Consider the following 144,179-nt stretch of genomic DNA (forward strand, 5'->3'; position numbering starts at 1 on the left):
ATTTGGTTACATGGCTTTTGTCTGGGATCCTCCCTCCCATTGGGCAGTGAGTGCAGGTTTTACTCGTCTTAGGGTGACAAGAGACTGTAATTGTGGGGGTAATGTGAGCAATATTCGGTTCTGCAGGGGTTTGCTCAACATAATCTTTCACCCCTTGCAGTCAATCCAACTCCTCCAGTGATATAAGGGGATCAAACCTGTTCCTCAGGGCTCATCCACCTTGGCTCCCCGGGAGAGCGTATGACTTTGTTCCATGGAAGCCCTTGCTACCCCATGAGCGCACGTCTGTGTCTTGATGGTCCCAGTCCTGAAGCAGTGTACTTCTGCCATTGACATAGAAGAACCCCAAAGGTAAGGAATTAATATTGCCACTTTGAGCAGCCGGGCCCCAACTTAATATGTAATCGACTGTTCTGTAGTCCCTAAAATTAACCACCACGCAGTCGCCTACTACATTCTTTTGCCTATTCCCTAGCCACCTTACCCTTCTTACATGTAAAATTCACCCCTGTACATCCCTCAGCAATGGCCTGTTCATATTCAGCCAATGTGTGACTTTATTTTTGAGATCGTCATGCAATTCTGTGTGACCAGGTTTTAGCTCTGGGATCCGAAACTTGATCCTTTCTATCTTCTACGGCTACAGAATCTGGGTGGTTAGGGATCAAACAATTTCTGGCCTTTTTGTGCCCAGGTTGCCTCTTACTAATCCCCTTTTTCTTAGCAGCTCGTGTCTTAGCCCCTTTACCATTTGCATGTATACCCCTGATGGGAGTTGTCTGTACAGGGGTAATAATTGTCAATGAGGCCTCCAGAGTCAAGTCATTAATGGGCATTGGCATATTAGTGTCAGGCGACGACAATTGGCTCAATTGAGGGGTTAATGAGAGCCGTCTTTCAGTGCGCTCAATTTCGCTTGAAACTTCGCCGATAGCTTTCAGCAACATTCTGTCAATTGCAGTCTGCTTCGCAAGTACTTGGGGGGGAGTTCCTTTTACATTATTTGTTTGTCTTGAGTTTAGATGGCCCTTGGTGTTCATTTTAACAGATCGAGTCTGAACCCTTGCAGACATTCTGCTGGAACACTATAATGTCAGTGTCACTGCGTGACTTGAAGCTGGATGGTCCCTTTAAATGTACTTCCAGGGACCCAAATATCCTCTTAGTGTTGACACCAAACAGTACCTTAGTGAGCTCTCAGCAACTTCTTCTGGGTGTTCGGGGGGTGGCCCAGCCCTGCCTCGACCTGCCCCGGACGGCCACAGACGGCCTGCCCTTTGCCCGGGCTTCGCCCGGTGCCGCCCGCGCGCGTCCCGCGATGCAGGGCCTCTGTTCACAATTTAACGCCTCCTGGCGCGGATGTCTCGCGGCGGCTTCCGCCCGCAAAGGCTCCCGGGACTCGTAGTTCCCCCACACTGCGGCCGCGATGACCAAAACTGCGGCGGCGGGAGGGACCAGGGACGGGAGATAGCTGCAGCCGGTTGCCGATGTCTGTGTGCCCTGGAAATGGAAGGCAGGTAGGCAGACGGTGAAATGCCCCAGCAAGTTGCAAAGAACCCCTAATAGTCAAAAAGTGGGGGTAAAAAGTGGGGCTGAACCTACAAAAATCCCTTTCCTCACAATAGGTTTTTATCACTTGGTCAGCGAAACTACAGGGCATTCTTAGAACTATTTCGGATTGGAACTTTTACATAGCTAAAGTCTGTTTTTTTTATACACTGACATTAAATAATAAACCCTTTGGAATGGGGTTCGTTCCAGGTCAGACTTTGCTTCCAAAACCAATAGAAACGCTGTTTCATTCTTGCTTTGCAGTTCTGTTCAGCTGTCTATATAGAATTGGATAACTGTCACTTTCTTCCTTAAAGCTGCCTTCAGCCCTGGGAGATAGAGTCTGCGCTGTCTCGTGGTAGGTCGCGTGATAGCTGTTTTTTAAAGTGTTACGAATTAATGCACGGTGTTTCACGTGTATATAGTACTTTTTCGTTTTGTTGCAAAAAATGCTGAAAGAGAAAGATCTTGTGTGATATTTTTTTATTTAATCGATCAACACATTTGCATTGTAATAGACACACATACATTCTCTTGCAGCATTTGAATAGAAATAATGAAAACTATGATTTACAAAGAACATTGAAAGCAGATTGTATTGTTTTTTTGTAAATGAAGTAATACTTTGGTAAGCATATGTTTCGTTTAATAATGCAAATCATGTAACTATACAATAATCAAGTTAGTGAAGCAGAAAGCGAATACTGGAACACTGTTAGTAGATGTGTTAACTGTTTTTTAGTAGTTTTGCTGTGTTAGAGTTGAAGTTAATAGAACTGTAATTTAATATGGTTAGTGTTAATATTTTGAGGTGTTGATAGGTTTATGTTATTGTAGCTTGTATTATGTGTGCAAAGCGTTATGCTTGATGCTTTTTCGTTTGTACGGTGTTTCTTGGACATTCATTGGTGTTATAGTACAAAACATTTTCATTTGGAAAGCATGTGATTAGTACATGTTAGTCACTTTCATTTAATCACAAGTTTTAATAATTACCAGGACGCATCTCTTAGAAAACTCAATTTCCCACGATATGGACGTCCGATCACTTCTTCAATGTTGTCAACTTTAATGCAAATATAACTTTCACCCTTTTCCCAAAAGTGTCTCCTCATGTCAGGCATACAGTATATGCACTGCAGAGGCTGAGGTAGGTAATGTGTGGTCAGGTAGGTATGGTATGATAGATTAGGGATGAAGCATGATAATTAAGCAGATGTATTAGGAGGGAAGGTAGATGTGGTACCTAAGGTGGGTACAGTGGTTATGTACGGTAGGTGGGTATAGGACATAAGGTAGGTATGGAAGGATGGAATGTATGGTAGGAGTGTAGTTTGGGTAAGGAGCGGTTGGCACATATGGTATGGTAGGTTAGATGTGGCAGGATGTGTGGTAGGTATAATGTAAGACTAATGTGGAGCTAAAACATCATGGAATAGTAATACATAATGATATGAATAAAATATTGTAAGCCTATCCTATCAATATAATTCACTGAACAGAAACAAAAATATGCGTGTTGACTCCGCTCCTTCATCATTAGCATTGTTGGACATGATTATTAATACAATTGTGCAGTCTCTTTAACCCCTTCGGTGCTCATGACGGAACGGTTCCGTCATGAGCCACGGTTGAGCTGTGCTCATGACGGAACCGTTCCGTCATGACCACGCCCGCGCAAGATTCCGTCAGCACAGCTGCGGAATTTGCGCAGCATGGAAGGGGTTAAAAGAAATGATCTGGGAATCATCACACAACAGAATTCATATTTTTTGTTTCCTGTTTTCACAGTGTCTTGAGGCAAAACTGCAGTGTTGTTGCAGCTTTACGAAAGCCTTTGTGTGCACACATACGTTTTTTTAACCAAAGTTGTACACCCAGCAGCATGCTACCATTGCAGCAACACAAAACAGATGTACATTCAAGTCAAGTCAAGTCAAAGAGCTTTATTTCGATAAAATTATATCATAAAAGCATTGGTATATGGACATATAAAGTGCAATACATCAAAAGAGCGGGAAAGACTTAATGACGCCAAGGTACAGAATATGACAATTAAAAAAAAAAAAAAAAATGTGTGTTTAAAAGTCAATTTAGAATATATTCATTAAAACATTTATGCAATAAAAACATGTTAAAAAAGAATTCATTGTTGTACATGTAAACATTTGGCCCTAATGTTCCAAGACCACCCAAGGAATTTTGCCACACCACAAACTAGCAATGGGCTGGTGTCGGAACGTAATATTCTCAGTGCAACCCGGTAGTTCGACGTGCCCAGCAATCGGCATACAGGTCCCAACCATCGACTTCTTGGCTTTTTGTAGGCTGGGCATTCAAACATGATGTGTGCCGTATTTTCCACCAGCCCACTACAGCTCAGACAAGTGGACAGAGTTTGATGGGGTGGCTTCCATTTGCTCATGTACTCGCGGGTTGGCAATGTGTCGAGTCTGAATTGGATGTACAGTGATTTATCTCTGGGCTTAGATGTACTTCCGGTTCCTGACTAGCACTGTCTCCAAATGACAGGCAGAGGAATCCAAACAGTAGCACTACCTAAGCAGAAAAGCCATTTGAAAGCAATATAGGTGTCATCTAAGCAAAGTAAATGCAACAAAGAACAGACAGTTATAAGCTAGTTGTCTTGAATCATCTGCAGTCTAACAACTAGAGCACATGATACCCCATCACCAAAACCTAAAACCTAATTGGACAACAAATAGCACAATACAAGTGGCCGTGAAATGTTATTACATTGATGGCAACCCATCCAAGCACACAGCAAACAAGGGAAAACACGCGAAAGGCAATGCCTGCTGGAGGCTAAGCGAAAGCCCAATCTGTACACTACTACGCATTAACCCTACCATCCCCTTCTCATTTACCCTAATTTCTTTTCCAGTTCTGTACCACAACTTTTCATGGACAAGGTAAGAAAGTGGTCCATCACCTATATTTACCTAATATGGCAGTGATGAGTGTCATCACTAAGGTGGCTTGGCCCCAGCACTTAATTTGTAAAGAAATAAGTGGCAGGGTCCTTGTCAGGAGGCCACTGCAACTTGCACTGCCCATTGCCCCTGCTAGTGCTACTAATAAAAGTACCAACACAACTACTATCTATCACACTCCTACAAGTGTGGCAAATCAGGCTACTTCAGGCCCCCAAAGCTATAATGGCTTGGGAGGTAGATATTCACAATGTTTAATGTATATTGAATTAATAAACAACAGTTTTTTTGCTCATCTATAAATTATACAAACAAAGCCACCTTGTGGCAGACTGTCATAAGTGCCAGTGTTGACAATTAAGTGCCGGTGCCAAGCACTGCAAAACACTTGCACAAATAAAGCACTGCTTGGCCTCTATGAACCAAGGGAAGGATTTACAAAGCAGTTTTTTTTGTTGAAAACGCTCTGATTCAGAGTTTGCGACCGAAAAACTACTTTTAGCAATGTACTTAAAATGGATATGTTGTAGACTTTCCCTCCAAATAGCGATTTCTATCCATGTGTTTTTAACAGTTTAAGACCGAGATAGCAGTCTTAAGCCATTGAAAGGTTACCAGTCTCCAAGTTGGGGTAGTAATCCATTCACAAATGGGAAGGGGTCCCTTGAGGACCCCTTCCCATTTGTTAATGTAAAAAAAATGTGTTTGGTAATAAACAGTGGCCCATGGAACCACTGCAAACTCTGTAAAAAAAAAAAACATTTATTTTTCTGAAATGCCGTCACAGACCCCAGCAGGCCACCATCCATGTGATGGCCTCCAATCTTAGTGAGTCATAGTTTGCGACCTACCTCATTATTATTCATGAGATGGGTAGGTTGTGACCCACTATGATTCTGATTTTTAAGAATCAAGGGGCATATGTATCAAGCCCTTTTCCCGTTCGCAAACGGGCCGATTCTCAGAATCGGCCCGTTTGCGAACGGGAAAAGGCTTTTTGGGATGTATCATCCCAAAAGGGCATCGCAAATTAGAGAATCGCAAATTTGCGATTCTCTATTTTGCGATTGCATTTAAGGAATTGCAAATTGCGATTCCTTAAATGCGATGTAACAAGCACCCAAGTTGTGCGATTTCTCCTTAAGGAATCGCAAATTACCACCAGCTTCAAGTTGGTGATAATTTGCGATTTCTTTGAAAGATGCACTTTTTGGCATTTTTTAAAGTGCCATGTGGCGCACATACATGCCCTTAGGGCATGTATGTGCGCCACATGCGCACACAGGCTCATTTCAGGGGTGCATCAGGGTGTCTTTATGACACCCTTGCACCCTTGAAATTATTCTCAATTTGCGATTCTCTAATTGCGAATCGCTAATTGAGAATGTCTTCCCATTCATTCCTATGGGCCTCCTGGCCCATAAGAATGAATGGGAAGGTATTCCTTAATTGTGATTCGCAATTTGCTAATCGCAATTAAGGAATGCCAAGGAATCGCTAACAATTTGCGAATTTTTACTTACATCTCGTTTGCGATTCCCAAATAGCGATTCTCAAAAAATCGCTATTTGAGAATCGCAAATAGAGAATTTGATACATATGCCCCCAAATCATTAGTACATAGGTCGGTTCTTAAAAATCTTTAATGGTCGCAAAATACTGGTCGCAGTTTGCAACCACTATTTTGTGACCACATATTAATTCATCAGGCCCCAAATCCTTGGAAAAAGTAATTTCTTAACTTAAATTACATTTGTCTTCATCAAAAAGGTACATATGCCCTGAATTTGGCTTTTCATGTGCCATTTGGCCTGGGTTACGAGGACACTGATGTAAGGAGAGTTTGGCCCTTTTTTTTTGTTGCACTACACACAATTGTCACATTATATTACAGGAACCCGTTAATTGCAACCACCAACCCTGTCATAAATACATAAAAAATATTTTCTTTTTGCATTCACTTGGGATACTGGTTCAAGCTCAGCATCCTTCACATTATTGTTATTGTTGGTGAAGCGTATCCATTTTTCCTGCTTGTCCCCGGAATCTTTGAGTAAATTAAATCCATCCTGGTGTGGGATCGACAGCAGTGACCTGCAACCACTCCCTTCTCAAAGGTGCCAGGGTATTAAGCTGGAATTGTCAGAGCTGGTGGCTTTAGGCCAGTTTCAGGTCCACCTCGACTGGGAAATGGTCACTGATCGCCAGGGCCTATGAGGAGAGAGATTGGAAACATGTAGGTGTGTGGAAATGATCTTGTATCTGAACGCACAATCAGTCTGAATAGCAAAAGATGCCTTGGTTGTCCTCGAACTGTAGGTGTACATCAATGTTTACCAGATTGGACTATGGTAACACCTTTTACCACCTAGTGTGGTGGGTGATTGATTTGACCCATTTACCTCCACAGTGTGTATCTTCTAGGTTTGGCCTGTGCTTGGGGGAAGAAAGTGGGAGGCTCAGGGAAAGACTGCATCACAAACCTATCTCATGGTGTCTGTTTCTGTCTAGCCTGCCCAAGACTAAAGGCAGTGATTATAAATTAGAAGTGGACAGTGTACCCCCACGCTTCAACACCAAGGCCTTCTTTCCCAGAAATGAAATGGGTTGAACAAGATCTTTTCTAGTGAAACAGCCAAGACCAGGCTGAGGTGTGTCCTATTTTTAACCAAGAAAAGGGAACCTGTACATGATGTCTGAAATGATGGACTGGAGAGTACATGAAGGAAGACCATGCACCCTTTCTAAGGAAGAAGCAAGCGGCCTTCTTTATAGGCCCCAAATGGATTCTGGACTGTGGAAGAACAGCATGGACAGATTGGGGTGGACCTGGAAGACCTGGAAGACCCATGGATGGTACCGCACCTTTATTAACCTAGACCGGGGGTATCCAATGCTGGTACTGCTCTTTTAAGATTTCCTCATGAGTTAAAATTCTATGAAAGGAAAGGAAATGGACCTCTTCTGACTCAGCAGTGCTTAAATCATCCATGGCACTAGCCCACCTGCACTGATCTACAACACCGCTGACCTAGACATTTTGCGCATAGGTTCCCACGTGAAGTAAAAACACAAAGAGGAGAGTCTGCCCTAAAGAAGAGAATTCTTGCATCAACTCCCCTGTGAGGCAGATGGGATCAGAAGCATCAGGCAGGGTGGATTAGAGAACGTTGGGTGCATGTAGTGGGAATGTGTTCCACGGGTGGACAAAATGCACGGGGAGGCATTCAGATGCTAGCCTCCATGAGGTCATTTGTAGTAGGACATCCAATCAAACAGCAAATGAATGCAGAGCAATCATCTAAGTCTAGGATAATAGAATGTTCTTTCTCTGTAGCCTGGTGTAGGAGATTGGGGGGAACGCTGTCACATGAATGTAGATTCAAGAGTGGAACACGTTCTGGGAGAATTGAGTATGAGTTACCACCCAGGAAGAGACCCCATAAGCCTGAACTCATACACCACCACATGGAGGTGGGACTTTGTGGAAGGGCTTCCTGTTGATTAGATGTGGAAGACAGATGCTTTCTGACATGATCGCCCTGGTTAAAGTCCCAGGAGAGATCATAGAGCATTAAGAGAACTGTTTTTAACATGGACTTCAAAAGAGGGGAGAGAACTGAACATTTATGGACTGGGGTGAGGAATAATTTGCAAGCGGCCTTGTAGCTGCGAAGGTGAGTAAAGCAAAGGAATAACAGCAAAGACAGTCTTAGTACCTGCTCGTCGGTGAGACCGTAGACTTCTTGGAAATTGAACACACCAGCGGAGTCAGGAACAATCGCCTCTCTCATTTCACAGCCACTGGCAACAATCCTGCAGCGAACAAGGGTAAAAATTAGGCTTAAAAAATTATTCATGCTGGCCTGACGTTGGAGGCAGCTTGCCTTCATAATGTTTGACACTGCAGAACAGATGGGAGTGGAAACAATCATGGGCAGGCATTTTTATTAGAGATGGCCTTTACTTGTGTTCCTTATTTTGGGGATCCGGGCCAACTCATGTCAATATAGATTCACAGGATTTTTTCAGTAAACGTGCAAGCTTTGGACAAGTGCCCACCTAGTTTATTGGTCGGATCTCATAGGGGTAAGTTATTTTGTCTTCCCTATCTTCAAGATCCCTGTCTTTATACCGTTAAGCCGTAGTTTAGTCTTGGCCATCCATGTGCCTATTACAACCAAGGACCAGACAAGGTTATATTTCGTGGTGGATGTAGAAGACTGGATTCAAAAAAGGAGCTGAGCATAATTAATAATAGAGTGTGAGAAAGCTGATCACAGGGCAAACCCTGATGTGGTGGCAACAAAGGATGAGGAAGGGAGGAGAAACTGCGCCTTGTGCCAGCCAAACAGACAAAAAAGGAAGTAGGTCATTGCCAGATCTCAATCCCCATTTGTTCTAATCTTCCAATTAGGATCTTAGGATCCGCTGTGTGTGAACGTCGCACCTCCAGCAACCGATATCTCCAGGTATAAGTCCGTTGTAAAATGAGGAATTACTGGGACCTGACCTGGGCTTACTGATTCTATTGGTTTTTCCTCATTTCTGAGTGGACCCTCAGAGTCTAACTGATATTAGAATATTGAAATGCTGAGCGCTCCATTGAAGACAAAATGAGTGTGCCGGGCTTCTAATGGCCGATAAATGCCCGGAGCATTAACATTTTAATGTTTTGTCACTGCTGTTGCTGTGAACAAAGGCCTCTTAGGGCCGAGAGGATTTTAACCTCCTCGGGCTCCGTGAGGTCTTTGTTTAAAAAATTTGAACATTCTGCCCTTTAAAGGCGGAATGTTCTAATAGCCTTAGAGCCCTCCATTGCGGGCTGTACTGGCCATTAAAGGCCCACTCCTTTGTTAACGCTGGAGCGGGCCTTTAATGGCCCCTAGAGCCCGCTGCGGCAGGTCTAAGGCTAGAATGGGACAGATTTACTTAGCCTTTATGAGTTACCTGTACCACCGACATCTTTCATTCCAGGGAGTGGGGAAATACTGGCCCATTTCCCCTCTGGCTTGTAATGAGGTGCATAGTGGCAAAGGATGCCTATTATTGCCAGGCATAAGTCCAAGTGCTACCATGAGTATTTTCTTCTACTAACATTCTGGCAAACTGTTTCTTAGCTAGGCACTCGAATAGTGTAGCCAAGGTTTTTGCTTTTTACAAACACAGATTAGATTAATCATTTTTAATAAAATAGACCAGGATGGGTTTGCAGAGTTCATTGGATGAAATGACCGCAATCTACACTGGCACCGGTTTCCAGAGTCCTTTATAAATATGGAAGAGTTATATTTGCTTCAGCGTGTAGTCTGTTGTCACATTGATTTAAGCCTTGTCGGCATTATGTAGTAGGGTGTTAAGTGTTCTTAGCAATCTCACACAATAAATGTCAGTATCTGGGATAATGACACTCCAATCTCTATTCTTTTTGCTGAATTTTCATTTCTGTTAGAGTGAACTAATTATTGCTCAGTTTCTTATTTGGTTCTATGGTTGTCTCTGCTGATGGACAGGTGTGGAGGCCACTTGTTGAGCAGTTACAAAAGGTGACTTTCAATGAATCTGGAGAAGAAGACCCAAGACCAAATACTAGCCTTTCAGCTAAAGACCCAAAGAGCTGAAGATTACTAAACACCTTCCAAGTCTGCTTAGTTATTGCATGTTGTGGGTGTCTGAAGCCCCCTGGTCGGGATGGTGGTTGGACCACCTCTGCTGAAAGGGAGATAGTTCACCATAGTGCACTTTAATAAATTGATCTTAATAGCTTTTCTGACTCTACCCTCCAGGTCTCCCAAACCTTCAAGTATGTTTTTGTACAAGAGCTTTCCAAGGATTCTGCTCAGATATTCAAGCCAACTAAAATGATAGGCATTGATATCACAGATGTCAATTTAGAAGATCAAAGCAGCAAAGTCTCCCTCTTCTGGTGGTGAGCTTTAGGTCAACAAGAGGAGTTCTGCTATCTGGATTGTGATTTTGCGGCACGGTAACAAGATCACAGCGTTATCAATTGAATTGCAGGACTATGCCGTAACTTCAATTGCATGACTATGAGTGAGGGCTGAAGACAGCTTTTTTCACAGTTATCAGAATCTAGAGCAGTGATTTCATTAGCAGATACAACTGCTTCCTCACCTGTCATAAGCGCAGTGGGTGTGTGACACGGTGGTGTCCATATTGTCCGGAATCAGCCATAGGAAGCTTTCGTCGGTGCGCAGGCGGATCTTGCACCAGTCATCTTTTCTAACGTAGTTACAGTCGGAATTGAAGTCTCCAAGAAACAGAATATTCTACAAAGAAGGAAAATTAGGAAAGTATCAGTCCCTTATAAGTCATTTCATTAGGGATGAGGAAGTCCAACACTTCCATCTTGACCTCTTCTTTCTCCTATGCAAGGCTCTGATGTGAATCTAATAATTGATATAAGGATATTGTGAATTATCTACCCTACTTCTGTTGCAAGCTTTTACTCTGGTGAATGCACACAGCAAAGTATGTGAACGCAGGTTTAAAAGCAGCTGTTTGTGAAAAGTTTATATACATACAACAATATACAAAGTCAAGCACTTGGTACAAGTATCCAAGAAGGAAAACAGTTTTTGGCGATGGCAGATGGTTTGGGCTTTGAAGAGGAAACTTGGGGACATATTTACCCCAAAATGCTACAGTTCTGCACTGCAATCAATTTAGCAGTGCCGCGCTGCATCATTTAAAAAACCACAGGGATGCGCTGTATTCACAAGAATAGGGTGCACCCCTGTGTTTTCCCTTGCTCCGGCACTAAAAAAGCTGGCTAGCGCCAACGCAGACACCAATGCGTCATGGTGCAAGGGTGCCTACGTTGCAGGGATGATTGTTTATGTGCAGGGAGGTTCCCCTCCCTGAAACAATCATTAAAGGTGATTTGCTCCTTCTATGCGTGCTGCAGAAGGCACCACGCATAGAAAGACCAAAAAACGAGGAGAAATAAAAGTTTTCTTCTCATCGTGCCACTCTAATGCCTGATTTTCAATGGTGTTAGTTTTTGGCGCTGCCTCAGATCTACAGATCGCTGTAAATCTGTGGCAGTGTCAAAAAGCAATGGGTATTGTGGTGGAATGTCCACAGTAACACCCTCTGCACACCCCTTTCACTCAAAGTGATGCGTGAAAATTGGCCATTTTTACAAAGCCATGAAAAGGCACGCAGGGTGGCTTTTCATGACCTGGTAAATATGGGCCAGCACACAGCGCCACCGGAGTGTCAAAAAAAGTGATGCCCCGGTGGCGCTAGGGGTTTGTAAATAAGTCCCTTGGTCTCCTTTCTGAAGAATGCTAGGCAGTGCTCCAGATGGGATTGTAGATATGCAGGTACACGCTATCCTAGAGTACATGATTACTACTGACAAGTCAAATCAAATCAAATGATCTTTATTCGGATATATTTAAAACATCCATAAAAGTACATACAAGTTATTTCATACATTCTTATACAAAAGTGCAAAGTCAATGTGCAAATATGCAAAGGATACTTCTAAAAGCTAACAGGCCAAATCCATTTTGTTCACATCAGAAGCTCAATAAAATACATCGTTAAAATATATAAAAAGATCATCCCAATGAACACTAAAAAATAAAACATATATTCGACACATATTGTCGTACACCTAATGAACAGAAATGCAACATACAGATAATAAACAGACTATCAGGCCACATTCATTATAATATGTAAACAGACATTATACAAGTATGTATAGACATACTTCAAGTCGTATTCATTGAGGCACGGGAGCGGACAGCAGTTTGGAGAAAATGACTAACTCTATAAATTACATCCTCGTTGCTTAGTGTCCGCAGAATTCTAAAGGCCTCTTTGAAATCTGTCAGGGCATTGACTTTAAAATAAGGAATGAGAAAATGTTTAGTATATTTTTTATAGAAGCCGCAAAACAATGTGAAATGCATCAAACTTTGCTTACCACCTTGGTTGCATGGACAGGGTAAATTTCTTAAATTATAGGAGTAACCTAAGGGGAAACAGAGTAAATTTACCACGCTCCCATCCCTAAATCTAAACAACAAACTCCTATTCCATCTGCCCAGTACCTTGCACAAATAACCTTGGGGTTTGTTTGGTGGCCTAGTACAATGTTCTTGTATGTGTAGGTACCCAAGGATGGCTGGCTTTCTAAATTCAATGTTTTCTCTATTCGTTCGATACAAATCAAATAAGGCCCTTTTCACTATGAGCTTATGTGATGGGTTTATTGTGTCAGGTGCTGAGAAAAGATGCCCCATTTCTACACTTTCTAAGCTCGTCTGTACCGCTTTAAGCCAAGGGATGTAATTTACCCGCTCACATTTTAAGCAATCTAAAATTATGTCGCGGGTCAATGAAGCAGCTTGGTTACGCCAGATTTTTAACCAAAATAAAGCGGGTCTTGATTTTATAAAATCTTCTATGTAGGGGAGGTTCAGTTCTCTGTGGCATACATATGACGGAGCCGAAATGACCCCCCCCAGTACCTTCCTACAGAATTTATTTTCTTCTACCTGAATATTGGTGCAACTTGAGTATCCCCACACCTCGGCGCCATATGTTCCTGTAGGGACGCACTGGGTTTTATAAATTTGTAAAAGTGATGAGGTGACCTCGGCGTGCCTTGGTTGGCGTAAAGTAATTAAGGAATTAATGGCTTTACCCAGTTTGTTCCTCCCTCTGGCAACATGTGGTTGCCAGGATCCAAAATCAGAGAACAGCAAGCCCAAATAAGGGAAAGTGCAAGTGTTGTCTAGAATATTATTCCCTGCCATTATATGGCGAATTTTATGTTTCTTTGGCCCACAAGACATTATATAAGATTTTTTAAAATTTGTACTACTGACAAGTGCCGGTACAGGTCCACCAAAAGTAGCGCACCTCTTCGGAAAAGTGCAGGGATTCTCCTTTTTAAGTTACAGAAGTGCAGTTACTCAGTACTTGACAGTACCTGCCAATTATTTCAAGCACTGATCCCAGATGATATCAATGTGCAGCACAAGGGATGATTTTGTTGTGTATCTAATTGATGGGTTTTAACTGAATTGCAAAAAAGGAGGATTCAACGGAAGACACTGTGCATGAGCAGCTCCTTTGTATATAGAAAGGACCAGGTGATAGTCAGTCGTGCAGCAGCAGATCTGCAGAAGCTGATGAGCCACTCATTGACTGACCACCACCTCTGTAAATTTACTTTTGACACTTGGTATCTCACTTTTATGATACTGACCAGTTACTCCAGGACGTACAACTGACTATAACCAAGAACTTACAACTCAATAATTCGACTTGCATCACAAATACTCGCTGGAAACTCCTGAGCGACCACCTCCACGGTATATGTTGAGCTGTCACTCCATGCGTAGACCTCTTTCCCCATCCTTACCCAATCACTGCATCAGGGGAAATCATTGCTTCCTCTTTGGCACCCTATAAGTTACGTCCATTGTCACCCCATGAATGGACAATCTTCTCAGTCATCAGCATGATAGAAAGAAGGGGTTCGTGTTCATATGCTTCCTTGACATTAGCTTACTTTAAGCTCTAGAACAGTATATATGTCCCGACATCTATCTGTGCTCTACAAAGACATCATATATGTCCAGGATGTTGTCCATCCCACCTTTCACAATCTTGCTGTTCCAACACTGCCTCACAGCCACTACATCAACTGGTCTCAAGTTCTGGATCATATTGTTACGTCAACCGCCTCCTCCGCACTAGACCGCTCATCTTCTGGACCTCACCAGAGCCATCTGCTTATGCATTTTTAAACAAGGGGTGGGGGAGCAGTTTCTACAGACCCTGGTCTCCTCATGTGTCTCCATGAATGTAGTGATACCACTCCCTTCTTCTCCCCTACTGTGTACACTCTTGCATTGTTGAACACTGAACCTCACTGACGGTTGCCATCAGGGTCAGAAGGGCCGATAGGTCAATCAGGCAGTGCATGATGGGCTGGTCTGAAAGGCTAGTGTGTGGAACTGCTTTTTGGCTGGTTGTGGGCCGTCTTATGGTCTGCTGAAGCAATATTATACAGTTGATTTCCCTGTTCTTAAAACAAACATTGCCTGTTTCATGCTCAAATACATGACATCTTCCATACCTTGCAAAACACCAATATATCTTGTCTTTACAAGTTGAAAACTGCCCCAATTTGCACACATGGTCCACTTTTTCAGCTTTTGAATTCACTAATGAGGGCCACTTTTATTTTGGTGCTGGAGCAAATTTTCTGCCCCGTCCGACTCTTGTAGACGTTGTTCTAAATTATCCTTATTTACCGCATCAATGCCATGTAGAATTTACTTTTAGCAAACATATCAACACGCACGGGCACATATATGTACACACACACAATAATGCACAATTGTTTTGTTCCTACATACGTGAGCTGTAAGTTTTGTAGCCGGTAAACTATGCAGCAAAAATGTGGAATTAGCTGCTGCTTGATCTTAGGATGCAGCCCTCCGAAGTGCTGTTCTGAAGGAAGCTAAAAACTTAGGGGCATATCTACAAGTCGGCGATAAACAATTATCGCTGCTTTTGCGGCTGTTTTCGGCCGAAAAGCAGCGATAATTTTATCGCTATATCAGCAAGGTCACGCTATCGCGTGAATCCTTGCCTTAGCGCCTGTTTTCTGAACGCCCAGCTTTGCATCTCTAATGAGATGCAAAGTGGGCGTTCCTTTCTGAAATAACTGGGGAAATGTCGCTAACCAACATTTCTCCAATTATCAAGGGAATACGCTAACAAGCATAGTGATAAGAAAAGTAGCGCTAACCATGGTTATCAATACTTTCCTTACGCCTGCTTTTCAACTGACTTAGCCATGATATGCTATGGAAGGTGGATATCATGGCTAAGTCTGCCTTGCTTTATCAGCAAGGTATCGCCAAACGTTGTGCGATTATCGCTGGATTTCCAGCGATAATCGCACAGTTAGCAACTTGCACGTTGAATTTTATCGCTTTGGAGATAAGCGTTGCTGATAGCACGCTATCTCCGCGATAAAATTCAGCGTTGGCCGGCGATAATTATCCTCGCGCTAAGAGTGCTGAGCGATAATTATCGCCTGGCCTTGATGATATGCTCCTTGGTTTTTCGGGAATTCCTTGACCACTTAACGGTGTTGCTGGTGGTGGAGTCTTTTCTGCATACTGACGAAGAGGAAGAATTCTTAGCGCGGGGGCACTCCGTTGGAGTAACCAGGCGCTTTATAAACTTCTAATTCAATCTAACTATAAATGCTTTTTCTGTTACTCTGCTATATAATGTCCATGACCTTGTGTGCAAGGAGTGTAGGTTCTGCACCAATACTGGACACATATTTTTGTTGTGTTGTGTTTTGTTAATACCCATGTCTTTTTGTCCATATATGGCATACATCTCTATAGTTTAATGTTGTTTAGTGTGAAATTAAGTTTATTGTGTATGGTGTTCTGTATATCTATGGAATATGCATACTTTTCCCCTGATTGCTGCAAATATCTCCATAGAATACATGCTAGCCTATACAATGTCAATGTATGTGCTCTATATTTCATCACTAGAGCCTATTCCCTACAAATGAGTCGTAGCATGCCATGTGCAATGTAAAGGTGTATAGGCCTGGCCTTGGTGGAGTTTTAATTATGCAGCTTTTAACGTGAAATCCTACCAATTATGCCGTCATGGCACACGGCTTACTTGACATACGTGCAATATATAGATATACGTACTCAATGCAGTCTGTTCTTGACAGATGATTATGGCCATTGTTATGCGCTTCACGATCAAAGCATGTGTTTGCCGACATGATCTAAATGGTGCCTGTGTAGTATATACTATATTGTTGTAACAGTTATTTGTCCATATATTTACACAATAACCTCCTACAGATCTTGTTATGTGCTGATGTATAGCTTTAGGGTATGGGAGGTGGCAAAGTAATATTTCTTGCAGCGTGGAAGCCATCTTCTGCGGAGGTGTTCTGTGAGAAACCGAGGCCCTTGTTACAAGTGTCGCAGCGGGTACTCTGATATTCAGTAGATACTACAGGGTTCGGTATTTGCCAGGTTTAGTAAATAGCACCTACTCTGAGTTTTCCCATATAACGAAGAGCCAGTGGCGTAGCAAAGTCCCCCCCCCCCCCCCCCGCAGGCCCAGCAGTGGGGGGGCCCGGCGAGCTCCAAGGGGCCCCATCAGCACAGTACACTGTCCTGCGATCTCCCGAGTAAGACCCGAAGGGGGCCCCTCCTTGCACTTTGCAGGGAGGCCCCCTCAAGCTTCATTACGCCATTGCGAAGTGCACCATGCAGATTCCGGTGCTTTGCGCACAAAAATCCACGCGCCAGTAATTAGCAGGTTTGCCCATATGTATTTAAGCTTGTTTGACCTGTACGCCTAAGAAGAGCGGACTGCCGCGCGAACACAAAAACACCGGTCTCCTATGACGGCCTGGTTGACTCTTTAGCTGAAAATAAAAGGGATGGTTATAGCTACTGACTAACTGAGGGTCTCTGGCTCTCAACTACAAGTCACCCGCATCCAACGATAGGCAACTAGGATGTATCGTATTCAAATATGTGCTTGAAAGAAGTATTATTACCTCACTACCAGTGGTTCAAAATATGGCCACCAGGTGGAGCTAACAGGCAAAATAACTGAAGCAAACCGGAAGAAAAAAATACATCACCGAGGACCTGCGAGGGTTGGTTTCACGCAAAAGCATCATTGTAAAACAGTAAGATCACGAAAATTGCGATATCATTTAGCTATTGCACAATGTAAAAATACAATCTGTCATAAATTACTTTATATATGGGATAAAGCACCATTGACCTAAATTATAAAGATATTTATTGCAAGTCACTGGGGAGTTCTATGCCTATCTAGAGGCACGAGGCTGAAGACCGTGGGCCTCATTTATGAAAAGTGACGCATCGCTGCGAGAAAACAGCGATGCGTCACTTTTCATTGCGCCCTCCTTGCGACACCAATGATGCGTCATATTTACAGTATGACTCATCATGTCGCAAGGAGTTACAGATACGTCTGTATTTCTGACGTATCTGTAGACGCAAAAATGATGCATTGCTGGAGTGTGTCACAAAAGTGACGCAACTCCAGCAATAGGTCATTACATAGGGCAAGTCCCATGTTAAATGTGCCTGCGTCAGTCTTACGCCTGCCATGAGGCAGGCATAAGATATTGATGCATTTGCATCCTAGAAGTGGCGCAGTGAAATCTCATAGATTTCACTGCGCCACTTCTACGACCCTTTCTTGCGTCGGAACGCCCCCCTGCATACATTAAACTAGGCGCAGGTATAATGTGGCGCAGCTGTTTACAAAGTTACGCATCTACCAAGGAGCATCACTTTGTAAATGTGATGCAACATGGCACATTTTTTACACAGCTGGTGCGTCATAAAAAGTGATGCACCAGCAGCGTAAAAGTGATGCAAGGGCTCATAAATAAGGCCTGAGCTCCTTTTTGAGGTTTTGGAACTCTGAGGTGATCTGCAATGTCCGTTTCATGTATGGCAGAGGGTAGGGGGTACTTCAACCCCTGATAACCCCGTCACCTTTCCCATAAACTACTTAAATCTTTGCTGTGTAGTTCTTACATATGAAAGAGAAAGCATGTTTGCCAACATGAAGATAAAAATAGAATTTCTAGTGCAAAATTAAACACTACAAAAAAGCTGTTAATTTGTTGCAGAAATATATTAGAATCAGCTTAATACACCTCAATTCTTTAAAAAACACAAATGCAGTAGTTTGGCATGTGTAGAAACCTTCAGAAAGATTATAACTTTTCTATAATCACCTATTGAGTGCAAACAATAAACAGGTTGCCATGAATATCTAATTTCTGCTTGTCACTGTACATCTAGAAAAACCCAGCGGAAGAAAGAAAAGCAATGTTTCCTTTTTTGTTCTGTAAACATCTGCTTTAATTATGCTCTGTGACCTGATCTGCCTTTCGCCTCTTCTGCTGACTCTGGCAGGCAGCATTGTGACATAGGTACTCAACTGTAATAAGTTATTACAGTTAAGTATTATTTCTTTATGATTGGCAAATGGGTGCAGTATAAGTCGCCTATTATAAAGAAATAAGAGACATGTTTTTATACATGGGTTGCAGAATTCCTTGCATTATATATAAGGCTCCCTGTTTTCCGTTTTTACTGATTTTTACAGATAAATACAGACAGAAAACAATGTGTTTTCTGTCTGCATTTATTTTTTAAAGTGGATAAATACAGAAAATTGTGCTTCTTTTGAGTGACTCTCCGTGCTGTCTTTCATAAATGATAGGCCAGCAGCTGAGGAGATGGACAGCATGGGAAATTAAATAACATGCGGTTATTTAAAGAAATTTCATACTACGTCAACCTACTTTAATGGTATAATGCTAGTATTTACCAGTGGATGTATTGTTATGTAATATTATTAAATAGCTAAAACACAACAGACATGAAAGTATGAGTGCGCGTCTATTAGTTAAATAGATATAGAAATGTACAGTTTTACAACTTCATGTATACGCAAAACTCAAAATAAATATGGATAAATACAGATAAAATGGGCAAAAAATAAATATGGATAAATACAGACGGAAATGGACAAAAAATAAATACCATAAAACCGGGAGCCCTATTATATACGACATAATGTACCCCCGCTGTCCATGTTAAAGCCATTCTAGGCACCAAAGAGTATCATGACCAAACAGAGGCACTAGACTGCAGTCCAGAGCGCCTTCACAAGCTCAGAGAACTCCGGGCTGACTTGTGATTGGCTTTAATGATCAGCTGCAGGTAACATTATTTCATGTAATAAAAAGGTGTTTCAATCCTGTGTCAGAACTCACAAGTTGTACCATCTTAGACGTCGGTACCTCGTTCGGTTCTGTTTTTCTTTCCCTTCAGGACTTGTAATTTTGTTTTTCCATTTATGAAAACAGGACTACAAGGCACAAAAGGCAACATAAAAAGAAGACCTGGATGTACTGATCACGCCTACGCTTGGACAGTTCAAAGCAATGTTTGCAACTCGGACGCTTTTCTCCCAGGCTCCGGGTTGGCCTGGGAGTAGTAGCGTCTCTCACCACTTCCCGTGGGATTACATGAGAGGCGCGATATCTTTGGAGCGGTCTGTTGACAGACACGTTGGGCTTACTCTGGCAGGTGAGGTCGCAGAGAGGTACGGGAGACTTATGAGAAGATGTTGCAAAAAGCGGGTGGAGCAGTGAAGTCACTACTCGCTTTTAGTAGCTTATTAAATGTGAGTAATGATATAATTTTCTTATGTTGTGATGGCTCTGTAATCCTTCTTGTACATTAAGTTGTTTTCAAGACTGTGTTGAGGCGCCTGATGTATGGGTTGGGTTGTACGGTAGAGCTGGATTGCACGGGTAGGGCTGGGTTGCACTGCAAAGCTTGGTTGCACGGTAGAGCTTGGTAGAGCTGACTTGCATGGTAAACAAGGGGATTGTTACATTGCGGTGTGATCGATACTTGCCCTCACCACTGCATGTTTATGTCTTTTTTATTTTCTATCTCTGTATGTGAAGGCCTGCAGGGCTTTTTTAAATTTTTTTATCAGATTTTGTATTACTGACTCCTTTCAAGTCTTCGGTGCTTCAATATGTTCACACTGATGACAATCTTCTGCCTATTGATAATATCGATTACTGAACATTTAACTGAGTCATAATGTTACTTGCTGGCCCTCATTGGATATATTTTTTCAGCAGGAGGAAGCATCCTTGCCTAAAAAAATGAACAGCCACTACTCAACATCACTTCCAATTCTTGCCCTTCTGCGTGCTTTAATCCATTCAAAAGCATCTCTGCCTGGTCCATGCTGCCATATGGATTACTGGGCTTTCCCTGTATAAACTCACTGAGCATCCCACCGCTGCTGTTGTGTATCCGTCTATATGTGTTTGGAGCTTATTACGAGTCTGGCGGTGCACGGACCCCCAGACTCATGGGGGCGTGGCGGTGGAGGTCTTGTGACCGCCCTATTATGACCAGGACGGTTGGGCCACTCTAAGATCAACACAACCGCCAGGGATCAGAGATCACTGGCAGTGGCGCAGCAGTCCTGAGACTGAAATATGCGGCCCCGCCAAGCATATTACGAGTTTCCTCACTGTCCCACTTTTCATGGCGGTGCGACTGCCATGAAAAGTGTGATGGTGAGGAAACAAAGAGGACCCTACAAGACCCCCTTGTACCACTGCGCCATGGGGTGTATGCACCCTGGTACCTGCACGGCATGGAATACAGCAATCCATGCCATGCAGTTACTGATTTTGATGTCCCCATTGTGGTGCCTATTTCATAGGGACCGCTGTGGGAACAGCAAAGACCGGCCCGCCTGACAGGAGAAAACTCCGAATCTGGCGGGCGGTTCAAACATGGGTTTGGCGGCGCCTAACTCATAATAATGCCGTTGGTGTTTATGAAGTTACAATTTGCGTGTCTATCACTCACATATCCTTATGCATCACACCGCCTGGTGATGCATCCCATAACAAGAAAAACGCACTTCATGGTAATCTCACAACATGAGAACACTTCCCTCCACTGGCGGACCTCGCGGAGCAGCACCTGCAGCATGTGCTGCACCGTTGCAAGGCGAGGTCACAGGCAGGAGCTCGGGTAGAGGAGTTCCAGCACATTGTTTTTCCTTTCATAGTGTTGCATTTTGTCTCTGCTGCTCTCATTGTTCTGGCAAACAATGTATTTTTCCCTTTCGTTTTGCCCCCGAGGAGTGTTAATGTTAGCCCATTAGCAGTGCGATGTTCCTATTTGCATTTGAAAGGCCGCCTCTGCCCTCTCACCTAATTGGCTGTTTAACCCTCAAGAAAAAAAGATATCAAGTCTGGAACAAAATTTTATTTTGCATTTCTCAAGTCTATCAAGTGCCCTATGTCATGTCAACCATTCCTCGTTTTTCAGCCAACAGCATATTGCATTGTGAGTTTTGCCGTAACTCTTTGTTAATGTTTTCACAGCCCCAAAATTCAAAGTGATGTTGGATAAATTCCAGAACTGGCTAAGAGTGTTTTTCAGAACAGGGTCCACTTGTCAGGTATGTTTTAAAATGTAACAAAGTCATCTGGTCCATTTAAGAAAACTGCTCGTGTCACACATAACCACAAAAGTAAACTCTGCTCACATAGTTTGTGAGGGTTCACTCTTTCATTCATGTCATGCATTAAAATGAGCTTTGGCATTAGGAATTGTTTTGCCTTCTGTGTCAAGGGCAGTTTCATTCGAGCATCACACCATAATGCACAACGCTTTCCATAACCCAAAGAATAAGTAAAAGAAAGGTGGCGATAGCAGGAGGAAGCAAAAAACACACAATTGATGGACGGAATGCAGAACAAATCAAAACATTCACCCCCAGTCAAGAGATCTGGGTTAAATCCATCATTCTTTTGCTCACCATGCTACCCCAGTTTAGACCTGGCCATATTCAAATCAGTCTTGACCCTGTGCCTCATGGGAACAGTACAGCCCGAACTGCCAAGCCAGATCCTCCCTGGACCAGAAACAAGCATCCTAGGACCGGTTTCGGGGTTTCACCCCTCTTCAGCCAGGATAGCTTGATTCCAGTGGCACAGTGAGCCCAGGACTCACGTCTGAGCATACCTGGGGCACTTAGGGCGAGAAAGCAAAAGACACACAATTGATGGACGGAATGCAGAACAAATCAAAACATTCACCCCCAGTCAAGAGATCTGGGTTAAATCCATCATTCTTTTGCTCACCATGCCACCCCAGTTTAGACCTGGCCATATGCAAATCAGTCTTGACCCTGTGCCTCATGGGAACAGTCCAGCCCGAACTGCCTGGCTTGGCAGTTCGGGCTTCCACCATACAGAAGCACTGGCACAAATTAAGCATTGGCAGCAGGAGGACACCCCCGAACACTGTCATGGCAGTTACATTCACACCACTATGTAATCGGGGAATCACCAACCTCATACCCTCAACCTCCAGCGCTCTCATATACGTTTAATGTGAGGGTGCAGGCAAGCAGCTCCAGAGGTCCTACTTCTGCCGGTTGAGGTTTCGGCATCCAGAATTTTCTTGTTCCCTGGTGTCAGTCAACAGACAGAGCACAGGCATCAGAGTGCTTATGAATAGAGTTCCAGCATGATGCAACACACAGGAATATTTACAGGGAAATGGCGGAGCGCGGAACTGCCGCAAAATTTGCAGCGCTGTGCTCCGCCATTTCCAAAAAGCAGGGATGCGCCGTATTTACAACAATACGGCTCATCCCTGTGTTTTCCCTAGTGCTGGCTCTAAAAATAGCTGCCTAGGTGGGCGTGACCAAGATGGTGCCTGTGGAGGAGCGTACTATCGGAGTCCTGCCGTGCCGCTACATTCCTTGGCCGATCCTGGGGGTCTGGCCCCTCTTAAAACCCCAGTGGCGAGCACTGGTGTCCAGGGGAAGTGCACGCACTGCTTTCAAGCTGAGGAGCAGTGCGGGCATGAAGCAGCGAGATCTTCCAGCTGAGTGGCCGCAGGGAAAAAATGGCAGCCAGGGTGATTGGAGTGGGGCGGCTCCTGAGCCCCAGAGGAATTGCGGCGTGCTGGTTGCCCCCCTCCAGCAGACTCCACAGGAGGGGGGCAGGTGCCTGCGGTCCCGGGCCCCGGCTGGATCACTACACAGAGGAGCACACAGCGGGGTGATGGAGCAGACTGCTGCGCCTCTCCTACTCCCGCCCGCGCTCCCTCCTCCCCCAACCTACGAAGATTGGAGGCTACTGCTCACCTGCGGCCCTTGCGTTTGACTTCTGCATGGGCACACCGGAGGTACGCAGTGCAGGGCAGCGGTGGGGCTTGACCTGAGTGCAGGGACCGGAGTGCCCGATCAACGGCCAACCAGTAAACGGCCTATTGGCAGGCAACAATTGGTGAAGAGCACGTGAGCGAGCCACACTGCTGCGGAGCGCACACACTGAGACTGCGCTTGCGGTCCAGACATCGGGCCTGCACCTGTGCGTGACCGTGTGCGACCAGGCGGCCAGCAAAGAAGGTTCTGTGGGACTCTGGTGTGCAGGATCGAGGGCGGACAGTGGCGGCCTCTATGGTGAGCGGCCTAGGCTCGGCCTAAATATATGGACACAGACAATGCTCAGGGGGGTTCTCACTCCCGTACTGGACAGAGGGGGCCTCTGGTGCCCATATCCCTGGCAGATTGAGATAGCTACTTCGGGGCAGGACCTGGTGGTGCTGGAAGGATGCAGAAGGTGTACACCGCTGGATCAGAGGCCTGGACCCCATGCTAAGAGCTACAAGTGGATTGTGCGAGGTGGAGATAGCCCAGGCACGACAAGAGTCGACGGTGGTGAGTCACAGACGCAGGGAGGTCTTTGGGCGCTGCCCTCGGTGGAAACGGGGGGTTGGGAGGAGCCCTTGACTGGCTCTCTTGGACACAGAGGACTGATCACTGCGGGGCCTTATGCGTCCCCTTCCCTTCCATCCACAATCTCCTCTGCTGGGACTGCACTGGTGGTCGGGGGGTCATGGAAGCCTGCCCCTTCCCCCCCACTTGGCATGGAGGGGAAGCGATTAACTACGTGGACTGCCCTTGGGGGCCCAGGAAAGATCACAGCTATCCCCGTCGCCAGCCTGCCACAACAGAGGGCGAATAGCCTATTAGAGGAGTGATTCAAATACGCACCCAAAGGCAGGCCTCTATACTGCTGCAGGGAGAAGATAAAATGGTGACTATCTACTAGCGAAAACTCATTCCAAGTGGGCAGGACCACTGCCGGATCCTGTCTCGCCAAAGCGCCAGACAACGGGGCCAGCACAGTTCCAAGAGGCAGGAGAAGATGGGCCGGTCATGCGTAGCTTTATATGCTTCCCTCTTCAGCACACTGAGGGACGACATCGCGACCCTGAAAACAGAGATTGCCAAAGACATGAAGGAGATTTGCCGTGAAATGAGCAACCTGGAGCAACGAGTAGACTTAGTAGAAAGATCGGGGGATGCCAGAGAGTTCGAGGGATACGGGCAGTGAAATTCTGGAACTCAAGGAACATAATGTGGACCTCAGCTATCGTCTGGAGGACCTTGAAAACAGGTCCCAGAGATCTAACATAAGAATCAAGGGCGGTCCACTGCATGCACATGTGGGCCACCTAGAGGACTTTGTCACTCGACTGTTCCGTCAGATAGCTCCAGAACTAAATGATAAGGAGATACCCCTAGACAGAATGCACAGAGGGGCCACCCATCTCAGTCATCCGGGGCCCCACAGGACATCCTCACATGCCTTCATAACTACCGCCAGAAGGAGCTTATCTTGAATGCAGTGCGTTACCAAACTCATGTCCTCTAAGGGGGGATCAAGGTGCGTTTATTTCAGGATCTGTCCCTCATCCCCCTTCAACGACGCAGCAGCATGAAGCCAATCACAGATTTCTTGAGGGACAAATGGGTGCGATGCAAATGGGGACATCCGTTTCACCATATCTTTCCTTGAATGGAGAAACGCGATCTACCTGCACACCTCCATAAGCAGCAGAAATTATGTGTCTGAACCTGGAACATGATAGCCAGGCGGGGCCTAGGCATCCCCCCCCCCCCCCCCCCCCCAAGTCCGGCCGCCGAAGGCACTCTAAATCTCGACCCCACTGGGGTGTTAGCTGGCCAACAGTGACTGAAAGCATCAGGGAGAGCTCGGCATTGCTGCAGCGTCTCATCAGAAGAGAACACTCACCTGAACAAGAAGACGAATGATTGCACTGGAGGTAAGCGACAACCCGTGAGCCCTTCTCTCCTGGCTATGCCCGGGGTTGATGGGGTAGGACCGGCTTACGGCACGCCTTGCCGCATTGAAGTTGCAGGCCTGGCCCCCTGGATCAGCATGGATTCTAGATTGTACGTTAGATGGCAGCGGCGAAGAACTCCACCAAACGTCATCATCCTAGACTATCTATGCGGGTAGCCGACGACATGGACCCCTACTACGTAATTACTGTTTTTTCACCGATTGGTGAATCTGTTATTCATGTTTCCTTGTTTGTTCCTTTAGACACATGATCCATGCACTATCCACCTGCATTACGGTCTCCACTCACTGCACTCTCGAAACGGGGGGTGGGGTGCTCCCTCTGGCTTATCCTTGGCACACTACCATCTTCAGCACACTCTCCAAGTCATGGTGCAGGTAGTTAGCCTTGACGTTAGAGGCCTAAATTCACCAGCAAAGAGGATTGCGCATGGGAGATTTATCTTTCTTTTGACTGTTGAAAAAATTCAACGAATATTAAAATTATAATTTATAACAAAAATAAAAAACGACTTTTGAGTGGCTGGTGATATGTTACACTATGCTCCAAAGTGGAGCATTCTCCATACTCTTTAAAAAATGCAATCATTCGTGCCGCCCTCCACTCCAACAATAGGTTTATCGATCACTGGATGTAGGGGCCTTTCACTTCATGATCTGTATGATCCAGTCCTCCCGCTCAATGGCTTTAAAAGATATACAGGACGAAAAACCTCTCACTTTACTGCTCTCATTGCCCCAGCATTCTCTTTGTGGGCTAGGGTGGGGTTTATAGTTTGTTATTGCACTAAATCACTGAGAATGATGGCTTAGGGTTTGAAACAGTGCCAGAACTGGGCAAACCCCTTGGAAGTAATGCAAAATTTGATCTACTACAGTACCACAGCCTGGCTTTTTGTGAAACGCAAGCATCAAATGAAGCCAGGCGCAAACTGTGGGCAATTGTTTGTTTGCAGAGTTTTATATAGAGCGAACTTTACCCGAATCCAATCAGGTATCAGAGCGCTTTACATAGCACCAGTTATGTTACATGAGGACACATTCATGTTTTTTGTTAGGCACGGGGAGATTAATTGATTTGCCCAGAATCACAGGATGTTCAGCTTCATTGCCGAGACTCGAACCCAGTTCCCCAGGTCCGAGGTCGAGCGCCCTAGCCGTTACGCCAACTCCAATTTGAATATCACTTGAGCTTTCTGGCTTCTAGTAAATCTGTGCCTTAGGCTATTCGTCTAACCCAGGCCGTAAATGGTTAATGAAGGTAAATCTCTTCTCAGATCAGGGTACATATGGCTTTTCACGCATCCAGTGGGTGACACGGGTACTCTCTTAGACAGTACATTAAATGGAAAGATAGAAGTACAGGCACTCACTATCTAGGGTACCTGTTTGCTCTTGAGAAGTGTGCATGCAACTGTTATGAGAGAGGCCCCTCTCACCAAAGGGACAGGGCTCTATCAGAGCTGTATTATCAAAAAAAAACTCCCTTTGGGATATACTCTATTCAACACTCACACCCACCTATACAGTCAATCACCCGACCCTAAAGGTACAATCACCTAAATCTCAGAATCACTCATAGTACCACGACACAATGTATACTGTCAAAAACAATTTATTGTAAAATAAATATGGTCACCACTCTCTACATTATTTAAAAAATGTTTGTCATTTTTAAAAACACCACAAATTGCCCAAACTCTAAAAAGTCAATTACAAAATGCAAGGCTCCTCCCAGACAATCAATCAAGTTGATTATCTGGGAGGACCCACACATATGGGTGTGAGTGTTGAATCGAGTATATCCCAAAGGGAGGTATTTTTGATAATACTGCTCTTGAGAAGTGCCAGTTCGGGCCTATTACTTGTATTGCAGCACTGAGAAGTGCAGGTACTCTCCATTTCAAATTAAAGAAGTGCAGGTTCTCAGTACTGAACAGTACAAGTCCATTTAAAGCACTGCTCTTAGCACAATATTCTTGCCATTCGTGGTAGTGCAGTACTTACGTCTGTTTGCCATTCATTGATGATGTCCTCATACACGTCGTAGAGGGCGTCCAGCTCTTTCACAGCATCCTTGGGTGCTGCATGCAGAGGGACCATCACAAACTCCTTGATAGCTGTGGAAGTATGGGAACACTGTCAAACAAACAGTCAAACCGGTCAAACAACCAGTGTAAGCCCATCCAGGGCAAAGCAGAGAGTAAGGGCCCGATTTAGAGTTCAGCAGATGGGTTGCTCCATTACAGACGTGACAGATATTACAAGTGCCATTGGATATAATGCACTTGTATAATATGGCGGAGGGGATATCTGGCAATCAGGCCCAAATTCACTTCAAGAATATATCATGGTTATAGTATAAACATTTATATAATAGTGCTCTCATGCACAAGCGAGTCTCTCTAGGAGCTAGACATCACAAAGGGCAGCCTACACAGGGATTTTTTTAGCCTGCGTGATATGATCACATTCAATCTAATCATAGACTAGGAATGACACAGACCAGAAAGACATCAGCATTTTGAACTTTTTTGAAAAGGGACATTCTTTTGTTGACCTCATCCAAATAGGGAGCAGTGCCACAGGGTAGTCAAGACCTGACACTTTACTTGAGAGAGCTGGTTTTCAGGAGCAAAACAATTAATCTGTGTTTCTATTTCGAAGATTTTCCTAGACCTGTGGGGTAACTGACGGGTTTCCTCTAATTGTGCGATTTCAGGGATTTTGGTTCAATTTGTAAATATTATTTAATTCTCCATTTATTGACTGTTCATTTATTCTGTTAAGATTGAGTTCTCTGTCAAGTATTCTCTCTTACTGTTTGTTTTTATTTGCTATGTTTATGTTGTATCACAATGCAACAATACATTCTGAAATTCACTTTTGTAATTGTAGTACTATAGTTGACAGTTAGAAGCTACAAAGCAATATTACTGAACCCCTAAAACACAAGGAAGTATGGCTTCCTCAGCTGTTCAAACATCTGACTGCCTGCTGAAGACTTCATTGAACAATACATTCGCCAGAAACTTGAACTTCGAAGTACCCCAACATCAGCCCTTCCCAAAACATTGACAAAGAATGATCAAGCTCCCTTTCCCATGTAACATAGGGTCCTGAAAGTAGTTACAACCTAGACAACAATGGGTAGACACTCACAATCTTTTATGGACAAGCTAAGTCATCTGCAAGGGCAAATGCTAACATTCTGGTTCAGAGAGTCATCATCTGCCAATATGTACACCTGCAGATGCACCTACTGCATTGGACAATCTAGTAGGACGACAGACTGTTGGCTGTGTTAGCCTAATTATTAGGGGTGGGAAATACAAGGTGGTTGGGAAGAAAGTGGGCAGGCATTAGTAAGGAGGTGGTAAAAAGCATTAAGTGGCATCAAAAGTAGGCAGCCTTGGCATTCGTCAAACCTGGCATTCGGCAGTGCGGACGACTGGCTCCTAAGATAAACTATGGACCCATAGACTTATCTTTATTATGTACATTTATTTGACAAATTGAACACTAGCTCTGATGCCCACTATGGGCTGGTTCTTGCTTTAGAAACAAGCTAAAGTATAGAAATAAAAACACGAAGACAATGTGATTGTCGCTGAAGCGGCAAGCAGGAGAAGGCTGACCAAGTGGGGTGAATGGGCTGTTGTAGACAGGCAATATGATTTTGTGCTGCATTACCTGTACTGGTTGAATGAAATTTAATTACAAAGGGCTCCCGGCTGAAGACGTCGGCTCCGGAGTACATACTCTGATCATGGTAGTGGTAGAACTCAACCACAGACACCGTGTCTGGCCTGTGGGAATAGGATGGGAGAAGGTTTGTTAGTGGCGATTCACAAAAATAGGAATGAGATATTTAAAAGGTTTCTAATATTAGCCAATACCAGTTTCGCAGCAGCCATCAGTACAAGCATTTCCAAAGCAGCGGGGAGCCTAGATATGTGCTATTGGACAACAGCAATCGATGAATCCTCACCCTCGTTCCCTCCCTGCTCTGTACCTGACTAGGAAACTTGGCCCTCTTCTCTATCCAAATACTGGGAAGGGTCACTGTAGGACATACACAAAGTGTAGTGTGGGGGGGTAATGACTTAGGGAAAGGGAGCAAAGCATAGTTGTGTTGTCATGGTGAATGAGGCTCACCTGTGGAAGAATAAGGGCCAGATTACAAGATAAGGCGTTATTTATCACCCCGGATAAATAACGATACCACAGGGTACGTTATTTATTGGGTGCAATAAACAACACCTGTTATGAGTTCACATGAAATAACACACATGAATAATGTATTTAATGCACCAAAATCTCTATGATATGGTAAATGCCGTAAGCTTTCTCCTGTTAAATTTTAACAGATTTGACCTGATGAAATTTAACGAATGTTGAGTTATTTACACATTCGATAATTATTGGATGTGTTAAATACCTAAAAAGTCCTAATTCTGACCCATTGTAAACAGGAGTTTACGCATGGGTCGGAATATTACAAGCAACTCGTAATCAGGTCCATAGAAGCATGTCTATACCTCCTACGATCTCTCCGGCGTGGGTCTTGAGCCTAATTGTATGGACAACGGGTCTGCAGCATGGGGTTAAAAGATGGAGGTCCCTAGCTTTAATGGATCCCATACTTTATTCAGACTTTTTAAAAGAAACACTTTAGCAACCTAGTAACGCACTACTAAATACAATATATGGCTACAGAATGCGATATGGCCAACACAACAATTATGTGTAGCACAAGAATACGCTCACCAATTACGTTTTCCACTGTCTTTTTTTTAAGAGTTTAAAGAATGTTAAACAGTTGCTACTTTGTTGATGTCTTCCTGCAAATACTAATGGAAATTCATACTAAGTATATATGCAATTACTTGTGTTGTACAAAACAGAAAAACTCAATAAAGATGGTTTAAAAAAAATGACCAACACATCAATCTGTTAAACCATTCTCTTGGCTCAATCAGACACCAGCAGTGTACAGACGCGCCGCTGTATACTAAGTCTTGGTGAGGCAACACTAACCCAGCATCAGATAGACATAACCCTTCCCTCACTTTACACCCCATTTAGCCATGCCCAGAGGAATTTGGGCCTCCCAAAGCTCTGGCTCACAATGCGACTTTTGTGAATGTACAGTCCTGCCTGTACCACACCCATCATACTATTGTGTTTCAGAGGTTCGCTCTCTCCAAAGAAGCCGAGGAAGTATCAGGACTGCACACCCCACACAAGGGGACATCACAATTTTGACCACAGAGACTGGACTGCGCTGTGTCTCTTACTTCTTGTGAACACTCTGAGCAATAAGTCTTGCTCCACTACAGCGAAACACGTGTCAGATGAAAAAAGTGGTAACCCTTGTGCTCAAAATAATTGTAACAATGTACAGCTGGCATGTGGCAATGAATTGTGGACATTTTTTGGCTGTAAAAAGCATTACTTAAGTGGAAAATAAATTCCATTTGGATTCTTTGCACTTTAATGGAAGCATGTTTTACATTTTTTTAAAGCTAGTGCTACCGGCCCCCTACAACCTTGATTAACTCATGGATGAGCCCATGCTTTAGGCTCCTTTCGACTCACAGCCTGTTGTGTGATCCCACAGCAGGCCAAACCCTTTCCTGGGGGTACAAGATGTCCCCATGACTTTGACTGCCATGGTCATTGGCCTCTAGTTCCTAATAGAAAATCTGATGCTACCTGCACTGTGTGTGCTCACCGGTAGATGAAGAGATACTGCTCTTTGTGGCTTTGCCGTCCAAGCGGGTCACTGATCACATAGTCGTAGTTGTGATTACAAATGCTGCAAAAACATAAAAAGACAGTCATGAAGTGCAATTTGCCATCATAGCTACCTATAATTACATGCATCAGACTAAGTTATCTATGTAAAGTTACATCTACAAAGAGTGCATGGGAAAAGGGATGACCTCACCGCAGCCCAATCAGAGACCACTTCCGGGTAGAACAAGAGCTACAATTGTATCAACATCCGCTGGTGTACGCTACAGAGACACCTGCTGCATAGAACAGGGAATGCGGGTCACTGGGTGAAACCTGGCATATCTGCAAACTTGTCAGTCATATATATATATAGCAAGCTTGTCACACACATGTACAGAAAATGAACCTGACCTTGTGTAATGTAATCTGAGCTTAAAATGCCCTTGGGCAAAGTTCTCGCTGTATAAAACTGGAAAATAATGTGGTAGTGGGACTAGGTTCTGGGAGTATGCCTTTCTTCATCATGACATGGCGGACTGCTCTGGAAGGCCTTGGAGTGAAGTAAGGTGGCAGGGGCGGGATTATTGCTCTCCTACAGCCAGCACCAGGGGAAGGACTGCATCTTTAATAGTGGCATGCGATGGGCAGGAAAGCCAGTTCTGCTGCCATAGGGTCTTGCGGTGGACACGCCTAGGACAGTTGCCTTTACACAGCCACTACACTGTGTGTGCTATATGAATAAACAAACTAACTCACAAACTGGAATGAGATTCAGGCCCTTTTTTTTGGAGTGACATATGCTGGCTTGTGCTGAGAGTACTTCAGAAAGAGGACTGCACCTCAGAAGAGTAGACAGCCTAGTATTGGCCTTTTCATGACAGATGTACCATGAGTTCTATTCTCAAAAAAAGGTCACAAATTGCCCACTGACTTTGCCAACTGACTTTGAATTTACAAAGTGACCTGTGTACTAATAGGTGGCATTGCAAAATCACCATTCACAATGGGGTCTCAAAACGACTTGCCTAATAAATATCAATCAGGCAAGTCACAATTTGTGACCCCCCTGTGATTGACACAAAAGCAGGAATGGTGGCCTCTGTGGACATCCCTGTGTTTGCATTACCAGATGGATTTTTGTTTTGTTTTAGCACCCAGTATTCCTTACTAAAAATAGTGCTGCTTTAAACAGCTGCAGCTCCTCCGCTAAGGTAGAGGAACGTTGCCCCACTGCTCTCAGAGGAAAAATAAAATGATAATTACAATGTTATTTTCATTCTATTTTTTGTACCGGCAACGGGTCTATGTTAGGGCGGGGCAGGCTGGGGTCACAGGTAGGAGAAGTGGTTTGTGCACCATAAGTGCGCATGATAGTTTTGCTGGCTGTCTTTTAGATTTTTGGGAAACATCGGGGGGAGGATCACCACTGCCTACTCCCTCTGAGGTTACCAACATAGTTCTCAATGGGGAAGCGGTCCCTCTGGCAATCAGCCACCACATCATTTGAGGTGCTGGGAACTGTTCAGTGGTTTGCGACCGGAACACAAACACTGATGTATGGCATACCAAATGGGAGTTTGCAAAGAATGCCCCTTTTATGTCCCTTTTAAATTGCCATTCGGTGCCGGTCGCAAAACTCATTTATGAGTCTGAAAAACCTTTGCAACTTATAAAATGGACTTTGTACATTAGTGAGAGGCATTTTGTAATTTCAAGCCCAGTGAGTTTGTGGGGTTACAATTTCAAAATCCTTTCGTACATCTAGCCTTTCGTCGTATATGTACTCTCTGGGCTTGCAGTATTGTTGAAGTAGACGTGGCTGTTCGTTCAAAGTAAGAAACCCCGCATGATAAAGGAAAGCAAAGTAATGCTCTTATACTGATACCTGCAGGCAACGTTTTGGATAATTTCTGTAAAAACATGCCCTGTGGAGCAAGAGACGAGTACTGCTTGTGCATCCTCCTAGCAGAGATTAATTTGTGGGTCACTTTCATTTCCAACCTGTATGCTGGGAACGGCGTAAGGGTAGAATGTAAGGGGTCTACTAAAGAAGATGAGTTTTCTATTGACGCCCCTTCGGAGAAAACCATTGAAATGGCCATTAAGGACATGCGTTCCTCTGGAGCAATGGGGCCTGATGAACTTCCCATATCGGTATTGAAGCAGGACCCTGTTTTATGGAGCAAGATTCTTTTTCCATTATTTAGATCTTGCTTCATTAGTAAAACTGTGCCCTCTTCTTGGAAGGGGAGCATATTGGTTCCATTATTCAAGAAGGGCGATAGGGATAAGCCAATGAATTATCGCCAGATAGCCCTTCTCGATGCCATTGGAAAAGTATTTTCCAAATGTCTCCTATCGCTAATTACTGATTGGGTTGATGCGAATCAGATATTACCCCTTGAACAAACCGGCTTCCGTAAGGGGCATGGTACATTGGATAACCTCACAGCCCTTCAGGTTATTTCGGACAAATATATAAGAGTTCGGGGAGGAGGAGTGTATACGGCTTTCATTGATTTCTCCACAGCATTCGACAAAGTTGATCGTCCCTTGCTGTGGAGAAAGCTATCTGACTTGGGCATGCCCCCTCTTCTATTAGATCTGGTGCGGTCTTTACACACGGACACTTGGTGCCGAGTGTTACAAGGTGGAGTAAGGGGTTTATCGCGGGTTATTCCCTCCATTAATGGATTAAAACAGGGTTGTCTACTGGCCCCATTACTGCTCTCCCTGTATATTGCTGACCTTCCAGCTTCGCTTTCATCTTGTGTTGGCATAGCCCCGGTAGTGGGGGGATCTTCTATTTCCTGCCTCCTATATGCAGACGACATCCTTATCCTAGATTTAACACCTAAGGGATTAGCTAATCGTCTGCAGGCTTTACATCTTTTTGCAGAGACCCACTACATGAGGATAAATGCCACAAAAAGCAAAATGATGTGCATTACAGGGAAGAAAAAATCTAAATCAGAGAATTTTGGTTGGTCAGTTGGTGGTCAGAAATTGGAGGTGGTTAAGACATATACCTTCTTAGGAAAAATAATTTCTGCCAACCTGAGTGAGAAGCCTCATATCGATAATAATTCCCGTAAAGCCCTGTCCCAAGGCAAAAGTCTGAGCGCCCTTTATTCCGCCACAGGGAGAAGACACTTTGCTTGTTTACTGGAGGTCTATAGGGCAAAAATTCCATCAACCCTCTTGTATGGAATGGAACTGGTTGACTTAAAGCACTGGGGTTTTCTACAGACGGTAGAAGGAAAATTATTAAGGTCTATAACTTCTCTCAACCCCGCCTGTTCTGTGGCTGCCTGTAGACTTGAATTCGGTCTCCGTAGTAGTTGGGTGCAGGGCCTGGCTGCTCTAGTACGATGGGTTGCCAGCCTGGCTAGAGGAGAAACAGGGACTTTGAGATCCCTTCTCAAGGGGGAATTGTTGGGTAGCTTAAGAGAGTACTCCCTAATTGGTAAGAACTTTAGAAAGGCTGTGGCACTTCTTGAATTGGAAGAGAGTACCCTTTTTACTATTTCCCCTTCCCAGCTAAAATCTCTTTTGAAACAGGCTTCTTGGGCTCTTTGCTTCACGTTGGACAAGAAGTCCATGCCAGTAAAGAGGGGAGGTGATCTCCTTGCAAACACATACTCAATGAAGCTTGCCCAACCCTATGTCACCTGGAATCTACCACATGGTGTTCGGAGATTTTGGTTTCTCCTAAGGCAGGACTTGCTGCCCCTAAATACTCTTTTGGCAAAATGGCATGGGTCCTCTCCCACATGTAACTTTTGTAATATGTCTGCTCAGGATCGTTCTCATGTACTGTTTATATGTCCTGCATTGCGTCCACTTCGTTCGAAGTGGTTAAGATCAATATGCTTGCAATTGGGTATTCTCAATGTGAATTCTTTTTTGCAGGCCTTATATACTCCTCCAAATGAAATGTTTTGCTTCAATATTTGTAACTTTTTTATAGGTTTTTTAGCTATTTATTGATGAAATATGGAGGTATGTGTCGCTGATTATCTTGTTCTGTGGAAAATGTTGTAGTTGTCATTTTTACTTTGAGAATGTGTATTTGTATTTGTGTATCTTGTTTTATGTGGACCTCTTCAGAGTGCCAAAACATAATAAAATTGATTGATTGATTGATTGATTGTGCCAGTACTAATTTGTAAAAACAACAGTTGATGGACAGAATGCAGAACAATGTCATACAGTACAGAGATCTGGGCCTAAATCCATCGTTTTTTTGCTCACCATGCCATTCCAGTTTGAACCCAGCCATATGCAAATCAGTCGTGACCCAGTGCCTCATGGGAACAGTCCAGCTCGAACTGCCAAGCTAGGTCCTCCCTGGACCGGAAACAAGCATCCTGGGGCCGGTTTCGGGGCATCACCCCTCATCAGCCAGGCTAGCTTGAATTGAGTGGCACAGTGAGCCTGGGACCCACGTGGGCATTTGTAAACACCAGCACTTATTTATGACAGTTTACCACATGGTGCTGCTGTCTGTATATTTTTTAGCATAGATCATGAACAAAGAATAAAATATACTTAAAAAAATACAAAATATGTGGACCCAGGCATTATTTAGAGTGTTAGGTGATTTGGAATAGTATGTGGCAGTGCTGTCATGGACAGTGTGTAGAGCCAACCATAGTGGCTTTCTGAGAAATACCTCGGGTCCTGGCACTTACGTTTTAGCAAATTAAGTACTGAAGTGGAGGAAATGGCCATTAGAGAAGGGGAAGCAGCTAGCTCTTATAGTGACTCATGCTGTCTAGACTAAGCAAGTTGTTCAAGACGTTTCATTTTTGAAAAATGTTTAAATACATGCCAGGAGGCCATTGCATTTTGCACCATCCATTGTCCCTGCCAGCTCTGCCAATGACAGTACCCACACAACTACTAACAATCACATATTCAATTAATAAACAACTGTTGTTGCGCTTATCTCTAAATTAGACAAACTGTCATAAGTGCTGGTGTTCACAATTAAGGGGCGAGCACGAAAAACACTGGAAAAATTAGGCACTGTGGAGACACAAGTACTTTTACACTACATTGTATAGTACACTGTCCCATAAGGGTATTTAATTTCAGGGAACCTGGCAATGGAAGCAGCAGGTTGCTGCTCAAGCAGTAAAGCAGGTTGGTGCTCAGCTGAATGTGGACAACCCCCCCCACACCCTCTTGTATTGGTCTGGCTCATTTGCTGCCCTCGCTATGCACCATATGGAAGCTGGTCTGTCAAAATTTGCCAAGGCTGCTTTGGGTTCCTAGTCTGGCCCTGTTAGTCAGGGGTCACAGTAATGTATAGGGGTACCATGCTGGAGCAGGAAATACTCTCCCGTCATTCATCCAAGACTAATGAACTGACAAAGGGAGGATGTAGTTCGACCTTAAGGACAGAGATTCTATTTCAGGACCGGAGCCTACGATTATGATTCTCTTCCTTTACTAATCAAAAACAGCAGCCAATGAAAAAACACTTTACATACAACATAAACAACACATTCCACGATGCTCTGCATATTATCCACCAATCATGGCCCAGTGGTCCATATAAATCTAAACAACGTCATCCTGAGAGCCTCTTTCTTTGCTGCTCGGCAGTCGAGATAAGTGCCTCTATATATTACATTTATATCTGCTTTGCAATGTATTTGGGTATTGCTTTACATTACATATGATGCTATGTATGGCTTGATGATAGCTGTGTTTACATATATGGGTATTTTTTTTACCCTCTCATAGCTAAATCTAGCTGTTTTTTCTGTACCTATTCGCACTGTGTGCGTGAGGACAGTCTAACCTTGCTTCACACTATTGGTTCCTGCCCCGGGTGAGGATACGTTGCTTCCCTTGACAAGTTGTTTACTCCTTCTGATTTTCTGCATAGCTTATCAGCCCCCCACCCCTCCCCCCCGGCCGTTTCTGTTCGGCTGTTCCATGATCGGGCCTGAGCACCTGAGCTGCACGTGTAGACCAATTGGGCTGCTTATGGGCTCCTTCTGGGCTAAGCACCATCCTCTTTTGATTCCTTCTCGTTGAAGCGTTCTTTTAGCACTTACTGATTACATTTCCTGTACAGCGCAGGCTGAACGCTTGCTCAGGCTTAAATAATAGAGTTCCACCCTACATTGAGCTGAGTGCACAGTCCTTTACCATTTTAGGCTCTCCCTGACTCCCGCTATTACTTTTACATGGGGGCTGCAATAATTTGAGTACAGCACCAGCTGACGCCACTTTCTCTTTTGCAGTTGGGGTTTAGCTCCCCCTGCTTATCCTTTGGTATAGATTTGGCTATGTATAGCTACACCTTCCTCACATTTTCATCATGACTGATTGGGTGCCCTTTTGAGGAGGAGGAATATGAAGAGGAACAAGGGTACCATTTAGAAGATAATCCGGTTGATGCACTTAACGCTTCAGTGCAGCAGTGCATCAACTGGGCAATTGAAAATGCGGTTGCCCTCACAGTTAATCAAGCTTTGGTGACCCAACTTGAGTTGTTGGCCAAACACCATGGGTATGATCAACAGGTTGCCCTGAAACCTGCCAAAGGTAATTCTGACCTTCCTTGCAAGGCAAAAACCAAGTTGTCTGATTGGCCTCACACCTTGCCCCCCTTTTCCCAAAGCTCTATTGGTGATCACCAATATTGTTCAGCCCCTCCTACTTCCAAAGGGTCTCAGTACAAGCGCATAGCTGATACAGACATGGATTCCACACATACAGACTCTGCCCATTCTAATCATGATGTCACCCCTAGGTGGAAAAAGCTCAAAAAGTCGTCCTCTGATAGACCTCCGTACTCTTCCTAGTCCCCCCTTCCAATCCCTTCAATTTCAGCCGAGAGGATATTGTCAGTCCAAGATCTTCTGATTGGGGCCCTGCTCTGGTGGTTTCAAAATATTTGCATGATAAATTGAGCAAGGGGTTCGGCACAGAAGTCGACAGTAGATGCTGCGTCCACGGCTGGATCCCTAACAAAGTGGCTGAAACTCCAGAAATTCTAGTATGTTAACCTTTCTAAAAAAAAGTTTGCCAAGGACCCCAAGAAGTGAATAGACTGCACTTGGCATGCGTGCCAGGAGAAAATGGTTGAGCTCACAGGCCCTTTGGCAAAAATTCTGGAAATGGCCCTAATCGTCAAGGGGACTGGTGCCCCTATTAACCCCAACATTTTGGCATAGTGGATCCAACAGGCCATATGCCTGCTGGGAAATGCCAATTGTGCCATGTCCTTGGAAAGAAGAAAATCCCTCCTGATGCTTATGGACACAAACGTTGTTGAATTAGCTTTGGTGGAAGTTGGTCCTTTAGTTGAAGGACTGCTTTTTGGGGACAAATTTGTAAAAGACAGTTCAAAATATGTAATCATGTTTACAACTCTGGACAAAGCGCAAACCAGCCTAAAAAAGGTATTCCAGGGGAGCCTTTTTTGAATGTTCTCACAGAGAATTTTATGGACGTAGTCAAGGAGAGTGGCAAGACCTCACAAGGGGAGGTACTTTTTTCCCATCCAGATAGTGCTTCTCCATACACCTCTCCAATCCAATAATTCCACAGGTAAGCGTCATAGATTTCTCAGAGGTTCATTTTGGGGGTTGAGTACAATTATTTCTTCACAGGATGCATTGGTACTGTAAACTATTCAAGGTTTCAGGCTGGAATCGTATCAGACGCCCCGCCAACAGGGGCTCCCTCAACAGCTTAATTTTTCCCTACAAAAGTCAACTTTTATAGATGACAAAATAAAAGGCTTGCTGCAGAAGTGCGCTGTAGCCTTTTGTGATCCTCATCCAGGGGGCTTCTGCAGCAACATCTTACTGGTACAGAAGAGAGGGGGGGACGCAGATTGGTCTTGAACCCGCAAGAGTTCAATTACTTTGTCACGTACAGACATTTCAGAATGGAGGGTATCAATCTCTTGACAGACTTATTGCAGAAAGAGAACTGGATAGTCCCTTTAGATCTCAAAGATGCCTACCTATCCATTCCCATCTTTCCTCCACACAGATGGTTCCTTCATTTCAGGTGGAGGGACAGGTGAATGGAATATTTGGTCCTTTCTTTCAGGCTTTCTTTAGCACCATGGTGCTTCACCAAGGGAGTTTGCATGATCATTTACCTCAACGGTGTTCTGGTCATGGCGCACTCCCAAGAGTTGGTATCTCTACACCTGCTGACGATTATATCTCCTTTTCAAGACTTGGGGTTGTAATCAACAAGATGAAATCAAGTCTATGTTTCTCTCAATCCACAGAGTTTGTGGGGTTTGTGATCGACTCAGAGTCAGCTCAGCTGAGGCTCCCAAAGACCGAGGTATGGGACATCAAAAAGGAACTGAAGTCGGTACTTTCCCAACAGACAGTTACCATTTGATTGCTCACCTTGTCGGTCTGCTAGTCTTCCCCATACAAGCAATATTTCTGGGCCCCCTTTACTACAGGACCCTTCAGAGGTTAAAAATTCAGCACTGGAGGAAGGGTTTGGCATAGATAGATCAGGTTCCTCTGACAGAAGAGGTGAGAACAGAGCTACGGTGGTGATTGGGACACATGGACACGTGGGATGGCAGAGCCATCATTGGAATTCAACCAGAAGTGGCTATAGAGTCAGACGCCAGCTGTTGGGGTTGGGGGGTGCACTGTGGGGACATCTCAAATGGTGGCAGATGGTCTCTTCAGGAGTTAGAACTCTAGATCAATTTCCTGGATCTACTGGCTGGGTCCTATGCCATCAGGACTCTCTCCCCCCAAAAGATGTCTTGTTGTATCCTCCCCAGGATGGACAATATATCTGCGGTGAAGTACATCAACAAGTTGGGGGCACTTGATAGCCCCTATTAGTGGCAAAAGTAAAGGATTTTGGCATTATTGCCTAAGTCACAGGATAGCTATGGTGGCAGAATACATCCTGAGACAATCCAACGTAGTGGCGGATTGGAACTACAGATACCTGATAGATCATAGTGACTGGAAACTCCATCCTGAGCTATTCAGGTTGATCCATTATGTTTGGGGTCACTGCTGGATAGTCCTCTTTGCCTCCAGACTGAATCGGCAATTGGATAAGTTCTTCACTATGAGGCCGGACCCGTTAACTACAGATGCTTTTTCTCAAGATTGGTCGAAGGACCTGAATTATTCCTTTCCCCTTTTTGCATTGATCCCCGGGGTAGCAACTCAAATCAAGCAGCAGGTAGCAGAGGTGGTGCTAGTCACCCCGGTGTGGAAAGCTTAACCTTGGTTCCTATTCCTCTTGGAGTTGATGTGCGATCCTACTCAGCTTCTCCCTTGGCCTTAGATGATGGTCCATGGCCCTCTGGGGAAACTACATCCAATGGTGGTATCGGAGCAACTGTCCCTGATGACCTGGAGACTTTCTGGCAACAGTGGTGTTTGCCAGGCATTTTGGATACGGCTTCAAAGTTTGTTAAGCGAGCCTGGGCCCCTTCCACTAGGAAGAGGTATTCTTCAGCATGTAGATGCTAGGTGGGTTGTTGCTTGGAACGGCACGCTGATCCCATGGCAGCAGGTATATCTCACATTGTTAATGTTTTGTCACAGAAAGCAACTGAGGGTTTATCATACAGGATGATGAACAATTTTCATTCTGCTATTGCAGCAGGACATAAATATATTAATAATAATACTGTAGGGATACATCCCATCGTCTGTGAGCTTCTTAAGGGTATCAGAGTTACTACTCCTCCCAAACCTAAGTATTCCTTTTTGTGGGATGTGAATTTGGTCTTGGGCCTTTCTGAAAGATGGCCGAGTAATGATCAGTTGTCCAGGAAACAGTTTTCCGCTAAGCTAAACATGCTGTTATGTCTCACCGTGTGTAGGAGGACTTCGGATGTGAGAGTTCTGGACATTGCAGGTAGAGTATTGACTCCTGAAGGGGTTTCTTTTATGATTACTGGTGGGACAAAAACCTTTTAAAAGAGTATCATGCATTTCCTGCTAACTATAAACTGTCTGTGGTCAAATGCTTGAACGCATATGAGTAATGTACTCATGCATTGAGAAATGATACTTCTGGTCAGTTGTTGATTGCTTTACAGAAGCCTTTTAAACCAGTGTCATCTGCCACTATAGCCAGATGGATAAAATTAGTTATGGCAGAAGCTGGAATTGACACTCATTCTGTTCGAGGTGCTTTGGCTTTATGTTAATTTCAACTATTCAGGATATCATGAAATCAGATGACTGGTCATCTGATTCTACTTTTAAGCAATTTTATTACAAACCAGTGGGTGGTATTACCTCAGAAGTATTCAATAAGCTTTAAACTAGCATAATTGGAGCCTCCAGTCCTGACATAGAAGAAAAAATATAGTAACATTCACAGCAAGAATTTTTGATTCTATTAAGGACATGGGGGCGAGGATATTCCCACTCAGGAATATCAGTCATTGATTTGTAATGTTAGGATTTTGACTGTTTTTCTTTCATTGTTTACCCTACCCGTATTTATCTCTATGGGATATGTGGATATTATGGTGTCTTATTTCTTTGGTAGGTTCTGATCAGAAGACAGACTGAACATGTTCAAATGTCGTCCCCAGAGTTGGCGTTTCGCACTTCAGTTGCTGGCTGAGCTGTTGCTCGCGGATTGGTGACATCTGATGAAGTTGTCCCTTCGACGTCAGCTTGTTATCATTGGCCTTCAAGTTCCTATTGACTATTCTGAGCAAAGAAAGAGGCTCTCAGGATGGCTTCGTTTATACTTAAATGGGCAACTGTTTCATTATTGGTGGATAATAGGCAGCGCATCATGGGATATGTGCTTTATGTTGTATGTAAAATGTTTTTTCATTGGCTCCTGTTTTTGAGTAGTACAGGAAGAGTAGCATAATCCTCGCTTCTACGTCCTTAATAGAATCGAAAATTCGTAGTGCGAATTCGGGTAAATGTTTTATACTCCTTGATGAGGAAGGCAAAGAGCTACGTCATCAATCATTATCATTCTACTCGGGGAGGTTTCAGCTTACTTCTGATGTAGTGACAACTGCTGGGCAGCTAAATGTAGGTATTAGATTTATATAGAACAAACCTAATTATATTTTGGTACTTGTGATTTTTAAAAATAAATAAATGCTGAAGTACAAAAGCTAGAATGAAAAGGGAAAAAACAGCACTGAACAAGCTACTCACATTAGACATGGAACAACTCGAGAGCATTCAATCGCTACATGAATATGGTACAGTGCTGATTTGACAGAAATGGCACAGGGTACTGTATGTATTGGTATTTTTATGGCACAGAACACATCTGGTTGGTGATCAATGCAGGGCTGCACATAGCAAAATGGCTGACAGCAACTAGGTTACAATAAGGACCAAAAAGATGGGGTCACTGTGTAATGATAGCAGTGGGCAGTGCCAGCAGCGACCTTCTAAGTAGGTATTTGAGCCCCCGCACTTAATAAAACAAATATATAGGCACCGGCTATAGTACAGGGGGTGTCTTGTAAACCAGACTTATAGAAACACATTTTTGCCTTTTGAGATGCTAATTGGAGAAGTGTGAGCAGCAACAGGGAGGTGACCCTAAGTTGGGTGCAGTCCCAAAGCTTTAGTGGAGCTCATCTCATCTCATCTCCTCGATGAGTTAATGGTCAGTCAGCCCTTACAGAGAGGGGCGAGGAAGGGATGGGGTGTGGGGGTCTCTTCTGAGACTTCAGCTAAAGAGACTCTTGGTGCCAATGAACTTACTTCCAAAAATCAATTCTCTGGGAAACTAATTTTCATAAAACATTCCTTTATGCAGCAGGATTCTATTAGGAGGCCTGGCTTGTTTGGGGACATTGCTCTCTCTCTGGTGACCTTCAAGTGTCCAGCTAACAACAAACAGAAAGGAAAAAGATCTCCAAATGTACCTGTTGAGTTTCTCCATCAGGGGCGTCACTGCACTCAGATCAGCATCCCTCACCTCTTGCACGACCACAATATCATACCTCGCCAGAATCTGTAGGAGCCACAAATGAGACATCACTGACAGCTTACTTGAGTGTCCCATTAGCTACATATCACCCTCCCATCGATCCACCCACTACACATCCTCTGTAGCTAATCAAAGGCTGTGTCTTTAGCCAAAAGAAAACCAACTGGAAAGAGACAAGCCCAAGATCACAGAGTCACAAGTTATGCATTTATTTTTAGTAGCCAACAGTTTTGTTGATATAGTGGTCCAGTCAAACTCTATGTATAATGCCATGGATGAGTATATTTGAAGTAGACAGTCTTAATAGAAACTTATCTTGCAGTAAAATATCATGTGATGGGGAGGTGACCCCAAGAGACTGAGGTAAGGCGAAACAGACACTGGGCCACGAGGAAGTGAGAACTGTCTGCCTGGTAATTGGGTGAAAATGTTCACGTGGGAGCAGATTTACCATTTAATCGTGCATAGCAGTGCAGCAGCCGCAAATCCTGTGCTGCGTGAAAAGGAGAGAGGAGGAGAGCTCCATATTTACAAAACTATGGCACTCACCTCCCCTATCCCTAGTGCAGACGCTGAAATGAGCTGCCATGTGCCACGGAGACCCCTTTGCGCCATGGTGCAAGGGTGTCTCTGTGAGTCTAGCATAGGATTTGTACTGGAAGGGCCCTTACAGTACAAAATATTATGCATAGACTGACTTCAACTATTTTCCCTCTTTGAATGTGCGCTGTAAAGTGCAGCACATGTACAAAGTCAGAAAAGGAAGGAAAAATGAAAGCGTTTCTCCTTCCTTGCGCCTACTTCAAAAGGGCGCAGGTTTCTGACACTAAACCCTGTCTACTTTATTCAGTAAATAGGGTTTAGCGTCAGAAACCTTGGGTGTTTGCATGATACGCCCCCTTGGTGCTAAGTAAAGCAATGCAGCGCTATGTGCTCCTTTGCGTTCCTTTCTTGTTATTTCCAACGCTAAACAAGCTTAGCTCAGGAAAGTAAATCTGGAAAAAAAAGATTTGCGCTGATTTGTGTCACTTTTTTTGTGATGCAAACACTGCGTGAAATCTTAGTAAATCACCTGTGTGATGTGATAGCCATTGCTCACCCAATAACACAACTGTATAAAATGTTAAATATTACGAGCTTTCTAAAACAGCATGGTGGGGTCTGAGGGCATTGTTCCAAGACATTTAGATAAAAATTATAATCAGTCATGCTTTTCAATTTATCACAGTACACATATGCAGAGTAATATATTCTAAATCAGCACAACCTTTCAAGTAGGATCCAAGGGGGTCATATTAAAAGTCCAGTATGACAAAGAGGTGTCCAACGTAGGTGCACAAATACCACATCCAATATAGATTCCCAGGATTTCCATGTAAAGTAAAACTTCTTATAATCAGCCTGTTTGCAGCTTATTTATGTAGTCAGTAGCCATCCAGAAAATGTTGCAATAACCTGGCCATTCAGGGCCTTGATTGGAACTGGTGTGCTGCACAAGAATTTGGGTCCGATTACAAGTCGAGTGGTGCAATATCTCGGTGCGGATCTACACTTGTTTTCTTCCTCGGTGTTTCCTTCACAGATTCCTCCTGCTGAAGGGAATCTGTGAACGAAAATGTATCTGGAATTTGAAAAATTTGTGGAAATGGGCCTGATATATCTGGATCCCGATTGTTCTTTCATATTCCAGATGGATTAGCTCATAATAGGATTGGTGCAGAGAAGGAATTCCCACCCAGAATTGGTAATTTCTGCTTGCAAAATCAAAAAACAGAGAGATCTGATTGTCCAAGGAGACTTTTTTCCCCATCGGCCGTCTCACTCCCATGGGAGTGTGAATCCCACGGGAGCTCACGCTGTGATTGGCTGGCTGCAACATGAAGAGAAAAGTTGCCATTGCCATTTCAGGACATGGGGACACTGTTGGACATAAAGCTGGCCACAAAGTAAATATAACTCGCCTCCTTGCCATGCACTGCTAATTACCTGCCATATAACATCACTCATGGCATGTTCTATGGCATCATTGACAACATCACTGATGACATCTGAAATTACCTCATTGGTGACAACACTGTGCATGGTGGGGCACAAGTTATAGTTGGTTTAGGGCACGAGTTATAGTTACTTGAGATAAATATAAGTGGTGAATTTCATTGGTTTTTAACTGACTTAGCTATAATGTCTATTACCCTTTTTTTTCAGTGAAACACCAAGATTTTTTTCAGGTTAAGTAAGATATAATTACAATTTCTAACTATAAGTGACTCTATATGTCTTGTTCAGGACAGTTTCAAAATCTATAACATTTCAAGCATTTCAGTTGCCTTCAGTTGTCCCCTTGAAAGCCATATTTTGTTAAGTATATTGACAAAACGCCAAAATGTTATTGGTGTTCTCAGCATCTTGTGAAGAAAGCTTCAGCTGCCCCTTACGCCCTGTGTCTCATTGGATATCCCTTCAAGCCACTTGGTTAGGAGTGTGTCATTTTGAAGACCAGAGCATTAGTGCGGGGCAAGATGCTAGATCCTCCCTCTCCCCTCCACTGGGCTTCTTCAGATACACTCTATGTCTTCCCACTTGCTCTACAAACGATCCTTCTACTACCTACGATTCTACTTAGCCCTCGCCTATTGACCTGTACCAACAACGTGTACATATACTCTCTCCATCTAACAGCTCTTTAATGCCAGAATACTATAAATGTTGAAGCTGTCTTGTCTGTCTGAAACCACAACCCCTCTTTCAACAATTTCTGAACGCATCAGGAGCCTGAGATCTGTGACTAAGGGATTGCATCCTTGCTTCCAAAGGAAGTCTTTGACCATTGATGATTGAAGCTTCCTAGGCCTGTTGTTAAGTGCTCCATTGCTTTCTATCACGGTTCAACAGGAGTTGCCTTGGTGATCATTACAAATGTGAAATTCTTAATGGTATTGCTTACTACCAATTTGAAAATTAGTTTAAAAGGGCATACATATAATGGATTGTGATGTGAACGACTGAAAGTACCAGACACACTGTGATCTCACTGGGACACCACACATGACCATGAGTCTAGAGTGGACACCAGTGGCCAAGCAGAGTCAATTGAAGGACATTCAAATCGTGCCCAGAATGTTCTGGGAAAAGAATGCAAAATAATTTTGGAAGCTGTTCGAGAGGCAGAGTCATACCCACAATTTTAAATCCATGCCATCTATGAGCATGGTAATCCATAAATACTAAATAAAAAAACAGTAGGAAGAACATTATAAATCCAGATGTCTGCCCAGTGGAATCAGTTTGCAGTTGAAATCACAGAAGTAGATACCCATGCACATATGTTGAGTGGTTGAAATGGAAGTGCTCCACAGATCCTTCGATTAGATGGTAATCGAGTCCTTTGGCTGCACAGCATTGATCCTCTTATTACATACTCTGATGTGGTCTTTGGGGCTTATGAGGTGCACATGTTGAAAATCAGGTCATATTAGCATAAACCAAGTTATCATCTGTGGATGAATATTATACATTGATATGGCGCACCACGAGATTCCGATTGAAAAATGATACCGGGTGACAGGCACATCTCTAAAGAGAATGCTCTCACGCTTATCAGATCCCAGACAACAGATCAGAATTGGATCCTGAGTGACAGTAGAAAAAGGCTCACCCTTGGGGTTTATCAAGCCTCACCACTGTCCCTGCCATTCTTCACAATTTACAAGAAACCACTGGTAAACCTGATCTCTGAACATCTACTTCATTTTCAGAAGTTCTCTTGATGAAATTGAATGACATCTGAGGCTTGAGAACGGTTCAGAGCATTAGGGCAAAATCATCGACTGCCTCGAGTGCTTCTATCTTTAAATAAAGTACATCTTTCTAGGAGTAAATTCTGTTGGTCAACCACATAATCAGGAATGTGATTCCCGACTTGACTGACGTAATGTCGAGCGTTCTGTAAAACGATCCTCGAAAGTCAAAAGGCTAGGTATTCTGACTGACTGTGATCTCACCTTTTGCGCTCAAACCAAATCATTGGTCAGAAACACCAACCTGCAAATTATGATGGGTTTAAAGATCTTACAATTCCCGCAATCCAATCACCAATTGAAACTTACAAGAGCCCTGGTATAGTCATATCATAGATGCATCTATTGATCTAATGGAAACTACACCTAATACAGAAAAAGTGGACAAGACTAGGACTTTAAGTGATTGGATAATGTGATGCTTGCCCAGAAGGCACATAATTGGCAGTCAGTGGAGGCAAGTATTACATTTATGGTCCACTCCATCATTTACAAAGTCTGTGATCTACAAAGTCTAAGCTGGGCCTGATGGCGTAGTGGACTAATGCATCCACTGTAGGGGCCTGCGTTTGACCTAATGGTCACAGATTTAAATCCCGGCTACCCAACCTTTCATTCTTCTGAGGTCAATAAAAAGAGAACCATTGAGTTGGGTAACAAAAGCACATCTGTTATTCAGAGCGAAGATACCCTTTGCAGTGAATGTGCGCTTTACAAATGCATTATCCTTTGCAGTAAAAGTGGGCTTTACAAATGCACGTTATGTTATGATAGATCGCTCCCTCCAGAAGCATGCCCACAATTATAATCCACTATGGGCCATCTTTCAAATTGATTTGCAAATCAAAATCCAAATAAACACCGGTAAAGCCTTCAAAGTAATGTTGCATTTCATCTGGAATGACCTGTGTTCATGCATCAGGTAAAACCAGTAAAAAACATCACTATTCAAGAAAGCCCTGGTGGCATACCTTGGACTTCACAAGACGCCCATCCTCTTCCCTTTTGGCAAAGGGACTTGTCGCCATACTACACAGGTACAAGCAATCTTTTAGGCTACACCCACAGGCTGGGGGACTATCTGCCGTAGAACAAAGTAGTCTTGGATCTTTTGCAGAGGTTCCAATTCTGGATGAATTATGGATGTCAATGAAAGTTTATCTGTAATTTTGAATATTAGTACATTGTTTTAAGTGCAACCTTATTTTTGTTATCCAAGTCTAATTCCTTATCATCTAGGGACCCTTGTCTCCTGAAAGCAGATGCAGTCATCCTTAGCATTCGACTCTGACTCTACCGTACACAAAAAACCTATAGACTTCATCATAACTGTTAGTCAGTGTTCCGCCATAACTTGTATGCAAAAGGTTAAAAAATGAACCCATTCAAGACAGGAATAATGTTTGGAGCATCCTTAGAAACATTGTGGATTTGGGAGACTGCCTGTCTATTAGAGGTTTCGTCCCACCCCTGTATCTTTGGATGAAAACCTAAAGGCCTTCCTGGCCCTTCTTGTGTTGCATAACAAGGCCCTGACCCTGAGTCTCCTGGTCTTCCTAGCCTCCAATGCCTACCCTGTTCCTCCTCACCCTTGGCCACCTGGTCTTCCTTGCACTGGTCACCCTTGTCTTGTTCTTTTTGCCCTTGCTTTTTCAGGCTGTATCCCCCAAATTCTAGGTCTCCTAATCCTCGTGGTCCTGTTCTCCTGGTTCACCAGGCCATGTCCGCCCCAGGCTTCATCTTTCTGGCTGTGAGCCCTCTCCATACCTTGGTCTATTTTTAAGTCCTCCTGGCCCTGGTGATGTACCTGTGAATTATTGGTCCAGTCCTCTTCTTGCTTCTCTTGGTCCTCTTAGTTCCAATCCTCTTGATGAAGGTCCTCCAAATGTTGGCCCATACACCTCTTGAACTGAATCCTACTGCTACTTTGAGTGATTGACTGCCCTATACCTCTTTTTGTCTGAGTGCCAGTTTGGGTGATTGCCTACTATACACCTCTTGAACTGAGTGCCAGTGCTCCTTTGATTGATTGATGCTTTATGCCCTTCTTGAACTGTGTCCTTCTAACTCCATTCATGAACATCCACAAAAAATACCTGCATTAAAGTGAGAATGAAACAAACTCTTGACAAAATCACTGCCAGCCCTGATTGCTGCTCCTCAAACTCCCTGACACCCACTGCCCCCCTACTCCCACACCCTTCAAACTAGCTGCTTAATGTTTGATGCGCAACATATGTATTATGGCCATGTATGTAGTTTTTAGCTCCTCACGTAAATAAATGACCCCTACTCCTTTTATCACTTATCTGTAAGTAATCCCCAGCTGCTCATGAACACAAGGTTAGGTGCTGCAGGCTTCTTTCTAGTAAAAATGTTTCTGTTCTTCCTTAAACACAGCTACTACTATGTGGAGAGCTGGACATCCAATCAGATTAAGATGAATGTGGTCCTTACTGATGGTATTGCCTTTCTTTGAAACCATTCAGAACAAGAAGCTCATTCCATGGTCTGGCAGTGAGCAGAGGAGTCACTGCTTATGGAAGGGGAGAATGTGGAAAAGTTACACGGTGGTAAATCTAAGTGCTTATAGCTTTCCTGAAATTGGAGTCAGTCAATAATGCTTGTTATTGCCCCTTACCCTCCTTATGTGCCCTTACATTTGTATTGTGTGTTGTATGTGTGTTATTATATATCCCAGTGCTTGCACACGTTTCTGGGACGCAAACGGGATGAATCTTTGGGACTGTTTTGCGGATCTAGCTGAAGACTAGCAGCTGGACCAGGAGTTGGTCTGGATTCTCCTATATTCCAGTACTGCTGCTGATTTTTTTGTCACTATTGATGTGCTCCCTCCCAACAGAGACAACAATTAAAACATGTCAAAGAGCTTTATTCGCAGCAGCAGCCACCATAAACAAAGGGTGGTGAGGTGGGTAGGGTCGCGCGGTAGACATCGCGCTGGGGGGAGGGGGAATACAATATAAAAAAATAATATAACTTACCTTTTGCTGCTGGCTGCTCCAGCGTTGCATCTCGTCGCATCGCCTCCCCTCTTTCTGCCTGCTGGTCCCAGCAGCCCCTGGAACAGGCTCACTTTCCAATCCCCGTGTTGCAGAGCAGTGTGGGGATTGGTCAGAGCAGGCAGGAAAGACGCCCTACTCAGACTAGGGAGTCTGTGGGGTTTTTCCAGCCTGGCTGCTCATTGCAGCTAGGCTGGAGAAAACCTAAGTGCGCATTTGTGTTTTGGTCAGCCTTAGACAGCCGTCCATAATGCATATGGGCACTTAGAGAGTGGAGTGCACGTAGCACTCCTCCTCCCTACCCCCATGCCTCAGCCCTGCCCCTCTCAACACCACCGGCCAAGAGCCGGCAAATGTAAATTGAAACGATGCAAGAACATCATTTTAATTTACATTTGCTGGGGCAGATTTTGGAGTTCTGGCGCATCTCTGCAAATCAGCAGGGATGCACCAGAAAAGATGCAACACGCAATTCCCTCCCTGCGCCACCACAAATGCATCGCATTTACCATGCGGCGCACCGTGGTGCAAGGATAGGGCGATGCGTGTCGCATCCTGTGGCGTAAGGGCGGCGCATTGCTGGAGTCGTGTCGCAAGCGTGTCGCGGCTCCAGCAATTCTCAGGGGTGCCCTATGCCTAACATGCTGCGTCACTCCTTACGCCTGCTTGAAGCAGGCGCAGGGTTTTGACGTAGCATGGATGTAAAAGTGACTCAGTGAAATCTTGTAGATTTCACTGCGTCACTTTTACGAGGCGTTCCTGCGACGGAACGCCCACCCTGCGCCGGAACGCCCACAGGAAACCTAACGCAGGTTTCATGTGGCTCAGGGCTGTACAACGTGATGCATCTCCCTAGATGTAAATAAGGTGCAAAGGGCTTGTAAATCTGCCCCCATGGCTCTAAGCCAGACAGTGGGGCGATGCTCCTCCGCCATTGCGGAGGAGCTGACACCGTTTATTCGTCTCTCAATGATGCGCAAAAGCCGAAAACCTGAAACAAGATTATGTAGAGGGGACACAAAGACATGCCCAAACTTTTTCATTTTGGTTTTCTAAGGCGTTGGAGTTTTATATAGCGTGAACCCGACCCAAAGGTATCAGTGCCCTGGGCGTGCAACGGGCGTTTGCGTACACTTTGAGCGCCCCCGAAGCACTTCGGTATTACAGAAGGGGACGCAGATGCTTGCTTGTCTGGCCCCTTCTGTAATACTGAAAGCGATGCTTCCGCAAGAGGGAGTTCCCTCACTTGCATCGGGTCATGCCCCATGCAAATGAGGGAATCCCTTTGCCTCTATGCCCACACCGTATTATAGACTCGGGCGCAGAAGCAAAGAAGCTCTCAGGAGGCGCACTAACAGCTTGAGGTTGGCCTCTCTAGCCGTTAGGCCACATCCCCTGTCTCATTTTCCTTGACTCAATGAGACACAAAACATAGCTTTTATTTACACACCATTGTAATGGCCCAAGTGCATTCTGTCCCATAAACTTTTGTAACGGTGTGCACAAATATCCGAGCACTTTGTGTAAAGCTGGAACACAGTGGCAACACTACTGCATCTCTGCACGCTCTGCTGTGCAGCATTCCTGGGCAGGCATCTCAAGCTACTGGATTAATCAAATGACATGCGATGTATTTTCATAACAGCACCTTTTATGCATACCTGCAGAGATTACCATGTGATTGGCTCCATGCAAAGGAGCATGGCGATGTGTAAGAACTGCAGGCACGCTAAAGGTTTATCATTTGGAATAATTTGATTTAAGCATAATCGATCCAAGTCTGAGGAAAAAGTAGGTCACACAGATCTGGCGCACAATTAGAGATGTGGCGTGGGTGGATTCTCACAGGCCAAGCATTTCAGCACCGTGGAGGAGCGACAGCAGCAGCAGGGTGCCGGCGTCTCCGAGGTGCACGAGGTGAGTCACCGCTGCTTGCGCGAGCGAGGGACATCTCAGCACAGAACTTTCCCAAACTGCTCTCATCCGTGCCTAAGAACCGCAAAGGGTTACAGACCCTCGAACCCTGAGCAAAGATCCATTTACAAGATTGCTTTTATTTTTCACAGATCACGAATAAGGGTCCGAATTTCAGCATGTAATTATGGATGTACCGCCATTGCCACTCTGTCCAGCGTCTTGTGCATGACTTGCAGATCTTAACAACAAAAAATTGTTTTCTAGGTTAGATTGACTAAATATTAGTTACAATGTGGGCCACACGGGGTGACACACAGTGGCAAACCCTTTGTAAAGATTAATTAGTCACCTTTAAGTTGCTTATTACTGTATTCAGGTGTGAAACTGGAACCCATGCAGTGAAATCTTTGCTCAAACATTGTTGATAAGTTGTAAGAAATGGCGTCACTGGTTGAGCGGGGTGCAAGTCCTGGTCAAGCAGCAACCACTATCCTTGTCAGGGTGAGGCACAAGCAAACCCCAAATTAACCTCTGCTCACCCCTTTCGTAGCTTGTCACAGAGCAGTCAGGTTTAACTTAGAGGCAATACATAAAGTATTTGTACAACACTTCATATAGTAACACATTCAAAACACACCACAAAAAGATTCCACACCAGGTTAGAAAAATAGAGCTTAATTTTGTGCAAATCTGTTTTATTGTTATCAGAAAGTATACATACATACAATGAAAATAGGAGCAAAGCAACTATCAACCAAGTGAACAAGGGACATTCTGGCGAGTCCAGGAATTGCTGTCTCGGCCAGGTAATGAGGTTTGTGGGGTCTTGTCCCCACACCGTATGCATATGCCTGTGGACTACGTCCCAAAATGTCATGGCTGTACCAGTGGAGTAGTCCCAGTAGAGATCGGTAAGTTGCCACAAAGGTGTGTGTCCGCCAGTGTCCATGAGAACATGTTAACCAGAAGGGAAGAGGAACTGGGGAAGGAAGGAGGGGGGAGGGAGCCTATGGGGCGTCCCTGCTTGGGCCAAGGCCCCTGTCTATAAGCATCTTAGGCGCGTGAGCAGTGACATAGCAGAATACGATTAGTGGACTATCAGGGAAGGCAGTCAAACGGAGGGTCCCCCACATGGGGAACCACCTGCGGGGCTTCACTCTGAGGGTGCCTCCCCTCGTGGTAGCAGGGCATCTTTGAAAAGTTGCAGTGCGCGCAAGCCAGGGGGAAGGAAGCAGCAGTGTTCTGTTTTAGATAGATGCTGAATTAAAGGTTGCCATACTCTCGTGAAGCTAGTATCAGTATGTGTGATGCGGTTAGTCAGAAGTTCCATGGCGATGATGTGCCATAGGCGAGTGAGACACAATGACACCGGGGGAGTTGAGGGCTTCTTCCACTGGAGGGCAATGACCTGTTTGGCAGCCCCTAGCATTTGTAGAAATAGGCACTAGACAGAATGTGAGAGATTGGGGCCGAATCCCTAAGATGATGACCTGCGGTATGTTCGGGATGGGAAATCCCTCTGCGTCTTTACTATGGCTCAGCACCTCCTTCTAGAATAGAGTTAGCCTAGGACAAGACCACCAGATGTGGATATAAAAGCCTATATCAGAGTAACAGCGCCAGCATATGGGTGAGAAAGCAGGGAACATATTTTTAAGTCGGGCAGGAGTATAGTACCAACGGGTCATCACCTTATAAGCCGTCTCCCGTTGGGCGATGCTTCTGTATGTCCTGTGTACATCCTGCCACAACTGCTCCCAGTGCTCTGGAGGAATGTCCTCAGAGGAATCAGAGAGCCATTGCCGTTGATAAGAGTGAGGGGTTAGCAAGTTGGAGTGTTGCAAGACTCGATATGTGCGGGAGATCAGTCCCCGCAAGCTGTCAGAGACCTGTACCAAGGTCTCAAAGGGGGTAGGTTGGCATGTGGCCCCTTGAATGTATGTGGGTGTGTGCAGCCAGCGGAAAAGTTGATAGAACTGCAACTGCGTCATGGCTGGAAGGCAGAATTCTTGTTTGCATTGGTCAAATACTTGAAGTTCCCCCCTCAAAGAGATCGTCCATTGTGAGGAACTCCCCGATCGCCCATGCTGGAAACTAGTTGGGTTGTAAGGCCGCGGGGAAGCTCGGGTTTCAGGCCAATGGAGTTTTACGGGAAGGGAAGGAGGTGAGGCCACTGCTCATTGCCAGTTTATCCCAAATGTCCCGGACTGTTCTTGTGGGGGTAACGATGTAGGCGCTGCGTGGTCGCGAGTGTTTTAGGAGCCAGGCTAAGTCCCACAGGGGCCCACATGCCACCGCCCTATCCATATGAAACCAGCGTTTCTCGCTCTCGCGGACCACTGACTCCGATGTGAAACGCAAATGTGCCGCCCAATGGTAGACAAGGAAATTAGGGCAAGCGAGCCCGCCCTGGTCCCTTAGCAACATAAAAATTGTATTAGAGAATCGCGTCTCGCCCCTACCCCAAATGAAGGAGTTGACATCCCTCTGGAGAGTACCAATTTCTGCTTGGGGAATGGGTGGGGGAAGGGTTTGGAAGAGTTAAAGCACTTTTGGCAATATAGACATTTTCACTGCGTTGAGGCGACCTGGACACAATATCGGAAGCGGTTTCCAGTGTCTTAGGTCTTCACAGACAGAGCGCCGACATTCTGGCCACATGAGGACAGCAAAGGTGTAATATTGAGGCCCAGATAATGGATCGAGTGAGCTGCCCATGTGAACAGGGTGAGGGAGGATAGTTCTAAGACCTCTTGTGAAGAAAGCATTAGATTCAACACCTGTGACTTCTCTATATTAACTTTAAGGCCCGAGGCCCGCTCAAACCTGTGGAGAAGGGAAATGTGCGCCCGGAGGGAGTCCCTGGGACTGGTTAGGTTGAGTAATAGATCATCCGCAATTAAAGCGACCTTGTGTTCATCCCCACCAAAGGGGATACCCTGGATCACAGGAGATTGGTGAATGGCTATTGCAAGGGGTTTCAACTGCTATGGCAAAGAGTAAAGGGGCTAACCGGCATCCCTGACGTGTGCCCCTTTGAATCTGTACTGGGGGGGTGAGGAGTCCGTTAATCCTGATTTGGACCGAGGTGCACATGTAGGATGCCATGATCCGAGAGACCATGGTTGGGCCAAGAACAATCTTGCGCAAGACCGCTCAGAGAAAGGCCCTGCCCATCCTATTGAACGCTTTCTCAGCGTCCAGCGATAGGAGACATGCTGGGATATTTTGCCGCTGGGCCTTTTACACCAGGTGGGCTATGCATGTGATATTATCCGCCCCCTGACGATGCTGTATGAACCCCACTTGGTCAGGATCTATCAAGCCGGGGAGGTAGGGTTCCAGTCAGTTTGCTAATAGTTTAGTGTATATTTTGGCGTCTGTATTTAGAAGAGATATAGGACGGTAGGATGCGCATGCTTTTTGGTCCTTTCCTGGCTTGGGTATAAGGACTATCTTGGCGCGGGTCAGATACTAGAGCTTAATTTAATAAACCCAACAGTATTTGAACAATATAGTAATTTTTAATAAATAAAACAAGCCAAATTAGAATAACCAGAGATATTCCATTTGAAAGATTTCAGTAAAAATAGCGCCAAAAAGTGTAAAGCACCAACTATCCATATCAGGTTACCAGACCAAGACAAAGTCACACGTTCTGGCTGACTGCAATGAAGCACGGGCTGCCTACAGGGACCCAGTTAGGCCAGCTGACCAAAGTACCTTAAATCCTAGTTGCTGAGCTTTGCGAGGGTCCGTGTTGAGGATGGGGGCGCAGCTGGAGCGATGCATTGGTTCCATGATGCAGTGAGGCTGTGGTGCAAGGTCCTGTTGTATTGAGACTGCAGTACATAGTCCGTCGTCCAGTCTGCCGTCGACGAGAGATGCAAGGGCCTGCGCTGAGGATGCCTCGCGCAGCAGCGGTTTTAAAGGCGATGTGGGTTGTGGCGGTGATGCGGGTCTTTGCAATGGGTCTAATCCCCGCAGCAGCGGAGATACATCAGTTCTGCTCAGGGTTGTGCCATGCAGCAGAGGAGATGGTTCGGTTCTGTTGGATTCACAGAGGCTGGCAAAGCACCTAAAGCCCACTTCCAAGAGTCCATGAATGGGGTGGCACCACTTGGCAGGGTAGACTTACAGATGGCAGAGTCCAGTTGCAGATGCACCATTGTTGGACGCTTGTTATATCCCTAAGGCTTCAAATCAGGCCAGCCAACTAGCCCTTGGAGTCAGTATGGGTTATAGGTTGTAGGATGCAGGCCAGTCCTTCTCACCCAGGCAAGAGGAAATCAGGCGGCAGGTCAGCACAGCAAAGCAGGGGACCAGCAGAGTGCAGTCCAGCAGGGTGGCAGTCTTTAAGCAGTTCAGCAGTCCTGCGTGTTGGCAGATAATCCATAGATCTAGAAGTGTATTGAAGTGATGGTGTTCAAGGTCTAGTATGTATACCCATTTGGGTCTTTGAAGTAGGAGACAAGCTTCTAAAGGTTTCCCTTAGAAGTCCCCAGCATCCTGCCTTCCCTGCCCTGGCTCCAGACTAACTACAAGGGCTATGCAGCCATTTGAGTGGAGACAGGACAGGTTTATATGAGGCAGGTCCAGCTCCTTCCTCCCCTCCTGCCAGTGATGGTCTATATAGTCACACCTAAGCTCCCAGCTTGATTGATTGATTGTGTGTGGCTGTCTAGGAGGAATACACAAAGCCCAACTGATAACTATACTCTTGCATGTGACTAGAGACAGACTGCAGGCACCAAATGGAAAATGCAAGAAACTGGCACTCTCCTTGTGTTAACTTTCTAAAAGGGACATTTTCAGAATGGTAATTTAAAATCCGACTTACCCGTAAGTTAGTGTTTTAAATTGTTATTCTAGAGACACCAAACGAGTTGGTTATCTCTTCCCATTTAGAAATCACACTTATAAAATGTAATAAACCAACTCCAAAGTCATCCTATTGGAGAGATAGGCCTTGCAGTAGTGAAAAACTGAATTAAGAGTTTTTCACTAGCAGGACATGTAAAACTTAAAAGTACATGTCCAACTTTTTAAATACATTGCACCCTTCCCTGTCGACTGTCCAGGGCCTACTCTAGGAGTGACTTATATGCATTAAAAAGGAAGGTTTGCGCACAGCAAAAGGTTTGGCCTGAGCGATCGCCTGTCCGTGAAATCTTAGCATAATACAATGGTGCCGTCAGGGCATGACAGACTGCAGGTGCACCTACTGTGTCTGGTCTAGACTGGGGACTGAGTGACTGTTACTACCAAGGGTCCTTCCCCTTCAGCTCTGGGAGGGGCCCTTGGTGCCCCGCGCTAGGTGACACAATCCAACAGGCATTCTGCGGCCATTGCAGAAGGATATGGGGCGCCCCCGGGACAGTGCTGTGTTGCTCGGGGGCACTAACAGGACCTTGTGGACTAGGCACACGTAGCCAAGTGGGACTGTGTAGCCCACAAGACTTTCAAGGGGGAAGAAGGAGAGATCACTAAAGGAAATGCTCACCTGGTCCACTGGGGTACCGACAGAGGAGTGTGTACAGGTGCAGATGTCAACCCTGGCAGTAGATGGGGGAGAAGAGGAGGTCCTGGACCCCAGGTTCTTCATGGAGGCACTTTTTACATCCCTGAGGGAGGACATCCAGGCAGCGAAACAAGAGCTAGTGCAAGACTTTAAAGACACTCACCAAAACCTAACTGAGGTGGGTGATGGAGTGTGTGCCCTTTAACATCATGAATCTCATCATCATCATCAATCTTTATTTCGACATTAGTCATAAAAGTATACATACAGTTAGCATTAAAAAAAGAAAATCGACAAAATTAGTGCAAATATACAAGACCATACAGCATTATACAATTCTCCATACCATCTAGACTTTAAAAGACCTCTTCATGGCAACTATGACACTATGATGGGAGGATATAATTTCAAGCAAGGTTGTCACAAATCCTTCTTTTCCTCCACATAGCTGCCAAAAATGATGACACAGCAAAAACTATTACAGAAGTTAGGTCTGTTTTAAAAATTCGATAAGCGTGCATACAGTGCTTGAACCCCAAATTTTTGCAAACTGGAACAATCCAGCACCTTCTGAACTTTTTGTAAGCAGGACAGAAAAATAGTATATGCAGTTCGTTTTCCTGATCGACATCACAACCAGGGCAATTTTTTGGAGAGAGCGGAGACCATTTACTCGTGAAGGCTCTTATAGGTAAGGTACCGTATCTCCACTGCAAATACAATTTTCTTGTAAAATATGGTCTAATATCGTTTAAAACATCCTCAAAGTGATAGAGATCTTTAAACAATAGGAACGTTTGTGTTAGAATGGAAGCTTGGGATTTCTGTACAGAGGCAATTAGTTTGGTTTCGTAATACAAGTTAGCCAAATGCTTGCGTGAAACACTAATACATGCTGTCGTCGGGTAAGACCACAACAGCGGAAGGCCTAGTCTCCCCAATTCCTCCTTCACATACCTCAGCCATCGATGTTTCCCTGCGTTAGGGAGCCCTAGGACTTCCAAAAGTTCTTTTCTATAGTCCTGAAGCTCTGGGGTAATCCAAATCCTCCGCCAGAATGTTAGAGGTTTGAGACCCAATTCTTTATCTATAGATCTGAGATCCAGATCGAGTCTCAGTGGCAGTAAAGGAGTACTGGGGGGGACGGCCAACAACTGCCTTAAGAATTTATTTTCTGTGACTGTGATCTGTGGACGGCAATAGGAGCCCCAGAGTTCACCACCATAGATTACTCCCCCCCTTGCCTGTAGTTTGTATATTTCAAGGGGTGGGCCAATTGGTTTGGCACATGATTTATTTAGGAGTCTTATAATCCCCCCCGCTGCTTGGGCTAGTTTAAGTTGGGCTTTGATTTGGTGTGGGACCCATGTCATTGTTTCATTTAAGGTGAGCCCCAAATACTCAAAGGTCTGGACCCTTTCTAGGCTAACTCTCCCTATGCTCGGGTTAGGGAGTGTCGTTACTGGTGGATTAAAGATCATATATTTTGTTTTGAGAGTATTTATTTCTAAGCCCCGCTCGAGGCAAAATATCTCAAAACCATCCAACACTCGCTGAATGCCCATCGGGGACTTCGAAAGTAGTAGGGTATCATCTGCGAACATAATCGCAGGGACCCGACATCCAGCGAGCTTGGGGGCATCACTATTTATGACCTCATTCAGATGTGTAAATACTCCGTTGACATAGAGGCAGAACAGGGTGGGAGCCAAAACACACCCTTGTCTGACTCCCCTGTCAACGGGAAATCTAGATGTTAAAGCACCATTTTTCCCACACCTGACCTGTGCGAAATTTCCCCTATGCAGTCGAATTATCATGTTCAATAGGAGAACAGGAATGTCCAGTTCTGAAAGGACAGACCATAGTTTGACCCTGGGGACCAGGTCAAACGCCGCACGGAGGTCCACAAAGACAGTATATAACGAGCCACCCTCAGTTTTAACAATTTTCCAAAATAGCAGGGTCAGGCGGAAAATCTGGTCCGTAGTAGACACGTTCTTCCTAAACCCAGCCTGGTAAGGACTTAGAATGGAAGACTCTTCTATCCAGTCCCTAAGGCGATCTAAGATCAGCCTTGCTAAATTTTTTTGAGGTACATCAATAAGGCTGGGCTGATAGGCCTATAATTGACTGGGAGGAGAGGTGAGCCCTTCTTGAAGATTGGGACTATCTCAGCCCCCAGCCAAGTACTAGGTACCGCCATACCCCTCTGGACTGCATTAAATAGAGCCGTTAGATAAAGGGCCCAAATCTTAGGTTCGTGTTTGAAGAGGTCACCAGGGAGTTTATCCAGCCAAGGCGCTTTGCCAGCTGGAAGTCTAGATAGTATAGCAAGGACCTCTTCTACCCTAAACTCGTCCTCATGTAGATCAGTAGTGGAATTAAACAATACTAGCCCCTGCTCCATATTATTGGTAGAATGGTCACCTCCATAGAGGGAGGAGAAGTGATCTTCCCAGACATTAGCAGCAATATTAGGTACAATCGCCGGTAGAGGATCAGACGACCCCGTGTTAACAATTTGCCAAAACTTCCGGGAGTCTTTTGAATTTAGTGCAATAGTTAAATTGGCTCAATTATCATTGTCCCACTCCATCTTGGCATGGTATATTAGCTGCTTATATTCTAATCATTTTTGTCTTATTAGCGCCTCATTATTGTTAAGCTTCACGGCCTTGAGAAGTTCTGTTTTTGACTTCCTGCAGACAGTATTGTACCAAGTAGGTCTGTTGCCTCTACTTCTCTCTTTGGGCGCTATGGGATTAAGAACATCAGCTAAAATAACAGTTAATTCCAGATTAAAATTCCCAAATTTTTGATATATTTCGGGAGTTGGGTGCTGCAGCGTTAAGGAACCGATTGCCTCCAAAACCGGGATTACGTGCTCATAAAGTTCTGCCAGTGACGCTGGTTGAGTGACTATTTTTTCCCACCTGACCATACGCCTGTTACTGGATAAGTGACACCTAACATCCAGATCATCATTTGGGTTACATAAGCCTTCGGGGTTGCCCGGGGATAGAAATTCTAGGATCAACGGATTGTGGTCGCTGTCTTCCCTAATTTCTATTCTAAAATCAATTACCTTATCCCATGCGCAACTTTCAACAAATATATAATCCAAGCGTGACTCTTGCCCGGGCTTGTTGAAAGTGCACTTAGAGGGGATATCTGATTTTAAGCGGCCATTGCATGCCCTAATTGAATGCTTTAAAGTTAAGGCCATAATTTGGACAGCCAAAGGCGCCCATGACTTGGGTGAAGGGCCCACTACTGGGGGAATTTTCCAATACTCGTCCTCCTCCACAAAACCACTATCCGTCAAACCCAAAAGCGGCTCAAAATGACAGTTAAAATCACCCCCTAGCAGAAAGGCAGTGCCCTGAGGAATCGTATTTAAAAATATAGAGAGCTCTTCGATGGTTCCAGACTCCGATGTAATATTCACAGGTATTGAATACACATTGACCAAAGCAAGCATGGAGTCATTCGGCCATTCTAGAATCACACACTGGAGATCCTCTGATGTCGTATTCAAAACCCTGGCTCGACAACCCAAGTGGGAGCGCACCCAGATTATTAAGCCCCCAGACAGTCTACCCTTCCCCCCCCCACCTTGCCGGGACTGAGAATGAAACAAAGCTACTCCGATGGTATTCCTCCCTAGCCCAAGTTTCCTGGAAGAGGCATATATCATTCCTATCTATGAACGAGCCCCAATCGGGACACATTATTTTATTTCCTATTCCTGCTAAATTCCACGACAAAATTGTCAGTGGGGCGGGGATAGGTATAGGTTCCAGTATTGATACAGCATTTCCCTCTGTAATCGTTTTAATCTCCACCATACGACCTTCCACTAAGACCCCGCACTGGCCGTCGGGGATGATAGTGGCCAGAGAAGCCCCTGGCTGGGCACTCTGAGCACTATCTATTCCCGCAGGTCGACCCCTGTTCATACATGTAACCAATCAATCATGCAGGGAAGAATCGTTAGTACTGATAGCACTCGCCCTCAGATAGCTCCCCAAATTGGAGTTACCGCGTAGTCAGTCCACCTCATCCAGGCAGCTAAACCGATTGTGATCCAGATATTGAGGTGACCTATTAAAATAATGTGGGTTATTCCTGTTCCCTCTGGAATAGCTTCCACGTCCCAACCTTGTCCAGCCCTCTTCCATTCCCATGTCAGAACATCTAACATGGGGTGGATAAAAGAAAGACAGTGGAAGGGTCCGGATTATGGACTCCTCACCGTAAAACGGGCTACTAAGAATGTGGAAAACTGACCCTGGGTCCCTAAAGTTGACCACAATACAGTTGCCGCTGATATTTTTCTTAGTTGATCCCAGACATGAGACCCTTCTGACCATCAGGATTTCACAAAAAATCTGTGGAGGAAGGGGTCTGTGTTTGTTTAGCCAGCTTGCTACTTTATTTTTTAGTGAAGCAAATGATTCTACTCCTGTACTGGTGGATTCGTGGACTCCTACTAGGACCAATACCAGGGGAGCAGCTTCCGGGGGTAGATTTACTATCAGTTCCTTCCTCAGTCTATTGCCCTCCAAATTTTTTTGCTCAATATTTACAATAGACTTTTTCACCATTATCCCAGGACAGGAGGAAAGAGAGGAGTAAGTGTTCCTTTTTGAGATGACCTGTGCTTGAGAAGGGGGATTTACCAAAACTGGAAAAGTTGTTGAAAAAGGGGAATTGGCTAGATATACACCTCTTACATTAACATCCCTCCTCCTTTCGATAGTTTCCACAGTTTGTGGGTGGTCTGTCCTAGGCCCAATGGCCCTTACTATATTTGCCAACCTAAGATCAATTTGATCAAGTCTGGCAATCAGAGGGTCCAACAAAGATTTCAGGATACTTCCAAAGCCTGGAATTTGAGGGTCAGCCCTTGCCTGGATATTATCACTAATGATTGTAGTGGAAGGCTGTGATACAGAGGGACTCTGAACTGGAAGGTTAATAGGTTCACTAGCTACGGGAGGGATCACCTTAACTTTTGCCCGGCCTTTGGAATTAGTTTGGTTTGCAGAGTTAGATAACCTTGCCTTCTTACCACCCCCTGTCTGTGGACCTCGCTTTCTTTTTGGAACAGCCCTCTCCCTATTGCCTCGTAACTGAAGGGTACTAGCCCCACACCCACTGGCAGGCGTCACATTAGCAGTAGGGGGGGGGGCACAATACTGGAATCAATAGTAGCCAATATAGAATCTGTATTCGATCCAGGGCAACGGCCGGAATCGGGCAAGGTAGTTACTACCAAGTGGTCGCTGTTAGATACGGGGTTAGGTGGTGTAGTACACCTATCAGGTGTTCTTGCATTAGCTATGTGGCCGAGGGAAGATCTTTTAACATTATCAATACCCTACGAGAGGCGACGTTCCAGAATAGTGATCTCGTTTGATATCAGAGAATTAGCTCTGATCAGAAAACAGTCCAAAGTGCCCGCCATCATTGCACTGGACGAGTGAGCTTTGCTTCTTATCTCCCTGGCCGCCATAATCCTAAGTGTACGACGGTAATGTGTCCCTGGAATAGCAATCAATTGTGTAGATACCTCGGTTAGGAGCAACCCAAGAGGGATGGCCCGGTCCGGTCTCACACGGTCTGTAACGGGCTAGAACGGGCCCGCCCTTGGCCCGGGCTTCCAAGCAGGGGGCGGGATCTTGAGGGAAGTGGCTGCAGCTGTGGTGGAGTGGGCTGCTGGTCCTCGCAGTCCCTCACGTGTTCTCTGCCCCAGAAACAACAACAATGCTCCCATGAGCGGCTCCCGCGAGCCGTATGAGGTGTCCAGGCAGGGGGCGGGGTCATGAGGGAAGAGGCTGCAGCTGTGGTGGAGTGGGCTGCTGGTCCTCGTAGTGCTTCACGTGTTCTCTGCCCCAGAAATAATGACAATGCTCCCACGAGCGGCACCCGCGAAGCGGGGGTCGCGAGCCGTATGAGGTGTCCAGGCAGGGGGCGGGGTCGTGAGGGAAGAGGCTGCAGCTGTGGTGGAGTGGGCTGCTGGACCCCGCAGTCCTTCATGTGTTCTCTGCCCCAGAAACAACAACAATGCTCCCACGAGCATCATGAATCTAGCTGGGACGAAGAGATTGAGCACCTCCAACAAGAAGTGGTGCAGTTAAAAACAGATTAGTATGCAAGCCCATGCAAAGGACCTCAAGACCAATCCCGCAAGAACAATATACGAATCTGTGGGGCACCAGATAAAGTGGAATGCATGGATATCAGGGCCTATATGAGGGCCCTCTTCCTCCAGATACAGGACGCAGCAGCGGAAACATAGGTGCAGCTGTACAGAGTTCATAGAGTTGGCCTTCCGAGGCCGGCCGTCCGCCTGATATTCTTGCCTGTGCCAATGACTTTTAACTGTAAGAGACTATCTTATGAAAGACTTGAGGTGTGCATCCCATGCAGGTTAGAGGACATAATCTGGCGCTGTACCAGGATCTTTCTGTTCTGATTCTTCAGAGATGCAGGGACTTCTGACCAGTTGCAACACTTCTTCAGAACTAGGGGGTCTCCTACAACTGGGGCCACCTTTGGATGGGTTGGGAAACCTTATCTGATGAAATCTCTGCCAGAGGCATGTTTCCTTCTGAACCTCATGGAAGAAGTAGAAAACAGCCGCGAGCCCAAGGTAAGTTTTGTTGTTTCTTTATTCTCCCTCGTCGCATAAATTCCCCCTGACACCACCCCCCCCCCCCCACTCGTGGGCTCCAGCACTAGATGGCAAAGTAAAGTAATCACCCCGGATGTCAAAAGCCCTAGCTACACCACTGCAGTCCGCCGCATCACGCAAGGGATAGTGGACTATTTAGCCATCAACGATACCACTGGCACCTCCATACCTATGCTATGGGAGACGTTAAAGGCAGTAATCAGGGAGGAACTAATTGCTATCTCTGCGGCTGAAATCAAAGTCTGTCAGGAGAAACTGGATGCCTTAGAGGGGGAAGTGAAAGAACAAGAGCTTATCCATAAAATAACTGCAGCCCCCTGCTCTGGTGACAGTTGAAGTCTGCTCAGGCACAGCTAGCCAGACTAGATTTAGACAGCACCAAATACGCGTTGCTTCGTCTGGGGCAATGCTTCTATGTAAGGGGGATAAATGTAGCCGGCTTTTCACCAACAGGCTTATGGCCAAGCATCAGGCTGAGAAAGTAGATACCATCCTCTATCAGTATCGGACTGAAATCACAGGGAATGGATCTAAGCTGCTGCCTTTCAGGAATACTATGCAGAGCTTTAGACAACACAAGATCAGTACCTCCAGGGTGCACGCACACCCAGATTGACCACCCGGCAGTCTGACGCTGTAGATCAGACCATCGGCATGGATGAAGTAGTGATGGCCATAGCTAAACAGAACCTTCTAAAATCACCAGGCTCTGATGGATTCCTGGCCTAGTGGACTCATCCCCTATCGCCAGTGTGGAGATAACACCAAGCAGATTTTTCACCATGTAGACAAATCTAAGTGTTCTCAGAGGTAAATTATGCTCCTTACGATCGATGCTGAGAAAGCATTTGACTGTGTGCATTGGCCCCATATGGAGGCAACAGCTCACCACTTTGGCAGAAGGTTTTGCACCTGGGTTCACAGTTACTATGGGGTACTGCAGACAACTGTTTGGGTTCATGGCCAGGCTTCAGCCCCCTTTCCGATCAATAGAGGGATGCGTCAGGTTTGCCTGCTGCCCCCCCCCTACTGTTTGCTCTATATGGAGCTGATGGCACAGTGTGTGCGGGATAAACAATGCATCACTGAGGTGTGCTTTGGGGGGAGGAACACATCACCAGCATCTCTGCTGATGTTGTTACAGTCATGCTTGAAGAACCGCTGCGGGCCCTCGCAGCCTTCCTCGGAGAGATTTGGGAAAGTTGCGGGCTTTTGTGTCAATCTTCAGGAGTCACAGGCGCTTAACCTTTCGTTTACCCTTCTCGTAAATGTACAGTTGGTAGCCCAATACCCATTTCAGTGGGTGCCCTCTTTGGTGCCATATCTTGGCATGCGGATCAGGGCCGGACTGGCCGTAGTGGGCATCAGGCATTTTCTCAGGATGCTGGAAGAGTGGGGGCCATTTTTCAGCAACTGGGGCTTGTTTTGTTACTGGGGGCTGGTTTTGCAGTGGCACTGCAATATCAGCCCTCAGTAACAAAAGCAACAGTGCACCCTTTTGCATCCCTCCCCGCCCAGTCTGCCAAATTGATAGGGCTGCTTTAGGTACCCAGTCCGGCCGTGCTGCAGATTGCTCCAACGGTGAGGGAGACTGTGAGCATCAATAACCTAGCCTTGCTTCAGCAAATAAGGGCAGATCTTGCTCAATGAAAGCACTGTTGACTTTCATGGCTCAGAAGTGTAGCAGCACTGAAGATGACTCTTCTCCCACAGGTTTTATTTTTGTTCCAGGCGCTTCTCCTAGAACCCTTGCGGGGTTGTGCTCCAAGCTATGCAACGGGAATTCAAACACTTTGCATGGGCTAGTGAAAACCCCCGGTTGAGTCGTGATCAGATCTCATGTCTGGTTCGCGAGGGGGGTTTGGGGGTCCCAAATCTCTTACTAGATTACCGGGTGACACAGCTTTGCTTCCTGGTGGAATGGACTCGTAAGGAGTCCGAAAAGCACTGGTGCTCTATTGACAGAGCAATAGTGGACAAACATTTCTGGAAGATCCCCTTCTTATGGCGACAACAGAGAGCCTGGGGACTATATTCATCCCACATTACCAGAGCTACTCTAGAGGTGTGGGACCATGTGGCCACTAGGAAAGCACTGACCTCATTTACATTTCCTCTGGGGCAACAGGGGATTAACCCAGGTCTACATCCTGCCGCTTTTGTAACTTGTCAGGAAGCAGGCTGCCCCCTCATTGGGCATCTGTTTGCTGCTACAGGTCCCATCCCTTCGAGAAGCTTAAAACTGATTTTGGGCTACCAGAATCAGAGAGGCTGCTCTACTTGCAGGTTTGTCATTGGGTTACCCACCCAGATATTCGGAAAGAGGTGCACCATCCATTCACACTCTTAGAAAAATGGCTGTTGTTCAAAGACAGTGACCGACATCTCATCACTGAACTATATGCCTTGCTGCTGCAAGCCTGCCCTGCAGCTAAAACCCTGGGGCAAAAGAGATGGGAACTTGAGCCGGGATGAATGCCGTCCCATAAAGAATGGGTGGAGATTGGCTACAGGGCTTGGCATACTGCATGCGACACCGCAAGCATAGAAACTGCCACTAAACTCGCTACATGCTGGTAACTAACTCCGGTTCGACTTCCCAAGGGCAACCATAATCATAGTGCCTGTTGCTGGAGAGGCTGTGGGGCTCCCAGGACCTTGCTTTACCTCCTCTGGTTCTGACCCAAACTCACACAATATTGGGATGCACTTTTAACTGGTATTGATGGATATTGTGATACACAGTTGCCCTGTTTCCCAGTGTATCTTGTTTTCGGACTACCCAATTCACTGCCGTTCCCACTTAAATCACGCAGGGGGTGCCATATTGGTCTGGAACTGGAAGCAGCCCTCCAAACCATTCTCTCCCATTGGAACACAGAGAAACATATGACACATACTGCATGGCTCCATAGGCTATGGCGTATTCTTGATATGGAGTGTCTGACTCTTGTGCTGTCTCATCAGCTGGACTCTTACAGAGAGTTGTGGCAACCTTATATATAGCTTCTCTCTGCTTAATTTAACTAATTGACTTGCCCTCTGTACCGCCACCTGCTGTGCTTAAGGACACTGGACACCGAGACGAGGACGGAGAGAGTGGACTAGAGGAGCACGAGGGAGGGGATACACTTGTTCACTTTGGGAATATAATCTCAGAGTGAGCACATGGGGAGGAAGGAGGTGGGAGGGATGGGAGTGGCTGGATTGTTTTTGTATCTATTTATTGTGGAGTACCAATAAGGTGGATTTACCTATTTCAAAGCGTCTTGCATGCTGCTGTACTGCCTTATTGAAAACATTCAAACAGATTTGAACTATAACATGGTAAATAATTCTGGCACAGAATGTTGTACATTAGCCACATAATTTTGTCAATCTATCCTTCATAATTGTATCCTTCTTAATCACATAATTTCAGTGGCCCTCCTGTTTGTCCATGCTAAAAATATCGTATGGACAAAATATTGTGTCAATAATATTAGGTGAGTGCAAATAGGTAAGTATAGATTTACTATTCTTAACTCTGCATCTATATACCTTGAAGATATATATATATATATCGTCAAGGTACATGAATGTGGAGTTAAGGATTGAACTATTTGCTTACCCATAGAAGCTTACTTTCATAATTATTTTGTCCTCGATATTCTTGACACAATATTTTTGTCCACACAACATATTGGAAACAATATTCTGTCCAAACACTGGCATGACCTCAGGGCACCCCAATTCTAAATTTCCCCCTCGACTCACACTCTTTTTTCGGTCAATCACTTCATACACTTGATAACTTTGCACCTATTAGTATTGCATCTAGCTCTGTCTGCTTATGATCACACCATGGTGTAACTTACATCTTTTACCACTGACTTCTAAAAGGATCTGCTCCTATACCTCACTTGCATGCTTTTCCATTTTAGGTGTCTAGCCTGTTGCTTTGTGTTAGAAAGTGGGTTTCTGGTTGGCAGAGGTATGCACCCTGTCCAAGCATGAACCACAATCCTAGTCAAGGTAAGCTGGATACACACAAAAATATAACCTGTAATCACCCTCTGGTAGCTTGGCACAGAACCATCAGGCTCATCTAAAGAGGCAATGTGTAAAGTATTTGTGCAACACACACACACACAAACAATAAAAACACCGCAAAAAGTATCCACACTGCTTTAGAATAAAATAGACAATGATTTTATAAATAAATCAAGCCCAAAACCACAAAAATCTAATAAGTAGAAGTTGTGGTATACATTTCTAAAGAATGCAAGTGATTCTAGTGCTTAGGAGCAATGGGCGCCAATGGGGGTTATCTGGTCGTGCTGGACAGTTGCAAAATCAACAGTTCAAGCTGACCACAATCGAACACTGGCTGGGATCAAGAGCCATGCAAGCCAGTGGGACAAAGTACCTTGATCCTGGTCGCAACAGCGAGACGCGGGGTGCAGTCGAGCGGTGCGTCGGTATTGATTCCGCAGTGGTTGTGATGCATCGGTTCCGAAGACAAAGCGCCAAGCTGGGATTCGTTGGTTTTGAAAGCGATGCTCCGGGTTTCTCCATACAGTTGAAGAGATGTGTTGATCTCTCAAAACTGCTGTTTCAGCGATGCGCGGTTCTGATGCGTCAGGCTCTCAAGGCAATGCTTAGGTTCTTAGAGTGATGCGCCAATTTTAGTCCCGCAACAGGGTCGATGCACCAGTTCTTCTACACACAGACTGGAGATGCGTTGATTTCTCTTGTGCAAGTATCTGGGTCCGCTCACAGTGAACCAGGCACACGAGCATGTGTAGAGACTTTGATAGCCCTGAGTCTCATGCAAAAAGGAGGCAAGCCAACAAGCTCTTGGAGATCACTTTGGCTGCAGGGCAGAGTTCAGCTCTCCCTCGGCAGGGTCAGAGAGCAACAGGCAGCAGGGCAGCACAGCAGAAAATCAGGTATTCCAGATCAGCAGTCCAGCAGGGTGACAGTCCTTGTAGCAGCAGAACTGTTCTTCTGACAGAGGTTCTTTCCTGGTCCAGAAGTGTCTGATTTGTTGGGGTCAGAGACCCGGTACTTATACCAAGTTGTGATTTTGAAATGGGGGTGACTTCAAAGAAGGGTCTTTGAAGTGCATAGAAGCCCTTTCTTCCCAGCCTTGTAACCAGACTATCTGTAGGGGGTAATACACCCTTTGTGTGGGGACAGGGCACTACCTATTCAGGTCAAGGTGTCAGCTCCTCCCTCCCTTCCTGCCCAGGAAGAACCATCAGAATGCAGATGAGTACACAGTCACACTCACACCTAATCTTCCTGTGTTTGTGGCTGTGTAGAGGGATTGAACAAAGTGTAGCTGTCACCCACCCCAGGCGTATATTGGAGACAGGCTGCAGACACACAGAGCTGTAAGAGCAGAGAAGTGTCCACTTTCTAAAAGTGGCATTTCTAAAATAGTAATGCTAAATCCATCTTTACCAGTAAAGAAGGTTTATCATTACTATTCCAAAGATATAAAACAAGACACAGCTACTCCTTTCTAATCAGGAATTATAGCTTAAGAGTGTATTAAGGAATTCCCAATATTAACTTATGAGAGTTTAGTTGTAGAATGCACTACTTGTACATGCAAAACTAAAAAGTACATGTACTGCCTTTTACTTACGCAGCACCCTGCCCTGTGGGCTACCTAGGGCCTACCTTAGGGGAGACATATGTGTAATAAAAGGAAGTTTAACGGTTGGCAAAGGGTTTTAAATGTCAAGTCGAAGTGACAGTAAAATTGCACACCCACGCTCTGCAGTGACAAGCTTAGACATGTTTATACGGCTACTTGTGTGGGTCGCACAATTAGTGCTGCAGGCCGCTAGTAGCATTTGATTTACAGGTCCTAGGTATATGGTATACCACTTTACAAGGGACTTGAAAGTAAATTAAATATGCCAATTGTTTATGCACCAATGTTCTCCTGCTTATGCGAGAAGCACATGCACGTTAGTACTGGTCAGCAGTGGTGAAGTTCTCAGAGTCCTACGGTCAAGAAAAAGGTTTAGCAAAAAGTGAAGGTAAGCCGTCAAAACATTTGGGGGAAGACCACCCCAACGATGATAGGCCTATTACTTTGTATTGTACATTTGTAAATCTAAATGTATATGTAATGCTCCCTAATGTATATGCACTATTATTTTGTGTTGTACACTGGTAATATGGACCCTGATTTCGATTTTCATGGATGGGGGACAACCGCCAAAACATGTGGATATGCGATCCGTCCTATTTATAGTGTACACGGTGCAGGGCTGCCACACTCTAAATGAAGCCTTTACTGTAAAGTGGTCTAAGCCGTTGAGGCAGTGGCTTAACGTAAGCCCTGCAGCCCCTGCAGCGCGGGGGTCTGAGCTCGCGGGGTCCCCCTCAGCAAAATTGCTAGGTGGTGGACCAGCACTTTTGCAGGGGGGGGCCTCAAGTTTCAATAGACCACTGCGTTGAGGCATGTTGGTGCTATAGAAACATCTAAACATAACTAAAACAATACAAATTCTGTGTGGGCTTAGTTCAGATTTGGACAGATGCAAAGACACAACTTTGGGAAGTAATTTGTGCTGTGAAATAACATTTCTGGGCATCCAGACATATACTCTAACACCAGGGGGTACTTACCTTTGATGCAGCCGGTGCAATGCACCGGGGTCCAAAGGTGGGAGGGGGGCCCTGTCCGCCCTGCACCAACTAATGTTATTTCAAAGACTACCTGTTCTGATATTTTTAGACACAGTGGATGCCAGGAGCAGAGAAAAGAGATAAGGATGACCGAAGTGGGCAAGGAGAAAGGAACCAGAAGTAAGGAAAAAAAGCAGGAAGGAGATGAGGATGAGAGAGAGAGACAAAAGGAGCAAAGGAGAGAGACCAAGGAAGGGGGACAGAGAGAAGAGCATTAAATGGATGAAGGAGATGAGAGGAGAGTAGGATGGGGCGGAGATAGGGAGGCGTGAAGGAAATATGAGTAGATTGAGGAAGTGGGGTCCATGTGCTCACTGCATCTCATTTATAGCAGTATTTTAATACCGATTGGGGGTGCTCGTTTCATTGCTTGTACAAGGGCCCATGGCCCTGGCAGGCTACGCCCTGCTCTAACACCAAAATACACAAATGTCCTCCGAAGAATGCAGACATATATGCAGTGACATAGTAATGAACTAAATGTATGTTGAATTAAAAAGTGTGATATCTATCACCATGCACACAAGTGACTGTGCGATCCTGTTATATAAGTACTAAAACTTTAAAAACATTCCCCCAATGTATAGTGATAAAGAATAATGTAAAGAAATGATAGTTCTATAGGATGTGAATTTCACCTTGTAATTTTCAGTTAGATTAATGAGAAAGAGCCCTCTCTTTGTCAATGAACACAACTAGGTTCATGTTCCATTCTAGGTAGAATCCATCTTACATTAGTAGCATTAAATCTTTGTTTCTAGATGAAAAGTCGTTGGGGCCTAGGGGCACAATTGACAACACTGCTACCAGGAGATCTCTTTTGGAATCCCAGCTTTCACTTCACCAAATTGTACTATCTCTTTAATTCCAATATTCTTTCTATACTAGGCTCACTACTATGCATCATTCAATAAAATGGGCATTTTTTTATTATATTTTCTTTAGGACTGCTGTTCCAAATAGTATAACAAAGCTATACAAAGAACAAAGGAGAAAAACAGGCCACAAAAAATATTCTCTATGGCAGGGACAGATCAAAAGTTGGCCTGTTTTAAAGTAATACCAAACATTTTTAGAGAAAGCTTAAATGAGAGAACAGAGGGAGAACTTTTACAAAGATTGTGGAAGAAAGTACAGCTTGTAAGTGTACATATAGTTAAAGCCTTTCTAGTCCTAATGGCTGTCCTCTGCAATAGATTGTTTTCTGAAAGAATGCTTTCGCCCTGAGTGCTGCTTACTCCGGTTTAATTTTGTCATCTGAACGTCCCGAGTGTGAATCCTGCAAAGCTGACTTCGCGTTTCAGCTTTCTAAGGTCATAAAATTGAGTACCCGTGATATCTGTTATTAACGACTATTAGAGATGTAAAAAGTGGTGTATGACTGTCAAAAATTATGGGAAACAGTCTTTACCACGAAGGCTTTTCTACGTGTTACGTTTACAACAGTACACTTACTGTGTAAACGTCTTTACAACGCGTATTGCTTCCACGACCGTCTTTACCACGCAAGCAACGTCTTCACGGAACGTCTTCTTCCTCATCCGATTCAGTCCTTTTTTAGTGTCAGCGAAGACGTGAGAAAAAGGCAAAAAAAAGAAGAAAGGGGGCTTGGGGGGGGGTCCCCTCCTTCCCCCCCAAAAATGTGAGGTAAAGGAATAATCGAGGTAAAGGATATGCGTAGAAAAATAATTCCGTTGTAACGCATGTGTGGTAAAGGCATGCGTTGCAACGGAATGCGTGGTAACGACATATATTCAAAAATTATGGGGCATATTATCAAGCCAGGCGATAAAATTATCGCCGCTGTAGCGGCAGAAAACTGCCGCTAAAACGGCGATAATGGGCTTGATAATATGCTCTATGGAATTCCAATTAAAGTCCATGTTAGATGTCCTTCACATCGAATGTCTTGATAATATGCCCCCATATTGTTAGTGCAATAGTGGAATTCCATGAATGTTTTCACTTGCGGTTTTGAAGTAGGCTACAAGTTGCCTCGTGGTAGGAATACTCGAGGTTGTACTTACTTGCACTATGACGTCGCTGCAGCTGTCTTTATTCATCTTTGTGTCTCCGAATATTTGGATGTTAAAAGCTCCAATTTTGAAAGCGGAGCCCACGTTGAGTAGAGAGACCACGGACAGAAGATACAGAATAGCCAGAGACATGATGCTGGGCCTGTGGGGGTAAAAGGAAACAATGAGAAAAAGCTAGTAAAAAATGCACTTTAAGGTGACTTTGCAACTCCAGAAAATCGAACTTACAGCGGTGGAAAGTTGTACTTTTTGTTAGTGGCTTCCCTGCGCAAAGTGGCAAAGAGGCTCATATTATGCAGTCCCTTTCCTACTGTCAGTCGACTAGCACCTTTAAGTGCACTTTATTACCCATAATGCTGCTTCTCTGGGTAGGAAGTAACAACACCGAGAATGGGCATAAACAGTCTATAATGAGGCAGTGCATCCAGCCATGCTTCTCATACCTTGCTGAGAAGACCTGGAACTCCCTGCCTCTGCACCTCAGGCAATCACCATCGCTGCCGCAATTCAGGAAGGACAGACCTGGCTCTTCGACTGAACTGCAGACCCCCACCCCCCCTCACAGGTTAATTGTCGCGCTTGATAAAAATCTGAGTGAATGACAATGTCCTCTTTTTTCCTTGCTGCTTGAGTTGAGTACATGGTCCATCCGTGTACTATTTTCTATGGAATTTTGGGTGACTAGTTTGTTTGGTTATTATAGTTGCAATGTGCTGGCAGCCTGTTTGCAGCTATAGCTTGGTAGGAGTGTTGTGAAGTGGCGTTGATCTGCCTTGAATAATTGCTGTTTGCGTGTAGCTAAATATGGAGTAATTTACTTTGTTTTAATCCTTTGCTGCTGGGCGTGTTATCGTTTGACACATTGATTCTCCTGTGTCTTTCTTCAAGGATTCAAGAGTTTGTTTGTTTTATTACTGGGAAAGTAGGTGTGTCTGCTCTCAAGCCCGGTCAGTTTCAAACGGTAAACAGTTATTTTGTGAAACCTGCTTTTGTGCCAGCAAAGTTTGTGTTTCACCTTCTGTTGGAATAGAAAGTAGTCCGTTGAAGCCAAATGGGTATGATCTTAGACTCACTTGAAAGTTAAGGGTTTAACACCTGGACCCTGATTACAATGCCGGTCAACGGCATCATGTCGGAATGAAAACCAGTTGACTAGTAGTCAGTGATCTCATCCGACTATTTAGGATGCGACCGCCCAAAGGGCGGTCGGAGACATCCATTTTCCCATTGCATCTTTTGCTGCTGTCGGAAAAGGGCCACAGCACAACCCGCATTGGAAAAATGTATGTTTGCAAACATCCATGCACCGTGTGCCAGGAACAATGTGGTGCCTGGCACGTGGTATGTGGATGTTTAGGAGGGCCCCACAGGTGCCCCCCAGGCCTCATAACAGAGGCCACGGTGGGACAGGTGCCCTGCTAGGGGCCCTCAAAGTCTGTTTCCGACAGTGGTTGGACAGCAATCCCTGCGGTGCCTGAGCAGACACTGCCTCATTGTAGGGGATTACTTTCTGACCGATGGTCGGACGGGCTCTTTGAGTCCGTCATAATCGTCGTTCGGTCACTCCGCATGCTGCCTCTGACTGCCACGTATCTTAATGCGGAGGTCGGACCGCAGCACTAGATGTCAGTCGGACCACAACCGACAGGCCATCGTTGCAGTCCGATCAACATCATAATGAGGGCCCTGGTATATAAATGGCGATGTGATGGATAAAATTGATCAGAAATAATATTTTTTTTAAATATAGTAAAAGTGAGAGTTAAAATCATACATTGTATTGATTGCAAAGAAACCTTAACAGTATTTTGTGTTTATGGAAAGAAATACTGCTTATCATTATAACTATAGATGGTGTGGGTTCATTCCCCCATTTCATTATGAATGAGGATAATGATGGCAGTACTAGCAGAGAATCAGAATAGGAAGAAGTATTCAAGAAAAATGTATGTGATTTTCTATAAAATTCTGTAGCCAAAACAATACAGACGGTGGTCTCCTCCTCTTTCAAAGATGTGGCTAATTATATACATCGCGCAGTGGCAACATCCATATATACCTTGTCAGCGCCTTCTTGAGGTAAAAGATTAATGAAGAATAATAAGGCATATTATTCTGATAATGATACACCACTTATCATAAAAAATAAAAAGCAGCTACTAAAGAGCAGACAGTACTTTTGATGAAGAACGTAACTTCATGTTTGATGCGGGGTTGTTGCAACACCTGAAGTCTACCTTTTGTAAATGAGTTTTAAAGTCCAGAAATGGAACTCCAAGTGACAGGAGACATAAAGGCAAAGAAGGAAATGAGCTGGTGCTTGTGCGATGTAGAGGTATGAAACAGAAGGACTGTCTTTATAACTTTCCCAGGTCCACTGTTAGAACCAGATGCATCTTTCTGTGGTTGGGGCACCAGGTCTGGAGAGAATGATGGCCCAGGAGGCAATTGTCAGTGTACTTCAATTGTTCAGATGTTCTTGCAGACTCCTTTGCACTTCAGAGCCTGATAAAAGACAAAGTCAGCAGTGCTTAATTTTTGAAAAACGTAGTGCCGGGGCTCTCGATAGGAGGACACTAGAGCTTGCACCATCCGTTGCCTCCGGTAGCACTGCCAATGACAGCACCAACACACTACCAATCATCACACTCTTAAAAGTGTGACAATTCATACTATTACAGGCCCCCAAAGCTATAAAAATGGCTTTGCAGGCAAATACTAATAAATGGAAATGTAAATTGAAATAATAAACAGAAGTTGTTGTGCTCGTACTTAAATTGACAGACACCACTACCATGTGGCAGACAGTCATAAGCCGCGGTGCTGGCAATTAAGTGCTGGTGCTGAGCACCAGCACAAATTAAGCACTGAAAGTCAGATGTTCAAACCTTCCACACATGGACAGTCTGACAGGAGTCAGGTACATAAGCAGATTGGAGGGAACAAGGTTGAGACCCTTAGCAGAATTGGCCAGGGCATTGTGGGAGTTTTGTCCCCGTCAAGGGAAATCTCTGAAGGCAGAATATCTTCTTGGACCATGCAATTGTGTGGCGGACTGGTACTCAAGGAACTTCTACTATGCAGGTAAGTAGCATCTGGATGGGCAGGTTTTCAAGGCACTGATCATGGTTAGGGATCCATTCGACATATCTGTTTGCATACCTACTAACAGCTCAGTTAGAAAGATATTTCAGCTGGATACCAGATCCAGAAGGTTTAGAGATGGCTGCTTTTCTTCAGGATTGGTCCAATGGAAATCACTAAGCCTGGGCAGTGAACTCTGCTCCGTTTGCAGAGTTTGTGGCATTTTCCACATTCTGCGGAGCACGCAGAGTTCCAAAAAACTCCACTGCAAAGTTTTGCCCTTGCTCGATCTCACCAATGTCAAGTTGGAGAGCGCAAGCGAGGAAAGTCAACCTCTCAGTGAGATTTCTCACCGTGGGTGGTCAGATTTCTCATTGCGGGTGGTCGAGACAGCTTGAGTTGAGAAACCTTCCATTCGCGTTGAGAAAGCTGCTACTTGGATGGAAAATCTTCTTGAGTGGCAAGAAAAGAAGCAGGGCTCTTTTGCGCTGCACATGGTGCCGATCGCACTGATTTTACAGCATGGTACAAACACCCGGCGCTGAAAATCAACGAGAATGGCATTACCAAATGCACTCCACCGCTTGCCGTGTCAGAGTTTTGTGTCACTTTACAGAGTTTCACAGACTCCACAAACTCCGCCCAAGCCTAGATATCACTATGCTTTTCTACCTTTCATCATGCAACCCAAATACATGGCACAAATGCAACTGCAGTCGTCAGTGAATGTGGTATTGATAGAACCACTGTGGACAGCACATGCTTGGTATCCTTCCTTCCTGGAGCTCATGGCAGATTGCCCAAGTCATCTGCCATCTTCCCACAATTGCTGAGGGACCCTCAGGCCATAATCACATGCTTGCTTTGGAGGGCAGCCTTACAATGGTAGCATCAAATCTCTCTGATTGCTTGAAAGGTATGCCAGGACTTTTGTAGTCTGCTTCAGGGTATATCAGAGCCTCTTGAGGGTAGGGCACAATTAGGGCATATAACTCAGCTCAGAAAATTTGGAATGGCTGATGTATGGAAAGGGGTTTGGATCCCGTTTCATCAGATGTCACAGACATTTTAACATATCTTAGCCTCTTCGGCAACTGGGCAGAAATCCCATAGGACTGTTAATGGGTACAGCTCAACAATGTCAAAAGGATACCAGAAAAGTGATGGCGAACTGGTGGGAGAACATCTTTTGGTTTGCAGATTGATGAAGGGGATTAGATATGCGAATCCTCCTAAACTCAGAAACTCTACTTAGTGGGTTGTAAATTTGGTATTACAAGTGTTCCAACCACGGGTGGATAATGATAACCTTCATTTTAAGTTATTGCCTGCCAAGTTGGTTTTAATGGTGTTCTCTCAGTGTCTATTCAGCTGCTGAGCACCCGAAATAGACAACAATCAATTTCTCGTGTTTACAAAACATATATATTTTTCAGTGATTGTTATACAGCACATATTTAATTTAAAGGAGAAGTAATGCAGGGTATGTATGGTCTTCCCATTGACAGTGTGTCCATTTGACTTATGTTAGACTATTTTAAGCATAGAAAGTCCTTGTATTGAACTCTCATACTCACATCTCATTCCCTTCTCTCACATATCATTACCTCTCACTCTCAGTCTGTCAGGACTCTGTCTGGTTTACAGGACTATTGCTAGATTTAAAAAAGTAACAGTGCTATATTCTTCTGTTTTAATAAACACATTCCCAGACACAGTTGGGCATCATTCACCTAATGCTAACTGAACATTATGATATTGTAGGTGTGGTCAACTCTGCCAACAGCATAGTACCTTGCAAAACATTTACATTTTTTAATTAATCCAAATACATTTATAGCTCTGCTTTCTGAGGTACCTGAAACATAATGTTATAAGCACGCTCACCACTGCTTTTCTGCACTATTTGCCTGACTACATTAAGGTAATGCTGGTGTTGTGTGGACATTGATAGCTGACAAGTGTCCCCAAGGCAAATGATTAACTTTACATCAGTCCTGACCTTTTAACAGACACCACATTGCATTCTGGGATTGAAAATGTGTTGTTGACATTGTAACTACTTGCTAAAAAAAACACAGCAGTAAAGTGCAGTTAGGTAAAAAAAAAATACAGTTAACTGAAGGTATCACACATAACAACGGGACACCTTGCATCTATGAATTTTGTTGGTATATGGGAAAAGTCTAGTTTCATGTTTTCACCACTATCCTGGGCTGCACAGTGATAACACTCTTTGCACATGTACCTGGAGAGTCTGCAATTCCTTTGCTCACAGAGCAGATGCAGCATGTAGAATTGGCAAACTACAGGCAAACACAGAGCAGACATAAGGCCTGCACAGAAAGAACAACACCAGTACCAGCTACACACACACACTGACATACAAACACACATATACACACACACATACACACACACACACACATGCATCAGTTACAAAATAGGCAGCAATAGTATAAGCCTCACTATAGGCACAGACATACACACACAAACAGCAGGGCACGCTTCCCTACAGATACACCCACATAAAAACAAATACACAGAAGACTTATATCATGATCAACAGCAGTACACACTTCTATCAAATACAGCACAGGTGAACCACAAGCAATAGCAGTATAAGCTCCCTTACACACACACACACACACACACACACACACACAAGTAAATGGTAATTAATAGCAGTATGAGCGCCCTTACACACACACACACACACACAAGTAAATGGTAATTAATAGCAGTATGAGCGCCCTTACACACACACACACACACACACACACAAGTAAAGGGCAATTAATAGCAGTATGAGCTCCTTTACACACACACACACACACAAGTAAAGGGCAATTAATAGCAGTATGAGCTCCTTTACACACACACACAAGTAAAGGGCAATTAATAGCAGTATGAGCGCCCTTGCGTCGTGTTTAACTTGTAAAACAATGAGTGCCGGTGCCCATAGCTCAGCTCAGAAGCCCAGCTCTTATTAAATGTCCACACTCCGATTATGAAAGCTGCATATTCTGTGCTTCTTTAACCCTCTACCAGATACTTCCTGCCTCTTTATCTCGCTCTTGCAGGTTCCTGTTTTCTCCCTTTGTGACATTTCTTCCCTGTTGCTCTTCCTGTTTCTTTCCTCTTCGTGTGTTTTTCCCTTCCTTGTTCTCAGTAAATGTCTGAAGAGGAAAAATAAGTGCTGGTCCCAAAAAATGAGTGCCTGTGTGCCCTGCGGACCTCAGGGGTCTGGGTCTGGTGCCACTGCACCTGCTGCACCAATGGCAGCTACACCCCAGAGGAGATGTCTGTGTGGCACGTCAAGCAGCGCTGGACTGGGAACCAAAACCGGTCCTGGTAAAGTGCTCGTCCCCCCCCACCCCCAAGCTGTTTGCCAGGGCCGGTTTCGGCCGATTTTGTTACAGGGGAGATATTGCAGCAATGCGCAACAACAGGCCTGTAACAAAAACGGCCCCCCAGGGCCCAAAACCGGCCCCAACCCTGACGGCCCACCAGGGAAATACCCGGTGCCCGCTATGGCCAGTCCGGCCTGGGCAAGTGCCACCTCAGAAGTTTTCTGCGCACCATTCTGTTAGCTATACAGAGACGTGTCAGTGGCGCAGCATCTGAAAGTCCGCCTGGCGCAGTGAGAGCCTCAGAAAGGAAGAGTAGGAGAATCCGGGAGGCTTCATAGGCCGTCAGAGGCCTGAACCCTCCCCAGGTCACGTGCTGCACTTAGCAGCCAGCATCTCCTCTCCTCTCCTCGCCTGCCTGAACCTGGCTTCTGATGGACAGCCTCTACTTCGAGGCCCTGGTGAGCGAGGTAGGGTGATCAGATCTTGAAAACCAAATACAGGGACAGTCCACAAACATGAAAACAGAACGGAAAGTTGTAATCGACCGTGGAGCAATGACTGGCGTAACTGACCGTACTCATTAACATAGATAACATAGTAAATAACATGAATGAAATGCAATTTTGATGTATCATCTGTGTTCAATTCATTTTTGGGTTCTTAATTCTCCAGTTAATTAATGGGTTCTGAAACACTTGAGGAAAGGTTTCCCGCCCGGGTGTTCAGGTCACTCTCCGAAAACTAGGACATGTTTTACATGATAATTGTTGGGACTGTCCTGGGGAGTCTGGGACGTCTGGTCACCCTAGAGTGAAGCCCAACTATTTAGCAAGATTGCAATTCAAGCCTGTCCTTCGGCACGCAAATTACAATGCAAGTGATTGGGACTGAGTGTCCTGTCGCACTTCTTAGTTTGAGGGGGGTTGGGGGCAGCTCAGTGTATTAGTGCACCTGCCACTGTGATCTAGTTGTAAAAAGCATTTCACATATCCCGAGATCTATGTGTGACCTGCAGGTGGAGAGAGATTACAATCCAAGTGAAATTGTTTATAGTTAATTCAACTACTTCAGAGCTGTGTGTGTAACATGCAGGTCCGAGGGATCAAAACCAGTAAGGTAGCTCAGGGGGTTAGTGCTTTCAGATCCACTCCTTCTTTAAGGGAGAGTGTACAGAGCACATCCATAAAGCAGACAGCATGGAACGGGGCCCACAGAATTCATGCACGAGGCGTTTAGAGCCTTTGGGACCATTGACCATAGTGGTACACTCAAAGCTAAGCACTTCTGCAAAGTCATAATCATGCAGGCCCACATATCAGTCAGGAGATAGCCCTTAAAACCAACACCTTAGTGAGATGCCCCTTGAATGCCATGACTCAGCGATATGACAGTCATTGGATCCAACATATGAGTTAGGGGCTGGCTTTGCACCCCACCTTAGCGAGGGTTGGCCTTCACACCACATGTCATGGTCAGCATATGCCCTCCCTCCCCGTGCCTCAGAGAGGAAAGAGCGTTTGGACCCCATAACCTGGCGAGGACCCTATATTGTAGCGGGAAGATAGCCTTTAAACCCTATACTTCATTGGGGATAAGATTTAACACTCCTGTGTCAGTCAAGATATAGCATTATCAAGCCACATCTTAAGGAAAGACCCTTTGAGGACCATCCCTCAATGAAGAACCAACCTTGTCTCATGGAGGCAGAGGCACTAGGACCACACACCTCGGTATCGTTAAGCCCTCACACCTCAGTGAGGACACAAGTGTAGGACCTAATCCGCCAGTGAAGAGAGGGGTACCTCACGCCCTGTCTCAGTGAAAGGATGCTCTTGGGGCTCCAGACCTTTGTGAGGAGGTAATAAGAGACCTTAGGCAGTTTAAAGGCAGCTATGTCTGCCTCGCTGAATAAACGGATACATAAACTAGTGTGTCAGTGACACAATGGTTACCAGAGACATGACCCCCCTCAACCAGCCCTCAGCGAGGGAACGGCCTTTGGACTCACTGAAAACCAAGCATTGCTGTATTTTAGTACCATACCAGAGGTCAGGGGGACTATTTTTCTTGCAGTAGGGCCCATGGCTTCCTTTCTACGCCACTACCCCATGGCAAATGAAGAGTTGGCCCAAAGACCCTATGCAAAAGTTCTTAAAACCAGAAGTCCAGCGAGTAAATGCCCCACACTTCCGCGAGGAGACGGTCCTTGAATCTCATGCCTTGCTAAGAGGACAACCGTTGGCTACCATGCTTCTGAGTAGGAGTTGGATCTATCTGGTCACGGCACGTACCCCTCTTCAACCTGAGTGAGTTGTTGTATTGAAACGTCTTTCTAATGCTGGTGTTGCTTTGAAACCTGCCTGCCAATCCTTCAGCGCGGTGCTGCCTTTACTGCAACATTCTTGTTTGTTCAATAATATTCCACGTCCCTAACTCAGTGGCCTTATCTTTATTAGCTTGCTTTATCTGACATTTTTCTGCCTAGTCCCTCCCTCTTTGAGACAACCAACGCTATATAAACACATATAATAAAACACAAAAGCATAACAGTTTATCCTTGTAATAAACTGAAAATGTGCATTTAACACCCCCCATCTGCTCTTTCACCTTTTTCTTTGTGCCAGCCCGAATTGGATCTCTCTTACCCCTTAAATGGTGGAGGAGGCGGGTGGTATCACCCGTCAGCAGCGGTGGTAAATGCTTCTTCTCGCTTAGGCTGCTGGTGAAGAGTGCACCAGCCCTTTGTCCATCACACATCTGGCATAAGTGCCCTTTGTCCATCACACATCTGGCATAAGCCGTAACAGTGTCATCCGCCCCCTCCAAAAAGCCCCAGATTGAGGACGCGGCAACTGCTCCTCTCTCCAGAGGACTCCTTAGGAGCTAGGGTGAAAAACTCCAAGGCAGGCAGCCTGTTGTAAAAGGCTTACCTTACTGAAGCAGGGCCAGGTTTTACAATAACCCTGAAAACAATATTTGACAGTTATTTAAATCCACCTGTCTTTTATATCTTTGTATTTTAACTTTCTACTTATGATTGTGGTTCAACCTACATTTGAGTTGGTGGTCAAGCTATCCATTCTTCGCACCATCGCACGCCTTAATAGCCAATGAGAATAAGTTATTGTATTTTAACTACTTTTTAGTACTGGATTTATTTACAAGGTGTAGCACCAAAATAGCGTTGGAAGAATAAAATCTAACTTGAATATTAAATGCCAAATATTGTTTACAAAAGTATCAACCCACTAGAGTTAATAGTAGCAAATTTACACCCATTGGGATAATATTTTGTAAACGATATTGTAGGACACAATATTTATATCAGGAAGTGTTTTTCTGTACTATATTCTGACATAAAACTATTTTCTTCCTACCTGCCCAACCCTTGGTCCAGTGCAACCTTCCTGGAAACCTTCTCTTTCGTTCTATAATATTTAACTTACCTGACTAAATAACCTGAGCTTATCTCTACAAGCTCTCCTTATCTTAGTCTTTTTTGCAGGCGGAAAGAACCCTTCCCAGAAAGTGTTCATTTCCACCCTCTCTCACTCACTTATTTTCTCATACTATAAGAAACTTTATACTGCCTCCCTCACTACAATCAAGTATGTTTTCCGTCTCCACAAACAACAGGCCATGTCATACCTGAATACATGTGGTTTGCTAAAAACCAAGGTCGGACTGGCATACAAAATAGGCCTGGGCACCAATATAAAACTGCCCCCCCATAGCGAACCAGATGGCAAAAAAAGTGGCCCACATTTGCAAATCTGGCCAGTTTTGGTCTTGTAAAGACAACTTGCTATGAAGGGATTTTGCAAGGTAGGGGAGACTGCATTCATTTGTGTTTGCTGTAGGCAATGTTTGTGGTAATATAATATCAGAGAAATCAACAGTAACAAGCATTGGCAAAGCCAGAGTATTCGCCTATGCAAGAGCTTTTGGCTTTGTCAATGTCTTTTTCCCATGTTGTATAGTAGTGTGGAGTAAAGTAGAGTAGAGAAAAGAAGTGGAGTGGCATTGAGTACACTAGCGTGGAGTGGCATTCAGTGGAGTGGTGTAGAGTGCAATGGCATAGTGTAGAGTAGGATTGCATAGAGTAGAGTAGAGTAGAGTGGACTGCATGGAGTAGAGTGGCCTAGAGTGGTGTAGAGTGAAGTGGCATAGTGTGGATTGGCATAGAGTAGTGTTGAGCAGAGTAGAGTGGCAAGGAGTGGAGAGGGGTAGACTACAGTGGCGTGAAATTGAATGGCATGGCATAGAGTGATGTGGATTGGCGTAGAGTGGAGTAGAGTGGCTTGGAGTGGCAGAGAGTAGAGGGTCATAGAGTAGAGGAGAGTAGAGTAGAGGGGCACAGAGTGGATTGGCTTAGAGTAGAGTTGAGCAGAGTAGAGTACCAAGGAGTGGAGAGGGGTAGATTGCAATTGAGTGAAATAGAACGGCATGGCAAAGAGTGATATGGATTGGCATAGAGTGGCTTGGGGTGGAGAGTAGAGGGTTACAGAGTAGAGGAGAGTAGAGTAGAGGGGCATAGAGTAGAGGGGCATAGAGTGGCACTGCATGGAGTGGCATAGAGTGAAGCGGAATAGAGTGCATTGGTGTAGAGTGCAGTGGTGCAGAGTAGAGTGGTGCGGAGTAGAGTGCAGTGGCACAGGTTCAAGTGGCATGGAGTTTAAGTGGTGCAGATTAGAGTGGTGTAGAGTGCAATGGTGTAGAGTACAGTAGCATAGAGTACAGTGGCATGGAATAGAGTGGTTCAGAATAGTGTGGCGGAGAGTGCAGTAGAGTAGAGTGCAGTGGTGTAGAGTGCTGTGGCATAGGGTGCGGTTGTGTAGAGTGCAGTTGTGAACAGTATAATGGTGCTGAGTAGAGTGACCTTGAGTGAAGTAGCACAGAGTAGACTGGTGCAGTGTAGAGTTCAGTAGCATAGAGTGCAGTGACGCAGAGTAGAGTGGTGCAGAGTGCAGTGGCATAGAGTAGAGTGATGCAGAGTAGATTAGAGTGACGTATAGTGCAGTGGTGTAGAGTATACTGATGTAGAGTAAAATACAGAGGCATAGAGTGGTGCAGAGACGAGCAGAGTGGCAGGGAGTGCAGTAGCATGGAGTGAAGTGTAGTGTTGTAAAGTGGAGTGGAGTGCAGTGCTGTAGAGTGGTGCAGAGAAGAGCAGAGTGGCATAGAGTGCAGTGGTGTAGAGTATGATTGTGTAGATTAGAGTACGATGGCATAGAGTGATTCAGAGTAGAGCACAATGGGCTAGAGTGCAGTGGCATAGAGTAGAATGGTGCAGAGTAGAGCAGAGTGGTGTGAACTAGAGTGGCGAAGAGCAGAGTGGTGCAGAGTAGAGTGGTGTGGTGTAGAGTGCAGTGGCATAGAGTACCGTGGTGTAGAGAGGAGTGGTGCAGAGTAAAGCAGAGTGCCATGGAGTGAAGTCACAGTGGTGCATAATAGAGTGCAGTGGAGTGGAATAGAATGGAGTAAAGTGCAGAGGTGCAGAGTAGAGTGAAGTGGGGCAGAGGGTGTGGGGTATAGTGGCATGAAGTGTAGTGACATTCAGTGGAATGGTGTAAAGAAGAGTGGGCTGGCATAAAGTGCACTGGCTTACAGTGCAGTGGAGCAGATTAGAATGGCCTAGAGTGCAGTGGCACAGAGTAAAGTGGTGTAGAGTAGAGTGATGTAGAGTGGTAAAGAGGCATAGAGTGGTGCAGCAGCATTGAGTGCAGTGGCGTAGAGTGGTGCAGAGAAGAGCAGAGTTGCATGGAGTGCAGAGCTTGCAGTGCAGTGGTGTAGAGAAGAGCAGAGTGGCATAGAGTGTAATGGCATTGAGGAGAGTGGGTTAGATTGCAGTGACATAGAGTAGAGTGGCTGGAGTAGAGTGGCATCGAGTAGCGTGGCGTAGAGTACAGTGGCTTAGAGCAGAGGGCAGTGGAGTAGAGTGCAGTGGCATAGAATAGAGTGCTGTGGCATAGAGTGCAGTGGCATAAAGTGGTGCAGAGAAGAGCAGATTGGCACAAAGCGCAGTTGCGTAGAGTGTAGTGGCATAGAAAGTAGTAGAGTGGAATAGAAAAGAGTGGCATAGAGTAAAGTAGTGCAGAGTAAAGCGGTATAGAATGGTGCAGAGTAGAGTGGTGCTGAGGCATGGAGTGGTGCAGAGGTGTAGAGTGAAGTGGCGTGGAGTGGTGCAGAGAAGAGCAGATTGGCATAGAGTACAGTAACGTAGAGAGCAGTGGCATAGAGTTCAGTTGCATAGAAAGCAGTGGCATAGAGTAGAGTGGCATAGAGTAGAGTGGCATAGAGTAAAGTGGTGCAGAGCAGGGTGGTGTAGAGTGGCGCAAAATAGAGTGATGCAGAGGCATAAAGTGGTGCTGTGGCATAGAGTGCAGTGGCGTAGAGTAGTACAGAGAAGAGATGTGTGGAGTGCAGTGGCTTATAGTAGTGCATAGTGGTAAGAGTGCACTGGCATAGAGTAGAGTGGCATAGAGTTCAGGGTAGTGAAGTAGAGAGGAGTAGAGTAGAGTAGAGTGGTGTAGAGTAGCACAAAGTGTAGAGGCATAGAATGGGGCACAGTACAGTGGAGTGGCATAGAGTGCAGTCACATAGAGTGCAGTGGTGTACAAAAGTGGTACAGACAAGAGTGGACTGACATTGAGAGCAGTAGCGTATGGTAGAGTGGCGTATACTGCAGTCGCGTAGTGTAGTGTGGTGCAGGGTAGGATGGTACAGAGGCATAGAGTGGTGCAGGGGAGTAGAGTGGTGCAGAGAAGAGCAGAGTGGCATGGAGTGCAGTGGTGTGGAGTGCAGTGCAAGAGAAGAGTATCAGATTGCAGCAGCATAAAGTGCAGTGGTGTAGAGTGAAGTACAGTGTTGTAAAATGGCGTAGAGTGGTGCACAATAGAGTGCAATGGCCTTAAGTGCCGTGGCATAGATTAGAGTGGTGCAGAGTAGAGTAAAGTGGTGTAGACTAGAGTGGTGAAGAGTAGAGTGGTAACGAGCATAGTGGTGCGGTATAGAGTGCAATGGCGTAGAGTACAGTGGCATAGAGTACAGTGGTGCAGAGTAAAGTAGAGTGGCGTAGAGTCAGTCGCATAGAATAGCGTGGTGAAAAATTGATTAGAGAGGAATAAAGTGGAATGGTGCAGAGCAGGTTGGAGTGGCATACAGTGCAGTGGTGCAGAGAAGATTAGAGTGGCATAGAGATCATTGGTGCAGAATAGAGTGCACTGGAGTAGAGTGATGCAGAGTAGAGTAGAGTGCAGTGGTGTAGAGAGTGTGGGTGTAGTGTCATAGAGTAGATTGGGGAAAAGAAGAGTCAACCGGTGTAGAATGCAGTGGCGTAGAGTACAGTAGTGCAGAGTAGAGTGACGTAGAGTGCAGTCAAGCAGATTAGGATGGTGCAGAGTAGAGTAATGCAGAATAGAGTGGTACAGAGGCATAGAGTGGGGCAGCAGCATAGAGTTCAGTGGTGCAGAGTAGTGTAGAAAAGAGAAGGGAAGAGTGGCATGGAGTGCAGTGGCAGGGAGTGCAGTGGTGTAAAGTAGAGGAAAGCAGAGTGGCATGGAGTGCAGTGGCATAGAGTAAAGTGGCTTTGAGTACAGTGGCATAGAGTAGAGTGGTGCTGAGAAGAGTGGCGTGAAGTGCAGTGACACAGAGTTGTGGAGAGTAGCGTGCACTTGCATGTTGTGGCGTAGAATAGAGTACAGCGATGTAGAGTACAGGGGCATAGAATGGTGCAGGGAAGAGCAGATTGGCATAGAGTGCAGTGGCTTAGAGTGCAGTGGGGTAGAGTGCAGTGGCATAGAGTAAGGTTGTGCAGAGTAGAGTGGTGCAGAGACATAGAGTGCAGTTGCATAGAGTGCAGCGGTGTACAGAGTAGTGACATAGAGTAGAGTGTGTGAGAAGTTGGCCTGGTATATGCTGTCCACTAGTTATAGTGGGCACCTTGCACCTGTCCAAACAACCCCTTATTGATGATAGGTTAAAGACAACCTTTATTGAAAGCTATCCTAGTGGTAGCTATGGAGAGCAGCCATCAGGCTAAGTCTTGAAGGAATGTAAAGCAGCTTGTTTTACCAGTCTATAATCTCTTAAGTGGCTAAATGAAAGGTGACCACACCAGGTATATATATAAAATATATGTATTTATTCCTAAACACACCCTACTAGTCTCTTTATGAGGCTAGAGGTAAAAGCACATAAGTTACACTTCAAATATTACAGTAAAGTAGCACAAATACACGCTAGGCCCTAGGGACGGACCAAACCATATACTAAAATAGTGGTATAAAACCCACGACTTAACTAGACACAAGGCCTAGAGCCTGTAGAATCGCTGGGACCCCAAGGAACCACCATAGGGGATCCACGGGGGCCATGTGCAGTGTGAGAACACAGCCGCAAGCTCCCGTTGGCTTCAATGGGGAAAGTCGCGGTTAGATTTTTAAAGATAAAGGACACTTAGAGATGGACTAGGACCAAAGCCTCTTGGACTTAGACAGTTCTAGGGTCAACACCCACGGGAGCACCAGAGTACTCGAGTTACCTCACCCAGGGAAGCCGGGTGCATAGGTGTCAAATGGTGTCGGGCCGCGTCATCGTTTTCAATAGGAGCTGGCGAAAAAGAGCTGCTGCCGGGAAGATGCGAAGTGTCCGAAGAGATCCAAGCCTGGATCAAAGATGAGAGGAACCTGAAAGCAGAGGGGACAGAGTCTGGGTCACTTGCCAGTGACCAGGGGCACGATAGACGAATGCCCACCGATGTCGGGTGTTTCAGGTGAAGGAGGTGAAGCTTGAAACTTCAGCCACGAGGACCAGGAGGTGTTGAGGATGACCAGGAGCTGGATTCGAGCTGTCCCACAAAGGATGCCGAGTGCTGCAGCATTGGTGCCCGGATTGGACACAACAAGCCTTGGCAACAGCAACCCAAACAGAAAGGAGAAAGATGCTTCGGTGCAGACCAGCAAGGTCCGAGAGACTCCCCCAGCAGGGAGGAGTGAGGGCACGTCTGGAGCAACCAGGGAAGCCCAAAGAAAGTCAGAGTTACCTTCCCAGGGACCCACCAGTTGACGGACCAGGGATCGCGAAGGGACCTCAAGAGGAATCACAAAATGGCAGGCCACGGGCCACTCGAAGTGACTAGGCCAACAATCTTCAGTGGATTCTCTGCTCGGGGTCTGGGCTACAAGTAACCCAATGCACAGCCTCAGGAGATGTCGAGAAGCTGATGCACTTGCAAATGTCCACGGTGTCCAGGGGTTCTGGTACCATGGTACCCACGAGGGCTACGGGTCTCAGCTTTGCTGGGGACCCGGTTCAACCTCTGGGAAGTCTGTAAATCCACCTCTGGTGTTGCAAAGTCTTCTGTGTTTGGCGGAAGCTTTGGAGATGCAGACCGGACAGATGCGTCTTTGGTGCCTGCCAAGCAGGGGAGTAACTCCTTTACTCCAAGGGAGATTCTTCAGTCATCTGGCGTTGAACAGATCATCGAAGTTCCAGGATTCAGTTTCAGAGTTTCGTCCAGGGATATCTAAAGTTCTGGTTACAGAGGTTCCTTCTTTATACCCTAGGAAGGGGTTGGACTAACGCTGGGGACCCACCAATGGGAGGGTTTGGAAAGTGGGGTGGCTACACCCATTTCCTTTGTCCTGTTTCACGCCAGAGCAGGGGCTGGTAGTCCCTGAACCGGTTTGAGCTGGACTATGCACAGGGACACCAAATGTGCCCCCAGTGCAGGACTTCAAGGCACTCCTGGAGTGCTTACACCCAGCCCTAATCCACTAAGGCCTGTCTGGGAGGTGGTAACACCTCCCTGTGACAGGAAACCTATTGTCAAAGCCTCCCCTGCCAGAGTTTCGGTCAGCAGCAGGAGGCCAGACTCATGTCTGTGGCTGCAGCATCCATTTTGTGATGCCAGGGCTCTTTTAAGCTGGTACCGGGTATACCAGTGCTGTCATGCCTCTCCCTCTAGAAGGGTGGGATCATACAAACCCACACTGGTGTGGGGGTATGATTCCAAGGTGTTTGATACCAAACACAACATGTTTCCGTGCAGCCAATCCAAAGTTAGCATTTAGTGTTTGGTTATAATGCACTTAAGAGTATATGGTCAGGCTGCATCACAGACTACCCCGGAGAAGAGATTCCGAAGGCTGCAGAGGGGGTCTGCTCATGCATGGGCACCCTCTCACACAAAACCAAGCACCCTGCCTTCAGGATTGATAAGACCTGCTATAGGGGTGACTGATAGGTTTATATGTGCAGTGATAGGTGAGAGATAGTGAACCTATATAGCAGTAAGGGGTGGATGCACCACCTTACCCAGGCTGCAGTAGCAGACCTGTGGTGTAATTTTGGAGGGCTTCCCGGGGTTGGCATAATACATGCTTCAGCCCCTGATAGGCCTCTGCGGTACCTATGCCCTAGTTACATAGTATACCATATACTAGGGACTTATAAGGTCACCTCAGAATCCAATCTGTGGTGTACCTAAGGTACTAGGAATCAATTTAGAGAGGAAGCAGATAGGCTGGGGTCCTGAATAGTAGGGCCCAGCCAGACTAAAGTCGAAAAACAGTGTTACAGCAGCAAAAAGTGGGGGTAACCATAAGAAGCAGATCCTACTCTCCTACAGAGTGGGGTAGAGTAAAGTGGTGCAGAGCAGAGTGGTGTAGAGTGGTGCAGAGTCATAGAGTGATGCAGTGGCATAGAGTGCAGTTACATAGAGTAGTACAAAGAAGAGAAGAATGGTGTGAAATGCAGTGGCGTGGGGTAGGGGTAGGGGTGCAGAGTAGAGTGCAGCGGCCTAGAGTGGTGTGGGGGCAGTGGCATAGAGTGCAGTGGCATAAAGTAGAATGCTGCAGAGTAATGTGACGTAGAGTTCAGTGGCGCAGAGTAGAGTGATGCAGAGTATAGTGATGCAAAGTGTGCAGCAGCATAAAGTGCAGTGTTATAAAGTAGTGCAGAGAAGAGTAGAGTGGCATTAAGTACAGTGGTGTGGAGTGCAATAGTGTAGAGTAATGCAGAGATTATCAGAGTGGCATAGAGTGCAGGGGCATAGAGTAGAGTGGGTGTGAGCGCAGTGGCATAGAGTTGAGTGGTGTGGTGTAGAGTGGCGTAGAGTAGAGTGTTGTAAAGTGTAGTGCATGGAATAGTGCAAAATAGAGTGCAGTGGTGTAGAGTGCAATGGCGTGGAGAGCAGTGGCATATAGTAGAGTGGCTTAGAATAGAGTGGCATATAGTAAAGTGATGCTGAGGTGTAGAGTGGTGCAGAGGCATCAAGTGCACTGGTGTAGAGTGCAGTGGTGTAGATTGGTGCAGAGAAGAGCAGATTGTTAAAGAGCGCAGTAGAGTGTAGTGGTGTAGAGTTCAGTGGTATAGAAAGTAGTGGCATAGAGTAGAGTGGCTTAGAGTAAAGTGGCACAGAGCTGAGTGGTGTAGAGTGGTGCAGAGGCATAGAGTGGTGCAGTAGTATAGAGTAGTGCAGAGAAGAGCAGATTGGCATGGAGTGCCGTGGTGTGGAGTAAAGTGGTGCAGACAAGAGTGGACTATCATAGAGTGCAGTGGCATAGAGTGGTGCAGAGTAGAGTGGCATAGAGTGCAACGGCTCAGAGTAGAGTAGGGCAGAGAACAGTGGCACAGAGGCATAGAAAGGTGCAACAGCATTAAGTGCAGTGGCATAGAGTGATGCAGAGAAGAGCAGAGTGGCATTGAGTGCAATGGCATGGAGTGTAGTTGGTAGAGTACTTTACACCACTACACTCTATGCCAGTGGTGTAGAGTAGAGTACAGTGGCATAGGGTGGTTCAAAGTAAAGCACAATGGCCTAAACTGCAGTGGCATAGAGTAGAGTGGTGTAGATTAGAGTGGTGAAGAGTAGAGTGGGCCAGATAGCCTGGTGGGACGTACAGTGGAATGGCATATAGTACAGTGGTGTAGAGTGATTCAGAGTAAAATAGAGTGGCGTAGAGAGCAGTCACATGTGGTAGAGTAGATTAGTGTCATACAGTGCAATGGTGCAGAGTTGATTAGAGTGGCATAGAGTGTAGTGGTGCAGAATAGAGTGCAGTGGAGTAGAGTATTGCAGAGTAGACTGCGGTAGCATGGAGGTGCAGAGTAGAGTGCAGTAGCATAGAGTGGTGTGAGGTGCAGTGACATAGAGTGCAGGGCATTCAGTAGAATGGTGCAGAGGAGAGTGGCGTAGAGTTTAGTGGCACAGAGTAGAGTGGTGCAGAGTAGAGTAATGCAGAGTTGAGTGGTACAGTGGCATAGAGTGGTGAAGAGAAGAGCAGAGTGGCTTGGAGTGCAGTGGCGTCAAGAGCAGTGTTGTAGAGTATTGCAGAGAACAGCAGCAGGGCATAGAGTGCAGTGGCATAGACTAGAATGGTGTAAAGTAGAGTGGCATAGAGTGTTGTGACACAGAGTAGGGTGATGCAGATCATGCAGCAGCATAGAGTGCAGTGGCGTAGAGTGGTGTAGAGAAGAGAAGAGTGGCGTTGAGTGCTGTGGCGTGGAGTGCAATGGTGTAGAGTATTGTAGAGAAGAGTAGAGTTGCATAGAGTGCAGTTCTACAGAGTAGAGTGCAGTGGCACATTGTGAAGTGGCATAGAGTGCCGTGGCATAGAGTCGTGAAGAGTAGACTGCAGTGGCATGTATAGCAGTGGCATAGAGTGCAGTGGCATAGAGTGGTGAAGAGAAGAGTAGATTGGCATAGAGTGCAGTGGCGTAGAGTTGAGTGGCATATATATAGTAGTGGCATAGCGTAGAGTGGCGTAGAGTGGAGTGGCATAGAGTAAAGTGACACAGAACAGAGTGATATAGAGTGATGCAGAGTCATAGAGTGGTGCAGTGGCGTAGAGTGGTGCATAGTGGCATAGAGTGCAGTGGCATTGAGTAGAGTGATGTAGAGTGCAGTGGAGTGCAGTCGAGTGGCACAGAGTAGAGTGGTGCAGAGTAGCACAAAGTGCAGAGGTGTAGAGTGGGGCAGAGTAGAGTGGAGTGGCATAGAGTGCACTGGCTTAGAGTAAAGTGGTACAGAAAAGAGTGGACTGCCATAGAGTGCATAGAGAGGTACAGCAGCATAGAGTGCAGTTGTAGAGAGTAGAGTGCAGTGGCATATTGTGTACAGTGCAGTGGCGGAGAGCGGTGCTCAGAAGAGTAGAGTGGCATGGAGTGCAGTGGTGTGGAGTGGAGTGGAGTGCAGTTACATAGGGTGGTGCAGAGAATAGCATAGTGGGATAGAGTGCAGTGGCATAGAGAAGAGTGGTGTAGACTAGAGTACTGAAGAGTAGAGTGGTGTGGCATAAAGTGGAATGGTGTAGAGTACAGTGGTGTAAAGTGAAGTGGTGCAGAGTAAAACCGATTGCCGTAGAGTGCAGTTGCCTGAAGTAGAGTGGTGCAGAGTAGATTAGAGAGGCATAAAGTGCAATGGTGCAGATTAGATTAGTGTGGCATACAGTGCAATGGTGCATGGTTGTACACAGAAGATAAGAGTGGTGTGGAGTGCAGTGGCCTGGAGTGCAGTGGCATAGATTGGAATATAGTGGCATAGAGTGCAGTGACAAAGAGTAGAGTGGCGTAGAGTGGCATAGAGTGCAATGGAGTGAAGAAGATTACCATAAAGTAGAGTGGTGTAGAGTAGCATAAAATGTAAAGGTGTAGCGTGGGGCAGAGTAGAATGGAGTGGCATGGAGTGCAGTAGAGTAGAGTGCAGTTGCATACAGTACAGTGATGCAGAGAAGAGTGAACTGGCATAATGTGCAGTGGCATAGAGTAGAGTGGCGTAGAATGTAGTGCTGCAGAGTAGAGTGGCATATAGTGCAGTGGTACAGAGTAGAATGGTAAAGAGTCGAGAGATGCAGAGTTGAGTGGTACAGTTGCATAAAGTGGCGCAGCAGTGTAGAGTGCAGTGGCGTAGAGTGGTGCAGAGAAGAGCAGAGTGGCATATAGTACAGCAGCATAGAGTGAAGTTGTGTAAAGTACACTGCCGTAGAGTAGAGTACAGTGGCATAGAGTGGTGTGGCGTAGAGTGCAATGGCATAGAATACAGTGGCATAGAGTGGAGTGGTGTAGGTTAAAATAGAGTGGAGTAGACTGCAGTGCAATGGAGTAGAGTCGTGCAGAGTAGATTATAGAGGCATTAAGTGTAGTGGTGCGGAGTAGATTAGAGTGGCATACATTGCAGTGGTGCAGAGTAGATTAGAGTGATGTAGAGTGCAGTGGTGCAGAATAGAGTGCAATTGAGTAGAGTAGTGCAGAGTAGAGTGCTGTAAAATGCAGTGGTGCAGAGTGTAGTGCAGTGGCGTAGAGTGGTGTGGGGTGCAGTGGCATAGAGTGCAGTGGCATAGAGTAGAATGGTGCAGAGCAGAGTGTTGTATAGTGCAGTGATTCAGAGTAGACTGGTACAGAATAGAGGGATGCAGAGTCAAGTGGTAGAGTGGCATGGAATGGTGCAGCAGTGTAGAGTACAGTGATGTAGAATGCAGTGGCATAGATGGTACAGAGAAGAGCAGAGTGGTGTGAAGTGCAGTGCCATGGAGTGCAGTGGTGTAGAGTAGTACCGAGAAAAGCAGAGTGGCACACAGTGCAGTAGCATAGATTTGAGTGGGTTTTAGTGCAGTTGAATAGAGTTGAGTTGTGTGGAGTAAAGTGGCATACAGTGCGTGGTGTAGAGTGCACTGAAATAGAGTCACGCAGAGTAGAGTGCAGTGGCATAGGGTGCAGTGGCATAGAGTGGTACAGAGAATAGCAGATTGGCATAGAAGGCAGTGGCGTACAGTGCAGTGGGATAGAGAGCAATGGCATAGAGTAGAGTGGCATATGTTAAAGTGGAGCAGATTGGAGTGGTGTAAAGTTGTGCAGAATAGAGTGGTGCTGAGGCATAGAGTTGTACAGAGGCATAGAGTGCATTGGCTTAGAGTGCAGTGGCATAGAGTGGTGCAGAGAAGAGCAGATCGGCAAAGATTGCAGTAGCATAGAATGTAGTGGTGTAGAGTTCAGTGGCGTAGAGAGCAGTGGTATAGAGTAGAGTGGCATAGAGTAAAGTGGCACAGAGCAGAGTGGTATAAAGTGGTGCAGAGGCATAGAGTGGTGCAGTGGCATAGAGTTCAGTGGTGAAGAGTAGTGCAGAGAAGAGCAGAGTGGTGTGTAGTGCAGTGGTATGTAGTACAGTGGCATACAGAGGTGCATAGTGGCATAGAGCAGAGTGGCATAGAGTACAGTGAAGTAAAGTATAGCGGTGTAGTGTAGTGCAAAGTGTAGAGGAATAGAGTGGGGCACAGTAGAGTGGAGTGGGATAGAGTGCAGTGACATAGAGTGTAGTGGCATATAGTAAACTGATACAGAGAAGAGTGGACTGGCATAAAGGGCAGTGGCATAGAGTAGAGTGCTGAAGAGTAGAGTGGCTTAGAGTGCAGTGATACAGAATAGAGTGGTGCAGAGTAGGGTGGTATAGAGTTGTGCAGCAGCATAGAGTGCAGTTGCGTAGAGTGGTTCAGAGAAGAGCAGAGTGGAATACAGTGCAGTGACATTGAGTAGAGTGGTGTATAGTGAAGTGGAGTGAAGTAAAGTGACATAGAGTAGAGTGGTCCAGAGTAGCACAACATGCAGAGGCGTAGAGTGGAGCAGAGGAGAGTGGAGTGGCATAGAGTGCAGTGGCATATAGTGCAGTGGTGTAGAGGAAAGCAGAACAGAGAGTAGAGTGGACTGCCATATAGTGCAGTGGCATAGAATAGAATGGTTCAGAGTAGCTTGGGGTAGAGTGCATTGATGCAGAGTAGAGTGGGGCAGAGCAGAGTGGCACAGATGCATAGAGAGGATGAAGCAGCATAGAGTGCAGTGGTGTAGAGTGCAGTGGTGCAGAGAACAGCAGAGTGGCATAGAGTGCAGTGGCTTAGAGTGCAGTGATGTATAATACAATGGCGTAGAGTAGAGTACGCGTTACAACCAACAAATGATGGACGGAATGCTGACAATGCAGACATTCTCCCCCAGTCAAGAGATCTGGGTTAAATCCATCGTTCTTTTGCCCACTACGCCACCCCAGTTTAGACATGGCCATATGCAAATCAGTCTTGACCCTGTGCCTCATGGGAACAGTCCAGCCCGAACTGCCAAGCCATGTCTTCCCTGGACCGGAATCAAGCATCCTAGGACCGGTTTCTGGCTATCAGCCGTCATCAGCCAGGATAGCTTGACTCCAGTGGCGTAGTGAGCACGGGTCCCACGTCTGGGAATACCCATCCCACTTAGGGCGAAAAGCGTTACAACCAACAAATGATGGACGGAATGCTGACAATGCAGACATTCTCCCCCAGTCAAGAGATCTGGGTTAAATCCATCGTTCTTTTGCCCACTACGCCACCCCAGTTTAGACATGGCCATATGCAAATCAGTCTTGACCCTGTGCCTCATGGGAACAGTCCAGCCCGAACTGCCAAGCCATGTCTTCCCTGGACCGGAATCAAGCATCCTAGGACCGGTTTCTGGCTATCAGCCGTCATCAGCCAGGATAGCTTGACTCCAGTGGCGTAGTGAGCACGGGTCCCACGTCTGGGAATACCCATCCCACTTAGGGCGAAAAGCGTTACAACCAACAAATGATGGACGGAATGCTGACAATGCAGACATTCTCCCCAAGTCAAGAGATCTGGGTTAAATCCATCGTTCTTTTGCCCACTACGCCACCCCAGTTTAGACATGGCCATATGCAAATCAGTCTTGACCCTGTGCCTCATGGGAACAGTCCAGCCCGAACTGCCAAGCCATGTCTTCCCTGGACCGGAATCAAGCATCCTAGGACCGGTTTCCGGCTATCAGCCGTCATCAGCCAGGATAGCTTGACTCCAGTGGCGTAGTGAGCACGGGTCCCACGTCTGGGAATACCCATCCCACTTAGGGCGAAAAGCGTTACAACCAACAAATGATGGACGGAATGCTGACAATGCAGACATTCTCCCCCAGTCAAGAGATCTGGGTTAAATCCATCGTTCTTTTGCCCACTACGCCACCCCAGTTTAGACATGGCCATATGCAAATCAGTCTTGACCCTGTGCCTCATGGGAACAGTCCAGCCCGAACTGCCAAGCCATGTCTTCCCTGGACCGGAATCAAGCATCCTAGGACCGGTTTCTGGCTATCAGCCGTCATCAGCCAGGATAGCTTGACTCCAGTGGCGTAGTGAGCACGGGTCCCACGTCTGGGAATACCCATCCCACTTAGGGCGAAAAGCGTTACAACCAACAAATGATGGACGGAATGCTGACAATGCAGACATTCTCCCCCAGTCAAGAGATCTGGGTTAAATCCATCGTTCTTTTGCCCACTACGCCACCCCAGTTTAGACATGGCCATATGCAAATCAGTCTTGACCCTGTGCCTCATGGGAACAGTCCAGCCCGAACTGCCAAGCCATGTCTTCCCTGGACCGGAATCAAGCATCCTAGGACCGGTTTCTGGCTATCAGCCGTCATCAGCCAGGATAGCTTGACTCCAGTGGCGTAGTGAGCACGGGTCCCACGTCTGGGAATACCCATCCCACTTAGGGCGAAAAGCGTTACAACCAACAAATGATGGACGGAATGCTGACAATGCAGACATTCTCCCCCAGTCAAGAGATCTGGGTTAAATCCATCGTTCTTTTGCCCACTACGCCACCCCAGTTTAGACATGGCCATATGCAAATCAGTCTTGACCCTGTGCCTCATGGGAACAGTCCAGCCCGAACTGCCAAGCCATGTCTTCCCTGGACCGGAATCAAGCATCCTAGGACCGGTTTCTGGCTATCAGCCGTCATCAGCCAGGATAGCTTGACTCCAGTGGCGTAGTGAGCACGGGTCCCACGTCTGGGAATACCCATCCCACTTAGGGCGAAAAGCGTTACAACCAACAAATGATGGACGGAATGCTGACAATGCAGACATTCTCCCCCAGTCAAGAGATCTGGGTTAAATCCATCGTTCTTTTGCCCACTACGCCACCCCAGTTTAGACATGGCCATATGCAAATCAGTCTTGACCCTGTGCCTCATGGGAACTGTCCAGCCCGAACTGCCAAGCCATGTCTTCCCTGGACCGGAATCAAGCATCCTAGGACCGGTTTCTGGCTATCAGCCGTCATCAGCCAGGATAGCTTGACTCCAGTGGCGTAGTGAGCACGGGTCCCACGTCTGGGAATACCCATCCCACTTAGGGCGAAAAGCGTTACAACCAACAAATGATGGACGGAATGCTGACAATGCAGACATTCTCCCCCAGTCAAGAGATCTGGGTTAAATCCATCGTTCTTTTGCCCACTACGCCACCCCACTTTAGACATGGCCATATGCAAATCAGTCTTGACCCTGTGCCTCATGGGAACAGTCCAGCCCGAACTGCCAAGCCATGTCTTCCCTGGACCGGAATCAAGCATCCTAGGACCGGTTTCTGGCTATCAGCCGTCATCAGCCAGGATAGCTTGACTCCAGTGGCGTAGTGAGCACGGGTCCCACGTCTGGGAATACCCATCCCACTTAGGGCGAAAAGCGTTACAACCAACAAATGATGGACGGAATGCTGACAATGCAGACATTCTTCCCCAGTCAAGAGATCTGGGTTAAATCCATCGTTCTTTTGCCCACTACGCCACCCCAGTTTAGACATGGCCATATGCAAATCAGTCTTGACCCTGTGCCTCATGGGAACAGTCCAGCCCGAACTGCCAAGCCATGTCTTCCCTGGACCGGAATCAAGCATCCTAGGACCGGGTTCTGGCTATCAGCCGTCATCAGCCAGGATAGCTTGACTCCAGTGGCGTAGTGAGCACGGGTCCCACGTCTGGGAATACCCATCCCACTTAGGGCGAAAAGCGTTACAACCAACAAATGATGGACGGAATGCTGACAATGCAGACATTCTCCCCCAGTCAAGAGATCTGGGTTAAATCCATCGTTCTTTTGCCCACTACGCCACCCCAGTTTAGACATGGCCATATGCAAATCAGTCTTGACCCTGTGCCTCATGGGAACAGTCCAGCCCGAACTGCCAAGCCATGTCTTCCCTGGACCGGAATCAAGCATCCTAGGACCGGTTTCTGGCTATCAGCCGTCATCAGCCAGGATAGCTTGACTCCAGTGGCGTAGTGAGCACGGGTCCCACGTCTGGGAATACCCATCCCACTTAGGGCGAAAAGCGTTACAACCAACAAATGATGGACGGAATGCTGACAATGCAGACATTCTCCCCCAGTCAAGAGATCTGGGTTAAATCCATCGTTCTTTTGCCCACTACGCCACCCCAGTTTAGACATGGCCATATGCAAATCAGTCTTGACCCTGTGCCTCATGGGAACAGTCCAGCCCGAACTGCCAAGCCATGTCTTCCCTGGACCGGAATCAAGCATCCTAGGACCGGTTTCTGGCTATCAGCCGTCATCAGCCAGGATAGCTTGACTCCAGTGGCGTAGTGAGCACGGGTCCCACGTCTGGGAATACCCATCCCACTTAGGGCGAAAAGCGTTACAACCAACAAATGATGGACGGAATGCTGACAATGCAGACATTCTCCCCCAGTCAAGAGATCTGGGTTAAATCCATCGTTCTTTTGCCCACTACGCCACCCCAGTTTAGACATGGCCATATGCAAATCAGTCTTGACCCTGTGCCTCATGGGAACAGTCCAGCCCGAACTGCCAAGCCATGTCTTCCCTGGACCGGAATCAAGCATCCTAGGACCGGTTTCTGGCTATCAGCCGTCATCAGCCAGGATAGCTTGACTCCAGTGGCGTAGTGAGCACGGGTCCCACGTCTGGGAATACCCATCCCACTTAGGCCGAAAAGCGTTACAACCAACAAATGATGGACGGAATGCTGACAATGCAGACATTCTCCCCCAGTCAAGAGATCTGGGTTAAATCCATCGTTCTTTTGCCCACTACGCCACCCCAGTTTAGACATGGCCATATGCAAATCAGTCTTGACCCTGTGCCTCATGGGAACAGTCCAGCCCGAACTGCCAAGCCATGTCTTCCCTGGACCGGAATCAAGCATCCTAGGACCGGTTTCTGGCTATCAGCCGTCATCAGCCAGGATAGCTTGACTCCAGTGGCGTAGTGAGCACGGGTCCCACGTCTGGGAATACCCATCCCACTTAGGGCGAAAAGCGTTACAACCAACAAATGATGGACGGAATGCTGACAATGCAGACATTCTCCCCCAGTCAAGAGATCTGGGTTAAATCCATCGTTCTTTTGCCCACTACGTCACCCCAGTTTAGACATGGCCATATGCAAATCAGTCTTGACCCTGTGCCTCATGGGAACAGTCCAGCCCGAACTGCCAAGTACCAGTAGAGTACTTGGCAGTAGAGTAGAGTACAGCAGTGTAAGGTGGTGCAGAGTAGAGCACAATGGCCTAAAATGCAGTGGCATAGAGTAGAGTGGTGCAGAGTAGAGTAGGATGGTGTAGGCTAGAGTGGTGAAGAGTGGAGTAGTGCAGAGTAAAATTGAGTAGCATAGAGTGCAGTTGCCTGGAGTAGATTGGTGCAGGGGAGATTAGAGAGGCCTAAATTGCAATGGTGTATAGTAGATTAGTGTGGCATACAGTGCAATGGTTCGGAGTAGTACAGAGATGAGAAGAGTGGCGTGGAGTGCAGTGGAGTGTAGTGTAGTGCCGTAGAGTGGTGCGTAGGGGTATAGAGTGTTGTGGCTTAGAGTAGAGTGGTGTAGATTAAAGTGGAGTGAACTAGAGTGGTGAAGAGTAAAGTGGTGTAGAGTAGAGCAAAGTGTAGAGGGGTAACATGGGGCAGAGTAGAGTGCATTGGCATAGAGTGCAGTAGAGTAGAGTGCAGTGGTGTAGAGTAAAGTGATGTAGAGAAGAGTGGACTGGCATAGAGTGCAGTGACGTAGAGTAGAGTGGTGCAGAGTACAGTGACGTATAGTGTATTGGTGCAGAGTAGTATGGTGCAGAGTGGAGTTGTACAGAGGCATACAGTGGTGCAGCATCAAAGAGTGCAGTGGCATAGAGTTGTGCAGAGAAGAGCAGAGTCGCATAGAGTGCAATGGCATACAACACGGATGCGTAAAGTACAATGGTGTAGAGTAGAGTACATTGGCATAGAGTGGAGTGGTGCAGAGTAGATCACAATGGCCTAGAGTGCAGTGGCATAGAGTAGAGTGATGCAGAGTAGAGTAGTATGGTAAAGAGTAGAGTGGTACAGAGTAGAGTGTGCAGTGCAGAGTGCAATGGAGTAGAGTACAGTTGCGTAGAGTGGAGTGGTGCAGAGTAAAATAGAGAGGCGTAGAGTGCAGTCTCTTGGAGTAGAGTGGTGCAGAGTACATTAGAGAGGCGTAACATGCTGTGGTGCAGAGTGGATTAGAGTTGCATACAGTGCAGTGGTACAAAGTAGATTAGAGTGGCGTGGAGTGCAGTGGTGGAGAATAGAGCGCAGTGGAGTAGACTAGTGCAGAGTAGAGTGGTGTAAAGTGCAGCAGTGCAGAGTAGAGTCCAGTGGCATAGAGCAATTTGGGGGTGCAGTGGAGTACAGTGCAGTGGCGTAGAGTAGAATGGTGCAGAGGAGAGTTGCATAGTGTCCTGTGGTGCAGAGTATAGTGGTGCCCAGTAAAGTGATGCAGAGCTGAGTGGTACAGAGGCGTAGAGTGGTGCAGCAGCATAGAGTCTAGTGGTGTAGAGTGCTGTGTCATGGAGTGGTGCAGCAGAGAAGAGCTGAGAGACTCAGAGTGCAGTGGCATAGAGTAGAGTAGAGTGAGTTTGAGTGTAGTGGTATGGAGTAGAGTGCTGTAGAGAAGATCGGTGTGAAGTGTAGTGGCATAGAGTTGCGCAGAGTAGAGTGCAGTGGTTTACAGTGCAGTGGCATAGAGTGATGCAGATTAGAGTGCAGTGGTCTGCAGTGCAGTTGCATAGAATAGAGTGCTATAGTAGAGTGGTGTGGAGTGGTGCAGAGTAGAGTTTGAGTGTAGTGGTATGGAGTAGAGTGCTGTAGAGAAGATCGGTGTGAAGTGTAGTGGCATAGAGTTGCGCAGAGTAGAGTGCAGTGGTGTACAGTGCAGTGGCATAGAGTGATGCAGATTAGAGTGCAGTGGTCTGCAGTGCAGTTGCATAGAATAGAGTGCTATAGTAGAGTGGTGTGGAGTGGTGCAGAGTAGAGTTTGAGTTTAGTGGTATGGAGTAGAGTGCTGTTGAGAAGAGTGGTGTGAAGTGTAGTGGCATAGAGTTGTGCAGAGTAGTGTGCAGTGGTGTACAGTGCAGTGGCATAGAGTGATGCAGATTAGAGTGCAGTGGTCTGCAGTGCAGTTGCATAGGATAGAGTTCTATAGTAGAGTGGTGTGGAGTGGTGCAGAGTAGAGCCGTGCAGAGGTGTAGAGTCGTGCAGAGGCATAGAGTGCAGTGACATAGAGTGCAGTGGTGTAGAGTGCACTGGAGTAGCATAGTGCAGAGGTGAGCAGAGTGGTGTGGAGTGCAGTCGCACAGAGCAGTGTATAGAGCTGTAGAATGCAGTGTAGCAGAGTAGAGTGGTGTAGAGTGCAGTGAAGTAGAGTGGCATAGAGTTAAGTGGTTTAAAGTAGCTTAAAGTACAGTGCATAGAGTGGTGTAGGGTCGAGTTTAGTGGCATAAAATGCAGTGGCATAGAGTAGAGTGGTGTAGAGAGCAATGGCACAGATTAGAGTTCCGTAGAGTGGAGTGGCGTAAAGTGGTGCAGAGTAGAGTGCAGTGACGTATAGTGGTGTAGCGAAGAGCATAGTGGCATAGAATGCAGTGGTCCTGAGTAGAGTGGCATGGAGTGCAGTAGCCTAGAGTGGTGTAAAATGCAGTGGTATGGAGTGGTGTAGAGTAGAGTGCAGTGGCATAGAATGGTGTAGAGTAGAGTGCAGTGACGTATAGTGCAGTGGCATAGAATAGAGTGCAATTGCACATAGAGCACTGGCATAGATTATAGTGCAGAGTAGAGTGCAGTGACGTGGAGTAGAGTGGTGTAGAGTGCAGTGGCGTAGAGTAGAGTTGTGCGGAGTAGAGTGCAGTGTGGATAGAGTGCAGTGGTGTAGAGTGGTGTAGACAAGAGCATAATGCATAGAGTGCAGTGGCGCTGATTAGAGTGGCATAAAGTGCATTGGCATAGATTGGTGCAGAGTAGAGTGCAGTGCCATAGAGTTGTGCAGAGTAGAGTGCAGTGGCGTGTCGTGCAGTGACATAGAGCATAGCACATTGGCAAATAGAGCACTGGCATAGAGTTTAGTGCAAAGTAGAATGCAGTGGCATTGAGTGCAGTGGTGTAGAGTGCAGTGGTGTAGAGCAGAGTGGTGCAAGTAGAGTGCAGAGGTGTGGAACAGAGTGGTGCATATTAGAGTGTAGTGGCGTAAAATACAGGATAGGAGGGTGGGAGGGAAAGGAATCTACATGGACGGGGATATTGGAGGCAGACTGAAAAGACAAGGATTCATATGGAGTGCTTGATCACATGTAAACAAAGGACCAGATTCACGGAGGTAAACTGAGACGAAAGTCTAACTTTACGACTTTTGGTATTCATAAAGGGCATTTACTACTCGTAAATGCCCTTTGTGAAATACCAAAAATTGAACTTTACGACTTTCGGTTTTCACAAAGGGCATTTACGAGTAATAAATGCTGTTTTTGAATACCGTAAGTTGTAAAGTTAGACTTTCATCTCATTTTACCTTTGTGAATCGGGCCCTGTATGTCTTGCAGAGACAGCAAATGCGTTGTCTAGGCAAAACCTAAAACTGCACCAGGATGCTATAAACAGACCCAGAAACTGCTAACAAAACGACACACACACCAATCTATCAGACTGCTCTTAGGGCACTGCCTGATTGCCCTATGGGCCAGTCCCATGCTGCTAAAAAGTATGTATCTTCTAGATTCACTACACCTATCCCCCTTATTTTTCGCAGAGTATGTATCTTCTAGATTCACTACACCTATCCCCCTTTTTTTTCGCAGAAACCTGGAAATGTTTCATTTATTTTCTCGTTCAGTTTATTGCTGCCAGTTTCCTAGCACCTTCCTAAATTCTTACAAGTAACATCCTTCCCCATCGTATCTCAAGCATCCATTCCACTCCGCTCTGATCATAAGTAGTATTTTATTAATCATCAGAATCACGTTCAATCCCTTGTCTTGTATTTAATGTTTTCCCCAATATTGATTGTCACCAAATTAAGAGCTCTCTTTAAATGAGCCAGTGTGTGCATCATCAGTATTAACTACCGCCATCTCTTGTTCCGCTACCAGACCTTATGATGGTTGCTTCTACCAGACCTTATGATGGTTGCCTGTACCAGACCTTGTGATGGTTGCTTCTACCAGACCTTATGATGGTTGCTTGTACCAGACCTTGTGATGGTTGCTTCTACCAGACCTTATGATGGTTGCTTCTACAAGACCTTATGATGGTTGCTTGTACCAGACCTTGTGATTTTTGCTTCTACCAGACCTTATGATGGTTGCTTCTACCAGACCTTGTGATGGTTGCTTCTACCAGACCTTATGATGGTTGCTTCTACCAGACCTTATGATGGTTGCTTCTACCAGACCTTATGATGGTTGCTTCTACCAGACCTTATGATGGTTGCTTCTACCAGACCTTATGATGGTTGCTTGTACCAGACCTTGTGATGGTTGCTTCTACCAGACCTTATGATGGTTGCTTCTACCAGACCTTATGATGGTTGCTTGTACCAGACCTTGTGATTTTTGCTTCTACCAGACCTTATGATGGTTGCTTGTACCAGACCTTGTGATGGTTGCTTCTACCAGACCTTATGATGGTTGCTTCTACCAGACCTTATGATGGTTGCTTCTACCAGACCTTATGATGGTTGGCGTTTCAGAAGGGAACCCCAGTTGCTTGCCCTATATTTATTCCTCCTCATATTTACCAGAACATCTCACAACTGAGTGCCCACAAATCCAGATCTCAAATATCCCACCTTTCTTCTCGTCAGAGGCGAAGGTAATCAATGCCCCAGCTGAGGTTGGGATATTTATGGGACCTATTAAAATACCTGGATTGAAACGCTAAAATTGATCTGTGGTAAATTCAGAGTAACACAATATTTATAACGCCCAGTAGTTATCCCATGCAAGGAACCCACAGCATTTGGAATTCCTGTCCCTGTGCAAAGAGGACTTTGCTCATGATTCTCAGTTCTGCTCCATGTTCACAATCATGTCCAAGTAAGTAGCCGATTGAAAACGATGGAATGGGAAGGTGCTGTTCACTAACAATGCCCTCCATTTTCTGAAACGTGAGAGGGGTCCTAGTTGATATACACCACCCAATTCCATCACTTTTCTCTCTCTCATGCACATCGTTACACCTTCTGTCGCTGCCCCACGCGGAAGGATTGCACGGCGGAGCAACGTGGAAGCAACCAACAGGTGTCGAAGCATTGCCTTCAAACAGCCACTACCTGCCCTGCCTCGGGCACTTCCCTTCTCCTGTGTATGAAGTACAACCCCTCTCTTTACATGTCCCTACACTCCTCTGTGTCCAATCTCATTCACACCACTGCCCCTTTTCCATCCTAGTCTGTTGTTTCTACCCAAAACACAAACACACAACGCCTGATACAACATCTGTGCCCCCCCTCCCTTTTGAACCCTTGCAGTCCAGTCCCTCCTGTCATTTAAGACACTTGGAACTCTCTAAAGAACATGATGGCAAATAATGGTCTGAACAAATCGCTTTTCATTCATTAAGGCATAGTCCTTCCTACTTCCCTGTAACCTTCCCCAATATGCCCACTGTTCCTGGCCACACTCGATCACTCCATCTCGCCCTAGTCCTAGCCCAGCCCTCTTTCACCCCTTTGCATTTCTTCCCTCTTCTTTTTCCTAACCCTAAAACATGATCTGCTGCCTTGCTTGAGATGGAACTAGTGCTAAACACTTGACAATCAACAACAGCAGGTAATATTCCAGGTAGAATGTCTTTCTTTACCTGATCCACCTTACACCACATCTTGCACCCGCGCGAGTCCCCAACAATTCCATCCACGCCTATCTGTGTATATGTGCTGCAGGGGGACCAATTAGATTCAATCAAGTGTTGAGCATCTCAAATAGGTTCACCCGGTGGCAGGCCACCATCACTTGCTGCCCTCCTGCCTCACAACAGGCCAGTAGTCACTCTATAGCCAAACACCTCTCTCAGTCAGTCCTGCTCACCATTCAGTTTCTTCTGGTTTGGTCACATCATAGCCCATCTGCTGAGGGGGCATGCTTTTTAAAAACATAAAAGGTCTCTCCTAAACTGATTAAATTTGAGGGTTTGGAAATAATGACTAGTTGTTTGAGGTTTACCATATTTGTGTTAACACCACGTTATTTCTACGCGTAAAACTTTGCGTAAACCTACACGTCACCCTTCATGTGTCCAACTCACAGTTTGTGGACTCATGGCTATTTTGTTTTTAGCTTTTTCCCTCTGGCTGTTTTTAGGGCGCCAACAATAATTTGCCCAGATTTGGCATGCTTCCTTCAAGCACAGATCCAACATGCCTCAGAATTCCATGGCAGAGTCTCAGGGATGTTTGTGGTGAGTTAATACCCGTAGTCTTCAGTTATATTATACTTTTGCAATGAGTAATAGAAATGACCGGTTCTGCAATCAGTATCTGAGCGTCTTTTCTTATTTTGCAACGCCCAAAGCCAAAGCCTCTCAAAAACCAGTGATGACATTGTTTCTAAACAGGCACAACAAAGCAAACTTGCAGGTAGTTGTCTAAATAAGTTCGATGGGTCAGAGAGCGGTTCAACGACAGAATACTGACCACAAAAATATCAAAAACAAAAATTTCGTAAAAATATATATATGCAAAAGTAAGCATAGATTTACTTGTCGAAATTTACTTTTCTTTTTTACTTATCTTGAAAAAAAATAATATATATATATATATACACACACACTTCCACACATCCAGCACATACACACACACACACGTATATCTATATATAGAGTTAATTCTATCTATCTATCTATCTATCTATCTATCTATCTATCTATCTATCTATCTATCTATCTATCTATCTATCTATCTATCTATCTATCTATCTATCTATCTACCTACCTACCTACCTACCTACCTACCTACCTACCTACCTACCTACCTATCTATCTATCTATCTATCTATCTATCTATCTATCTATCTATCTATCTATCTATCTATCTATCTATCTATCTATCTATCTATCTATCTATCTATCTATCTATCTATCTATCTACCTACCTACCTACCTACCTACCTACCTACCTACCTACCTACCTACCTACCTACCTACCTACCTACCTACCTACCTACCTATCTATCTATCTATCTATCTATCTATCTATCTATCTATCTATCTATCTATCTATCTATCTATCTATCTATCTATCTATCTATCTATCTATCTATCTATCTATCTATCTATCTATCTATCTATCTATCTATCTATCTATCTATCTATCTATCTATCTATCTATCTACCTACCTACCTACCTACCTACCTACCTATCTATCTATCTATCTATCTATCTATCTATCTATCTATCTATCTATCTATCTATCTATCTATCTATCTATCTATCTATCTATCTATCTATCTATCTATCTATCTATCTATCTATCTATCTATCTATCTATCTATCTATCTATCTATCTATCTATCTATCTATCTATCTATCTATCTACATGCATGCACGCACGCACGCACGCACACACACACACACACACACACACACACACACACATATATATATATATTTAGAGAGAGAGAGGAGAGAGTTATGTTAGCTACATCTGTACTTAATTACCTAATTATGCATGCTTATGTTCCAATATTTTTGGTGTCTATATTTTTGCTGAAATATGTTTGTAGTACAATCTTTACATCTCGATAGTTTGCCTGTTATACCCCAGGTAAGGTCACAGAGATGCTGGTACATTAATGCACTAAGGCAAGGCTAGCTAAGTGCCTATGGCACCAAGGGTGTGAGCAAAGATTTCCCAGAGAAGTCTGAAACATGGCCAATTGAAAGGGGCACAAAATATCACTTATGTAGGCTAACACAATCCTTGCACTGACCCAGAGAAGTCTGCACGACTTCGGGACGTTGGGCGGGGGAGTATGATCAGCAGAGCAACAGGGGTGCTTTCACAAGATGGCCACACAGAATAAGTGTGGTTTGTAGCAGACCCCAAGATGATCGACACGTCATCTTAGGAGTGGGGAGGCTAAAGGCGGTGTAGAGGCTGGTCTCCACTCAAACCATGGGTTGGTCACTAGGAAGTGCAGGGGAATAAGGGGTTGCCTATGTGATGATCATCAAAATAGAAGGTAGGTTGGTCACAGAAAAAGATGGAATCTGGCAAGATGACGGTCATCAGAGTTTAACAGGTTCTGGAAGCGCGGCCACGACAAAGGCGAGGATTCGTGGCCTCATTGTGGTTTTTGTGGGTAGGCGTGTGGGGATGAAATTGAAGTGTGTGCAGAGACGAAGAAGAAGGTATGGTGCAGCATCTTGAGATGAGGCTGAAGCCGGAGGCATGCATATGGAAAGACCACATCAGAGCAAGCGCCGGTATAGAGTGGAGATGAGGAACCAAGAAAGGCAGAAGAGACAGAGATGGAAGCATGTGCTGTGAGGGAAGGAAGATAAATATGACAGAGGGACAACAAAATGTGCAGTCTGAGCTGTGGAAAAAAGGGTAAAAGCTGGAGCAGGAGAAGAAGTGAACCCAGTGTATGGCCCAGCCCCAGCAGAATCCAGAACTCGGCCAAGACAGCAGAGAGCAGCCAGTATATGGAGGAGAAAGTATTAACTTCCCCCAAAGGTCAGGGATGGCCCCCCCCAACAGTGCAAACATACGGTAGAGTGACTGATCAGGCAGGAGAGACCGCACCACAACTTTCCTACACAAAGCTCTCACCTCAGATGTTCTTCTTTGGGTCTTGGTAGAGTCCTTGGTGTATCTCTGAAAGGCACCGGTGGATGAGGTCCCCTCAGGCAGCGTTTGATGTGAGATCCCAGAGATGTCAGACCGTTATAGTCCAGTTGCAGCCACAGCCCTTGTTAATATCCTCTGGGAGTGACCAATTATGTTCCTGCACGTGGATACACCCTGCGCAACCCTTTGGCATTCCTTGTTTCCCTCATGTGCCAAGCAGGTGCCACTGCAAGGGTTGGTCCAAGCAGTTGGATGCTTTAACAGCATCTCACTCAGGACATGAATCACATACTTATGACTTTCAAAAGAGATGACAAAGTTCCTGTCGTTCAGGCACATGCAGGCTGTGTCCACTGTCCAGGCAGTCGACAGTTCTTGGTGACCAGAAAAGCCCACTGCTACTTGGCTATGGCACGGCACACCAGACGTTCACCCTTGCATTGACCCACCTCACACCCATTGCTGGATCATGGTGCTGCCATCCAAGGGTTTAGGATTTCTGAACATGTGTTCATTTATTTCAGTGAAGTGGTATACTCACATTAGTGATGTGAATGTGCTGAACAGCTGACCTTTTTACATTTTATTCTCCCTAATTTTTATCCTTTATACATTGAGACCTTTCACGCAATTGACTCTTTCCTGATCTCTTCTTAGCTACTTTTTTTTCACCTTCCAGCATTTTGTTACCCATCCCTACTCCTCCAATTCTGTTATCTTGTTCCTCAATTGGACAACTCAGTCAAATTACTCTAGCAAACAAGCAATGGTCATTAATGCCCCCTGAATTATGGTGAAAAACTCACTCATGAAGTGGTCACAAAGCAAGGGCTGTTTTTTTCCATTGCCATGGGTCATCCTCCAGTTAAGGAATGTCTGAGGTAAAGGTTGGCTTTTGTCCGGATGCCCCAGTTTCCTCTAAGACCATATGGTTTCATCACATAAAACGTGAAAACTGATTGAAGGGGCTAGCGCTTACTGTATATGATAAGGTAAGGGAACTCTGAAACATTATACTAGAAAATACCACAATAAAGTCTTCCACACCTCCTTCACACTGCTATCTCCCCATCTCCTCTCCACTGTCATTAGTAACTTATGCTTTTGTTAGATCATGTTAGTGATAAAGATTAATGATGATATTCATGAGTTTACCTTAGCATAGGTGGGCCCCAAAACAAATTTACTGGGCCCTGGCCTGATTGCACAGCCGAAAGAATTTTGCTTTTAAAAATTGCATGGCATGCATGATTTCTCTCTCATACATTCTGTGTTTTCCCTTTTTTCTATCATTTCTACTCATATGTAGGGCAATGGTTCCCATTAATTACTAATTCCGGGAGGGTTTCTGAAATAAATCTGTTTTTTATAAATGGAATTTTAAATGTTGATTAGTTTCTGTGAATGTATCGTTATTAGCACCTCATACCATGCGTAGGGCAAGATTCTCTGCTCCTTTGAAACTATAAAATGTGCTGTTTTTAGTATGGATGCTAGATTTTTCCTTGCTTTCATATAGAGCAGACTCTATGAAAAAATAATAATAATATCGAGTTTGTAGAGCGCACAGTAACGCCATCACGGCGTGTCCCCGCGCTAACACTAACCAAGAACTCAGCATACAGACCGACCGGATTAAGATGAGTAAAGATGAGTTTTGAGCAGGGACCTAAACCGCGTTTCGTTGCTCTCCAGTCTCATTGCACAGGGGAGTTTATTCCATTGTTGGGCTGCTTGGAGTGCAAATGAGCGTCCGCCCATTCTAGCCTTCTTAGTTCTAGGTACTTTCAGCAGTCCGGCGCCCTATGTCAGTTTGCCATTCAATTCTGCACATAAAATATTTTGTTTGCAGGAGATTTTTACACTATTCTTTAAAGGCAGACTTCATGTCAGTCCTCTTTTTCCTTTACACTTAGATGTTTCACTTGATTTATTATATTGATACTTATTTGAATTTACTGACCAATTTCCCTTTTTTACCTTCTGGGTTGATTCTTAAATTGAAATAAAATCTTGTGTTTTGGACTTTGGATCATGTCCTGCAAACGTTTTCCTGTGAGGGTTTTCTTTTATTTGCCTAGGGCCCTCCTCATACTGCCTGATCTGTCCAATCAGCTTGTTTATCAATGGAAAGCAGCCACACATTTTGGGAGCAGAAGGTTCTAGGAGATTGTGGCAATTTGGTGCAAATTTAACCGCAGATTTTAGTTGAAATAGGCGCTCCAACATTGTCAGAAATAGGGAATTCTGAATCGTGTGGCTTATACTGATGTATCTAACCTGTTGAAGTTGTCGGGAGTGGCATAATGTGAGTATAAATAGGGCTTTCTGAAGTGAGTTGTCTTGTCTGCATTGTGTGAATTGTGATGGTGTACCCGTATTGTCTTGGAGCGTGTGGTTTGAAGTAAGTTAAGTCTTCTGCGGCATGGAGTAAATCGTATTGTGGAGTTATACCAATGGTGTGCGAAACAAGCTTCAAAATCTGCACTGTATCATAATATTTTGCACCAATTGCTGAAATTGTTACAATTTGGGCTTTTGATAAAAAATATTATGGTTTCACATGTAAGGGTAGCAGATTTATCAAAACCCAAGCTCTCTATATAAAATATTAAGGTTGTCAGCTGAAAAGGAGTGTGGGTTAGAGTCCTACAGGGTAAAGTCTTATGAAGTTTCTCAATTGTCGGTGTATGAAGTAATCATGGTAATGTTGTTAATTTGTTGTTCACTGGAAATAAATGCACTGACTCTAAGGGGCCGATTTCGATGTCGGACAGACCTGAGTCTATCCGACATCGATCTGGAACTGGGACCAACAACCTCCTGTTGGTGGTCCCAAACCAGCAATTAGGATGCAACTGAACACTGTTCGGTCGCACTGCTATTCTTTACAATGGGAGCATGCATTCCAACCGGTATGCATGCTCTCATTGTAAAGAGCTGAGGTTCAGTTCATCCCTGCACCCCGTAGCTGTTGGAATCCAGTATCGTAATCCCTCGGGTGGAAAGAGCTGCCCTATGGATTTTTGGCCCCCTTCCGCATGGCAGACAGGCTTAAGCCATTCGGAAAGCCAGTTCGGATTCCTTTCCGACCGACCACATCATAATGGGTCAGTTGGAAAGGAATCCGAACAGGACATTTCGATGCAGTCAGAACGGCTGCAACCGACAGTCGGAGCCGTTTCCGACCGCATCAAACTCGGCCCCTAAATTGGGTTTCTACTGGTCGAGCACCAAGATTGAAAGCACTTTAAGTGCTGTGTGCTCCCGATTCTGTTGAAAGCTTGATGTTCCATCCTGTTTCCCGGTAGGCAGGTATTTGATTTGTTTAAGTATTGTGTTTCAAGGCACATTTTGAAATCCTATTGTGATTAGAGGTAGGTGTAACTCGCGTAATTTACTTTAGTGTAGTTACTTGAAGTTAAAGACAAATCATGTGAGATTATGCAGAATTACATTAGGAGCATAAACCAGTATTTAGCGCTATTTTCTTAGTGCAAAATGAACCCTTGTCTCCAAAATGTACCCAAGAATGCATTTTGTGCTAAGAAAATATTGCTAAATCTATCAGAACATGAACATCAGCAGTCAGCAGCTGCACAAACTTACTAAATGCGCTGTTACTGTGCTCCTCCCGAAGGATTTTTGCAAAATTATGCATATTTCCGTGAATTTGCAAAATTTTAAAATTTGTGGCCATTTTGTATCACAAAAGTTATGCAGAATTACCGAAATTACTCTTATTAGTCCAGTATAACTAAAATGTCACGCTGGCCTAGTTGTGATTGGTTGAATTAGTCTTGGGTATTGTGAGTTAGGTTTAGAATACCATGGTTGAGCGTTTGAATAAACATGTAATTTCCGCCAATACAGTAGATGTTCCACCCCTGACTTGTACCCTCCCGCCCATGACATGCTGATGGATTTCGGACTGCATATATGGTTATGGGTCAAAGATTGGAATAGGATTGTTTCTGACAATAAAAAATGACAGTTTCCTATCCATGGTTCATTCAAAGTGAAAAATGATTTGAGAACTTAAGACGTGCCATGTTTGAGATGCAGTCGCTGCCTAAGCCCGCCCAGTTTGAAGCCTTGAATGAACAGGACCATTTTGCGAATGAGAAAGCAAACACTAAAAGGACAGATTGATAAATGCTGTCAACCATTGGATGGGTGTAAGATTGCATTTACAGAAAAAAGTATGGAGGCAGGAAGTACTGGAAATTATAGGGGCTTTCTGGGTAATTACTGAAGAATCAAACAAAAAAGAAAACAAACATGACAAAAAGGCGGACAAGAAAGAGATAGGCCTGGGTGGAAAATTCCGCTCCATGTAGTGCAGCGCAGTTATTTCCCCGCTTGTGCTCGCCAACAGTAGGTTGGTAAGCGCGAGCTGCTGCTCGGGTAGAATTTCTATTTGAGCTGCAGGAAATTCAGCGTGAACGGCAGTTCGCACTGCACTCCCCCACTAGTGGAACTCCGCAGAGTTTTTTTGTCACTTTGCGGAGTTCTGCATAGCAAAACTCAGCGAACTACGCCCAGGCCTAAGATAGAGAACAATGGGCGTGATGCTTAGGGAGAAGATAAGTTGATGGACCGATTGTTGACTGAAGCAAGACCACCTCCGTATAATAAGAGTCATGTCCAAACACAGGTTCATCAAGTGGGTGAAGGAGATCCGAGCATCAGCAAAGATGAAAAATACCTGGTTTAACTTCACAAAGTATGACAAGAGTTGTGGAAATTAAAAATTTCGATCTTCAAGGAGATTTTGAATTAATTGCAGAAATGGGAGTCAACAGAGACAAAATTACTAGGTATAATAAAGAAGAATCGTCATATTTGGGTGCAGAGGTGGGTAAACATGCTCATCAATCATTTGCAAAGGTTCATGAATTTGTCAGAAGTCTTAAAGTGAAATTGGCACAAAAGTAAATTCAGGAATCACATAAAATAAGGTTGACAATGAGTGAATTATTGAATCAGGATTCCAAAACATTTCAGAATACTCTCATGGAATTAATATAAATAATTATTAAATGGGAAGAACTAGTACATTTTCGAGGAAGAATGGTCAAAACAAGGACAGCCCGATAAACCTGAAGTGTTGAGAAAGAGTGAAAAGAGTAACAATGTGATTGATTTTAAATGTGATGTGACTTTTGAGAAAGGATGTCCATTGAGAGAAGTGCATGGACGAGCATATGGGCATGTGCCATGGATGAGAAGTGATCTGTACACAGTTACAACAACTTTTCCCAAGCTCAGGGAAGAACCAGATAAGTGGTATATAGAGCTGGAAGGAATTGTAACTATTTCAAAAGTGCTTTGGAAGGATTTGCACATATTTGAAATTATTGATCTAAGCAATGTAAAGAATGAGTGTAAATCAGTTGGAACTTGTCTGACAGAAGAACCCCAAAGGGAAGCATCTCACTATAATTCATCTCTAGTTGTTATGGTGAAGTACAAAGAGGTGATTGAGCAAAAGAAAACAAAGGTGTCCCAAAGGCAAATAATTTGGTCGAAGTTCATGAAGGTAACACAAGATCCAGGTGAATTAATGCATGATATTATAAGAGATTGATGCAGATTTACAGGCATTATAGTGGAGTGTAAGACCATACGAGAGAGGGAATTTCTTCATTCATTTGAGATTTTGTGTTTGGATTGTGTCCAAAAATTATTTTATGAGTTCAAAGAAGTGTGATGTGTAGGCAGGCTAAATCTCTGGATTAGAGCTGGGTCTTTACAAAGTATTGTAGAGTTGGTGCGATGCTAAAAAGAAACCAACTGAGGAGAAATTGGTGATGACTCAGATTCAGTTTTTCAAGAAGGGTGGTTTTCAGGTGTCTTGTCCTGATTTTGGTATTGATTATCGTGCTGGTGAGGCCGGTGACATGCAAGGTATCGTACAATATAATGGTGTGCGATTTGTTCAAAGTACAAATGGTGGTTCTCATGGCAGAGGAAGGAGTTTTGTTAACAACATGCCTAATCAGAGTGTTAACAGTATGCAGATGAAGAATGACCGTTGCCATATCTGTGGTCTTTCAATTATTAATTTTGCATAATTTACAGGTTCAGTCAGAGTTCCTAAAGGACCATGTCCCACACAGTGATGATGCCTGAGGGGTGAGTAGGAATCCAGCTAGTCCAGGTTAAGAAGGGAATAATGAAGGTGTCCGAAGAATGCGTTTCTCAAATTTAAAATGGACCCACCAACAACACAGCAATAAGTGAGAATGTTCTTAGGGATAGGTGGCTACTTTTGTCAGTGGCTAACAAACTTTTCTGTTATTTCTTTGCCTTTACAAAGGCTGACTCACAGTCATGTGAAGGACACTGTGTCTTTGGACAATGAATGTTTGCAAGCCTTCCTTGAGCTCAGATATAGCTTATGTAGTGCCCCTGCTCTAGGAATGCCAAGTTATGAGAAAGATTTTATTTTATTGTATCATGAAAGAAAAATTTCAATTCTCAAACAGAAGCACTCAGCTGCAAAAAAATGGGCAATAGCGTACTTTTTGGCTACACTAAATACATTGGTACGCTTCCCAAATTCCTGAAAAGTGTTGCAGACTTGTTTGGAAATGTCATGCTGTGTGCATTATTCTCCAGCACACGTGGTGAATAACCCGTTGGGCGCCGCTACGGTCCTCCCGGTTTGTAGACAACTCCACTACCTACATGTGGTAACCATCCACTGGGTTTTGAACACGAAGAATAAAAAGAGGACAATTACTACCAGCCATTGGCCTCTGCATTTGCAGTAAACTACGGAGTATATTTCCAACTATAATTTCTGAGGCACTATCCTCCAAGCCGTCTGATACCATCACAGGACGATATTGTGACGTTCCTCATGAGCGCAAGACGCCCGTTTTTCTGCATTGGTCCGGCTGGACTTTTTTCCGAATCATAGATAGTACCTGTATCTGAGGTGGCTTTTCCTGAAGAAGGTATTTTTATGCGGAAACGTGCGTAGAAACCACCCGGGAACTGCAGTCGCTTCACAACACAGATACACGTTATATACCAAAAGCCTTGAGACAAAACCCAGTCTTGAAAAATGATAGAAATAATCAAGTGTTGTTTTTAAGATCTAATGCATCAGTCAATCAATCAATCAGGTGTTTGTTAAAGCGCGACTATTCACCCGTGAGCGTCTTAAGGTGCTGGGCGGAGGAGGGGAGGGTAGCAGTCCATCAAGGAGGGGGTCTGTCAAAGAGCCAGGTTTTGAGGTTTCTCACGAAGATGGGGAGTGCTGTTGTCTGTCTGAGGTGGAGTGGAAGGGCGTTCCAGGCTTTGGCCGTGAGGAAAGAAAAGGAGCGGCCTCCCAATCTGGTCTTTCTGGTGCAGGGGACCACAGCGTAGGAGAACTGGGCCGATCGTAGGGTCCTTTGGGGTGTGTGGAATTTGAGTCGGTAGTTCAGGTATGCTGGTCCGATGTCGTGGAGTGCCTTGTGTGCGTGGGTGAGAATCTTGAAGGTGATTCTAGCCTTGATGGGGAGCCAGTGGAGTGTGTGCAGGTGCTGGGAGATGTGGCAGTGTCTTGGCAGGTTGAGGACCAGTCTTGTGGCAGCGTTCTGGATGTTTTGTAGCTTGCGGGTGAGGTTTTTGTTTATTCTGGCATAGAGTGCGTTGCCGAAGTCGAGTCTGCTGGTGACGAGGGTGTGAGTAATGGTCTTTCTGTGTTCAAGGGGGATCTATTTGAAGGTCTTATGTAGGAGGCGGAGGGTGTGGAAGCAGGAGGATGCAACGGAGTTGATCTGGAGGTCCATTTTGAGCTCGAAGTCCAATATGATTCCAAGGTTGCGTGCGTGGACCGTTGGGGTGGGTGAGCTTCCGAGGGCGGGGGGACAACAGGTATCGTTCCAGGTATCGGGGTTTGGGCCCAAGATGAGTACTTCTGTTTTGTCGGTGTTGAGTTGTAGGCAGCTGCTTTTCATCCATTTGGCGACAGCTTCCATGCCTTCTTGAAAGTTGTGTCTGGCTGTGTTGGGTTTGTTGGATAAGGAGAGGATGAGTTGGGTGTCTTGTGGGTAAGACACAATGTTGAGTCCGTAAGTTCTGACGATGGGGGCGAGCAGAGCCATGTAGACGTTGAAGAGCGTGGGGCTGAGGGAGAACCCCTGGGGGACTCCGCAGGTGGTATGTGTAGGGTCAGAGAGGAAAGGAGGTAGTCTGACCCGCTGAGTTCTGCCGGAGAGGAAGGAGTGGATCCAGTCGAGGGCCTTGTCCAAGATCCCTGCATCGTGGAGTCTGCGTATTAGGGTGCGGTGAGAGACTGTGTCGAATGCTGCTGAGAGGTCGAGGAGGATGAGGGCTACTGTTTCTCCTCTGTCCTGTAGGGAGCGGATGTTCTCTGTTGCGGCGAGGAGGGCGATTTCTGTGCTGTGGTTTTTTCTGAAGCCAGATTTGTTGTGCTCTTCGATCAGAACATGTACATAATATGTTGATAGACAAGGTCTCAAATATTGAATATACCTGTATATGTATATTTTCTGAATGTTCAGTGTGTATGATTAGATGATTGTGGCGTGCATGTAGGTTGTTTACATTATATATTGGAAAAAAGAATATACTACCATCAATAAATAACCATTTTTGTATGTTTCCAGTACACTTGTCTCTCCTAGTATTTACTTGTTGGTTTTGTGGAAGTTGCCCTGGGAATTTACATTATGAATTAAGCAGCTGTTTCCCTAGCAATTTTGCAGAGTGAAATAATTGTGATGGGGCACACACTTATTGTGCAGATTCCTCATTCAGTTGGGACATTGCTGACTTGTATGCAAACTCGGCAGCTTATAAACAGTTGATTGACTAAATAGCAACAGATAATACTGGTATCAGAAAACCTTGAAGCGCTGCAATACCCTGACTCCTGAAACACATATGCTGTTGCCTGAGGAGGAAGCTGACAGCGAAATTGATAAAAGTGACCATGACCGCATTGAAGTGACAGAGTTTTTCTCCAAACCAAGACCAGACATTCAAGGCGTACCACTCGAATTAGCTGATCGAATTTAATTTATTGATTATTCTTGTCTAAGAGAATATTATTCGACTCTTTGAGCAGCATATGCAGTCTGCACAATAACGTATACTGTGGAAGCATCATACTTGTGTAATGTAAGTTCAGCACAAGTGGCAGAATTAATTGAAATTATAAGATCATGCTGTATATCCAATGAATCAGTGTTATAGTTTGTACAGATAGCCAATATGGTTTTTTAGTGTTGCCCATGACTTTGATAAGTTATGGTCCAAAGGTTTCTTTTTACATCCACTGGCACCGGCATTAGCAATGGACCACACATTTTGGATCTAGTACAGGCTTTGCAGTTCCCTAAGATAATTAAAGTTGTGAAATGTGCTGCACACACAAGTGGAGATTACATGGTTTTGGCAGGAAACAATTATGCAGATGGAGTTGCAAAGTCCTGTGCTATTTTGTCTAGTACATTCGGAATCAATGACACATCAGAATGTGAAAGAGCAGTGTAAACAATTTCTTGTCTGTGTTGACTCAGTCACTTGAGGAGTTGTGGAAACTACAAAATGAGGTACCAGAAGATGAAATGAAGAGATGGTGATAAAGTAGGTTGAACAAACAAAACACAAGGAGAAGATGGACGGAGCGCTGAAACTTTTCAGACGCTCACCCAAAGTCACAGATCTGGGTTGAATCCATCATCGTTCTTTAGCTCACTTCACCACCCCAGTTCAGACCCAGCTATATGCAAATCAGTCTTGATCCTGTGCCTCATGGAAACAGTCCAACCCGAACTGCCAAGCCAGGTCTTCCCTGGACCAGAAACAAGCATCCTGGGACTGGGTTTGGGGTAACACCCCTCATCAGCCAGGCTAGCTTGAATCCATTGGCAAAGTGAGCAAAGGACCAACGTCTGGGCATACCCTGCCAGCTTAGGGCAAACAAATCAAACACATGGAGATGATGGACAGAGGGCTGAAACTTTTCAGATTCTCACCCCCAGTCACAGATCTGGGTTGAATCCATCATCGTTCATTAGCTCACTTCACCACCCCAGTTCAGACCCAGCTATATTCAGATCAGTCTTGAACTTGTGCATCATGGGAACAGTCCAGCCCGAACTGCCAAGCTAGATCTTCCCTGGACTGCAAACAAGCATCCTGGGATCGGTTTTGGGGTAACACCCCTCATCAGCCAGGCTAGCTTGAATCCAGTGGCAAAGTGATCAAGGGACTCACATCTGGGCATTCGCTGCTATCTTAGGGTGAACAAAGCAAACACAAGGAGATGATGGACGGAGCGATGAACGTTTCAGATGCCCACCCCCAGTCACAGATCTAGGTTGAATCCATCATCGTTCTTTAGCTCACTTCGCCACCCCAGTTCGGACCCAGCTATATGAAAATAAGTCTTGACTCTGTGCCTCATGGGAACAGTCCAATCCAAACTGCCAAGCCAGGTCTTCCCTGGACCGGAAACAAGCATCCTGGGACCAGTTTTGGGGTAACATCCCTCATTAGCCAGGCTAGCTTGAATCCAGTGGCAAAGTGAGCAAGGGACCCACATCTGGGCATACCCTGCCAACTTAGGGCAAACAGAGCAAACACAAGGAGATGATGGAGGAGCGCTGAAACTTTTCAGAAGCTCACCCCAGTCACAGATCTGGGTTGAATCCATCATCGTTCATTAGCTCACTTCACCACCCCAGTTCAGACCCAGCTATATTCAGATCAGTCTTGAACTTGTGCATCATGGGAACAGTCCAGCCCGAACTGCCAAGCTAGATCTTCCCTGGACTGCAAACAAGCATCCTGGGATCGGTTTTGGGGTAACACCCCTCATCAGCCAGGCTAGCTTGAATCCAGTGGCAAAGTGATCAAGGGACTCACATCTGGGCATTCGCTGCTATCTTAGGGTGAACAAAGCAAACACAAGGAGATGATGGACGGAGCGATGAACGTTTCAGATGCCCACCCCCAGTCACAGATCTAGGTTGAATCCATCATCGTTCTTTAGCTCACTTCGCCACCCCAGTTCGGCCCAGCTATATGAAAATAAGTCTTGACTCTGTGCCTCATGGGAACAGTCCAATCCAAACTGCCAAGCCAGGTCTTCCCTGGACCGGAAACAAGCATCCTGGGACCAGTTTTGGGGTAACATCCCTCATTAGCCAGGCTAGCTTGAATCCAGTGGCAAAGTGAGCAAGGGACCCACATCTGGGCATACCCTGCCAACTTAGGGCGAACAGAGAAAACACAAGGAGATGATGGAGGAGCGCTGAAACTTTTCAGAAGCTCACCCCAGTCACAGATCTGGGTTGAATCCATCAGTGTTCTTTAGCTCACTTTGGCACCCCATTTCAGAACCAGCTATAAGCAAATCAGTCTTGACCCTGTGCCTCATAGGAACAGTCCAGCCAGAACTGCCAAGCCAGGTCTTCCCTGGACTGGAAACTAGCATCCTCTGGCCATTTGTGGGGTAACACCCCAAATCAGTCAGGTTAGCTTGAATCCAGTGGCAAAGTAAGCAAGGGGCCCACGTCTGGAAATACCCTGCCAACTTAGGGCGAGCAAAGCAAACACAAGGAGATGATGGATGGAGCACTGAAACTTTTCAGACCCTCACCCCCAGTCACAGATCTGAGCTGAATCCATCATCGTTCTTCCTCTCACTTCTCCACTCCAGTTCAGATCCAGCTATATGCAAATCAGTCTTGACCCTGTGCCTCTTGGTAACAGTCCAGCCTGAACGGCCAAGCCAGTTCTTCCTTGGACCTGACACAAGCACCCTGGGACTGGTTTCAGGGTAACACCACTCATCTGCCAGGCTAGCTTGAATCCAGTGGCAAAGTAAGCAAGGGACCCACGTTTGGGCATACCCTGCCAACTGAGGGCGATACTTTTCAGACGCTCACCCCAGTCACAGATCTGGGTTGAATCCATCATCGTTCTTTAGTTCACTTCGCCACCCGAGTTCAGACCCAGCTATATGAAAATCAGTCTTGACCCTGTGCCTCAGGGGAACAGTCCAGACCGAACTGCCAAGCCAGGTCTTCCCTGTATGGGAAGCAAGCATAAAGTAGGTTGTTCAAAAGATGCAAATGGGATTTGGACATCCACAGATAAGAGATTTTTTTGCCTGATTCAATGTTGTTGGGTTTTTGCAATATATTTACACCAACATACACATGTTGGACGCGATGCAATAGTCAGGAAAGGTAAAACAATTGGTTCAATTCTCATTTTGGAGTCATTTAAGAAAATATGTGCCAAAGGTGTATATCTTGCCAGTAGTTAATTGTCGATGAATTTGAGATGTCACTGTCAATACTCTACTCTCCAAAAACTTTCTCTCTATGATTCTGCTCATGTTTTATTCTGCCCACACCCACCTACCACTGTGCCCTCCCAACCCCCCACTCCCCCAGGAGATGGGGAATAGCCCACAATACCCTTCTCCCTTCACTGCTTAGTCCCCCCACTGGGTGCCATGACACTGCACCTTGAGTGATCTGCCCCAGTCCACAATCATAGTATATTCTAGTTAGAATTTGTTTTCTATTTTGCAGTGGAAATTTCTTGCAGCAGGTCCTGAGCTTCCTCTATATTGGCAAACATATGAAACTTGCCTCTCCCTAGCACCCTTAACTTGGACTGCTGTGCTATTGCAGCCTGCGCGCCCTGTGCCTTAAAAAGATACAGTAATTTTACAAACTCCTTTTGCCGGCATGCAGAGGCTGCTCTCTAATGCGGTAGTCAGCAAAGGTCACAAGGATTGTTTGTGGCAGCTTTGAATTGGGAAATGGGTGTGAGTGTACCCTATGCACTCTTGTGATAGTGAGGTCTCCTGCAAATTCTGGCAAAACATTCTTTTTAATAAAAGTCTTGACCCATTGAAGAGTTTGGGTACCCTTCACTCCCTTGTTTGACCCCGACTAAACACAGGTTAGAGCATCCAAAATGGTTTTCGAGCTCCTCGAGTTTGCTTTCAAGTGAAGATTTTTTTCTTCCTGGCTAAATTCACCTGTTGCTGCATAGTATTTATCTGGTCCTCAAGCTGCGAGATCCTGGACTCTGCCTCTTGGATTCCTACCGGGAAGCTACTCACTGCCTCCTCGATCTTTGACAGGCGATGATGGAGGGATGCTATATCATTAGCTTGTGTTGTCTTGAGCTCCCTTAGATCATCTAAGATAAGATGTAGTATGATTTTGATGTCGCATTGCAGCAGAGTTCCCTCCCCTTTCAGTTGTTCAGCCTGCTTGCCTTACAGCCCGCCAGTATCTTTCTGTGTCCATGCTTGCTGCCCAATGGCCGCTACTCTTCTCTGTTTGACAAATGCAGCTGTGGAGGTGACTGCAGATGAGAGTCCTTAGAGACACCACTCTGATCACTTTTGCTGATCAGTTAGCAAAAGACCAAATTGTATTTCAGCGGGAGACCCTTGCGATGTAGATGTAGATGGTGTAGCTGATGATGATTTAACTTTGGATAATAGCGGGTACTCCTTTGTTTTTTCATAGGTTTGATTGACTGTGGTTTCCTTTATGTGTTCTTGAAGAGGGTGAGTTTCTTTCCCCCCTTGAACTGCCCGTATAGGCTGCCCCTCTTCCTTTCCCTCTCTGCCCTCAGGAACCTGGACAGTTGAATTGCAAATTTCTAATGCTTCATTCTATCAGCCGAGCATTTCTTCAGGCCCTGTTTCTACATCCAACCACCCTTGTGGTATACTCTCCATTGCTTGACCCCTCATTCCGGGCTCTCTTCTGGGCTCTAATGCCTCTTCTGAGCCCAGCGAGCTTGAGATAGTTGCGGAGCCACTCCTTGCTTTTTGGCTACACTCTGCTCTCGCAGCGGCAGATGCTGCCTTCTATTGAGCTGAATGTGTTTTTGTTTTAAGGCTTGCCGCGGAGTCCACATTGCCTAATAGATTTTAAAGTTTTAAATGCTTTCCCATTGTTTCACTTCCAGAGTGCTTTGCTAGATGGAGGGGAGAGGAGGACCGAAACCAGCGACCCATTGCCAGAGCCCTTCTCAGAAGTATTCCTTTGGGTTTTTTTCTTCTCTTTTCTTTTCCCCTTTTTTCCCTTTTTCTCTCCTTACTCCTTGGCTGCAGGCATGAAACCTAGAGGTACCTCTGTCCTTCAACAGCACTTTTTTCCAATTTTAGGGGCATCAACTAGAGGGGGGGGGGGCTCTACAACCATTACAAGGTTAGTCTCAAGAAGGAAGGGGAGCAGCCACAGAGGAGAAGGGCAACGATTACCTGCAGGCCTTTATGTCTTATGTTATCTCTCAGTGCTGTATTGGCATTGAGCGTAGGTCCTTGAGAGCTTCCGTGAATCTGTTGCCCTTAGTAGATGCACCCCGGGAAGACCTCAACAGAGTAAGCCTCTGCAATCAGTGAGAGCCAGGAACCACAGCCTAGCTATGGTTGTAGTTGTAGCTATCAGTCGTGGGTGGCTCCTTTTCCAGCACTGGTGAGGTGCAACAAGTACAAATTAATTTCCCCCTCACCAGGGAATACTCCAGCTGCAGCCATCCAGGATCTTCCAATACAGGGCTCTGAGATCCTGGGGCTCTGACAGTGTGCCGCAACCCAATCAAAAGGCGAGTAGGAGTCCTCAGCAGGGTGCAAGACAATGTGGCAGACTAAAGCAACCCACTACGGAGCCTCTGGGGCCTGCTAAACAACGGCAGTGTAAAGGCCAACAACAACAAAAAAGTGAGTGTTCCCAGGGCTCTGGAGAGTCTGCTCACCTTTAAGGCGCTGAGATCTTGATATCTCAGGGAGAATGCCCTTTGTTCCCAGACTGTTTTGGGCTTCCTACTATTGGTGATTCCTATAGACGAGGGGGCTGATTAAATAAAGAAGTATTTTCTCCTTCTTCACACACACAGAGTCACCTCTGGCAGGATATCAAGAGTCTTTCAGACTGATTTGGCGTTACTGATATTGATATTTTCAACAGAAAAAAATAAATGTGACTTTAACAGGCAGGCAGACTCACCTTCAGATGACTTGCACCCCGGACATCCCAGCTGGGCAGACCGTCCCCCGCAAATTCAAATGGAGCAGCAGTCACTTCAGCAGTCACTTCTCCGCGGCGCAAACCCCCTCCGGGCATTGGGGGTCAATTTGAAAAAGCTGAAGAATCCCCACGCAAGAGCAGTCTCCCGAGCGAGTCTACAAGGAAAGTCAAATGGTAGGCAAACTCCTAGCCTGGTCGACCAAGGTAAAACAGGAAGCGTCACTAATTACTGAGTTGCTGGAGCCAGGGACAAGGGCCTTGGTGACTGAAAAGGATATGATTGCTCAAATCTTTTTAGACCATTATTATTAGTTATACGTGACTAAATATTTTTTATCAAACCCTTGACTACCAGGATCCGAAATTATGAAGGGATAAAAACACCTATATCAGGAATGTCGATATTGAAGCTATATGCGGACAACATTATCCTATACCTTAGACTGGAAATACAGAACATCAAAACAACACTGGCAGAATTTGTGCAGTTTGAATTGGAGGGTATAAAATCAATCATAACAAGACTGAAATGTTAATAATCAATACTTCTGCTGATTCTCTCCCTGACAATTTCAAACAGCAAGCCCTTTCTCCTGACCCGATTCCGATATTTTGGGGTATACGTCACCACCCAGTGTGTGGAAATCTATAAATTGAATTAAAATCTACTTGATAAATGGTCACTTCTTCCTCTTACACTTATTGGTCGTGTTGCCCTTATTAAAATGTTGATTTTACCTTAATTGGTTTTTCTTTTAAAAAATTGTTCCCATCAAATTAATATGGTGTATTTCAAAGAGCTGGAAACAATCTTCCAACAGTTTATCTGGAACAAGAAGGCTTCGAGGGTAAAATTGCCTGTGCTACAGCTTGACATCAATCAGGGAGGGTTTGCACTTCCCAAGTTCGTACATACTACGAAGCAGCCTTTCTAGATATAATAGTGCATTTAATTGACTGCAAGGGGTCGGCCGATAATTTCTTTCTTGACAAGACGGTTCAGGAAGCCGGATCTCAGATTTCGGTCTTTATAAAAACAGCTAAATTCCCCCCAAAAACTAGGTACAAGACATTGCAGGAGTATCGCACCAGACTCCAGGCATTCTCCTCCACGAAGGATCATTCCACAGGGCATGAGTACTTGCAGCTTACAGAATGTAAAAGCCTGGGCCTCCAAATCCAAAATAGTCATCTAATGTTTTGGAAAGCCAATGGTTTTAAAGAGCTGGGTCATTTTATAGTCGGCGGGAGATGTATTAACTGTCCAGAGGTCCAAGCATGGTGTGGAGATCAGAGCAAGCTTTTTTTTATTTGGTTACCTCCAGATTTCACATTTGTTAAACGAGTACTGCTTTCCATCTAGTACAGATCCTGCACCAGTCATGGCTGCTCTCTTTAGAGCAAAATTAAGGGGGGTGGGGAATTGTCATCGCCTTCTACGGTCCCAAGGAGAGTCCCTGGTGGTTAATAAATTTCTAGCAAAGTGACTCATCAAACGCAATGTACTTTCTTAAATCTGGAGTGGCAAATCATCTTGCAACTGGATAGCAAGGCTTTAAGAGTGGCTAATTTTAAAAGAATGGCTTTTTTGACGCGCTGGATGGATTACTATACCCCCAAAGTTCTCCATAAGATGCATCCAGAAATGGAGAATAGATGCTTTCGCTGTCAATTAGCGCGTGAGGGAGGCGTGCTTCATATTTTTTTCACATGTCCGATGTTAGGACAGTTTAGGGAGAGTTTTTGCTGCTCTCAGCAGAAAAGATTGGATCCTGAGGCAGCATTAGCATTTTTTGGCTCCGCTAGCCAGAGACAAAACCTAGCAATGTCAGGAGGGGAGGAGACATTCGTAGTGATTGCCTCTCTAGTGGCGCGCTGTCTGATTCTCCAGAACTGGAGGACTACCAAAGTACCAGCCTATTTGAATGGCATAATGAAATGATTCGAACAAGAAAATTAGAAGAAGCCTATGCTAAAAGAGTTGGTGTTACTAAAAGATATATGGAACAAGTGGAAAATCGGCAAGTGTAGGGGAAAATTGTAATGCCCAATTTTTTTTAGCATAATTGCACTAGGCTTTGGGTAAAAAAACGACTTTATGGGATTTTATTGCAATGGACTAAATTGTATTTGATGGTGTTATCAATGTGTACTACGGTATAAACCGACTAGTTAAAAAAAATGCATCTTTTGGGATTTTAATGCACATCACTTTAATAAATTGTATTCAAAGATGCTTGATTAATGTTTAATATTGCATAAAGATGATGAATTTGCACGTTGCACTTTAGGAATGGAAGTCATTGAGAATATCATATATTTCTGTTAAAGTTGTTTTAAATATCTAAGGCAATGGTGTCCATTTATGAAATTGATTTTGTGTAATAGACTACCGTCTTAATCTATGTTTCTGCTCAATAAAAAAATATTAATAAAAAAAAGTTCATTGTCGACAGGAGAACAAATGTGACTATGAGACACATAGTTAAATGAGAAGGCCCTTTTACACGATTGCAGATAGATTTCAGATTTCATATAAATGCCATTGTGTAATAATTTGCTACATATTTTGGTGAAATAAAGCTAGACAGTGCTATTGATTATAGGTATGGGCGCCACAGAGATTATTTGCACATATCAATTTGAATAAACACTATCACGGTGCTATAAGGTGAGGAGAACCACCCTACTCCTCAGGATAGGCCTCAGCCTTCTGCAACAAAATGACACTCCTTAGCACTCGTGTCGTATATGTAAATAGCATAAATGTATGGCGTGTTTCCACAAATGATAAACAAATTCATGCACAAGCTGTAATATATAAAGAGTATTCCTTCTTCTTTATCCTTGTGTTTATTTTGTACACATCTTCACAGTATTGTTCTACAGCCACAGCCAACACGTGTTTCGTCGCTATTGGGGAAGTCGTCCCGCGACTTTTTCAAGGCGGTATGATTTTTAATATAACAGACATTTACAAGAGACCATACATGTATCCTGTGATACATCAATATTCCCTTGTTTAACTCAAATCAAATTCATTAATAATTGAAAACCACCCAAGTGGTGTGAAATAAATAAATGATGGGACTGACCAATCGGTGGCATACATATTCACACAATAACACAGAATGTACCTCTATCCACACCAGAGGTCTATGAACCTAACAGTAACGGAGAGTCCAAGATTGTGCATTTATAAATGGGCAGATAGGTGCTGTATATTTTATGTAGTTGAAAAAAGCAAAAGGGGATTCCAGAAAGCCGAAGGAAAAAGGGGGTTGTTAGTGCGGTCGTGGTTGTGGTGAATCATAATGGTGATCTGGTCACAATGCTACGTGTGTACACAAAGTGGATGCAAAATAATTATTTCTCCTTAAGTAAGTGAGTGCACGGTACGAGTGGTGACTGGTTCTAGGGAAGTTTGGGGGGAGGGGGGGGGGGAGTAGTTGCTCGTTCGGCGCCGGCGCCGTTGGGAGTTCTCCGTTTGTTTATGGTTTACATAGGAAAAATGAGGCCTGCATTATCCTTCTTTCACTGTGATACGAATACACTTTCTAGCGCCGCCGTACCCCCGGGTTGACGGCACTGGGCTGTGTTAGTTAAGACAAAGTGCATGAATGCAATATGCGGCCGGCCCGAAGGGTTGTAGGCCAAAGCTGTGTATCGTAAACAAAACAATAAAGGTCTTTTAAAAAAAAAAAAAAAAAAAAAAGTAAGTGAGTGCAGTTATTGAAAGTAGCCAAAATAAGAATAAGGTAAGACTTATAGCTACCTATATCCCGTATGTGTGTTGAATCTGCAGAGATAGAGTATGGATAGATATTTGAATGTCAATCTAAAACAAAAACACTATATGAATGCTGTCAAAAAGATAACTTGTCAAAACCTACTTAGTAAGCGGTGATAATTCCAAACCGCAGATGTTTCTGGTGTGGCAGCGTCCGTATTTCGGAATAAAAATATATAGCTGGTTTCTATTTTTCTAGAACGATTCTCTCCATGCTGTAAGTTTGAACAAATAATTATAAATGATTACTAAGGTAAGCTGAAATATTATGTGACAAGATGCTGGTGACTAGAAAACGTCATTTTTTTTGTCTGAAATTGCTGTTTGAAGACACAGCATTTAAAAAGTTAAACCTATGTGTAAGTATTTGTAGCTAATAAAAGAAGTCGACTTCGAAGGGCATTAATAAGGGAGGTGCATATATCCTTAATGTAGGAGTGATTCTAAGCAGTAGGATCGTAAATCTGCTATTCCCTGACGGATAGTAAGAGCTTCATCTTCCCAAGGGGGATAATAAGTAAAACTTTATGCCACAGCCTTAGAGTGGTTGAACGCGTGAAGGTCCAAAACGCTATGCTAGCTAGAACTTCACCTCCACAGAAAAATCTAACAGATAGAAAAATATATCATAAGTAGGTTGTGTGGACTAAATCGATTTACGAGTATGCCCAAAAAAAAGAAAGAAAAAAAAGGATCCGCATCAACAACCATATAAACCTCTCACAGATAAGTAAGTATATCGTGAGCTGGTTGCGTGAGCTCAGTCGGTTATAGGTGAACGAAAAAAGATACATATTTAATATCAAGTCAACTCAATATGCGGGAGTATACGCAAAATAAATCTAATGCCCTCATCTTGTTCGTGTATCTTTGTTGACAGCTATTCTTACCTGTATCGTGCAGTGTAGATATCCTCCGTGACGCCTCCGCTTATCTTGACTTTCGAGTGTGCTCGTGCGTAAAAGCTTTCTGGAAACCCCTTTTGCTTTTTTCAACTACATAAAATATACAGCACCTATCTGCCCATTTATAAATGCACAATCTTGGACTCTCCATTACTATTAGGTTCATAGACCTCTGGTGCGGACACAGGTACATTCTGTGTTATTGTGTTAATATGTATGCCACCGATTGGTCAGTCCCATCATTTATTTATTTCACACCACTTGGGTGGTTTTCAATTATTAATGAATTTGATTTGAGTTAAACAAGGGAATATTGATGTATCACAGGATACATGTCTGGTCTCTTGTAAATGTCTGTTTACATATACGACACGAGTGCTAAGGGGTGTCACATATTTTGGTGGTTGTATGTCTCTTTAGCAGATGGGTAGAGGCTTACCCAACAGGGGAGGTGCAACACACAACACACTTACACACTAACCAAGCTTTTGTTGAGGGATCCCTTGATTTTGTTTGCCATCTTCTATGGAGTCAGATAGGGGAACACATTTTTTTTTTTTTTTTTCCAAAACCTTTATTTTGCAAATCAGTGACACAGCTATTCAGCCGACAACCCGGAGGTACGGCAGCTTTAGAAACACAACACATACGAGCGTCCACATTTCACTGACAGGGTAGTCAAAGGTTCTGTTTTAAATAAACACAAATCCAAACCAAAACACAAGCAAGGCGATAATTACTATAAGCACCAAAAGGGTTCCCATCAGGGGGAGCGAGCCCCGTTTCGTCCAACAGACACAGGTTTATAGTAAGGGAAAGGAGAGGAATTCAGGGACTCAAGAGGACAAACACATATCAGCAAGGAGGTCAAAGCCGGAAAAAAAGGCTAAGGGGAGAGCTGCTCCTCGGGCGGGTCCGGGTCTGGGGGCAGGCATATGCCCCCTCTGTACTGGTTCCATCGCCCCATACAGAGTGCCATTTCCGAGGGCGCCCTCGAGCACAATACACTGTCTTCTCCCTAAACATGCTCCAATCCATGTTTTCCATCCACGCTGTCAATGTAGGTGGCCTATTAGAGCCCCACAGACGTGCGATGTCGCGCTTGGCTACCATCTTCCCTAGGGTCACCCATTGAGTCTGTGCCGCGTCGTGGTCAGTAGGACCCCAAACATTCAGGAGACAGCACCGCGCCTCAGGCTGCATGACGATGCCCGTCACCTCCCCCATCACCTCGTGAACTCGCCTCCAAAACTCCATGATCACACCGCATTCCCAAATAATTTGTAGGAAGGTGCCCACCATACCACAGCCTCTCTTACATAAGCCTTCCTCAGAGAAACCCATATGAACCAGCCTAGGCCCCGTCACGTAGACCCTATGGAGTATTTTAAGCTGCACCAGCCGCAGGCGCGCGGGGATCGCGACCTCTTTGGGAGAAGAAACTGCATACTGCCAATCCTCGTCATCCAGTTCAAGGCCATCCCTGATCCATTGGCCGTGCAACCCTAGAAGAAGATCCGCCCGAACATTAATAAGTTTCTTATAAATGAGCGAGATCGTACTCTCTGGCATATGGCCATCCAGGATCCGGTCCTCTAACGGGGAGGACTCAGGCACCTTCTCCCCTTCTACCAGGACTGACCACAAGGCGTGGCACACTTGGGCGTAGCGGAAGAACTCCGAGTTCCCTAGCTCATATTCCTTCTGCAGCTCCTCGAATGACTTTATCCTACCCTTAACCAAAAGGTCTCCAACCCTGGATATACCGATCAGGTCCCACTTCGCAAACCCTTTTGTATGCCAAAGCTTTCCCAGAATATCGGAGTCAAACAGAGGGGTGGCAAGGGTAAGCTTACCCTTCCAGCCCAGTGAATCCGTCGCCACCTTCCATACATGCACGGCCACCCTGGTGGGCCCCGTAAGGGTTAAGTCCGACGACTTCGAGTACAACGCTCTGTGGTAATTACCCCCACGCAGCAACCATCGGTCCATGGCGAAGCCAGGGCTCAGCGCCGGACCATACACACCATGGTTAATCGCGCTCAACTGGGTGGCCCAATAATAACGTCGAATGTCTGGAAGCGCGATACCACCGTCGTACCACGGGAGCGTCAACTTAGCAATCGCTATACGCGGACGCCCTTCCCACAATAGCGCGCGCTGGTGGCTTTCGACCTCACGGAAGTAGCTGGCCGGGACCAAGTCAAGGGTATTCTGCAGGGCATAGAGGAAACGGGGGAGAGACATCATTTTGAACAAAGCGGCACGGCCAAGGAGGGAAAGCGGCAACCGCCGCCAGCCCGCCACGTCCCGCCGCAAACGTGCCAAGGGAGGGAGCAAGTTCTTCTCGTATCGTAAAATGGGGTCGGTGGAAATATAGATCCCCAAGTACAAAAAGCCCTGCTGGGCTATCTGGATCGAGCAGTTGCGCCGGACGGGCGGGACATCCCCACACAGGACGTACAAGTATGACTTACCCCAATTAATGACAAGACCAGAGTTCCTACCGAAAGAAGTCAAGACGTCACAGACCACTATCAGAGATTTCTTAGGCGAGGCGAGATATAGCAGAATATCGTCGGCGTAAAGTGAAATACGGTCTTCATGGTCAGGCGAGCAACGAATCCCACGTATATCCGGGTGCCATCGTATCCACGCCGCCAGCGGCTCAAGAGTAAGGGCGAACAACAACGGCGACAGGGGACAGCCCTGCCGGGTGCCTCTCCCGAGCTCGAACGGTGCCGACGCCCGCCCGTTCACCACGACGCTAGCAAGAGGCCCCTCATAGAGCAACCTCACCCAGCCTACAAATCCAGGCCCAAAGCCGAACTTGGCTAGCACAGCCCACAGGTATGCCCACTCCACCGTATCAAAGGCCATCGTGGCATCGAGGGACGCCACAATAGCTGGCTCTCGCATCGTGCCCGTCCTAGCAATCACTCCATGGAGGCGTCTAAGATTCAGTGCAGTGTTACGGTGCGGGATAAAGCCCGACTGATCCGGGTGGATCAAGTCGCCAAGCACCCGGACCAAGCGGTTAGCAAGGATCTTGGCAAGGATTTTCGGCTCGGCGTTGAGAAGTGATATCGGCCGATAGGAGCCACACTTGTCCCGGGGCTTACCGTCTTTATGTATTACCACAATCGTCGCCAGCCGTTGATCGAGCGGAAGAAACCCATTCACCCGCGCCTCCACGTACATGGCACGCAGGTGAGGAGCCAACTTATCTGGATGGAGCTTGTACAGCTCAATCGGCAAACCATTTGGGAACACATTTTTTTAAATGAGAGTATGAGGGTTTTGTGAATGGCACTGAAGGTGGAACAGAAGTTCCATTATGGATATCACTCAGAAGCATCAAGAACTGGGAAGTGAGCAAATGGTAAACTGAAAGCAAAGCAAGAAGACGCATGCACATCAACTACACTGAAATGGCCAAGGGCCCTTCCTTTGCTCCTATCAAGCATGAGAAGCAGTCCCAACAAGACTCCTGGCTTGTCTCCTCACAAGGTGGTTATTGGCAGAGCTATGAGAATTCTTGGTATTCTTTCAGCTGCATTTGTGAACCTAATGATCTACTGTAACAGTCTGGCTGATCTGGTACGCTCTATCTCTCACCATGTAAATTTGGCTACAGCAACTGAAAAATTGTGCCACAACCTAGAGACTGAGTTGTGGTGAAAGAGCATGTCAGGAAGAGCTGTCTAGAGTCCTGTTGAGCGGGGCTTTATCAGGTAATATTGGGGCCAAACATTGCTGTGAAGTGTGGTGGTTTGCCACAGTGGACCAACGCATCTTACATTATATATAAACAAATTGGGCAAAATATCTAGACATTCCCTGCTGCAATGCACCAAAAATAGGGTGCATTAAGAGTGCCTGTGCTGTTATTTGTGGATGAAAAGCTCTTACTATCCAAAACTCCTTCCAATCTACAGATCCAAGTTGATTGATTCATGATATTCAGCAATGATTGAGGGTTGGAGTTAAATACATCTAAAACGAAATATGTCATTCAATCCTTATAATTTGCACAAGGATTCCAGGAAAAGCTGGCAAGGAAATCACTGAGTGTGTCCCAAACTGTGAATACCTTGGCACAAGGCTGACTAATAATAATATGTCTTGATTGCGTCAAATCAATTAAAGTGCACTAAAACTGAAACACCTTGCTCTGGCAATATTAAAATTGTATAAAAAAGCAAAAACAATAACTATTTCACCAACCTTAGAAATATATAATGTAAAAGGTTTGGGGACAGACCCACATAGGGCGGAGCTGTGGGGATATGTAAAGGACACTGAGCTAATTATGGTGGACTAAAAATTCTAAAAATCATTAGTAAACTTAATATAGAGTGCCCCTTTCTTTCATTGTACATTGACTTTGTGGAGCACACAATTGCTCACAGTGTCAAACTAAGACCTTCGCTGTATTGCCGTAGACTGCGGCATGCAGACTGAGCTTGGTCAATATAGAACCGCTCTTGAAGAAACTTTGCAATTAAATAGCCATTTAAACTTCCCACGGTTGGCTATGTAAAAGCTATGTTGTAACAATGAGACCTAGCAAGTCTATGAGATTCTCCAATAGAGGCACGCTGCATCACAAAGAAATCCTTAAAATAATTTGGGTTTTTTGGTGGGAGATTTACATAGGTAAGCCTGAAAATATTGCAGACAAGTTTCTGGACCACAAATGCACACCATTAATTTAGCTCTTACTTCATAGTCAAAGTCAAATACTTATATTTCCAAGAAGTAAAATCTTAAATGAATATACACACATTTCATAAGTATACAATATTTTGTTAAAAAGCCTAAAAAAGCAATTCATAATTGTATCTTGCAACCCCACATAATTACAATTTGTGCACTTACAAACATTAAAAAACATTCAAATTTCTCCATACCATGACTCAATATGGTTCATAGCCCTAATATGATTCACAACCCTTAATATTGATCACAGCCCTTAGCTCTTACTTGAAACTTATGTGTCCAACAGCTAAGCAATTATGTGTCAAATTAAGATATGAATGAGGTCTTACCTACTAATTGTTTTTGCATACGATTGGGGAACAACTTCTGTGACACTGGTAGATGTCTGGCATGTAAAACAGGGACCGAATTGGTACCGCATTTGCTTTTCATTTGCAATACCTATGTTGCTCCTCACAGGAAATGGATCCCACCCATTTGTCATATGTTAGGGACCAGACAGCAATTAGAAGATCTGAGATTTTCAAGAAGTAAAATAGATGGAGTATTTGTCCATAATGTGGCTAAATGTTTGACCACCATGTGGATAATAAGAAGGAAGTTCTGTACTTCAGGACCATAAAAACCAGATGAGGAATCGTTGAATTGATTTTAGCATTTCTATTTATATTACATAGTAAAGCATCATAGCTGGACCTATTGTCAAAGGGAATTATCTAAGGTCCTCCCAGGAATTAAAATAATAGTATGCCCTAGCAAATACGCAATTCTTCTGCTTTCTTCAGATGCCTTTAGTGTCACACCAACCCTCTGACACCCAGATCCCAGAATATAACCCCCTTAAAGTGAACATACTAATGGGGTGGTTGAGGAAAGGAGCAATTACCCAGATCTATTGCTCCTAGATAATTAATGCCCCTGATGGCTTTGACTCCCTTCGACAGAGATAGATTGGATGAGTAGGCAACCTAGGTGACAACGATTGAAGAGAGGCATGCATGGCCCCTAAGGAGTTGTCAATATCCGCGCGCCTGCGTATGATACAGGCAAACTACTTACAAGTGACCTATATATCTCCATCACGTATACAGCGGATGTTTCCTGATGCCCATCCTCTATGTGCATTCTGTGGACTACCAGCTGCTGATCTCTTCAATAAGGCATTGAATTACCTCGGGCTGACAACCTTCAGGGACGGGGTGGAGAGGGAGATTGCAAAGGTCCTGGGGCACCTCGATTGAATTGACCCCCAAGATAACATTGCTGGGACTGTTGGAGGAGCTAGGAGGCTCCCATGCTGAACGTCTTTGCCTAGGTATGGCCTGCTTAGTGGCTAAACGAGATATAGCTCATTTGTGGAAACAGCCTACACCTCCCTCACTATCAACCTGGTACACTGGAGTCGACTGGTGTGCACAGCAAGAAAATCCCATACATGAACCCCCTGGATGTCCCCAAAAGCATGCAAAGGTATGGGTGAAATGTTGGGCTTATCACGGTATATCTCTATGAGTGGGTTGACACTTGCGTGGGCCTCTATCTATGTTATGGCAGATCTGAAAGACCAAGTTGTCTCTCTTCCCCTTTCCAATATTTGTAATGTATGGATTATGCTCCTTGTATCATAAATGAAATAAAGTCGGTTATTAAGAAAAAAAAGCGTCATTCCTGGCCTTGCATTTATAATAATTGCTGATGAATTCTGATTTGCCTTTTTATATAATGCTTTTAATCTGATTGTATTTTATTATTTTGCGAATTAAAGGAAAAATGAGCTCTAAAAATCTCAAGAGTAGTTTACAGTGTTCCATTTACAAGTTGTGAAGATCAAAATGAGACAAATGTGACTGAGGATGAAAGATTGATTCAAGCTGATTAGTCTGAAGATGTGAGAGATGGAAGAAGAGCATTACAGACAGTAACAGATCTGAATAATGAAGAATCTGCAATGCCAAAAATCAATCAATCAATCTGGATTTGTAGAGTGTGGCTAATTACCCATAAGGAGATCTAGGCGCTGGAGTCCTGCTGGATCAGTCAAAGTGTCAGGTCTTGAATCCTTTTCTGAATTCCGTGAGAGAGGATGCTGTTCGGAGATGGAGGGGAAGGTCGTTCCAGCCCTTGGCGATGAGGTAGGAGAAGGAGCGACCTCCAATTGTCACTTTGGTGGGTGTGGGGAATGTGGGCGAAGGAGGCGGAATTAGGTTGTCTGGTGGGTTGGTGGTAGTTTAGGCGGTTGTTGATGCATGCTGGTCCTTGGTTATAGAGGGCCTTGTAGGTGTGTATCAGCATCTTGAATTGGCATTTTTTTTACAATGAGCCAGTGGAGGTTCCTGAGTTGGGGGTAATGTTTGTCTGTTTGGGGAGGTTGAGGATTAGTCTGGCAGCAGAGTTCTGTATATTCTGGAGTCTCTTCAGGAGTTGGGTCGTGTTTCCTGTGTAGAGCGGTGTGCCGTAGTCGATCCAACTGGTGACCAGGGCTTGGGTGACGGGTTTCTTGGTATTAATAGGGAGCCATCTTTAGCCCTTTGGTGCATGCAAAGGGTGTGGAAGCAAGCGAGGTGATTGTGTTGATGTGGCGTTTCTTGGTGAGTTTGCTGTCCAGGATGACGCCAAGGTTGCAGGTGTGGTCTGTCAGTGTGGTTCAAAGCTTGGAGGACCAACAGGTGTTGTTCCATTATGGAGATGATGTTGCCAAAGATCAGCACTTCGGTCTTGTCTGTGTTGAGCTTCAGGCATTTGGTCTTCATCCATTTGGTGATGCTCATCATGCAGTTGTGGAAGTCAGTCCTCGTGGTGGATGGGTCTTCAGAGAGATAGAGGATGAGCTGGGTGTCGTCTGTGTAAGAACTGATTTTGAGGCCATGGGTTGTGTCAATGTTGGCTAGGGGCATTATGGAGGCATTGAACAGGGTGGAATAAACCTTGCGGGAAACCGCAGAGGACGCTTTTGGGTTCCGAAGCGAAGGGTGGCAGGCAGATACTCTGGGTTCGTCCTGTAAGGCATGATGTAATCCATTTGAGGGTGTCACATTGGATCCCGATGTGGCAAAATCTCTTGATATCGGTGGGGTGTGTTAAGGTTTCCAAACGCTGTTGAGAAGTTAAAGAGGATCAGGGCCACTGTGTCTCCCCGGTTGAGAAGGGATCTGATGTCGTCGGTGGCAGTGATCAAGACGTCTCGCTGTTGTGGTTGGCACGTAAGCCGGTCTGGGAGGTGTCCAGCAGGTTGTTGCTCTCCAGGTGTTCAGTGAGCTGTCAGTTGATGGACTTCTCTAGGACTTTGGCAGGGAAGGGGAGCAGAGAGATGGGGGCAGTAGTTCCTCAGATCTCTGGGTCTGGCTGAGGTTTCTTGAGGAGGGGTCTGCAGTGTTTTCATTGGTTCACTGATGTAATATCGATGTAGAAAATATCGATGAACAAAAATATCGCTGAAAAATATAGAATGCAAAAATATGGCTTGTTGCATTGCATGAAAAATTGATAAATATGGGCCCGATTGTTATTTTTGAGAGCTTGTTTAAAGAAAGAAGATAGCTAATAGCAAATTGTGCTCAGCTTTGAAAGTCCTTGTTATGAAATTCATTTTTATTAATTTCAGTTCTGTTTTATTGAGTGTATATCCCTGTGTTGAGTATGCTTCAAAAAACTAAGGTGATTTATATCATAGCAATGCTACTCAGGTTAGTAGATTAGACAACAGAGATATTTCAGTTGCAGATGTTAGCAATTTCTTCTGCAAAATCCTTGAAATCCTTGAAATTGCTTGCTTTAGAAACAAGTTGAAATGTGGTTTTGAGAAGAAGACAGCAACCAGGAAGACAAAGAGAGAAGGGATCGAACTGGAAGAGGTCAAATCCAAGTTGTTTGATGAGCTAAAAGCCTTGGAAGCAATGAAGAAAAAGAAACAAAAAATGATGAATGATGCATTATAGAGTAGTGCAGTTTGTTTGTGATGATCTAAAACATCATCCGAGGGGGAAATTGTTAGAGCAGATTTATTGTTAAATGTTAATGTTTGTTTTCGTGTGTTTAAGTTAGCATAGGTAGGCATATGTAGGCTGCGAAAATTTACTGGGATTTGCTCTAATTAGACAAACAGTTATAACATGGCTTTTAAAAATTGCACAGCATGCATGAGTTCTCTTCTTAATGTTGTGTTTTTCCGTTTATATAAAAATAGACACATATGTGCTCTTCTTCTTGGTGTTGTTCTATTGTATCAATTAATCGACTTCGTAGGAAGTGTGCATGTAAATTTGCAAATATTCAAGGCTGTTACTGCTCGTAGACACAAATGTGGTTTATTGTTCAATCTTGTAATGTAATTTCCCCTTGTATGTAGTGCAAAGTTTCTCATTGATTAATTCTGGGAAGGTTTTTAAAATAAGCCTGCTTTCCATAAATACGATTTCGAATGTTGATTAGTTTCTGTCAGTGTATCTTTATTAGTATAGCCCATGGTGCCACTTCACTCCATCAAAGGGCAAGAGTTTCTCTTCCTGTGAAACTATAAAATGTGTTGTTTTTGGAATGGATCCTAGCTTTCAATCAATCAATCAATCAATCAATCAATCAATCAGGGAATTGTAAGCGCACTACTCACCCGTGAGGTTCTCAAGGTGCTGAGGGGGGTGGGGGGGGGGGGGGTCCGCAGATCTGTTTAGCCAAAGAGCCAGGTCTTGAGGGTCTTCCTGAAGGTGTTTAGGAAGGAGGCGCATCTGATGTCTGCCGGTAGCTCGTTACAGGTCTTGGCTGCAATGTGAGAGAAGGATCTTCTGCCTGCTCTGGCTCTGTGGATGCACGGGGTTCAGCCAGTGCGAGGTTGGAAGATCGGAGGTTTCTTTTGGGTACATGGAAGTTGATTCTGTCTTTGAGGTATTTGGGTCCTTTGTTGTGTAGGCATTTGTAGGCGAGAGTGAGGATTTTGAAAGCGACTCTTTTCTCCACGGGGAGCCAGTGGAGACTTCGTAGGTGTTGACTGATGTGTTCGTGTCGGGGAATGCCGAGGACAAGTCTGACAAGGGTGTTCTGTATTGTCTGCAGTTTGCGGAGTAGGGACTTGTTGATGCCGGCATAGAGTGTGTTTCCATAGTCCAGTCTGCTTATGATGAGTGTGTGGGTGACTGTCTTCCTTGACTCAAGGGGGATCCACTTGAAGGTCTTGCGGAGGATGCGGAGGGTGTTGAAGCAGCTGGAGGTGATGGCGTTGACCTGTTGGTTCATGGTGAGTGATGAGTCGAGTACGATGCCGAGGTTCTTGGCGTGGTCTGAGGGGGTAGGTGGGCTTCCGAGGGCGGTTGGTCACCAGGTGCTATCCCATGCAGAAGGGGTGGTACCGAGGACAAGGACTTCTTTCTTCTCAGCATTGAGCTTCAGGCAGCTGTTGGTCATCCAGACTGCAACGTCCTGCATTCCTTTCTGGAAGTTGATTTTGGCAGTGGTGGGGTCTTTGGTAAGGGAGAGGATGAGCTGGGTGTCGTCGGCATAGGATACGATGTTGAGGCCGTGTTGTTGGACGATGGCTGCGAGGGGCGCCATGTAGTTGATAAAGAGGGTGGGGCTCAGGGATGAACCCTGTGGGACTCTGCAGGTGATGTTCGTGGGGTCGGAGAGGAAGGGTGGGAGTCTGATCCTTTGGCTTCTTCCGGTAAGGAATGGCCAGTGCCAGTCCAGGGCTGTTCCTTGTATGTCTGCATCGTGTAGTCTGGTGACTAGTGTGCGGTGGGAGACGGTGTCGAAGGCCGCTGATAGGTCAAGTAGGATGAGGGCTGCGGAGTGGTCTTGGTCCAGGAGGGTGCGGATGTCATCTGTGGAGCCGAGTAGGGTGGTCTCTGTGCTGTGGTTGCTTCGGAATCCGGATTGGGACGGGTCGAGGATGCCGTTCTCTTCAATGAATCATGTCAGTTTCCTGTTGACTGTTTTCTCTGCAACTTTGGCTGCAAAGGGGAGGAGCGAGATGGGCCGATAGTTCTTGAGGTCGGTGGGGTCAGCTGTGGGCTTCTTGAGCAGAGATCTGACTTCTGCAAGCTTCCATTCATCTGGGAAGGTGCCTGTTTTGAAGGTGGTGTTGATTGTGCATTGTAGTTCAGGTGTGATGGCAGCTGCGGCTCTGTGGTAGATGTGAGGGGGGCAGGGGTCGGTGGGGGCCCCCGAGTTGATACTTTTCGTGGTCGAGGCAGTGTCTTCGGCCGTGATTGGTGTCCAGTTGGAGATGGGGGGCTGGCTGGTTTTTCTGGGGGGCCATCTGTGGCACCTGGTGGATGGTCGATGAAGTTGTCTTAGAGGTTTTTGATCTTAAGGTGGAAATATGTTCCAAGCTTGTCACAGAGGGCTTGGGATGGGGTGATGTCTGTGGCTTCGCTGCGTGGGTTGGTGAATTCTTGAATGACACTGAAAAGTTCCTTGGAGTTGGTGGAGTTGGCCGGGATTTTGTTGTGGATGAAGTTCCTCTTGGTGGCTCTGATCTGGTTGTGGTAGTCCGTCATGGCGTCCTTGTAGGTGGTGTGGTTTTTGGTTGTCTTGGTGTTTCTCCAGTTCTTCTCCAGGCGTCTGCAGGTGCGTCTAGCTTCTTAGAGAGCAGTGGAGAACCAGGTGGCTTTCCTGGGGCATTTGCTGTCGGGGTTGCGTAGCTCGTCTGCGCAGTCGGAGATCCAGGTGTGGTGTACTCTGGCTGCGTCATTTGCGTCGGGTGCCCAGGTGTGGTTGTCTGGGGTGAGGGTGGAGTTAAGTTGCTCGTCTCTAACCTTGCTCCAGTTCCTTCGTGGTGGGCGTGGGGCTGGTTTGGGTGCATTGGGTTTGTTTTTTTTTTTTTTTTTTTTTTTTTTTTAAAGGATTTTATTGTGCATAAAAAGGGTTACAAACACGGGCCTACAACCACCAGGGCCGGCCGCTAGTAGTCGAAGTGTTCCAGCATATCAGAAAACAATGACTGGCCCACAGGGGCTCCCACTATCACAGTAGATCAGACTGCACATAAGGGAAATCAGAATACACACTTTTAATATAAATAACAACAAAAAGAAAAATACAAAAATACAACAAACAAGGCGAAACGACTTATGGAGGGTGGCGAACACCAGCCGGGGGAGTCAACACCCAACCACCCGAGGGCGGTCAAAAAAAAGGAAGACCTGAGAGGGAGGGGGGGGCCACGAGAGAACCAAATCTGTACTCCAAAGTACGAGATACATAAGGAACCCTCAAGGATCAGGGGGACGAGGCAACCTCGGACGTATCCACCAAAGGGGGAGCACAGATAGACCCACGATACGCGTTCCACTGCCCCCAAATTCTACCCCAAGCCCCCGGTTTACCACGAGCCACATACACCGTTTTCTCCCTGAACATGCACCAGTCCATGTTCTCCTTCCAGACGGACACGGTGGGAGGCCGCTGGGAACCCCAAAGCTGTGCAATATCTCTCTTTGCAATCATGTTCCCCAAGGCCGCCCACCGAGCCTGAGCCGCATTGCAGTCATTGGGCTCCCATACATTCAGTACACAACGACGCACCTCCGGCAGCAGAGCGACCCCGGTGACTCGTCTCATAATATCATGCACCCGGCGCCAGTATTCCGCCACCTCACGGCATTCCCATAGGATATGGAGAAAGGTAGCACTGAGCCCGCAGCCACGCTTACAGAGTCCGTCGTCTGAAAACCCCATCGAGACCAGGCGGGGGCCCGTCACATATACACGATGGAGAATCTTAAGCTGGACCAGGCGGAGACGGGCCGGGATGGCCACCTCCTTAGGGGATGACAGTGCAGTCTGCCAGTCCTCATCGTCCAGCTCCACCCCATCTCCCGTCCATGCCTCCCGAAGACGCACCAAGAGGTCAGCCCGATTGTTTATCAGTTTTTTGTAAATCAGGGAGATAGTACTGTCGGGGACGTGACCATCGAGTATGCGGTCCTCGAGAGGCGAAGAAGAAGGGACCGTGGTCCCCTCCCCAAAGACCGAAAGCAGGGCGTGCCGAACCTGTGCATAACGGAAGAACTCTCTGTCACTAAGCTCATACTCGCGCTGAAGCGCCGCGAAGGATTTAACCGCACCTTTAACCCACAGGTCCCCCACTCTGCTGATGCCGAACGTATCCCAGCGCTCGAAGCCTTTCGTTGTCCAGAGGTTTCCCAAGCGGTCTGAGTCGAATAGAGGAGTGGTGCACGTTAAACGCTCACTCCAGCCCATCGCAACGTTAGCCGCCTTCCACACACTGACCGCAATCCTGGTAGGGCCCGTAAGGGCCCCACCAGCAGACCGCGAGTAAAGCGCTCTGTTATAGTTACCGCCGGGGAGCAGGAATTTATCCATCTCATATGCCGGGTTCGAACCAGGAGCGTACGTAGCATGATTAATGGCAGACAGCTGGGAGGCCCAATAGTACCGTCTAATATCAGGAAGCGCGATGCCCCCGTCATACCAGGAAAGAGTCAGCTTGGCCAAAGCGATACGCGATCGCCCGTCCCAAACCAGTCTCCTCTGCAAACTCTCCACCTCCCTAAAGTAGGCCGCAGGAATGACATCGAAGGAGTTCTGGAGTGCATAAAGGAATCTGGGAAGGGACATCATTTTAAACAGCGCCGCGGGACCAAGCGGAGACAAGGGCAGCTTACACCACCGAGCCGTATCTGCCCTCAAACGCCGGAGTGGAGACAGGAGATTCTACTCATAGCGGACCGCCGGATCCAACGAAACGTACACCCCCAGGTATTTAACGCCGGACTGAGATATTTGGAGCGGAAGCCGAGGCGGCAAGAGAGGAAGACCACCAGAGATAGGATACACACAAGATTTGGACCAGTTGATTATCAGACCCGAGTTTTTCCCGAAGGAAGTAAGGACATCAATGCATTGGGTTTGTTGATGGCGAAGTGTACACAGTGGTGGTTGGTCCATGGCGACTGTGTTGTGTGGCTGAATTGGATGCTGTTTCCTGCCGCGAAGATGGGGACGAGGGTGTGTCCTGCTCTGTGGGTCGGTGTGTTGATGAGTTGTTTAAGTACGATGCTGGCGAGGTTGTCACGAAGGATATGGGAGTTGGGGTCGTTGGGGTTGTCAAGGTGGAAGTTCAGATCTCCAATGAGTATGTAGTTTGTTGAGGCAATGGAATGGGGTGCGATGAAGTCGGTGATGGTGGTGGCGAAGGGTGTTCGGGGGGCGGGGGGCCAGTAGACGAGGGTTCCTCGGAGTGTTGCTTTGGGGGTAGTCTGGATTTGGAAGTTCAGGTGTTCAGCAGAGGGGAAGGTTTCGCTGGAGGTAGTGAGGCGCAGGGTGCTCTTGTGGGCGATGGCAAGGATCCCTCCTGGGTGGTCGGGCGGTCTTTCCTCTGGATCTTGTATCCACCTGGGATGGCGGTGCTGATGTTGGGGGTGGAGGATGCGTTGGGCCAGGTCTCTGTAAAGAAGGCGATGTCGGGCAAGAGAGAGTGGGGTAGGTTCCAGATTTCCATGGCGTGTTTGTGTACGGAGCGTACATTGAGGAGGATGCATTTTAGGGTGTCGCCAGTGTTGGAGGCCGGGGTGGCAGTGAGGGTCTGGTGGCAGTGGAAGTAAGAGAACTGGCCATGGTTCGTGTTCGGCGAGGCCTGTTGGCATTCTCTAAGTCTTCCAGGGTTGAGTGCGAGGAGGGTAGTGGCGTCGTAGCGATGGGTAGTGGGTGGTCCAGGGTTCCTGGAATTGGCCGCAGTCAGGTTGCGGACGGGCGCAGACGGGCTTGCCTTTGGTGAGCCTTTGGCGTGCCAGCGGCACGCCAGCTGCACTCGACCACTGCGTGACTGCGCAGCAGCTGCCATTAAGTAGGGGAGGTGGGAGGGAGGAGAGGCTGGGAGGCGGGAGCGGGGGAATTCTAGGGGGAAATTCCAGGGGGGTATCCCGGGGCGAATTCCGGGGGGGGAGGGGCCGCAGAGGCGGCAGAGACAAAATGCGAAAGGAACAGGAAGGCACGAGAAAATAAAAACAGTGGTGGAATTAGAGCAAGACACAATAACAGTGGCACAAAAGGGAAAATTTAAGAAAAAAAACGGCTGAGAAAGGTTATGGTGGTTGCAGGCAGTCTGGTCCCAGTTGGAGCGGGCAGCAGGCGCAGGAGTGGACAGTAGCCTTGAACCTCTCAAAGAGGAGGTTGGGGTTTGGAGGCAAGAAACGGCACAGCAGAGCTGCGGGGAGAGAGTGGACCTAGACCGAGGGTCGGAGGTCTTACTTTCCTAGTGAGAAGACTCTATGTCAGTTTGTGATTCAATTTTGAACATAGAATATTTTTGATTGGCAGATCTATTACCCTATTCTCCAGAGGCAGAGACTTATCACTTGATTTGTGATAGTGATGCTGATTTGAATGAATTAACCAATAGGCCTGGGCGCAAATTTTACTAAGCCGCAGTAATCGGAGTAATTTCTCTAAAGAAAATTAAGCTATTACAACCGTTTGCATATTTATGTGCAATTTGGCACAAAAATCCTACTGTAGGAGGACAGGTACAATAAACTTAGTGAGTGTGAGTAGCTGATGGCTGCTCCTGTTTATGCTCTGTTGCATTTAGCGCTGTTTCTGGATCCATTTTGAACACTAGAGTGCATTTTGTACTAAGAAAATAATAATTGTAATAATAATTTTGCGTCATTACACTACAGCAAATTGCACGAGTTACCGCACACCCCTACTAAACAATTGTTTTTTTGCCTTCTTCAATTTTTATTAAATTTCAATAAAACTTCATGGTTTGGAGTTTGATTCTTGTCTTGCATGTGTTTTCCTGGACGAATTTTCCATCATTTGCCTTGGGCACTCATCCTTTGAGACTCACATGGCCCAAACAGTCCAATCGGCCCTTTTATTTGTAAATGATGGGTTGAGTAGATCCTGTCACACATACTAGAGAACACCATTATTCAGCCTTCCACTCCTTCCCCTTCACACTGGCATCCATCCTTCTCTCTCAACTCCCATTATTACATTATGCATTACTTCTGAGTTATCTGTTCTTTCTCTCCTAACATGATCATTTGCTGCAGCTCTTCCATTCTGTGCCATCTCCCCTCCCATTTCTCATTTACCACTGTCCTCATTGCTCCAATACCTTGCCTTTTTCCTTTACTTGTTTTACTAACTGTTTTCCTTCTCTGTTACCCTTCTCCACCCCTCCCGCTCAATTTGTGTCTTAGCCATCTTCTCTTTCAACTTTGTTCTTCTTTTAGTTCAACGCAGTACCAGCTGCAACCTTACTCATCGACCCTCCACATTATAGCCCATGTGCGGAGGGGCTCATATACTTTAAAAAACATAAAAGGAAATAAAGTGGGTTCAACACAATCTGCATTGTAAATCAATCAAGCAAAAGCATTGGGAAAGGACGAGTACGTAATATGACAGGTTAGTTAACAAGGTTAAAGGGCTAGATTTAATATATATATATATAGACATATATTTATATCATACATGTCTATATATTTTAGGTTGAGAGCAGCTCCTGTATAGAGCACCCTACAACACCAGCAACATTTTGGATCTGCTCACCTCAAATGTCTGCTTCTCTAGCAAAGTTTTTTAGTATGGGATTATCACAGTGCCATCCATAGCGAGCTAGAAAGTGACCGTTTTTACAGAAAAGCATATGATT

At 45.5% G+C, this 144,179-nt stretch overlaps 1 protein-coding gene across 1 annotated transcript; it reads right to left on the bottom strand.

Moving 5' to 3' along the window:
* Positions 1-3,477: 3,477 nt before the first annotated feature.
* LOC146790120 (deoxyribonuclease-1-like) lies at positions 3,478-81,947 on the bottom strand. The gene is made up of 9 exons (XM_085628477.1): positions 81,814-81,947; positions 72,723-72,873; positions 42,980-43,068; positions 31,082-31,165; positions 29,038-29,153; positions 27,352-27,464; positions 10,641-10,795; positions 8,225-8,321; positions 3,478-6,716 (listed from the first exon to the last, which is right to left on the bottom strand). The coding sequence occupies exons 2-9, from the start codon at positions 72,861-72,863 to the stop codon at positions 6,663-6,665; spliced, it is 849 nt and encodes a 282-aa protein (XP_085484603.1). The 5' UTR covers positions 72,864-72,873; positions 81,814-81,947; the 3' UTR covers positions 3,478-6,662.
* Positions 81,948-144,179: the final 62,232 nt, after the last annotated feature.

The sequence above is a fragment of the Triturus cristatus genome, chromosome 10 (assembly GCF_964204655.1).
Source record: "Triturus cristatus chromosome 10, aTriCri1.1, whole genome shotgun sequence".
NCBI lineage: Eukaryota > Metazoa > Chordata > Amphibia > Caudata > Salamandridae > Triturus > Triturus cristatus.

Coding starts and splice junctions, on each gene's coding strand:
- LOC146790120 (XM_085628477.1), bottom strand. CDS start 72,863: ATGTCTCTGGCTATTCTGTATCTTCTGTCCGTGGTCTCTCTACTCAAC. Junction 31,166..42,979: donor CTGATGGAGAAACTCAACAG/GTACATTTGGAG, acceptor ATGTTTTTGCAG/CATTTGTAATCACAACTACG. Junction 8,322..10,640: donor ACCCACTGCGCTTATGACAG/GTGAGGAAGCAG, acceptor TGTTCGCTGCAG/GATTGTTGCCAGTGGCTGTG.